The sequence below is a fragment of the Prinia subflava genome, chromosome 11 (assembly GCF_021018805.1).
Source record: "Prinia subflava isolate CZ2003 ecotype Zambia chromosome 11, Cam_Psub_1.2, whole genome shotgun sequence".
Classification (NCBI taxonomy): domain Eukaryota; kingdom Metazoa; phylum Chordata; class Aves; order Passeriformes; family Cisticolidae; genus Prinia; species Prinia subflava.
Window position 1 is genome coordinate 4,811,092 of NC_086257.1, and position 135,601 is coordinate 4,946,692.

General features: G+C 53.5%; 9 protein-coding genes across 13 annotated transcripts; 5 read left to right on the top strand and 4 right to left on the bottom strand.

Moving 5' to 3' along the window:
• Positions 1–9,638: 9,638 nt before the first annotated feature.
• On the top strand, positions 9,639–20,260 carry SENP2 (SUMO specific peptidase 2). The gene is made up of 17 exons (XM_063408130.1): positions 9,639–9,796; positions 10,936–10,991; positions 11,676–11,806; positions 12,033–12,099; positions 12,770–12,845; positions 13,502–13,631; positions 13,758–13,861; positions 14,282–14,370; positions 14,951–15,008; positions 16,935–16,998; positions 17,343–17,486; positions 17,629–17,760; positions 18,116–18,319; positions 18,426–18,505; positions 19,140–19,224; positions 19,465–19,560; positions 20,043–20,260. The coding sequence occupies exons 1-17, from the start codon at positions 9,675–9,677 to the stop codon at positions 20,115–20,117; spliced, it is 1,713 nt and encodes a 570-aa protein (XP_063264200.1). The 5' UTR covers positions 9,639–9,674; the 3' UTR covers positions 20,118–20,260.
• Positions 20,261–21,009: 749 nt separating this feature from the next.
• IGF2BP2 (insulin like growth factor 2 mRNA binding protein 2) lies at positions 21,010–44,728 on the bottom strand. Of its 2 annotated transcripts, none has more exons than XM_063408129.1 (17): positions 44,398–44,728; positions 43,865–43,925; positions 34,168–34,216; positions 33,817–33,868; positions 33,243–33,306; positions 31,596–31,868; positions 27,862–27,996; positions 26,691–26,813; positions 26,017–26,152; positions 25,714–25,842; positions 24,961–24,981; positions 24,344–24,412; positions 23,998–24,114; positions 23,661–23,735; positions 23,327–23,458; positions 22,937–23,050; positions 21,010–22,511 (listed from the first exon to the last, which is right to left on the bottom strand). In XM_063408129.1, exons 1-17 carry the CDS (start codon positions 44,585–44,587, stop codon positions 22,416–22,418), a joined length of 1,836 nt encoding a protein of 611 aa, XP_063264199.1. In that variant the 5' UTR covers positions 44,588–44,728; the 3' UTR covers positions 21,010–22,415. The 2 variants fall into 2 exon arrangements, with proteins under 2 accessions (XP_063264199.1, XP_063264198.1); XM_063408128.1 differs by having other exon boundaries at positions 24,961–24,984.
• A 5,646-nt stretch (positions 44,729–50,374) lies between these two features.
• TRA2B (transformer 2 beta homolog) lies at positions 50,375–65,685 on the bottom strand. 2 transcript variants are annotated; one of them, XM_063407784.1, is made up of 9 exons: positions 65,494–65,653; positions 59,269–59,402; positions 55,674–55,836; positions 55,223–55,411; positions 54,308–54,423; positions 53,386–53,469; positions 51,595–51,657; positions 51,066–51,139; positions 50,375–50,789 (listed from the first exon to the last, which is right to left on the bottom strand). In XM_063407784.1, the coding sequence occupies exons 1-9, from the start codon at positions 65,527–65,529 to the stop codon at positions 50,779–50,781; spliced, it is 870 nt and encodes a 289-aa protein (XP_063263854.1). In that variant the 5' UTR covers positions 65,530–65,653; the 3' UTR covers positions 50,375–50,778. The 2 variants fall into 2 exon arrangements, with proteins under 2 accessions (XP_063263854.1, XP_063263855.1); XM_063407785.1 differs by lacking the exon at positions 50,375–50,789 and having other exon boundaries at positions 51,058–51,139; positions 65,494–65,685.
• An 8,152-nt stretch (positions 65,686–73,837) lies between these two features.
• CFAP410 (cilia and flagella associated protein 410) lies at positions 73,838–80,704 on the top strand. The gene is made up of 7 exons (XM_063408397.1): positions 73,838–73,980; positions 75,463–75,481; positions 76,055–76,101; positions 76,801–77,030; positions 78,001–78,169; positions 78,557–78,650; positions 79,805–80,704. Exons 1-7 carry the CDS (start codon positions 73,904–73,906, stop codon positions 79,928–79,930), a joined length of 762 nt encoding a protein of 253 aa, XP_063264467.1. The 5' UTR covers positions 73,838–73,903; the 3' UTR covers positions 79,931–80,704.
• Positions 80,705–84,061: 3,357 nt separating this feature from the next.
• On the bottom strand, positions 84,062–90,339 carry PFKL (phosphofructokinase, liver type). 2 transcript variants are annotated; one of them, XM_063408252.1, is made up of 22 exons: positions 90,180–90,339; positions 89,580–89,653; positions 89,408–89,485; positions 89,133–89,322; positions 88,829–88,994; positions 88,695–88,739; positions 88,498–88,606; positions 88,082–88,177; positions 87,911–88,003; positions 87,476–87,601; positions 87,325–87,389; positions 87,111–87,174; positions 86,878–87,024; positions 86,711–86,781; positions 86,536–86,623; positions 86,278–86,430; positions 85,988–86,152; positions 85,756–85,817; positions 85,335–85,446; positions 85,147–85,246; positions 84,926–85,031; positions 84,062–84,840 (listed from the first exon to the last, which is right to left on the bottom strand). In XM_063408252.1, the coding sequence occupies exons 1-22, from the start codon at positions 90,262–90,264 to the stop codon at positions 84,693–84,695; spliced, it is 2,343 nt and encodes a 780-aa protein (XP_063264322.1). In that variant the 5' UTR covers positions 90,265–90,339; the 3' UTR covers positions 84,062–84,692. The 2 variants fall into 2 exon arrangements, with proteins under 2 accessions (XP_063264322.1, XP_063264321.1); XM_063408251.1 differs by having other exon boundaries at positions 86,278–86,623.
• Positions 90,340–92,494: 2,155 nt separating this feature from the next.
• Positions 92,495–95,578, top strand: PROCR (protein C receptor). 2 transcript variants are annotated; one of them, XM_063407966.1, is made up of 4 exons: positions 92,495–92,642; positions 92,749–92,985; positions 94,120–94,389; positions 94,474–95,578. In XM_063407966.1, exons 1-4 carry the CDS (start codon positions 92,588–92,590, stop codon positions 94,584–94,586), a joined length of 675 nt encoding a protein of 224 aa, XP_063264036.1. In that variant the 5' UTR covers positions 92,495–92,587; the 3' UTR covers positions 94,587–95,578. The 2 variants fall into 2 exon arrangements, with proteins under 2 accessions (XP_063264036.1, XP_063264037.1); XM_063407967.1 differs by having other exon boundaries at positions 92,527–92,642; positions 92,792–92,985.
• Positions 95,579–101,144: 5,566 nt separating this feature from the next.
• Positions 101,145–112,706, bottom strand: DNAJB11 (DnaJ heat shock protein family (Hsp40) member B11). The gene is made up of 10 exons (XM_063408192.1): positions 112,547–112,706; positions 112,095–112,251; positions 109,256–109,353; positions 108,207–108,339; positions 107,171–107,313; positions 106,521–106,603; positions 105,965–106,022; positions 105,362–105,473; positions 104,713–104,872; positions 101,145–101,590 (listed from the first exon to the last, which is right to left on the bottom strand). The coding sequence occupies exons 1-10, from the start codon at positions 112,612–112,614 to the stop codon at positions 101,526–101,528; spliced, it is 1,077 nt and encodes a 358-aa protein (XP_063264262.1). The 5' UTR covers positions 112,615–112,706; the 3' UTR covers positions 101,145–101,525.
• Positions 112,707–112,988: 282 nt separating this feature from the next.
• On the top strand, positions 112,989–121,676 carry TBCCD1 (TBCC domain containing 1). The gene is made up of 7 exons (XM_063408377.1): positions 112,989–113,345; positions 113,446–113,595; positions 114,809–115,175; positions 116,091–116,277; positions 116,891–117,388; positions 120,450–120,625; positions 121,207–121,676. Exons 1-6 carry the CDS (start codon positions 113,007–113,009, stop codon positions 120,577–120,579), a joined length of 1,671 nt encoding a protein of 556 aa, XP_063264447.1. The 5' UTR covers positions 112,989–113,006; the 3' UTR covers positions 120,580–120,625; positions 121,207–121,676.
• Positions 121,677–127,535: 5,859 nt separating this feature from the next.
• CRYGS (crystallin gamma S) lies at positions 127,536–130,138 on the top strand. Its single transcript, XM_063408710.1, has 2 exons — positions 127,536–127,907; positions 129,691–130,138. The coding sequence occupies exons 1-2, from the start codon at positions 127,536–127,538 to the stop codon at positions 129,961–129,963; spliced, it is 645 nt and encodes a 214-aa protein (XP_063264780.1). The 3' UTR covers positions 129,964–130,138.
• The last annotated feature ends 5,463 nt before the right edge of the window (positions 130,139–135,601 follow it).

Sequence of the window (135,601 nt, forward strand, 5' to 3'; positions counted from 1 at the left end):
AGCCATCCCCAAGACATGAATCCAGCACTATTCCCCCCTGTCCCACCACTCTGGGGACAGCCAGATCCTCCATGCCTCAGGTGTCTGTCCCAGAGATTCCCCTTTTTTCATGGGGACGCTGGATCTGCCCCAGGTAAGGATCACAGAAACCTGGAGTGCTCCTGCTCCCCCACCTCCCACCTTCTCCTGGGTTCTGTCCTCTTCTATAGCTGATCTATAGATCGCATTTCTGTCACTTGGATAACGCAGGGCACATCCCCACTCCCAGGAACTCCTGCCACAGTTCTTCGTCAGTCAAACACTCAGGGAGGTGATGCCACAGCCACCTTCACAAAGCCCCTTCTTGGGAATTTTGAGAGGGGAAAAATGTGGCTGAAAACAGGGCCAGGACCCTCCCCTTTCTCATCTTCCCTGCATTTTAATTGCCCTGAGTCATTTCCATTCCTGGATGTTAAATTGTTCTTTTCTGCTTTCCTTTATTTCCCTGTTTCCTGCAAGGGGCTTGTTCCTGACCTGCCAGCACCAGTGGGACCCAGTCCAGGGAACTGCCAAGGAGATGCCAGCAGGGACAAAGGTGGAGCCACCAGCCCCAGGGGACACGGCTCCGCATTTCCATAGCAAAGCCCCTCACTGCTGTTTTGCCACCTTTGAGGAATTTTCTCTTTTTCCTGAGAAATTCAGAGTGCTGGGTGTGATTTCCTGCCCACCTGGCAGGGAAGCCCCCACGGCTCTGGGAGAGGGGAGGCTCCAGCCCCTGCCCCAGAGCTCAGTGTGAACGCGGGGTGACACAGAGACACCGGGCCAGTGCCACAGGCAGGTGGCCACCAGCAGCACCTCCTCACTGGCCACGTTTGCCCACTCGGCTCTGGAGCACATCCAGGTGGATGGATGGGTCCGTGCCCCCTCCCCAGGGCCATGTGGGGGACCTGCACCCCAGTTTGGAGCCACCACTTGCAAAAGGAGGAGGCAGAACCCAGAGGGGCAGGGGGATGGATGCCAGACATCCCTGTTGCTGTGTGGGGATGAAATTAAGCACACACATCTGGATCCCTAAAGAATTTCACATCTTCCTGGCTATGAGGAAAACCTGACAGGGATGCAGCCAGGGCAAAATCAGCTCAGCCTCGTGTTCCCAAACGCAGAATACGTGGGAACTATCCACACTGGAAGAGCAACACTGGCCGGGGAGAGGTTGAGGGCAGAGGAAAGGGCTGTTCACTCCAGTGCACAGTGATGACACTTTACAGGCAGGTTGTCCCCAGTGCAGGGAGAGGCTTAGTGAAACAAGAAAGGGGAAGGACAGCATTGGGCAGGGGTTGTTCTTCCTCCCAGGATCCCAAAGGCAGCAGGAATTGTCACTGTCTTGCTGCTTCACCTGCCTGCTGCCTGCTCCCTTGGGCTCCTACCAGTGCTGGGACCTTCCAGGCACTCTGTGGTAATGAATCAGAGGCAGGCACACAGAGTGGGACAGAGTGGGACAGAGCAGCTCTGTGTCACCTCTGGGATCGTTGCCAGCTGCATCCGAACACTGGAGCCATGCTGGGAGCTGTGTGGTGGTGAGAACACATGGGAACAACGTGCCAGACATGGAGGTGGCCTTGATGGCACTGGACATCCCCCCTGGCACCATGGCAGTGAGGTTGTCACCAGGCTGGTCACAGCTAACAGGGCTGGATGGCTACAGGGCCCATTGCTTGGGGACACAGAAAGCCTGGGAAACACCCCTGACCCTCTTGCCATGAGTTTTTGAGCTGCTGTCAATGATGGCTGGGAGAGAGGCTGGAGTGGCCTCGGGACAGGTGTGGAGAGGGGACAGCACAGAGCATCCTCCAGCAGGTGCTTGGAGGGAGCACAGGTGGTGTTAGGGTGGAGGGTGGGGCAGCACCTCCAACCCCAGCACTGCCCGGCAAAGATGGAGCAGGGATGAACTCACAGATGTGGAGAGATGGGCTCCAGGGAGACCCATCACCAGCACCTCTGATGTCAGCAGGATGAACAGGCAGGGTCTCAGGAGCAGTTTGTCCAAGAGCAGGGAGAGGCTCTGCCCACACTGTCAGTGCCGTGCATGGCTGAAATGCTCTTTCACAGAATCACAGAACGGCTTGGGTTGGAAGCAGCCTTAAAGATCATCTTCCTGTGGTCCAAGGAGCAGCCAGCATGTGTGTCCTGAGTGCTCCTGCATGTCCTGAGAGCTCCTGTGTGTCCTGAGTGCTCCTGTGTGTCCTGAGTGCTCCTGTGTGTCCGCAGTGCTCCTGTGTGTCCTGAGAGCTCCTGTGTGTCCTGAGAGCTCCTGTGTGTCCTGAGAGCTCCTGTGTGTCCTGAGTGCTCCTGCATGTCCTGAGAGCTCCTGCATGTCCTGAGAGCTCCTGTGTGTCCTGAGAGCTCCTGTGTGTCCTGAGTGCTCCTGCATGTCCTGAGAGCTCCTGCATGTCCTGAGAGCTCCTGCATGTCCTCAGCACTCCTGTGTGTCCTCAGAGCTCCTCTGCTCCTTCCCACCTGTCTCTCCTCCCATGGCTCAGCTGGGACAGACACACAGACCCTCCTTGGCTTCCTGCTCACTGTGCTCTGTTCCTGGAGCTCCTCATCCTGGCCCTGATCCTGTCCTGGCACAGATCCTGCCTCGAGCAGTGGGCAAAAGCCAAGGAAAAAAAGTGGGAAGACCAGAAGTTGAATATCAGGGAATGATTTGGGTTGGAAGGGACCTCCAAGGCTCACCCAGTCCAATTCTCTGCCATGGGCAGGGACACCTTCCACTATCCCAGGCTGCTCCAAGCCCTGTCCAGCCTGGCCTTGGACACTTCCAGGGATGGAGCAGTCACAGCTTCTCTGGACAACCTGTGCCAGTGTTTTAACACCCTCACTGTAAAAACTTCCTGCTAAATATCACAATTTCCACTAAAATGATGAGTACTGACCTCTCCCATGGCAAATTTCCACCAGGCTCATACACTGAAGGTCTCCTTGCTTACAGCAATGAGTTTGGGGCTGACCCTGGGGCTGGCAGCCTGCAGCTCTGCCAGCTTTTTTCCCAAGCTGAGACTCTTCTGGGATCATGGGGACATGGGGACAGGCCCACATGTGGCCTGCACAACACAATACCAGGATCCCACAGCCAGCTCCAGGCAAGCTCAGGGTTGGAACAGCAGTAGCTGTGACAGTTGGGACAAATTAGAGCCCTTTGGCCAAGATACTGGAAATGTTTTTGCTGTTCCTGGGGTTAGAGCTAACTTGGAACATCTGTGCCGCATCCAGGCAGAGCCGGGGATACCTGGAAGCCTCCAATGGGAGCATGAAGAAACCCAGGAACACCAACAAGGTGATTCTTCTCTGCAGTCTGCCCTATCCTGTGTCCATCTCCTGGAGAAACCTTTCTCCATGCATGGAGTCAACTTCCCCTTCTCCTCCTTCCCAGCCAAGGTGGGAAGGTTTGGTTGGGACAATTCTCCTCCTCCCCAGCTCAGCCAAGGTGGGAAGGCTTTGTTGGCACAATTTTCCTCCTTCCCAGCCAAGGTGGGAAGGTTTGGTTGGGACAATTCTCCTCCTCCCCAGCTCAGCCAAGGTGGGAAGGTTTGGTTGGGACAATTCTCCTCCTCCCAGCCAAGGTGGGAAGGTTTGGTTGGGACAATTCCCCTCCTCCCAGCCAAGGTGGGAAGGTTTGGCTGGAACAATTCTCCTCCTCCCCAGCTCAGCCAAGGTGGGAAGGTTTGGTTGGGACAATTCCCCTCCTCCTAGCCAAGGTGGGAAGGTTTGGTTGGGACAATTCCCCTCCTCCTAGCCAAGGTGGGAAGATTTGGTTGGGACAATTCCCCTCCTCCCCAGCTCAGCCAAGGTGGGAAGGTTTGGTTGGGACAATTCCCCTCCTCCTAGCCAAGGTGGGAAGATTTGGTTGGGACAATTCCCCTCCTCCCAGCCAAGGTGGGAAGGTTTGGTTGGGACAATTCCCCTCCTCCCCAGCCAAGGTGGGAAGGTTTGGTTTGCCACCGAGTGACTCCCTCCGAGCGCAGCCGCGTGTTTCATCCCGATGATACAATAGAAAATGCCTCCGAAGTCCCGGCCCTCTGGAGCATTTCCTTAGCTCTCTGGAATTTCCGTTCAGTCCTTCCTCTCCCAGGCTCTTACCGAAAACCGATGTCACCACACGGCTCTGGAGAGCGGCCAGCTCCCGGGGTCCCTTCCCAGGTCTCCCACCACCGTGCCGGGGATTTGCAAGGAGCGAGCTCCTGTGGGGTGTCAGCTCTGTCGTGCCCCTTGATTAATCACCAAAGGCCACTCTGCCAATCAAGGGAAGGTTTACAAGGCAGGCAGGAAGCTCTTGTTTTTACAGGAGTGCCTCAAACACACGCACACAGTAGGAAAAGCAAACATTCCAGGCATACCAAGGGATCCACGGGATAAAAATTCCCCAAACAGCCCAGATTAAGATACTTGGCTGCACATGGAAACACTAAAACCTGGGCTCAAGGATTTAATTGTCTTGTTTAGCAGCGAGCCCTGTAGAACAACCTGAGTGGCCTGGGAACAGCCACCCCGGGGGGCAGGGACAGGGTCAGCGGCGCTGCCCTCCCCACAATAAAGGTCAGGGCTGGCCCCCACCCCTCTCCCAGCTCCATATGGTTGCCAGAGCCTTGTGGCAGAGTTTAATGCGAGTTTTCCTTTGGAGAGGCTCAGCCCTGCTCCTGGGTGAGTCAGGCAGGGTTGCTCTCAATCAATGGAGTGCTGAATCCGAGCCTGGGGGAGCAGAGAGAGCCTCAGCTCCAGCCCCAGGACCCCCGGGCCCAGAGTGGTGCTCATCGTGCTGTGTCATACCTGTCAGCTCCCATCCTGCCCTGAAGGCTCTGGAGAGAGTGGGGACACTCCCGTCCTCTCCAGTCCCATGTCCCAGCCCAGGAGAAGCCACAACTTTGCTGTCTGACAGAGACATTTTGGTTTACAGATTTTACAGGGACCATGAGAAAGGCAGGAGGGAACTGCTGTCCCTGGAAGTGTCCAAGGCCAGGCTGGATGGGGCTCTGGACAGCCTCTTCTGGGGGATGGTGTCCTGTCCCTGCAGGGTGAGAAAGCAAGAGGGCACAGAAATTGTTGTGAGCTGGAAATATCCTGTCTCTGAATGGGTGGGGGGCTGTGTAAAGGCTCCTGTCTCATCTTTCTGCAAACTACACCACAGAGGGTGGAATTGGACCTCACCTGTTGCACATGGTTTGCCCACTTCTGCTCCAAATCCAGTTGCCAGTGGCTGGATGCTCTGGCTTGCACTCATGGATAGTTTCTGGCAGCAGAGGGACTGGTAGGGAAATAAATCACCTGGTGAAAGTGAGAGTGAAAGGGAAGCCCATGCTTGAGATCACAGAAACATAGAATGGAAGGGACCTTAAAGCCCATCCAGTCCCACCCCCTGCCATGGGCAGGGACACCTTCCACTATCCCAGCTTGCTCCAAGCCCCGTCCGACCTGGCCTTGGTCATTTCCAGGGACGGGGCAGCCACAAGCTCCCCTGGCAACCTGTTCCTTATCCCAAAGTGCAGCCCATGCTCAGGCACGAGTGGAGCTGCCTGTCCCAAAATCTCACCTCAGCCTTCCTCCTGCAGCCCAGACTTTCCCAGAGCTCCCCATGACTGTGAGGATGCTCCATGGGATACAGATACAGCCAAGATCATGGCTTGCATGACCGAGGGTTTGCATCTCAGCAATCATATCCGTCCTGCAAGCAGTTCCTTGTGCTCCTCCTCTCCTTCCCCTGCTCATCACCAGCAGCATTCCAGCACCTTCCAGCAGCCAGCTCATGGCTGGGACATGGATGCAGCCTTCAGGAGCTGGTTTTGTCCCAGTAAACATTGGCTTTAATGTGGGTGGTTTCAGCACTCTCTGAACACTGCCAGGGCAGTCTTGAGTGTGCAGCCCTTTCCCAGAAGCCAGCACTTTCCCTTTCCAGGGCTTTTCCAAGAGCTCTGAGGCTTCCAGCCTGGCGACTCCCATCTGAAGTCACTGGAGAAGCCATCCCGAGGGAGATGAGCACCTCACACCATCCAGGGATCCAGTAGCTGCTGGTGAAATAGCATAAAGAGTGCTGGGTCTGGAAGGAAGTGGTCAAGGATAATCCCTTGCTCACACTGCAGAGGGTCAGGGATAAACTCTCTGCAGTGTGGGGTTCAGGAGACCTGGAGGTTCAGGAGGGCCATTGCTATCACCCACCCCAGACAGGGAGGGAGGACTCTGTCCTCACACCAGGAGAATTCCCCAGGGCTCCCAAGTTCAGAGTGGAGATTCCTTGGGCTCTTCCAGGAGACCTCCAGCAGCAGGCTGCTCCTCCTGGGCACCTTCTGCCCTCCCTGGGCTCGTCTCCTGGGAGGGCCTGGGAGTGGGAGGTGGGGAAATACTGGGGCATGTGGAACTTCCCATCCTGTCCCCACCCGGGGCTGGGAGACCTGCCCAGGCTGCTGCAGCTGCCCTCTGTCCTGCCTTGCCTTTCTTTGCTTTGCCTTCCCATTCTCCCCACCAGGAACATGTAACAATTTCCCGATTAAATGGTATCTCCTGCTAATAGATACATGTAGCAACTTGAGCCAGGCGTGCAGGTAAAGGCAGAGTTATCCCTCGAGCATCCAGTGCTGGAATAAAGTAATGCCTGCTCCTTAATACTGGATTAGTGTTTAGCAGTTTTATTCCCAAATTTCAGAATTTCTGCCTTTCTTTTCCTTGTTTTTCACTCTCTAATCTTGCCTTACCTTGCCATGCCTTCCCATCCCTCTCCTTTCCCTTGTTTTTCCTTACCACGCCTTCACTTCCCATCCTTTGCTTTGCCTTCCCATCCCTTCCTTTTCCTCCTCTTCTTTACCTTCCCATCCCATACCTTCCCATCTCTTCCTTTGCTTTTCTTCCCTTCCCTTCCTTTCCTTGCCTTCCCATCCCTTTCCTTTCCCCTTCACTTCCCTCCATCCAGGTTAACCACCTGCCCTGCAGGCACAGCTGTTCCACCTGGCATCCTGCCCTCATGTAAAATAAAGGGATTTAAATGACAGATTGAGCCTATTTGGCATTATATCACCAAAATCACATGTGCCTAGAATCACCCATCATTTCCCAAATTACCCACTCAGTTGAATTACTTTTTCACCCCAATAATTTGAAGCAGCAGGTACTGGAACCCCACTGCTGTCACATGGAAGCTGCACCAGAGGTAGAGACACTTTGAGCAATGCATAAATAATGAGCCACACTGAATAATTATTTATGGGAATTTTCTGCTCTCCCTCTGTTGTCGGAGACGGGACAGATGTGATCCAGGTCTGTTTAGCCAGGAACAGCCAAGAACTGGATTTTGGTTTGCATGCATCAAATATCATCACTTTGAGTCACAACACGTCAGTGCTCTGAGCAAGATGCTCAGGGGCAGAGTGAGGATGAAGTCATGGAGGGAACCAGCAGCTGCAAAAATACAGGGATTGGGAAATGCAGCCGACGTCAAAGTGCTCTGGGAAGGCATGGCAGGAGTTACAACACAGATATAGTTACGTTTTTTGGGGCAAAAGAAAAAATGGGACAACTTCTGCTGTATGGAAAGCAATACAAGAAGAAAGCTCAGTCAGTTGTGGCATTATTTTAATTAAAGTTTAATTTATTCCTGTGTTTGGTTATTGATGTTTCAGAGATCGTGATAGTCTGCATGTCAATACTGTGGAAAAGAGAACCAGCTCCCGTAATTCCATGTTCATTATCCTGTGTTTGGAAAAAATTCTTCCAGCTGCACAGGCCACACTTGGATGTCCAGTGATCGCTCCCACCCCACGGACACAGTCAGGCACGTCCCCAGCTCAGGAAAATCCAATCAGAGGCGTTAAAAATCATTTGACAGCCCTAAAATCCTTCTCCTCCCCCTGTCCCTGGAGGATGAGTGAGTAACAGGCGGCTGTGCAGGTCCTGCGTGGGGCTGCCGTGCCCTCTGCTGGGCTCTGCATCCAGGCTCACGCTCCTTCCCTGAGGCCTGAAGCCTGGAAATTAAACTCCTAAAGTAACCAGGAAGGTCTTTTCAATTAAAGGAGACCCCACCACCGCTTAGATTCTCTGCGGGACCTATTGCTGGGAAAGCTGCCTCAAAGAGCTTCAATCTGCCCATTTTCCTTTCCTTTAAAAATCCTTTTTGCTCCTGAGTAAAATACTGGAGCCAGCTTGGAGTGAGCAGCTGGGAAGCAACAGGAAAAGCATTAAAAAGCCATTTTGACACCGAAATTCGGGAATGAAACTCCTAAACACCGATGCAGTATTAGGGAGCAGGCATTGCTTTATTCCAGCGCTGGATGGCCCAGGGATTACTGTGTCTTTACCTGCACGCCTGGCTCAAATTGCTACACGTGTTTGTTAGCCACGAGATACTGTTAATCAGGAAAGTGCTACATGTTCCTGGGAAGTTTGATACTTTAGGCGGCCACAGGGCCCCTGAAATGGGCTGGGATCCTTGAGCTTGTTCCCGGGCTCCCAAAAAAGTTCATTCTGCGTGGTGTGCATCCACCGGCGGGAGCGGGGCAGGGAGCGGGGCAGGGAGCGGGGCAGGGAGCGGGGCCGGGAGCGGGGCAGGGAGCGGGGCAGGGAGCGGGGCAGGGAGCGGGGCAGGGAGCGGGGCAGGGAGCTGGGCAGGTACCGGGACCGGTAGCGGGGTCATCACCGGGTCTACGGGAGCGAGGCCCGCGCGAGCCCCGAGGCACCGCCCGCGCCCCGCGCTGTTGGCCCCGGCTCGAGCCCCGCGTTCGGTCGCGGTCCAGTCGCGGTCCAGTCGCGGTCCAGTCGCTGTCCAGTCGCTGTCCAGTCGCGGTCCAGTCGCGGCAGCAGCTGCAAGGCGAGCGCGATGCGGAGAAGGAGAAAGCTCCGACGTGAGCCCAACGCGCCGGGTCGGAGATTCCGCACCCGGAGCACGAAGAGGAAGGGCAGGGGGACACAGGAACCGGTCCCTGCTTTTCCTAGGATGCCGGAAGTTCTGACCCCCGGAGTCCCAGGAAATCACCGGAGCCCCGGGAAATTCACAGCGAGTCCCAGCGCCTCGCAGGGACCCGCGGCGAGTTCCCCACGCCAGATCCCCACCAAAGCCCGACGACCGAGTCTTGGAGTAGGGAAAGCTGACTCTCTGCGAGGGCAAAAGCTCCTGACTCTTGGAGTAGGGAAAGCTCCTGACCCTCGGAGACGGCAAAACCTTCTGCCTCTAGGAGAGGACAAAGCTCCTGACCCAGCCACGGTAGCGCTTTTAGGGCCGGCTGAGCTTGAGGCGGGGAAGAAAACGGAACCAGACAGGAGCAGAATGGGCAGAAACAGCCCAAATTTTGGCCTGTGAGTATTGCAAAACGCACGTGCGCATCGCTCCATCCCGTCGGGCGCGCTGCGGGAACGGGCGCGGGAGGGGCGGAGCCTGGAGGACGGTGGGCGGGGATTCCAGGGTTGTGGGCGGGGTCTGCCCTGGTGTAGGCGGGGCCTTCAGGGCTCGGACCGGTCGAGGGCGGGGCGTTCGGGTCCGTGGGCGTGACGTGTCGTGCTGTGGGCGGGGCTTTCGGGGCCGGGGCCGATCGGGGCGGGTCGCTCGGGGCCGTGGGCGGGGCCATCGGGGCTATGGGCGGGGCCATCGGGCCGTGGGCGGGGCGTGCCCGCCGCTGGCGGCGCGGGGCGGGGCCTGGCGCCGGAAGTGCGCGCGGTCCATGTACCAATGGCTGCTCGCGGTCCTCCGCGCCCTCCGCGACGCCGCCCGCCAGGCCCCGGCCCCGGCCCTCGCCCCGGCCCCGCGCCCGCGGCCGCCGCCACGAAAGAAGCCGCCCCCCAGGTCAGCCCCTCCCGCCGTGCCCCGTGCGCTGCCCCCGCCGCTCGGCTCGGCCGGGCCCGCCCCCGGAGCTCCCCGTGTGGGTGTGGGAATCCCCGCTGAAGCGCAGGTGTTCGCGCGGCTGCGGGCCCCGGGCGTTCCCCTGGCCGCAGCCGCGTGTGGGGGCGGTTGTGGGTCCCAGGTGTTCCCAGTGAACCCCTGGGCCCCTCGCTCCCCTCCCACCTGCACGGTGCGGGCTCGGGAGGAGAAGCGGGGTGGGCTTTGGAGCAGAGGGGCTGCAGGAGCGGGGCACACCCGCGGGGATGTGCTGGCCGGAGGGCAGTCACGGAGTAACGTGGATGTGAAGTCGATAAAAGAGGGATGCCGTGCCAGGCGTTAACCCCTGTGCTCCCGGTGACGATGGCCGAACCGCCCCCGTGCCCGCCGCTTGGAATGTATGGATGGATTCCATCCTGTGCTCTGTGTGCCCATTCGTCCCGGGAGGCTTTGCTCCCATTCCAGAGGGAAAGAAACGAGGGAATGGCTCTGGAGAGAGCCGCGTGTTGCACGAGTAGTTTTCACTGACGAGCAGCTCAGAAGGAATTAGCTCTTGGGAGGGGGGGAAAAAATAAAAATAGGAGCGTTCTTTCAGCTCTGTTCCTAAAGGAGACGTTTTTACCCTACTTAGTGGTGGTATTAGCTGATAAAAATCCTTGCATTGAGGCTTCTGAGAAAGGGAGAGGCTGTTAATTGTTTCAAGGGTATGTTCCTGAGCGCTGACTCAGCAGGAAGTTGCTGGAGTGGGTGTAAGCAGGACTGCCTTTCCCACCTTTCATCTCCTCTTCTACTTAAACTTTCCTTTGCAACTCAGCTTAGTGACATGAGCTTGGGTGGCTCAGTGACCTGTGGAGTGCATCTTTCCTGGAGGAAAGAGGAAGGCATTACGTATTAAGGCATTTTTTGGTGATAGGAACAAACATAAAACATGAGGAAGCATTAACAGAAAGAGGAAAAGAGGCCTGATCTGCTTTAGTGGGATGGTGGGAGATGATCCTGGGGAAGTAGGAAAGCCACCTTTGGAGGTTTGGGGCTTGGAAGGGGAGTGAACCTGCTGGGAGCTGAATTGTGATTGCAAAACTTTGTTCTCTGTGTTCTTCCCTCAGTGTTCTGTCACCTGTGGAAGATCCTGAGGAGATTCCTGCAAAGAGGCTGAAGACAGGTACTGCCCCTCACAGAGAGGTTTAATATGTCTGATTTTCCTTGGGTTTGGGGTACCTTGGGGACCTCTGGATTTGCTACTTTGGAGTTGCTGCTGAAAGTGAGGATTTTTGAGCCATTCTTGTGGCTGGAGGGGTCTCATGGGGCCTGGGCCTGTGGATGATGTGTCCCAGTGTTCATGGATGGGGCACTTGGGCACGTGGGTGGCCTTGGCACTGCTCTGGGAACAGTTTGGTTTGATGACCTTACAGAATTTTTCCAACCTTAATGACTCTGATTTTCAAACCAAGTGGAGGATTGGAGATCCTGGCCAGATGAAGGCAGGAAGAGAAGGGGGGAACAACTTTTTCTGTCCTGGGAGGGCCATGTATTTGCACTGAGGATAAATCCTGGCTGGGGAGGGCATGGGATATCCCAGGGCTCTCTGGCACTGAGCCCTGCAGGGCAGCACAAAGAGCATTTTTCAATCAAGGCTGTTGCTGTTCCATGGGGGGTGTGGAGCTTCCTAATTCCTACTTGGGAACAAGATCCCCAGTGATGGGTGGGGATGCTGCTGGGCTGTTGCTGTGTGGGTGAAATGAGTTATCTGCTCACGTGGCATCAAGGAGCTGGGCTTTGGTGTAAGCAGAACCCCCAGCCTGTGTCCAGTCCCATTCCTTATGGCCTGGTGGTGTGGCTTTTCCAGAATGTGTCTCAGGGGCTAGCAAGGAGCCCGAAGAGGTTGCTGTGGCTGCCAAGTTGCCACCTGGGGCAACAAGTAGAAGCCAGGAGACTAAAGAGAGAGATGACTACTTCTTCTCTGACTCTGAAGATGAGGTGAGCAAGGATTTTGAGGGGAACTCAGGGATCAGCTCCCACAGTCCCTGTATCCTATGTATGAGAGCCTGTTTTACAAAACTGGTGCCATCAGTGCCCTGCCTTCTGCTGCAACCCAAGCAAAGCCATGAGTCAGAACAGGGCTGACTGAATTTTGGGAAGAGGGAGGTGTTTGCTTGGATTTGTGTTCAGGTTATGCTCACTCTGGTACTTGTTTTTATTTCAGATTGTGTACATTTCTTCCGATTCTTCATTTGTAGCATCTGCTGAGGATGAGCACACAACAGGATCTGGTAGGGCTGACAGCAAGTCCTTCACTCATTCCTTTCTGCTGCTGCTCTGAGTCTGGGCAGCTCTGCCCAGGCTGGGGGCTGCTTGCTGAAGGTAAAATACCTGGGTAGCACCCAGGAGTAGTGGAGGGTGAGCTCTGTTTCTCCCCTGCATCCTGGTGTTGCTTCTGGATTTGGAGCAAGGTTGGGGACAGGCTCCCCAGGGAACGGGCACAGCCCCAAGGAGCTGCAGCAGCATTTGGACAACACTCTCAGAGATGCCCAGGGTGGGATTGTTGGGTGTCTGTGCAGGGCCAGGGATTGGACTGGATGATCCTGTGGGTCCCTTCCAGCTCAGCATATTCTGGGGTTTATCCCAGGATGCTCACATGGTTGTGGATCCCAGATATTCACTGCCTTGGATGCAGTTCTAGTGCATCCCACTGCTAGCTTGCCAGAAATTGCTATAAATGCTGATTTTAGGTAGTAGAGCCTCAGAACCCTTTTGTATTAGGCTTAGACTGGCAACATTTTGAAGCTGTCAATATGAAAATATCCTGAAGCAACGTAACACAAATAATATTAGAACATGAGGGATACAGTGAAAATAATTTATCTTTGGTGAAGCTCTTTAAACTCATAAAACTCCTGTTTTCTTGACCAGTTGCTGATGGCTTGTGCTCTTCTCTCACAGAAATGCCTTGTGAGACCAGCCCGTGCTTGACTGAGGAAACACCATCCTCTCTTTCCAAGAGAATTCCATATCTGAGGTAAAAATCCTTCTGTGTTCTTTCGCTTCTGCTTTGAAGGGTTTCTTGTCTTTCACTTTCATCCGTGAAGTTCCTGTGTTGCCCAACATTTGTCTTTGTGTGCACAGAGCAGCGTTTTTCCAAAGTGTTCTGGGACTCCTGTTCCTCCTCCTGCCTGCCATACTGAGGGGGTCTCCAGCTGTGGGAGACAGCTGTGTTCTGGCCTTTGACCAATTTTAAACTTCCTCTTTAAATCCAGATAGTTGATAGACTCAGGAGATCAGAGAAAGATTCACAAGTTCAACACTCTCACCTCCTGTGGCAGGAGGAAGTGTTGAACTTGGGAAGAGGCTGAGGCCAGGAATACAAACAGAAAAACCCACAACCACCAAAAAAAACCCCAAAGAAACCTCAGAGAATTTCCATTTCCCCAGAGAATTCCATTTGGAAACTCTTCTGGTTTTTTTTCTCCTCTGGGAGTGTTCAGCTGCTGCCACAGGTCACCTAGAGAGGTTGTGGAGTCTGCCCATGGAGATGTTGGAAAACCCTCCCAGACATGGTCCTGGGCAGCCTGCTGTGCCTCCTTGAATCAGGAGGTGCTAATGAAAACCTACTTAATAAATCAGGAGCTTTGAATGTCCTCTTAATATCATTTCTTCTGCCTTTGGTGTTTTCAGCCTGAGCAGGAATAACCACATCCGAGCTGCTGCGGAGAGCCCTGTCACACCCAGGCCCCCCATCAAGGAGCTAGGACCCAGCTCCCGAGGAGTCAGTGGCACCAGGAGGCCTTTGTGTGCTGCTGAAGAGGTAAACTGGGGAGAAGGGAATTGTTTTGGGATGAAACAGCTGTGGAGTTCCTGTGCAGTTAGGCTGAGACAAAAGGAAGGGCTGGGAATGCCTGCTAAAGTCTCTTTTTTCCTTCCTTTCTTCAAGGATGTTCAGCAAGCAGAAAATAAGAAGTACAAAGAGTTCTTGAGCCTGTTCAAGGAAAAATATTCTGGAAGGCTTACTTCTCCACATCCAGCAAGACTCAACAAGTAATTATGAGCTAAATAACCCTTAACTTTCTGGTGGTGAGTTTGTTGTATGTGGAAGGGGAGGAGAATTATCTTTCCTACTCTCAGTGGTCTGGACAGAACCAAATGTAATGACTGAGCCTCTTTTGGAATAGTGGGCACAGAAAGTTTGACTCTTGTGTGTTCACTATGCCTGAATTGAAGATTCTGGATGTAAACTCCTCAAAATGCCTTTTGCATTTGGTCATGGGACCAGTGACAATGTACACAACCTTGACATGGTTCGGTTAAGGATTAAACAGCCTAATTTTACTTTATGTATTTCTGTTGCTTTCATTTAGCCAGTTGTGTACAAATAGCCGTGTCCTCTGCAGTGAATTGAGGTGCACTGGTAACAAATCACCTGTAAAAACTCTGTCCTTTTCTTCTGCTACACCAAAGAGTTCAAACCAAGGAACCAGGGATGACTGGGAGTCCCCTGAAAGAACAAAAACCCAGAGGTGCCTCTCCAGCAGTGCCAGAAAGGACCCGTGAGTATCCCCAGCACCGAGGGCTGGCCCATTCTGTCCAGCCCAAACAGGGCATTTCCTCAAACTGGGTTTGTGAGGCTTTAAGTGAAGGGGAAGGATTGGTTTTAAATGGTATTTGAGGGCTGTGACTGTAGCAGTGCAATTTGTAGGTGGATGTGACCCAACTGCACAGGGGAAGGTTGTAGTACCTGTCTTACCTAATTTATTTTGGTACCACGGGAGGGGGATATTTGCCTCTGCACCCTCAGAGCTGCACTTCAATCCCTTTTTAGTGCTAGGCAGGACTATTAGAGCTTCCCAACCAAGTAAACTAATTACATAGATGTTTAATTTTGTTCTAGGGTTTTTTCCCCTGTTCATTACTTAAATACTTTTTCATCACTGGCTTTTTTATATCTTGGACTTTATGACATGATCATATGGGGATTGAAATGATTTCTGAGCAGGTGTCAGAGTTTGAAGTTCTAAGCTGAAAATGCTGATGAAATGTCTGTGATGTCACCCAGAAACTGAGAGCTCTGTGCAGCTGCTGGAATGGGAAGTCACCCCCTTCTTCTCACATTGCTGCTTTTCCCTGCAGGTGTCAAACATGGGGATGTTTTCAGCCCCCAGCTGCCTCAGAGAGGTGTCATGATCAGGTAAGAGTCTCTTTTAACCATGGCCCTTGTTTCTTTTGGCTGTGTCAGCCTCCAGAAGACCAATCCTGGTCAGTGCCTCAGTGTTGGGTAGAGGAGCAGTTGGTTTGAGGACTTACTCACAGCCAGTTGTCCCTCAAATCCAGCTCCCCTGTCACAGCTGGGCAGCTGTGGGATGTGCTGGGTGTTTTTTGGGAGAAGGAAGCAGGGGTGACAGTGGTGGCCACACCAAGTTGACCTTGGGCTTGCAGAATCCATTTTTGCCCCTGAGTGTCTTAGTGCCACACCATTAATGAGCTGACTTTGCATTTCCTGTGGATCTTGAGCAAAAGGAGTGGGGAGCTTGTAAAGCCTGGGGGGACTGAGGTAGTTTTTGAGGCTTGCAGGATGCCTTGGGTTGAAATAGGAGACCAAAGAGGAAGTGTTGCAGTCCCTCCTCAGGGGTGGCAGGATGGGAGTGCAGGAGGCTCCTTGTGGAGCGAAAGGGGCTTTTGGCTGCAGCTCCATGTGGAGGGAGTCAAGCCTGGGGAGGCTGTGGAGCCTGACCACGGTGAGGACACTCTCCCCTGGAGAGAAAGCAGCCCCCAGGCTTCAGGGCTGGGGTAAGCCCCCAGGGAGGAAAGCTTAGGAGATTGCTGATAAGGTGTGTTTCCCCCCATTCAGTTTTATCAGTACCAGGTTAATTGGTTGTACCCCATTGGTTCTTCCCCTCCTTCCTCCTTATCACCCCAGTTAATGGGTCTGATTTCAATCCTTGCCCTGGCTGGTCCATTTTCAATCCTAACCTGACTGGCCAAGCTGTGCAAGCCCCAGCCCCTGCCTCCCCTGTGTAAGAATCCCTGGTTTTCGTGGCTCTTGTGTCTCCTGCCCTGATCCACTCGAGGGGTGAGGCTTCTGAGAAGCTCCACCAGAAGGAGTGAGGCTTCTGAGGAGCTCCACCAGAAGGAGTGAGGCTTCTGAGGAGCTCCACCAGAAGGAGTGAGGCTTCTGAAGAGCTCCACCAGAAGGAGTGAGGCTTCTGAGGAGCTCCACCAGAAGGAGTGAGGCTTCTGAGGAGCTCCACCAGAAGGAGTGAGGCTTCTGAGAAGCTCCACCAGAAGGAGTGAGGCTTCTGAGGAGCTCCACCAGAAGGAGTGAGGCTTCTGAGGAGCTCCACCAGAAGGAGTGAGGCTTCTGAGGAGCTCCACCAGAAGGAGTGAGGCTTCTGAAGAGCTCCACCAGAAGGAGTGAGGCTTCTGAGGAGCTCCACCAGAAGCTCCATCCCTTCCTTCCGTGTCACCCGAATCCCGTGGCTTTCACAACAGAGCCAGATCACTCCAGGGGCTGGGACGTGCCTGTGCCTCCCAGAACTTCCTTCTCAGGACACTTCTGAGGAAGGCCATGGCACTTCTAAGCTCCAGGGGGGATTTTTGGTGCCCTCCTCTTCCTCCCCTCAGGCAAGAAGGGGATAGAGTGCAGGTGGGGGCAGAAAGAGGTTTGGTTGTGGCAGGTCTGGTTTGGGGTGATTTTGTCCCTGTTCTCTTTGCCCCTTAGACACGAGCACTGTATTGAGCTGTGCATTTGTCCTGAGTTAAATTGTCACTGTCCCCTAAGCTCAGGGGGAGAGAGGAAATAACGGGTGGGGTGGCATTTGTCACCAGGAGATCACAAAGCACTTGACAGAGGAAGCACTGGTTGCTTCCCTGTTATCCAAAGACTGAAACTGAGAAACAAAAGGAGTTTAGCACCTGATGGTAGAAGAAAGTTTGCAAAGCTTCCAGCTCTTCATCTATCCCAGTCTGGCTGTTAGCAAAGGATCAGAGAAGGAAACTGAGATGTTATCATGTCAGAATCAGCCTTGAAAAAGCATTTCTTATGCATAAGGGGAATTTTGGGGAATTTCATGGGATAGTGTGGATATCTTGCTCACTTTTCTTTGTCTCCTGACAGCTATTGCACACTACCAGAAGACTCTCATGGACGAGGAAAACGAGAGAAACGAGCAGCTTCAGTGGTAAGTTTGAGTTACTCATTACTTCAGTTTGTTTTCTGGAAAATATAACTCATCTCTGCTCAGGATTGAGCTCAAAATAAAATTGGAAGTGTGGAAATCAGAAATACTTACCTTGATCTCAGCTTGATCCCAGCTTTGCTGGGGTCCTGGATGTTGATCCAAGCCCAAGGGAGGTCCTGCCTCTCTGGGCACAGTTGGAGTGCAGTCACCAATCAAACATGACTTTGGGGGTTGCTGCTGGGATGTGTTTAACAACCCCTCCCAGCTTCTTGCAGGATTCTCTGCCCTGTCCCCCAGCAAACCCCTTGTGCTTCTCTCTGACCTCCTGTCCTTGTGCCTGGCAGGGCCAGCGTGACGCCGAAGTCCCCCAGAGAAAGTTATTCCAGTTCCATGTGACCCCAGTCCTGTCCAAAGACCTCTTCTTTGTGGACAGCGAGCCAGTGCCACGCCGGGAAAGGCCAGCAGATGAGCTGGCTCCACTGACAGAGGTACCTGTGCTCAGCAGAGGCCAGTGCTGTGGCTGAAAGGCCTGAAAGAGCCTTGCTCTGGCACTGGAGCTGCACTTGGAGGCCTTCTGGGGGCTTCATGTGCTGTTCCACGAGCCCTCCCCTATTGAATGCTTTGTTCCAGGCCATGGACAATGAGGTCTCTGCTGCCTTTGACTGTGGTGAGCCTGAGGACGTCCTGAGCAAGGCCTTCAAGCTCACTGTGACCCGTGAGGACATCTGCACCCTGCAGCCCCTGGGCTGGCTCAACGACAGGGTACGGGCTCCTGCTCCTGCCCTTCCTGGGAGATCCCCCCTGCCTGGGCACAGGAGTCTCCCAGGAGCTCACTGCAGAGCCCAGAAATAGCTGTACGCTCCTTATTTTGGGCACAGTGTGGGCTGGTGTTTCTGGAAGCTGTCACTTGGATGATGCAGCTCCCAGGAGTCAGTCTGGGTTATCAGAGTGGGTGTGGGGCCTTTACCAACAGCACAAGTCCCCCAGTGTAAAATTCTGGGAGCAAAAGCTGCCAAGCTGGAGTTTTCTCAGCTCAAGGGTGGCCAGCAAAGACATGTTGCTTTCTTTTTAATTTAGTCTCTTATTTCTCATCTCACTTTGCCTCTTTCTGCTCCAGATCATGAATTTTTACATGGGTCTTCTGGTGGAAAGAAGCAAGAAGGAAGGATATCCAGCAGTCTATGCTTTTAATACCTTCTTTTATGCCAAGCTGAGCTCTACAGGCCACAAGGGAGTAAAGAAATGGACCAAAGGTGTGGATATCTTCCAGCACGATATCATCTTGGTGCCCATTCACCTCAGAACTCACTGGACACTGCTGGTGAGTCAAAGTGGCTTTTTATTTAGGGGATGGGGAGAATAAAACTAGCAAGAAAAGTCCCTTAGTGTTTGGGTTGTGCTTTGTCTAAGTCACCTTTTAACCCCAGGTTGTAGACCTCCGAGAGAAAACCATCAAATACTTTGACTCCTTGGGACAGAAAGGAGACCACATTTGTAAAACTATCTTGTGAGTAGCTGCTTTTTTTATCCCTTTGGGTTGTTTTTGAGGCCTTTTCCCCTCCCCATGTGAAGTGTTTCTGCCCTGTCCCGTGGTGCTCCTTCTGTTCTCTCAGTGTTTTGAATCCCCTGGAGTGTCAGAGGTGCAAGTCTCTGCATGTGCTGCACATCCTGACATGTCTCTGTCAGTAAAAACCCTTCATCCAGCAGCTTTGTAGGGTGAGGGCAGCCCCACAGAGACAAATCCTAGAATCACTGAGGCTGGAAAAGCCCTCCAGGGTCATTGAGTCCAACCCATGACAGATCCTCACCTTGTCACCAGCCCAGAGCCCTGTGCAGAGCCTGCCTGCCCTCCACACCCCCACCCAGCTCGGTGTCACCTCCAGAGGCACTGAGGGTGCCCAGTCCCCTCATCCAGGTCATGGATAAAGATACTGCACAGGGCTGGGCCCTGGGGAGCTCTGCTCACAGCCTCTCACTAGGGCTCTAAGATTGGGATTTTTCCTCCACATTCCTTAAATCCCCTGCTGTGAGGATCCTCTGCCATTTCACTGTGATTTATCTTCCTGTCACCTTTCAACAGATTTTTTTTTCCTGCCCTAAATCAGGGAGATGGAAAGTGATTTTTGTGTTGTTTTCAACAGAAAATACCTGGAAGAGGAAAGCAGAGAAAGAAGAAGCATTGAATTGACTGCTTTTGAGTGGACCCTTCACAGCATGGGCACACAGGTATGGGAGCAATGCCTGGGTTTGGAATGGCAGCTAGAACTCACATAGGGTTTAACACTTCCCAGGCAAGCACAGGAGGGAGATGATGTGCAGTTAACTGGGACTGCTCCTGGGGTTTGGGAATGGTAAATGGATTATGGAAATAGGTTTTCAGGAGGAGGTGTGGGTAATGTGTGCTACGACCAAGTTGCTGCTCTTTCAAGACAGGTAAAAATTCTCCCATGTTTTTGTATTCCTCAGGAAATCCCTCAACAAAATAATGGACATGACTGTGGAGTTTTTGTTTGCAAATTTGCCGACTTCATCTCCAGAGACAAACCCATCATCTTCACCCCGGTGAGAGGAGGTGTAAACAGCTCCAGCCTTTCCCACACACGAGAGAGAGCCAGGGAAGCTGCACAGCAGCTGGGGCAGGGGCTGGGGGTTTGTTCTCATGGCTGGTGTCTGCTTCTTGGGCAAGATCATGGAACTGTGGAATCCCAGGGTGGTTTGGGTTGGAATGGACCTTCAGGACCATCTCATTGCAACCCCAGAATGCTGCAGCCAGGGGTTTGGGACATCTGGCCTTTGTATCTCTTGATGAGACAGGCTTCCCCCTTGGACCAGCTCTGACCCTGGTTATTTTCCAGTGCAGTGACCTTTAATGTTCCTGTAAAGAAATGTGGTTGTGTCACCCTCATGTGAAACCCACCTTGTCCCCAAATGGCAGGTGCTCAAAAGCAGCCTCCCGTTCAGGAATTCCCTGGGTGTTAATGGAGATCTCCTGCCTCTTTCTCCCCTGGCTTCCTGTGTGATGGATTTTTCCTGTTTCTTTTCAGGAACACATGCCTTATTTCCGCAGGAAGATGGTGTGGGAAATAATGCATCAGCAGCTGCTGGGAGACATGCACTGATCGGAAAACACTGTTCTGTAAAAGAGTAGTATTTATTTCTTATTGTTTAGGTATGACAAGAGAAATATTAACTTATGTAAGAGCCTTACTGGATGGGAACGTAACTTGTTAATAGAGTAATTTATTTTTTAATTGAAAACTGATTTGCTGTCTCTGTGTGGTTTTTAACTTGCTCTCCATCTGAAGAAGAGCAGGGGCTGTGTCCTCTCCTGGTGGCTGTGGGGACATCCCTGTGCTGCTCCTGACCCAAAGACCCACAGGATCCTGGCAGAGCCATTGAGGGGCTTTGTCTGTCTTTGCTTTCACTGATTGGTTTGATCTGATTCTCCAAAGGAAAACAATTCCAAAGACACTCGTGTTTTATCCTTACAACTAACTGATCAGGGATAATTTATCTTCCCTGAGCATGCAGAAGATACAAGCATGAGGATGCAGCAGCTGGGAGTGTTTTAGGTCTCCCTTCCCCCTTCCCTTCAGTTCCCCCTGTCTGGGCTGCAGTTTTGACTGTCCAGCTGCCACCAGAGCCACCCTCCCGTGGCAGCATTCCCGGTGCTGGAGGGGTGGGAGGGAGGAGCCTGGCTCTGGGCTCATGGAGGGGTGGGTACCTCCTTGTGGCACCTGTCAGCATCCCAGAGAGCCCCACCCTGCCCCCAAGGCCATCCCAGCCCCATCTGGCATCTCTCCCCCCTGGCTGTTCCATCCAGGGATGAGCAGGAAGGGAGAGGTGATGGCAACACTCCCCAGGTAAAACCACACCTGGCAATGCCTACAACCCCCCATCCAGCCCTTCCCTCCCTGCCAGCAGGGAATTGGGCACTCCCAGCCATGACCAGCAAAAGGGACCCCAAAGAAAGCACAAAGAGCAGGCTCAGGCTCTGGTTAGCTGGATATATTTCTCTTTTTGTCATTGTCTCAGGTTGGTTTTCACAGAACACTTTGCAGTAGAGGAAAACACGGATTTGCAGCCCACAGGAGCGGTGCTGGCACCGGCACCTCTGCTCCCATCCCTGCTCTTGCCCGTCGGCTTTCGCCACTTCCATCCATCACTTGGATTTGCTTCAACCCTCTTTTTCTTTTTTTTGTGTTTGGCTTTTTTTTATTTTCCCTTTTTTTTTCTTTTTAACCATTTCTCAAGCTTTCTCCAAAGGAACAGCCACTGGCTCTTGGCTTGCAGGAGACTACGGAAGAGCTCTGGGACACGGGGGACGGTTTCCTTCTTCCACCTCGCAGCTGACTTGGTCGAGATCATTTTTCCAACTCGTTTTTTTTATTACAAAAATAAAAAAATGCTCCAACTATCAATTTTACAAGGCATACAAAAATCTCTAAAAGGGCAACACAAGCGCAAGGTGCTGAGGTACGAAAACCTGAGGTAGTTTTTCTGTGTGTGTGTGTGTGTCTGTGTTTGGAGGGTTGTTTGGGTTATTTTTCATTTGAAGCCAATTTTGCTGGTTGGGTTTTCCAGCCCCGGGCTGACAACCTCTTGTAAATCTGTTTTTTTCACCCATTTCCCCCTCCTCTCCTTGCAACAGGGATCTTTGGGGAGAGATCCCAGTCCAAAATGGGCAGGGCTGGTGATGCCCATCATTTTCCATTTCCATTTTCAGTGCTGGGCAGTGATGGAGAGAGGACAGACAGACAGAAAGCGGGGGCAGAACGGATGCAAACCCTGCTTTTGGAGTCCAAAGCAAAGAGAAAAAGGTGTGTGAAGGAGAGGAGTAATTCCTACATGAGGAATCTTCTTGGCTCCTACAGGCCCTGCTCTTCTCAAAGCCCTTCTGAAATTGCTTTTTAACAGTTATTTAGTATTTCTTTCCCTGCTGGCGATCCTACAGCTCTGCTCTACGGTGCATCAGAAAACCAATGAACCAGCTCCTGCTATTAAACCTCTAGAAAAGCCTGCTTTTGCTAAAAACAAACAGCCCCCTCCCCCCAAAAAATTTTAAAAAGTGAGTTAAAAAACAAAACCTTACAAAACTTAAAAACGGGCGTTAGTTTCATTACTGATACATTAATCCTAAATTAACGAGCACCACGGCCCCCCAGGCCGGGTGAGCTCCAGGGCGGAATGGGCAGGTGTGGGGAGAATTCCCAAATAAAAACCACCTCTCTCTGCCTGTGTTAGTCCAGCTGTCGGGGGTGGGAGGCGATGGAGTAAGGCGGAAGCTGCGGGGTGGACAGAGCCCCCCGTGCCCAGCTCGGCGCTCCGGCGGCTCGGGGGTCTTTGGTTTGTCCCCCGACCCGCGGGGCGCGGCGGCGGCGCGGGGTTACATTCGTGGGGCGGCGCCGGCGGGGGCCTCACTTGCTGTGCTGCGAGGCCGCGGCTCCCTGAGCGTGTTTGTGCTCCTGCTGCTTCACCTGCTGCACGATCTCCCTGATCTTGCGCTGGGCAGTCTGGGGGGAGGGTGAGAAACGGGGGTAGCCACAGCAGAGCTGAGCCCCCGCCGAGCACAGCAGCAGCAGCACCCTACAGCTTTGAACAGCGGGCCGAGCACTAAGTGATTCTGTGATAAATGAGAATGTGCCAAAGCAAGGGCTTGGCTTGTTCTCCCATCAGTCACAAGCCTCCATTTTGGGGTGTCACCACACCCTTGCCATCAGGAACACAGCCAGGTTAGATGCACCCAGGAGCCAATTCCCATCCCGTGTCCAAGGCACAGATTTTGGCTGAATCGAGCCAATCTTTAGTTTTAATGCAGCCAAAAACCCCTTCAGTGCATCCTGGGTGCACAGAAACCACTCAGAGTAGCTCAGGGGATGCTGTGCTTGGCAGCTTTCCTTAAACTGGGGATGCTGGGAGAGCCACCCCCAACCCTTACCTGGCTGGCAAAGAAATGCCCAATGATTTTGACGATGACCTCCTCGTTCTCGTCTGGGGTTTGGTCTCGCGGCACAATGACTTCTGCGCTCGTTAGGTTCTGCAGTTCGTTCACCTGGAGCAAGCAACAGACCCAGGTTTTGCTGGGAAGAGCCCAAATCCTTCACTGCTGGTGCTGCCCCAGCTCTGAGCCAGGACGTGGCACCAGCCTGCCATGCCTCACACCCTGTCTGCCCCTTGGGATGGCTGCCACCCAAGAGCCACCCCCAGGGCACGGGGCTGGGAGAGAGACACCACTGACACCACAGAGCAACTGGACAGAGGTGATGGGGGCAGGGGATGCCCAGCTCTCTGTTCCCAGGGCAGCTGGGAGCCCACACACCCCACCTACCGTCTTGCCACCTTTGCCGATGACACGGCCGGCGGCGAAGGAAGGCACCTTGATGTGGGCTTCGAGCTTCACTTCTTCTTTTGGGTTAAAGAAGTTTTCCTCTTTCAGCTTCCCAAATATTCGCCCCTGGGCCTGGAGAGGGAACAAAAGAGACACAGAGATGGTGGACAGCATCCTGGAGCTGGCCTGCAGGCAATGATGTGCCAATGTCCAGCAGCACCAAAAGTGTGGTCCCAAGCTGAGAAGCCCCCCTGGCACCGTGGGGACCAAAGGGATGCTCTCACCTTGCCCCACCCATGTCCCCAAGCCAGCCCCCACCCTGTGGCCATCGCACCTTGAACTGAGCCTCAGGTGGCCCCGTGATGATCACCATGCGCTCGCTGGCGTCCGGACCTTCCGCCGGGGCGATCTGCGGAGGGACGGGGAAGGAGTGTGAGCCTGACCCCTCCTCGGGCAGGACCTCCCTGTGTGGGGTGTGCCCCCGTGCAGGGACACCCCCCTGCAGAGACACCCCCTACCCCAGCAGTGCTGACAGTCAGGATGCTGCAGGACTGGGTTTCTACTAATCCGGGGAGCAAAACCATTCACCAAGGGCTCCGTTCTCTACCCTCAGCAGTGGGAAGGGGAAACTGAGGCACAAAGCCCTGGCCCAGCCCCTCGTTCCTGCTCACCTTGATGGAGGCACCAGCAAACCGTGCCAGCTGCTTGATGTGCTGCCCCTTCTTCCCGATGATGGCCCCCACTGCCTGCGTTGGGATGAACAAGTTCACAACCTCCTGCTCCGGCAGCTGGAAAGGGCACAAAGAGCCAGAGGGTCAGGGAACAGCTGGGTCAGGGGGTGGCTTCCCCCTGCCAGCAGTCCAGGCTTGAAGAGGGGCTGGGCTGGGCTGGGTTCTGTTGGGTCAGGCTGTGGTCCTGGGACACATTCCCGGCTTTCTGCCTGCCCTCCCACAAGGTGCCCAAGGGAAGCACTCTTGGCAGGAGGTGCCAGGGCACTTTTGGGGAAGGGAAACTTACAGGGTGCTGATGGGGGAAGGCGCTGGCTGGGGGGGCTCCGTACAGACTCGACAGATAGGCTGAGGAGCCCTGAGGTGGGACAGAAAATGAGGGTCAGTGACATCAATGATGTCCTCAAGGTGCCAGCCCCTCCCAGACAACCCCAACCTGACACCAGGAATGTGTCACCACCATGAGTGACACAAGGGACATGGTGACCACCCCTCATCCCCTCCAGGAGAGCACAGCACACCCAAGGATGAGCTGCAGCCCAGACCCTGTGCCTATGGCACAGCACAAGGCTGGGATGTGGATGGGAGCTCCCAGTTAACCCCAGTCCCTCCCCACTGCTGCTTTTTTGGCTTTGTCCTGCTGATGTTTGTATCAGAAAAGAGGTTCCCATCTGGCCTCACCAGGGGGGCTTGAAAAAGGCCACACAAGGCTTTGGGGTAAAGGACCCCACAGCAAACACTGCCCTTCAGGAGACCTGTCCTGCTCCTCTGCATCACACACATAAATAATTCCCACCGCTGTGGATACAGGCACAGCACCCTCCCTCCACAGGCTGAGAGTGACCAACCAACCCTCCTAGAGCCCTCCAGAGCCACCACACCCCACACACCCTCCCAGGCACTCACCGTCCTCCTCCGCCCGCTCTGCTGCTGGCATTCCAGGGAAAGAAAACAGCACAGGTAAATTAACCCAGCTCTGAATAAATTATTTAGGGATGAAGGGAGACAGCCCACAGTGCCTGAGTGACCTGGGATGGACCTTCTCCACTGGCACCTTGGCCATCCTGTTCTCCTGGCACTGCACCATCCCTGCCCACTGTCACCTCAGGGGCTGTGACCATGCTTGCTCAGGTTTGTGCACCCCAAGAAGAAGGAGAGCCCTCCCCTGTGAGGGGGGTTGCAGACTGGCTCCCCACAGGCACAACCCCTTGCCCGCCAGGCAGGGGTCCAAGTGGATGCACAGGGTGGGCTGCTTGTCCCCTGCAAGCCCTGTGGCCACACCAGGGGCTCTGGTGGCCACCAAGCCTAGACCCACAGGGCACAACCCAGTCCATGCCATCACAATCCAGTGGTGGGCTTGGGCTCCAGACTGAAGACATGGCTTTTCCATGCTCCCTTCAGAGAGCAGCACCCTTAGGACACAGCCAGTCCTTGAACACTGGTGAAACCCAGCTCAGCACAACACAGGGACACAGCTGATCTTCCCAGGGGGTTGCCACCTTCATTCCCTGTCCTCTCCACTTCGCTGCTGGATCAAGCATCCTCCCCAGACGGCCGAGAGCCAGAGCTCCCTGTGAGGTGGCTCCTACAGCTACAGCATCCACCCAAACCAACAGCTCCAGCAGGACACTCCAGACCCCGGGAGAGTCTCACACTTACTGCGAAGGGTGGGTAGGGGGTGGCAGCTGCAGCCCCCCGGGCCCCTGGCGTGGACGGCAGCATGGACATCCCCGTGGAGAAGATGCCCAAAGCACTGAGGTTCAGCCCCGGGATCAGGTTGGCCTGTTGCTGGGGAAGGAGAGACACGGAGAAAGGTGTGAAAGGTGAGGCACCGGGGTCTCAGCGCAGTGTGGGTGTGAGGGGCGAGGCCCAGCCTGCTGTAACACAGGGACCTCCACTGTGCTCTCCTCTGGCGGGGAGCAGGCCGGCGGGAGGGAGGGAGGGAGGGAGGGCGGCGCTTACGTTGACGGCCACCATGTCGCTCTCGTAGGCCTCGCGCAGCTTCCTCATGATCTCCACCTCGGCGCTGGAGCAGGCCGCCGTGCTGCCCCTCACCGTGATGGTGCGCTCGGGGTTGTAGATGGTCAGATCCTGCAGGCTGCCCCACGGGAAACCCCCGAGACACAGTTACAGTTCTTCTTCAGGTCAAGGAAAAGCCCAGGAAAACTCAAACCACAGCTGAGGGTTCCCCCTGAGACAGTGTGAGAGCCGCACACCCTCTCCCTGCCCAACACCTGGGATGGGGAATATCCACCTGGGACAGGGAATGCACACGGGGGGACACAGATGCTCTGTTTTCATCTCCAGCACTGCTTGTACCATGTTGGACAGGACAGAGTGGCCTGGTGTTCACCAGGACTTCACTGAACCATTAAATGACATCATGAAATGGTTTGGGTTGTAAGGGATGTGAAAGCACATCCAGTTCCATCCCCTGCCATGGGCAGGGACACCTTCCACTAGGCCAGACTGCTCCAAACCCTGTCCAGCCTGGCCTGCAACACTTCCAGGTGTAGCCACACCTTCTCTGAGCAATCTACCACCCTCACAGGGAACAATTCCTTCCCCATATCCCATCTAACCGTGCTGTCTGACCGTGGGAAGCCATTTCCCCCAGTCCTGCCACAGAAACTTACGGGGAGATGGTGATCTTTGTGCCCGTGTCCTGCTCAATCTTCTTGAGGTTGCGGCCCTCCTTGCCAATCAACCTCCCCACCAGGCTGTTGTGTGCCAGGATTTTCAAAGGAATCTCTTCTGCTCTAAAATGGATAAAAAAAAAAAAAATCTAAAGGTCCAGCCAGTCAGGAAACATAGAAATTTGCAGCCACAGGTACTAAGGATGTGTTGGAAAGGAAAAGGACCACCACCACCATTTCCATCTTGGGTTGCAATGCAAGATGTATTCTATTGCCATCTGTTGAAACTGGCTGGGGAGGTGTTTTCTTTATCTCTTCTATGACCCACTCCTCATAACTCCAGGGGGAAGGGGCAGGTGTCTTCTGTTAATGGGCCAGCTGTTAAACCCATCTGGGGCAGTGTTTTTTATCCCTTCCAGGACCCACCCTCCCTCCAGGGGATATTTGCTGTCCATGGGCCATCGAGGCTCCCTGCAGGGCTGATCCAATTCCATCATCCATGGGAGATGCTCCACCCAGGGGAGGAGCCCAGCATTCCCACCTGGATAAACCCTGGCATTCAGAGCCCAGCACAGCCTGTGTGCTCTGCATTCCCACCTGGATAAAACCTGGGATTCAGAGCCCAGCACAGCCTGTGTGCTCTGCATTCCCACCTGGATAAAACCTGGGATTCAGAGCCCAGCACAGCCTGTGTGCTCTGCATTCCCACCTGGATAAACCCTGGGATTCAGAGCCCAGCACAGCCTGTGTGCACTGCATTCCCACCTGGATAAACCCTGGGATTCAGAGCCCAGCACAGCCTGTGTGCACTGCATTCCCAGAGGAAGCCTGGACCCATCTCACCACCACTGGACCCTTCTACAGGATCATCTCTACTCCAACAGAGCCACATCTGTCACTCCAGGAGGTTTTCTTTTTTTCATTTGCTTTTTTTTGTACTACTACTACTACATTTTTAATATTCCCAGTAAAGAACTGTTATTCCTATTCCCATATCTCTGCCTTAAACCCTCATTAATTCCAAAATTATAATAATTCATAAAGAGGGGGTTTACATTCTCCATTCCGAGGGAAGCTCCGGCTTTTCCCTGGCAGGAAGACAGGTGTCTACCTGTCTTTTCAAACTAAGACAGTTTCCCACCACGCTTTTGGCTGAGCCAGGAGCACTCACGATTTGGTTTCGTCAGCCTCCTTCTGCATGATATCCAGGATCATGCGGCACGCCTCCGAGCACCCCTCCGGTGTGGCGTGGATGGTGATCGGCTTCTCGGCAGCGCCGGCGTTCTCCTTCCGGTGGATGTCAACCCTGCGGGGAAACAACCAGCAGAGAGGAGCCCCTGAGATGGGCCTGCTGCCATACAGAGGCTTTTTGAGAGCTCAGGAGCTGAGAAAAACTCATTTCGGCACTTGCTCAAGCTTTGGGGTGAACCTGGGTCTCAGGTGCATCTACCATCACCTGGCTCACGCAAGCCCAGGCAGTGTTTGGTTTCGGGTGGTTTGGATCAGATTTGGGCCACGCTCGCCTGTAGGACCCGAGGTCCTGGAAGCTGAGGGGTGTCACAACATCAACCAATGCATCGAGGGGGCAGAACAAATCCTCAACCGGACAAAGCCCTGAGCAACCTGGCCTATCCTCTCTGACGCCAGCCCCGCTTGGAGCAGGAGACCGGATTAGAGGCCCTTCCGACATCCGCCTCTCTCTGCACAACACCCGAGGCCGTCCAGCGACCACGTCCCTCGGCACAGAGAGCACTTACCCGTGGGCAGCATCTGGCACGGCACGGAGGCACCCGGCAACAACAGCGCTGGTACTCACGCCCTTCCCGGGGAGACCACAAGGCTCCCGTGCGCAGCGGCAGGGACCGTGCTCTACTCCTCTGGTCCTCCCTCAGCTCATGGCGGGAGGAGGCACGGCCTCCAGCTCGCTCCTCACGCTCAACCGTACCTGGCAAAGCCCTGAGAGAGAGGGAGAGAGGAAAGCAGGGTAGGAGACTCCCGCACCTCAACCACGCGCCTTGGACAACAGGGGGAAGAACCTTTCCGTCTTCTCCGCGCGAGTCCGCGCGCTCTTCCCGCCGGAGGGTGGTGCCGTGCGCCCATCCTGCCATCGGCCACCGCCTCGGTGTCCCTGTCACTGCTGCAGCCAGGGCCAGGTCTTCCAGTGGCAGCTCAGCCACTCCGGAACGCTGCCAGCACTCGGCTCCGGCGGGTCCCCTCCGGCCGCGTCTCCGAGGTCCTGTCCCGACGGGATCATCCCGGGTGCTGGGTGCCAGGCCAAGGGCTGCAGGGCAGGGTCAGCACACAGTGAGTGCCACACTGGGACGCTGCGGGGTCCGGCTGGGTTTGCACAGGGCAGCTCTTCCGGCAGCTCGAGAGCCAGCACGTTGGAACACAGGTGGTGGAAGGGGAGCAGCTGGGTGAGCTGCTCCAGAGAGGAGGGCAGGGCCCACCCCACCCGCTCCAAAGGGACCCCAGGATGGTTCCATCCAAGCACTGAACAGGGAGTGAAGACAGTGTGATTCCCTTTGTAGGCTCCATCTCTCCACATCTCCCGTGGCTTCAGCTGGTGCTCCCAGCCATGGAGCTCCCTCAGGCTGGCCTGGAGGATCCGTTCCCAGCAAGTACAGGGACACTTGCTGCCACCTCTTCACTGGGACAGGATGAACACGTCATGACGGCCACATGAAGCGATGACAGACCAGGCTGATGCTCCCCAGGGAGAAGGGATCAATGAGGAATGCCAACACAGCTCATAGATGGGAGCCAGGCAGCTCCTTGGACCCAGGAGCAGCCGAGGTGGGCGGAGGTGAGAACACAGCTGAGCCTTCGTGCCAGAGAGGGACCAAGTGCCACGGAAGTGCTGAATGGAGGCACCGAGGTGATGAGGGCCTTGGACAAGCCTTAGAAAGGGGCACAAGCAACGTTCCTGGCTGACCAACCCATCCCATGTGTGGGCATGAGGTCACTTGCTGGAGAGAAGAAGGGATGCCAGGAAGGGGCCAGTGCTTTCAGGCGTGTCCCACCCCAGAGAGCTGGGGAAGGGAGAGCTCTGGAGCTCCCAGCACATCCCAGTGCCACTGCTGAACTGCTCCATTCCAACAGGAGGATGCAGAAGGAGACCTTCAGTACCTTCACCCCATCACCAGGTGCTGCAGGGAGCAATGACCAGGGCTGGGGGGACAGGGTTTGCCTACGGTGCAGCAGGAAAAGCCTCCAAGAGACCTTACAAGATGCTGGGAATGCTTCAGGGAGTGGTTGCCATGAGGGACAGCCCTCTCCAGGTGGATAACACAGCGTGTTTGTAGGGTTATCCTGGTCCCAGGGCTGCTGGGTAGCCATCATCCTCTCCTCATGGAGTTCCAGGGATTGTGGAAGATCACCTGGTGGGGTGGGCTCTTGGTCTGGGTTTCTTCATGGAAAAAGATGGCTCAGCCTGGGAGGAGTTTGGCCTCCTGGGGCTCAGAAGCATCTTTGGGATCTCTGTGTGTGGAATCAGGGCTGAAATCCAACGTGACCAGAGGAATCCAGAACCCAACGTCGCTCTGGGCAGGAGCAGGGGCCAGGGAACAGGATGTCACCCTCGGATCATCACACCAAGGGTGGATGAGGGTGGCCTGAGCAGGGACAGAGCGTGGAATGACACCCAAAGTGAAGCACAGGGGCTCCTGTGACTGCCTGGGATGGCTTTTTGAGGTCCCCTTCGCCCCAGCCTGCGCAGAGGTAGTGCCTCACTGTGGGTAGGGCAGCAGAGGGCAGAGCACTGAGCAGGGCCTTTCTCCATGGCACCAGGTCTTCGGGGCAGGCACAGCGAGCCACCCCACAGGGAGGGACAATTCAGCGGCAGAAACTGCTCCAAGCAACAGCATTTGGTTTCATGGTTGGGAGAAACTGGCACTTCCCCACCTTCCTTGCCAGGCTCAGGGCTTGGAAAGGGCAAATGCCATTCCTGGGTGGTGAGGACACAGCTACGCCTGCTGCTCATCCCACCAGGACTCACCTGGAGAAGGGCTTGCAGCCAACCAGTATCTGCTCACGGCTACCAGGTGGCCACACCCTGGGGTGAGCCAGGCTCCAAGAGCTCCTCTCCCTACTCCTCTGCCCCCTTTCCATACAAACCTCTTCCTGCCAACCCAGCGCCAGGGTTTGGCTCGTCTTTCTACCTCCAGACACACTACTACCAAAGATTTGCCTCTAAAAACTCCTCTGAGAACTAGAATGCTCTGGGACAGGAGTCCTACATCCCATGGGATCACCAGGTTCAGGATGATGAGCACAGGAGAAGAGAGCTTTGGGTTAAACACAAACACACCTGGGCAGGAGCAAACCATGCAGGAAAACCATGCAGAGAATGAGCGGTGAGATCAGGAGAACAGCAACAAGAGAAACATGGAAAACTTTGGCAAGACCACCCCACTTTATGGTTTTTTTCCTGTTTTAGTTCAAAAACAAACACGTGAATAGCTAAAAAAGGCTTCAAACAGTTACAAAAGCCCATCCTTCTTGTAGCAGTGCTCCAGAGTGTCCCTTTCCCCTCAACAGCTTTAGCCCATATGGGATGCTGCAGGATGAGCAAATCCCAAGAACACAGACCACTGCACTGAGGATTCACCTCTAGGATTTATTCCCCAAACTTGCCATTTCTCCCTAAAGCCTCATCCCCAGCTGTTCTCACGAGGCTTTAGGAACTCATCCCAGGCCTTTTCCAGTGTGCAACCCCTCTCGCCACACCCAGACCACCCTGCCCAGCAGGAATGGTTCAGGACCTGAGCTCCACCACCACCCCCTGAAGGCTGCACCCCAAGAAATCAGCAGTGCCTGGCACTCCAAAGCCCCCAGCACAGGGAGAACCCGAGCCGGGACCTACAGCACCCTACGGAAGGAAACAAAACCATTGGAAGTACTTACTTGGACTGGGTTTGCTTAGTAAGGTTCTTTATGGTCAAGCCCTCCTTTCCTATGATCGCACCAACAAACTGCGTGGGCACCAGCATCCGCAGTGGGAACTCGAGCTGTTTGGGCTGCGAGGAGCCCCCCGGGGAGGAGCCCCGCTCCCTGGAAGAGTGGCCCCCACGGCGGGACCGCTGCGGGGGCGGAGGGGAGCTCACCTCTTCATCCGGGATGTAGGAAATCTTGAAGGAATAGTTCTCAAACTGGTGGTCGCTCAGCTTCTCTATTGCTCTGCAAGGCAGTGAGATGCAGGGGGTGGTGAGGGGCTCCCCAGGGATGGGTTCCCCTCCAGCATCTCCTCCACACGTAGAACACGGGGCCTTCCCAACTTGCAGCTTCCTCCCTCCCCGGTCTGGGTAAGGTGGCCATGGGAAGCCAGAGCCCCACACTTTTCCCATGAGGAGCAAGTCCTGTAACCTGGTGGGACATCATCCCCTTCCACACGGGTCATGCCAAAGCTGGCACGTGACTTTTCCCCCGGGCAGAGGTGGGATGGCAGCCCAGGGACCTGCCCCTTCACCTGGGAAAAGTCCTCACCAGAAGCCACCATGCAGCTTGGGAATGGTCTCACAGGGTTTTTGGACATGGAAAAGGTGAGAGAGCAGCTCCAAGCCACCACCGCTGCTCCAGGGAGAGGGTGCAGCACGTGGTGCCCCCTCTGTTGGGAACCCCCACTCCCTTCCTGGCTGGATAAGGCTGGGAGGCAGCACCTGGACTCTTCATCCCCCAAGCCCCCCCTCAGCAGTGATTTTTGGCCATGCCAGCATCTGCCATGACCCTGCTTGGCTCCAGCTTTCCCTGCTCCTACCACATCCCACTGCGGCTACTGACAGACCACAAGCAGCTCCTTGCCAGGCCTGAATTCCACATCCTCTGAGGACTTCTGCAGCTTCACCAACCTCTTCTTGAGTCCAAAACAGCCTCTTATCCCAAAGAATTAAGCACTGCTGTGTCGGGGAAACTCTTTGTCTTCCTTTATTGCCGCACCTCTCAACACCATGGTGGGATTTTTAGGGCTGTCCTGTGCAGGACCAGGATTTGGACTCTGATCATTGTGGGCCCCTTCCAGCTCAGGGGACTCCATGATTCTAAAACACTCATGTCATGTTTATCTGTGCTCCACAGCACATCCAGCCAAGGCTGGAGGCACAGGAAGGATTCTCCTCTGTCCTCCTGGCCTAGCAGATCACTGTCCCCGTCTCTGTCCCCACTTATCCAAAGCCATGATGGGTCAACTCAGATGGGAAGCTGGTGGAATGTCCACCAACAAATGGACTCACAAAAGCTCTTTGTGGCCTGGGATCTGCTCTTGATCATATAAAAAATACCCTGGTCACTAATAACAATAAGCTCACTGCTTACTGGCTGGTGTCCAGCACAGGGCTGAAGTCTCTGCAAGACTGGAACAGAACGTTTTGTTTGGAACCACGCTTGCACTTCTGAAATAACCCCTGATTTCTACTACCCCATCTCCCATGCCAGGAGGGAAGGCAGAAGACAGCCCAGCAGTGGGACAGCTTAGAGAAGCCTGGAAGACACCTGGGATTCCCTGGGAAAGCTGGTGTGGTGTGAAGCTATGGGCAAAGCCAAAGAAACCCCACTCACACTTTTGCCTCCTCCTTGGTGGCGTAGGTCACGTTGACAACGGCAGTTTCTGTGTCTGTGTTCACTGCGGGGAGCAAGAGAAGCAGAGTTGGAGCAGGGACGGGAGAGGGTCACGCTCCAGAGGGGGATGCAGCTGGGATGGGGGAGGGAGATGCCTGTCCCATGGCACACCTGGGCACGGCTGTGTTTTCCCCCAGCACAAGGACTGGGTTGGATCCAAAGCTGGATCCAAGCAGAATGCAGGGCTGGATATCCCCAACCCACCAGTGGATCCCAAGCTACACTCAGCTCAGCTTTGCTTGCAGGGATAATAGTTTTTCTCAAATTTTCAGGGACCAGGAGTATTCCCAGGGATGGTGGATGGATGGCCCACATCATCCCACCACTGGACAGGTGGCCCCACCTGCACCAGCAGGGTTTGTGTCTGAATCTGTCTGAAACCCATTTCAGACCAGTGCTGCTGGTCTGGTTATCCAGCTAGGTTTCATCCCAGTGGGCTTCCTGCAGCCTGGGCAGAGCTGGGGAGCAGTGCTGGGAATTTTGCAGGGATGAGGACCATGCTGGACCATCTTACCTTGCTCTACATTCTCCACCGTGCCGTACTGAGCTAAGAGGCCATCCAGCACCTGGGGACAGAGCAGCAAATGGGGCAGGTGAGGCCCCGAACAGGCAGGGCAAGAGCCCACTCCTCCCACAAACAGCCCCCAGCACCACCCAGCTGCTCCAAGGCCTCCACCCACCTGCATCCCATCATCCCAGAGCTGACCCAGAACTCAAAGCCGGCCCACAGCTCTGCTGCCCAAAAGCAGGCAGGGGCTGGAGACCTGCCTGCTCCCTCCTGCAGTTGTTGGGATGTTAAAGGGTGGCCCATGTGCTGCTGGAGAAGGAGATGAATGGGATTTTTTGGGGATCAGCCACTTCTTACCTCCCACTGTAGGTGGGGGGGGATGTTTCGGATCTGGATCTTCCTGCTCCTGCAATGACAAAGCCCTGGGTTAGGGTCTGCAGGCACCTCACAGCAGAGGGAAAAGCCTCTCCAGGGACAGGCAGCAGCTGCTGACAGCTTTCCAAAGCATCCCACTTCCCCACGCCAAGCCTGGGCAGCTCGTCCCCAGGGAAAGCCATTTGTCCCAGCTTTGCTCTGGTGACCACTGGGGCTGGAGCTCTCTCTGGAATGCTCTCTCCTCATGCTGGCTGTCAGGTTTCCAAGGAAACCTCCTGAAAGGAGCCTCTGCAGAGTCAGGACCGCACAGGGATGCGTGGACAGCCCTGCCCACGCTGCCCTGGGCTGGATGGCTGGGTGGGAGCAGGACCCCCAGCCCCGTCATGGCCAGCCCTGCTATGCCTTGAGGGGAGCTCTCCAAGAGTGCATCCAGCTGAGGCCCACCACTCCCCAGCAACGTGGGGCTGCTCTCCTTGGGGAAACCCACAAAAATATCCTTAGAGGCCTGAGCTTGGAGACAGCCAACACACCCAACCTCGTCCAGTGGCACTTGCAAACTCACAGGACAACATGGCTCACCCCCAAACTGGTTGTGGTTCCATTCCCAACCTGGACATGGTGTCATTCCCAAGCTGGCCATGGTTCCATTCCCAGTCTGGCTGTGGCTGCACAGGAAGCATTGCCGAGGCTTCCCAAGGGTAACAGCCCCCAGACATCCCCCACCTGGCTGTGAGGTGTGCTTGGGCAGTGGGAAGCTCTGACACAGCCCAGTCCACGGAGGATCCAGCCAAGCCACGAGCTCCTCCACGAGGCGCCCAGATCAGCATTCCCAATCCTGCCGGAGTCAGTCAGCTCTGACCACAGCTCTGTCCTGTGTCCTCCCCTGGTCTGCTCTGATGCTCTGAGCAGAGCACAGCTGGACCACCCCTCCCAGCTCCAGGGGTGGCTTTCCTGACCACGCCACCCCCTGCCCACACACTCAGCCAGGTTTCAGGAGCTGAGCAGCAGCTGGAAGCTGTTCTTGTGAAGTTTTCCTTTCCCCTGGGATGAGTTTAAGGAGGATGCTTGGAAGGACAAGTCCCACCAGCCTGAGAGTTCCATGAAAACACAAGCAGCCCCAGCTGATGGCCACCAACACCCAGGGGCTTTAGGCCAAATCCTGCAGGACAAGGAGGCAGGAGGAGGTGGAAGAAGACATCAACAACCTGATCCCACCAAGAATCTTCAACCATTGGGAAACAAGACCTTCCAACTCTGGTCCCTGCTCTCACAACTCATTGCACAGACAAACCCTGAGCCCCTGACAACAATTCTGGCAGATGAAGAGTTCCTCAAGTTAGTTTGGGGCCAGACACTGGGGCCAGACACTGGGGCCAGCGAGGAAAAGGCAGGGCTAAGGATGTTTTCTGAGCTGTGGGCTGTCAGGGCAAGAGAAACCCCACAGCTCATCCTATGAGAAGGAGCATGGACAAGCAGGTGAAACCACCTGGGAGCCTGGTATCTCCTGGGGCTGATCAGCCACGGTCAGTGGGACAACAAACCCTGTGCTGGCATCCAGCTGAGCACGTGTGCTCAGGAAAAGGCTCTTGTCCCAGCTGCCACGGGGGATTTCACAGCTGGGAATCCCGGAATCCCTGCAAGGGAAGGAGGAGGATTTGTCCCATCCCACCCCCAGCCATGAGCACCCACACCTGGAAGGAGGCAGGAAGGAGGACCTGGCAATGATGATTCTGCTCTGCTCACCAACAGCCTGAACCCTTCTCCTGCCCTTGTCACCTGTTTGTGGCCGATGCTGTTTCCAGTATAAACATCCCACGGGGACCCCTCCAGAAAATGGGACATGTCTCACTGTTAAAACCCACCAGCATTTCCCACAGGGTCTATTTTAAGATGCCTAGGCCCTGCCCGGATACTCAGCTGCCAGGAGAGTGCTCCTGCCTGCTCCAAGGGACACACCTCCCTCCTGACACGATGGGTGCCACGCTGCCAGGCCAGAGCGCCTGAACAAATCCCAGAGAGTCTCAAACCAGTGGAGAGAGCTGGAGATGCTGCCCAGTCACTCCCACCCCCTCCCAGACCCAAAACAACGGGGGCCACCTTCATCCCAAGGTGCCACCGCTCAGCTCCAAGCCACAGCACCACCACAGCCACCCTCCTCTCCAAGGTGGGAACCACTGGGATGCCCCAGGCTGGACCACGGAGGAGCCCCTCTCCATCTGGGGCTCATTTGGCTCAGCCCACCTGTCACCAAAGCCCAGGAGCCCAGGGGACACTGGGCACATCCCAGATAAACCAGCACAGCAGCTGGACACGGTCCCTTTGCCACTCCTGGAAGACCCCTGCCTTGAACTGAATTGCTCCAGGGCCATAATTTCCCTACCCCTCTGCCAAAGGAGATGCCAGGGGAGATGCCAGAGCAGCCCTGGTCTCCCAAGGTGCTGCCTCGCCCCTCCTGGGCCCCCTCCCAAAACACCCAAACAGAAGGATCACAGCAAGGTGCCACATAACTCCACTTCCCAACAGGACACAGCAGCATATTCCCATTTCCAACATCCATCCAAACCAGTGCAGAGCACGTAAAGACACCCAAAGGGTGCTCAGGCTTCAGCTCCCATGGGCAGGATTCCCAGCAGCTCAGCGCCACCACCCAGCATTTGAGACAAGGTTATTATTCCTACTGGATGTGCTTATGGCTCTTGTAATTCCACACCTGGCTGAAGCAGTGCTGGACCACACACAGCCATCACTGACGGAGTCATGGATGTACATCTGGAGCCAGGACAGATGGATGAGTTATTCCCAGGGCTGGGGCACGGGCCATTCCTCTCCAACACCACTCTCAGGAGAACTTTGTGGCAGAAACCCCCTTTATTCAGAATTTTTGGGTTTATTTTGGTTTCATTTTCCCCGCTCTCCCAAACCCCGGGGCACGCACAGAACACGAGCACAGGAGCTCATGATGGCCACGTTTCACCCACCCTGTTTTGCAGCAGACTGGTGGGGATTTAAAGAATGAAATAAATCATAAAAACCAGCTGGGGGAAAAACACTCGACTGTGTGATGCAACTGGCCCTGCTGTAGTGAGTGCCCTCAGATAACCTGGAGAGCTGCATCCCTCTGGCTCTTCCCTACCTCCACACACCCACCTCGCTGCCTCAGCAGCTTCAAGGGCTGAAGAAAGCAGGTTCATCTGCTTTTTTCCCTTCTAAACTGATCCCAAACTAGTCCTGCTCACCAGCAGCTCGAGGAGGAAGCATCTCCTCCACCCCAGAGCAGGGTTTGGGTACAGGGAGCTGCTGGCAGCACAGGGAGGATCAGGCAGGGAGCGAGGAGGTGAAGTGGGCTTGTGAAATAACCCAGGATGGAGCTGTGTCCTTTCATGCATCCGTCAGAGCAGAACCATGGGCTGGCATCACAATCCTGCAGGGAAAGGGGATGGAAAAGCCCCGGCCATCCACGCCCTGCCAGCAGCACCACTGCCACACCCCTGCTACCTGCACTGGCTGAAATCATGTGGTAAAACAGAAAGGCCTTAAAACTTGGGTTTATTCCCCAGAATCGGGAGGATTGATGAGGGTTTGACACAGCCCCTCTTTTTCCAGCATGGCTTCCTGCCCTCCTGTAGCTTCCAGGGAAACAGTGGGTAACAACCCCCTCAAAATCCAGGGACACAGAAGGACAAGAATAAAAATGTCATGGAGTTCTGAAATGAGAATGAGCCACCAGCTCCCCACCCAACTTCCACAAGATTCCTCCTGGATTTTCCCTGTTGGCCCCTTGGATCACCCACCCATCCCTTGGTCAAGGGGAATTTCCAGAGGGGCTTTGTCTCCCACAGGAATTCGGAAACTAGAAACACACCAGCTTAAATATAAGCTCTATAATATATTAATAAAACTTCAAAAAAATTACAATAATAAAATAACACTGGGATATAACACTATATAGTAATATCATAATAATATAGAAAAATAATATATAATGGTATATAATTAATATAGTGGAATACAGGGGATGGCTTCATCACTCTGCCCTAAAATCCACAGACTTTATTCTTACTCACGCTTTGTAATATCTTACTATAATAAAGCTTAAAGGGATTTTATCACCTTCCACCTCGGGTCAGTGCTGAGGGCAGAGAAAACATGCTCTGCCACTCCTGTTTTCCATAAAAATCAGTTTTCAAGAGCACTGGGGAAAAAAACGAAGGGGAAACATGCTGAAAACCCAGTGGGGGCTCAGCCTGCTTTACGAGATGTTTGTCCCAGGCAAGGAAACATCTACAAAAAAATGATTCCCATCATCAAACTCTGTCCCAGCTGAATTTTCCAGAGCCAGCAGCTCGGAGCCTGAGCCGGCCACAGCCCCCTGACCGGGCAGGGAGGGAAGTGGCTGCTGGATTTGTGATTTCTCACTATTACAGATATTTTCTGGGTCTGCTGGGGCTGTCCTGGAGGAGCTTTGCTGCGGTCCAAGCCCACCCAGCGGCGGATCCCGGGTGCTGGGTGAGCACTGAAGCGCTGCCCCAGTTTCCACCAGTTGCCAGGAGCTGGAGGCTCCTGCTGCTCCAGTTCCCCTCCCGGCCCGGGGGCTTTGCCCTGAGGCTCTTAAGGAATTAAAATCCCTGGAAAAGCCCCTGGCGAGGGCCGGGCAGCAGCGGAGAGCTCCAGCCCCGGGGAGGGATCAACAATAGGGACGAGGGGAATCGCGGCCCATCTGTCACCGCCCCGGCAGATTAACCGGGAAAACAAAGGACGGGGAGAGGAGGGGAAAGAAAAAGGTACAAGAAAGGAGGGGGGAAAAAATGGAGGAGGGATAAAAAGGATGGAAAAACAGAAAAATGGGGAGAGAAAGAAGAGGGGAAAGACAGAAGGGGGAAAGAAAAAAAGGAAAGAAAAAAGGAAAAGAAGGAAAGGGGATAAAAGATTAGGGAAAAAAGGAGGAAAGGAAGGTGGGAAAAGGGGGGAAGGGAGGGAAAAAGAAAGGGAAAAAGAAAAGGGAGAAAAGAAGAGACGGAGAAGAGGGGGAAAAGTAAAGGGGAAAAGTAAAGGGGAAAAGTAAAGGGGAAAAGTAAAGGGGAAAAGTAAAGGGGAAAAGTAAAGGGGAAAAGTAAAGGGGAAAAGTAAAGGGGAAAAGAAAAGAAAAGAAAAGAAAAGAAAAGAAAAAAGAAAAGAAAAGAAAAGAAAAGAAAAGAAAAGAAAAAAGAAAAGAAAAGAAAAGAAAAGAAAAGAAAAGAAAAGAAAAGAAAAGAAAAGAAAAGAAAAGAAAAGAAAAGAAAAGAAAAGAAAAGAAAAGAAAAGAAAAGAAAAGAAAAGAAAAGAAAAGAAAAGAAAAGAAAAGAAAAGAAAAGAAAAGAAAAGAAAAGAAAAGAAAAGAAAAGAAAAGAAAAGAAAAGAAAAGAAAAGAAAAGAAAAGAAAAGAAAAGAAAAGAAAAGAAAAGAAAAGAAAAGAAAAGAAAAGAAAAGAAAAGAAAAGATGTGGGAAAAGAAAAGATGTGGGAAAAGAAAAGATGTGGGAAAAGAAAGTGGGAAAAAGGGGAAGGGAGGGAAAATGAAGAGGGGAAAAAAGAGTGGAAAAGAAGAGGGGGAAAAGAAGAGAGGGGGAAAGGAAAGGGGGAAAGAAGAGGGAGAAAGAAAGAAAGAGGGGGAAGAAAACATGGGAAAAAGAAAGGGGGGAAAAAGAAGGAAAAAAAGAAGCTGGAAAAGAAGGTGGAGGAAAAGGGGGGAAGGGAGGGAAAAAGAAAGGGGAAAAGAAGAGGCGGAAAAGAAGAGGCAGAAGAGGGGGAAATAGGGGAAAGAAGAGGGGAGGAAGAAATGGGAAAAAAAGAAGAGGGGAAAAGAAGGAAAGAAAGAGGTGGAAAAACCAGGGAGGAAGAATGGGAGGAAAAAGTAGGGGGAGAAAGAAAGCAGGGAAAGGAAATGGGGGGAAATAAACACAGGGAAAGAAAGGACAAAAAATGAATGGAAGCAAAACCCACGTGAAAAGGAATCTAAAGAAACCCAAAACTCAAATATCACCAACTCCCAGTTCACCCACACCTGCAAATAGAAACAAAATTAAACAAAAACAAAAACAAAAACCCCCCAAAAACCCAAAAACAAAAAACCAAAAAAACCCAAAAAAAACCTAGCACCGACATCACCCCTCTCCAGAGTATTTTCCTGTCTGGGAAAGGATCAGTTCCAAGGGGATTCTCCTGGCCAGCTCCACTGGAAACAGCATCCCAGACCTGTGGGAAACTGGGCAAACATCCAGGGCAGCAGGAGAGGGGTTTCCTATCCTGGATGTGACCAATATTGCCCTGGCAACTTCATATGTATGTCTATATTAAAAAAAAAATTAAAAACATATATATAATATATATAAAGATTTTTTTGTTCTTTTGTACATGTTTTATTGGTTTATATATTATATAGGAATATTTTGTGTATTTCATGAAGTTTAATATATTTATATAAATGTTTCATATAAGCATACATAAATATAGAATCATAGCAATAGAATAGTTTGGGTTGGAACTTTAGAGCTCATCTACTCCATATATCTCATAGAAAAATATGTATTAGAAGCATATTTTGATACATATAAAAATACATAAAAGTATCTTTTATATAGTGTCTTTTTACGTGTGACATCTTTTATTTATATCTACATAAAAGATGCCAAACACTTTAAACACACCACCGAACATTATTGATTTGTATCAATATGTAACATCCTAAAGGTTTTAAAATATATCTGTTTTAGGATACAGGACTAGGACTGAGAGCAGCCTCACTTTTAGCACCCCAAATTCAATTTTCTGCTCCCCGTGTGCATTTCTAGACACACGTGGGGAGGTTCCAGGGGATTTTCCTGCCAAAGCAAAAGGGAATTCCTCTCTGCTAATTAAGCAGCTCACTAATGACAAGCAATTATTGATAAGGAAAGCAAAGATGGGGTGTCCAGAGGAAGAACAAAGGGCCAGGATGTTTATCCCAAGCTTTAACATCACCAGAATTTCTGAGTTGAAAAACACAGGGAAATAAGTAAATAATCAATAAAGCAAAACCACACAGAAATGAGAATTGGATTGATGCTCAAGAGAGAATTATTTAAGGGTAATTCTTACTGAAACAGAAGAAAGTGCCATAAAATCACCCCCAGCAAAGCCACCCAGGCAGGCACCGGCACCTCTCCCTCTCCAGCCACCTTTATCTGGGACAAAACCACACGAGTTTTAGACATAACACAATATTTCTATATAATCACTTACTAATACAGTGATTTCCAGGCTCCCCTCACTGCTCTTCACATCTCCCTCGTGCCGTCCCTTCTCATTTCTGACAATTATGGCACAAGCAGAAATTGAAAGGTACCTTCACAACCAAAACCCTCAAAATTTCACTGGTTTGGAGACAGTAATTGGAGCTCTGCTGCTTTTTAAACTCCTCATTTTAATACAATTCTTGCACAAAAGTCAGCACTGGGTTAGCTGAGTTTTACTTCCCATTCTCCACATTTTATTTTTTTTAATGCTCTTTCTTTATATACCTTTGCATGTTCCTTCTTTTCTATCTTTCTTTACTTATATATATTTTTTAAAGATTTTAGGAATACACAACCAATCTTTATGGGGGAAGATGCTGCTGCTTCCCCCACGGCCACGCTCCAAAAGCAAAATACTCTTGGAATAGGATTGCTTCAAGCAAATAAAAGTATCCCCTGCTCCTGCTGAGTTTAAAATCAATTTGAAAAGAATTTAAAAATTGAAAATGTTGATTAAAATATGAAGTGATTTTTTTTCTTTAATTCCCCAAGGCACAATCCAACATATACAAAGGGAAAAAAAAACCATTTGTGAGGCTGTTGGATCCTTCCCACCACTGTCACATTTAATTCCTGCCTTCGCAGAAACAGAAACAACCCCTCTGCCAGCACCTCCCCTCGAGGAATTCCCTTCCCTGCTTCACGTGGCCGCATGTCCCAGGGGTTTTCCAGCCAGCTCCTGATCCAAATGTATTTATATATATAGAAATCCATTGATAGCATAGATCTGGATTAGATTTTGATATAAAAATGAAGCATTCCAGGTGAAGTCGGGCACGGAGGGACGCGCCGGGCACCGGCACCTCCTCAATCCCCGTGACGCAGGAATGCCCAGGGGTGAGAGCCAACCCAGCTCGGGTCCTCCAAGCCCAAATAACCCCAAATTCGTTCCAGCAACAGGGGGATTTTCACCACTTCACTCCCTAAAATCCCAGCGTTTTCCTGGGACTCAACCGCGACCATAAAAATTGGATTTTCTACAAATTTAAAGGGGCGGGGGGGGAATAAACACGACCACGTGAGGCTCCGATCCCTGCCAAAAATCACATTACAGAAATAAAAATCTATAATCTAGCGAGTCAAGGCACAGCCCCCCGGACTGAGGATATTAATATAAAGCAGGGTAGATTTTTTGAGCTGGGCATAAAAAGATACCAGCTTAAATTAGATCTCGATAATCGGAAGAAACTTGGGAATAGAAAACTTGGAGCCAGCTGAACACAGAGCGATGTAAAATGAATCAGTATTTATTTCTGGGCTGGTTAAATGGCTTTTTCTCTAATTTTAAAACTTGGGAGGAAAAGCAGGCGCACCCCAGCCCTGACGGAGAATTAAAGATGAATTCCTTGTTTACATCCCCTGCTACATGGTAAAGGTCGAGCCCTGGCTCCATACTATGGCCCCAAACTCCCAATTCCCGGCTCCATCCCTCTTCCAAAGTCACCTCCAGCCCAACCGGAGGCTGCCGCAGAGGTTTAGCTTAGAAATATCACACCTGGGCATTTCTGGGGGCTCCTCTGGATGGTTTTTGTGAAGGCAGGAGCGTGTGATCCCCGCCGAAGACGAAATCCCACTCCGGCACACGTGATGCCGGGCACGAGCCATGCCCCCCCCGTAAGCCTCAATTACACAACAGCATTTCCAACCCCCCCGTCATTTCCAAATTAATACCCCAGCAGCAATCCCGCACCAAATCCCTATCCCACCGCCCAGCCCAGGCCAGCCTCCGCGCCGAGCGGCGCCACAGTACCCGCCCGGAGCAGCCGATGGGGGGGTTTTGTTCCCTTTTATCCCGACCATGCCGGGGGGTGGGGGACAAACCTCGGACGAGGCTACGCCACACGGTCCCGGGGTTGTTTTCCCTGCGGAACGCGAGTGCCGTGAGCCCGGCCCGGGCACCTGATGGGAATGCGAGGGCGCGCTCGGCGCGGCGCATTGAATACACACCGCTTCGGTTTGGGGGGTCTCCGGCTGGAGAAAGGGGGCATGAGGTGTTCGCAGAGGGAAAATTGATTAATTACCGACTAAAAATAATAACCCTGAGGGTACGGGTGGCTGTGCTGCTGGGAAAACCTCCGTCCGCCCAGCGGAAAGCGGGAGGAGAGGGGTTTTCTCGTGTTTTCCTGCTAAATAAGCTGCTGTTTTCCCCGGGAGCGGTGGGGATCGTGGGGTGGGGGCGCACGGCGGGGGTGCCCACCCGTGGGAGCGCGGCCGTGGGCCGGCAGCTCCTTCCCCGCCGCGCTGCGCCCGGGAGCGAAAGTAAAACCGACGGGGCTCCCCCGCCCCCCAGGGCAGCGCCCGGAGCGCCCCCCGTCCCGCTGGGACCGACACGGCCAAAGGGGGGCTCCGGGGGTGACGGCGCGGGGTTACCTGAGCTTTTTGGGCACGGAATAATCCACTTCCATCACTTTGCCGTGCAGCTCCACTTTCCCTGCGGAGACAGCGGGGCGCTCAGCATCCCCCCGGGATGGGGCAGGGCGGCATCCCCCCACCAAATCCCGTCCCACCCCATCCCACCCCATCGGATCCCACCGCCTCCCACCCCCCCGGCCTCACCGGGCCGTCCCCGCGTCCCCCGCGCCCCCCGGGCCCCCGGCCCCCCCCGCTCGGCGCCCCCGGGGAGTTGGGGCTGGGCCCCTCGTAATCGGGTTCCCGGGGGGCGGCGGGGGGCGGCGGCGCGGCGGGGCGGGGGGCGCCGCGCCCCGGGGGCTCCCAATAAAATCGGAGAAAAAAATCAGCGAAAAATAGAGGCGAGGTCGGGAAGAGCCGGGGCGGGAGGAGGGAGGGAAGGAGGGAAAGGAGGGAGGGAAGGGGGGACCGGGAGATGCCCGGGGAGGGGGCGGCGGGGAGGGCGATGAGGGGGTCGCGGGGGGGATGCGGGGGGCGGGGGGGGGGTCGCTCACCCGAGAGGGTCTCGATGGCCCGGATGGCCCAGTTTTGGTCCGGGTAGTCCACGAAGGCGTAGCCGGACTTGAGGAGGACCTGGCCGGGCAGGGGTAGCTGCCGCTCCCCGAAGAGCTGCCGGAGGTCCTGGGCGGTGGCGGCGGGGCTGAGGTTGCCGATGTACAGCTGGTTCATCCTCCGGCGCCTCATCGGGAGCCCCCCGGGCTCCTCCCCGGGAGCCCCCCCGGCTCCTCCCCTCCCGGGAGCGGGACGGACGCGGGCTCGGGAGGGTCCCGCTCTGCGCCACCGGCCCCGGCCCCGCGGAGCCTCCGACAGCGGCGGGCGGAGCCCGGCCCGGCCCGGCCCCGGGGCCGCCCCGCGGGGGGGGCAGGTGGAGCCGCCAGACCCCCGCGGGGACGGGATGGGCCGGGGGGACCGGCCCTGTGCCCCCCGCCCTTGTGTAGGGGAACGCACCGCACCCCGGCACGCCCGAGCCACCGCACCCAGCACCCCGATCCCTGGGAACCCCCCGCACCCAGCACCCCGATCCCTGTGTCCTGGAACCCACTGAACCCCACTCCCCCTGACCCCCCACACCCTGTCATCACCTCCGAGCCCTCTGCCCTGCACCCCACCGTACCCCATAAACTCCAACCCCTTCCTCCATCCTGAACCCACCACCCCTCACCATGCAAACCCCTTTGCCCTGGAAACCACCAGCGCTAGACCCTACTCTGCCCTGGAACTCAGTGCACCCATCACCCCTGATCCCATGACCACGACCCCAGCACCCCCAAACTCTGCCCCAGAACCCACCAAAGCCCAGCACACCCAACCCCTCAGGAGTTCCTTCAGGGAGGAGAAAACCATTTTACTCAGGAACCAAAGAAAAGAAATAAATAAGAAATACATCTTTATATCTATAAATTTGTCTTTGTATCTATATATTTATTTACATAATCACTCAATACAGTTAAAACAAATAAACAAACATAAATAATAACTTTTTTATAATGCTTTTTTTTTGAATGTGAACCCTTCCCAACCCAGATCCAACCAGCCATCACTGCTTGTGATCCCACTGTCGGAAAGGCTCCAGGAGATGCTGAGCTGGTGCCAGGCACTCCAGCCGTGAGCTGTGCACGTTTTCTGCCTGCTGGTAGGGGACTCCTGCAGCCTCTAGGGCTCTGCTGAATGCTGTCCTCAGGTCACCAGGAGTTGGTGTCACCACCTACCAGCAGGTTCAGTGACATTTTTATCACTCCTTTTGAGAATAAAAGCCTAATCCTTGTAGAAGCGCATCGAGGACGTGATTTGAGACAAGAATAAGGTGCAGAATAATCCTGGCTGGGTGGGTGACAAGTGGCCTTGTGCTCTTAGAATGGAGTGTTGTGTCCAGGGCCAGGCATCCCCTCCTGTGCTGGGAGGGTGAAGGGCAATAAACTGAATTCCCCAGATTTTAAGGCAATTAAGGACACTTAACCCACCGCTCCTCCTGCTGCTCCATCCCACTGCCAGTCTTCGCTGGCACGGGGAGATGGATGGAGTAGGAATAGCGGTGACGGGTACTCGATGCCATGCCTACAGCAAAAATAGATGTGGTTGGGCTGTGATGATGCAAAGCCAGAAGAATCCTTCTCCGATTTCTCCGGCTTTGCTTTCAGTGTGGCTCCTGCCTGGCTGTCATTTGTCACCGGTGCTCGCGGCTCCTCCATCCCCAGCACATTTCTGGGGTGTTTTTAGACTGAAATTGGTTGATAAAGTCCTTTTCAAAGATCTTACCCTTGTTCAGGTCACTTCTGCTTCCTCAGGGATGAGGTATCAACAGGAATGGGGCAGGAAGCTGCTGGTTCATTGTGTGAGGTCACTACCACTGGGAAGCAGTGGGAGAAACAGGAGGTTTGGGGATTAATTAGTGCCCATGGGATGCAATACTCATTTACCACTCCTCAAAGCAGCCTTCTGCCAGAGCTGGATGTAAACAGAGGAGTCTCCTGCAGTTACCTGCATGAACTCATTCCTCCTGCCCCTGATTTTTGGCTTTGCAGAAAGAGCTCAACAAACTTCTGCAGATGCTTTCCCAGCCCTGTGGAGCTGGTACTGTTTCCCAGTTTTGGTGGATCTGTTTTGATCCAGATGTGATGCTCAAGGGAAGTCTGTGCTTTGGGGAGGAAGATTTCAGAGCCCCGGTACAAAACAGTTGGAAAGGCAGCAACCAGATGGAAAACGGTCCTAGAAGTAGTGCAGGATCCAGAAGGAAAGGGAAAGCATCTTCCAAGGGCAGCCTCGTAGGCAAGATCATTCCTCGCTGGAAAGAGATGCTGGCATGGAATGAGTCCTGAGTGCAGCAGCAAGACTGATAACATGAGCAAAAGGCCATGAGAGGTTGAAGGAGGGATTGTTTAGTCTGGAAAACAGGATAACCTGCTGTGTCTGAAGGGCTGCCTTGAAAATACAAACTAGGAAAAAAATGGGGTGTTTGGTCAATCAGACACAGAAGAGAAGGAGATACTGTTCTTCAGCTGGAGATTTTGGGGGGAGGTTGAGCAAACATCTGGGACTACCAAATCCATGTTGGGGCCAGGCCGGGGGGGTTCCTGAGTCTCCTCCAAGCTCAGGATAAACAGTCTGGCCCACAGCTCCATTTTATCCCAAGCCTTTGGTAAGCCTGTCTCGGAGCAGATGGGTTGGGATCCACGAGGATTGGTCACCCTGTTCTGGCTGACTGCTCTTACTGCAGCTTCACTCAGGGCCTGCTTGGGCTCCTGCCAATGGAGCAGGCTGGAGCACCAGTGCTGGGATCTCTCCTTGGATCCCACATCCCCAGAGGGAGTGTGGAACAGCACAGAGAAAGGACAGCAGGGGAAGTGAAGATCCTGCCTCGAGCCAGCAGGGAGGTGGTGGCTCCAGAAGTTCACCCAGGAGGCTGCAGTAGTCCAGCTGGAAAAGCCCAGCAACCTGGCCCAGGAGGAACCCACCTCACCTCTCTGACCTGCAAGTTTTCCCTGAATCCTTAAGGATAGTTTTCACTATTCATCATGCTGAGAATCTCAGGAGAGCTTCATCCCACCTCTGCACTGTTGGGACTGGGAACAAGGTGGGATTGCAGCTGCTCATTGCCCCATGGGGGATGCCTCTGGCTGCAGAGAGGTGAGGCAGTGCCAAAACAAAGCCCCGAGAAAACCCTGTCCTAAAAATGAACCATTTCCCTCACAAAAGGGCTTGGTTTGTTGTGGCAGAGGTGATTCTGTGTCACGATGCAGCACAGTGGGATCAGGACGTGCTGCCAGAGCAGCTCCCACCTGCCCCTCACCACTCCGAGCAAGCCACGAGGCAGCTCCAGGCCAGGCAAATCCCAAATTTCCCTCATCTGGTGGTGATGAACTGCCTGAAATAACAGTTTTTGGCTTTTAGAAACCTCCCCAGCCAGAGAATGGTGCAGCCGCTATGGAGGTGAGGGAAGAGTATCAGGGACTAGCATGGAAGCAGCCCACCTTGGGAGGTTGGAATAAACCCTCAGGAAGAGCAGAGCTGAGAATACACAATTTCATTGGAAAATGTATCCACGCTTTTCGATCATTTTGCTCACCCTTTGCTGGGACATGAGTGAAAATCTACCCACTGCTCACTGGATTTCAGAAGTTTCCAAGTCAGGAATGCTGAGGCAGAGGTACTGGCTGGGTAATTAAACTAGTGTCTGTGTTAATTACACCTGCACTGGGGCCAAGCAGCAGTGAGACATTAACGATGGGATGGTGGGCAGGCACCAGCAGCTCCTTCCCAACAAACTCCAAGTTTTGCTGACTTTCCCAGGTGGCATCAAAGGTTTGGATCTGTGGGAACACGGTGTAGAGAGCAAAGGCCGGGTGCCAAAGTTGGGCACAACAGAGGGTCCTGTGGAGCTGTACACTTCCTATCCAAGCGGGAAAACCAAAGGATCAGCTTCTCCCAGCTCCAGAGCAGCTCCATTGGGATGGGAGCACCTGCCTGGTGTGTGATCGATCTGCTGGAGCCACAACGTGAGCAAAATAAAATCACTTGAACCCAAATGAGAGTTGCAAGGAAAAATGGGATTTTTAGGAGCTCATAGAATTCCATGAGGAGCAGCTACTGCACCACTTGTGCAAGGGGTGCCTGAATGTTCTGAAACCAGAGCTGGCTCGATACTGCCCAGCTCCCCTCCAGGGCCCCTCCTCGTGCCCGGGGAAGGGCAGGAGATGCCACAGGGACAGGAGCATCTCCTGTACAGGGAGAGGCTCAAACTGCCCTAGAGGAAATTCCACCTGCATGTGTGGGGAAAGGACAGCGGCACAAACAGCTCCTGGTTTCCTTTTTCCCCTCCACGTGCTTCCCAAGGTTTTCATTTGTCCTCTGCTGACAGGAAAGCAGGTTGGGAAAGGGCACAGCCTGTCCCATCCAGCCAGCAGATGCTGCTCCAGCAGAGGATTCCTCATTGTCCTGGTGGGATCCATGCTGGGGGTCAGGGCAGGCTCTCCCCTCCCATGGACCCCTGCCTCACTGCTGGCACAGCCCCAGGCCAGCCAGCTGTGGATGCCAGCACATCACACCCCACAGCCGCCTGCCAGCCGTGCCACAGGGCACCACCACACCCTGAGAGCACCAGGGCCTGGGCCGCTCCTGCACTGAGAGCCCGTGCAGTGATTCAGCAGCAGCAAATGGTGGACACTGGGTTCTCCTCACAGCAGCTGCTGCCCCAAAGCCCAGAGCAGCTTTAACCTGGATTGTGGGGTGCACCTCAGGCAGCTGCCATTCACAAACACCCATTTCCTCTGGCACCCTGGGTGGGATTTTCATCTGGATCTGTGCCATACCAGCACCCCTGGTCCTCACAAGAAGGGCATTGAGGGGCTGGAGCGTGTCCAGGGAAGGGAACAGAACTCAGGATGGGTCTGGAGCACCAGGAGCAGCTGAGGGAGCTGGGAAAGGAGCTCAGCCTGGAGAAAAGGAGGCTCAGGGGGAACCTTCTGGCTCTGCACAACTCCTGACAGGAGGGGAACAGCCAGGGGGGTCGGGCTTTGCTACCAGGGAACAGGGACAGGACAAAGGGAAACGGCCTTGAGCTGTGCCAGGGGAGGCTCAGGTTGGACGTCAGGAGGGATTTCTTCCTTCACTGGAAGGAGCACTGAGGGAGGTGGGATTTTAAAGCCCTGTGGATGTGGCTCTTGGGGACATGGATGAGTGGCAGTGCTGAGGAATGGTTGGAGTCCATCTTAGGGGTTTTTTCAAACTAAATGATTCCATGATGCACCATGGCCTTGCAATGCTCATACCAAGCATGGGCCTGGCACAGGCATTTGGGACACTCTCAGCACAGGAGCCATGACACATTCCAAAAAATGTGTGACCAGGAGCAGCCAACTCAGCCCTGAAGCGGCTGTTACTGATCAGACAATTTAAAATAATTACTGCCATGGTCCTGTTGTCCACTCTGAAATGTAAAAACAGGGAGTTCCAACAAGTACCTGGATAATCTGTAAATCCCTAGGACACCTGGTGTGCTGCTGTTGGCCACCTCCTCTCCAGGCAGCTGAAGCAGGTAGGGTCTGTTCCCTCAGTCCCTTCCATTGCTCAAACTCTGTTCCCTACATCCATAGAAATCATCAGGTTTGAGTCTAGAAATTTCTGTTATTTCCACAAAACCCCACATTCTCACCACAAACCAATGTGGAGAGCTCCTCCAACACAAGATTAAAAAATAACTGGCTCACAGATTCAAGTGCACAAATTCCCTACGTAGTATGACAGATACACTGTGAAGTGTTGGCCCAAAATCTTTTAAATACAGGAGGCAACAGCTGAACACCCAAATGAGGGATTCAGTGCTGATTTCACAAGTGAGAAATGGACTTGAAAAGCACCTCAGGTGCAATTTACTTGTGGGACACCAAAAAGACTGGTTCTTCCTTGAAGGAATGAATGGCACTTGCCCTGGGATTACCTCAGTGCTTTTATTTTGGCAAAAATAAGTAGGAAAAGGAAAAAAACAAATGTCTTTTTATTTTATTTTTTCACTTTTGGAAAGCATTTTACACAGGTTTGGATCTCGGGAATAACTTGGAATCAGTAGAAAAAACTAACTCAACAGTTTTTTTCTTTACAATAGAAACCTTTCAGGAGTCAAAATGGAGACTAAAAAAAACACATGCAAAACATACTCCTTTCAAAACACACCTGGAAACAAAGCACCAAACTACACAAATATGCAGAATGAAACAGCATTGAACACCACAGAAATTGTCTTCATAAAAGGTGTAAAAGTCACCTAATTCACTAGGCACTGTCACTTGGTTAAACAGAAGAGACAATAAAAAAATATTGTCCACAAACTCGCAATTTCAACTCAAAAGGCTGTAGCTAGAAATTCCTCTATGTGTCATGCTTTAATAGCGACCTGAAAGACAAAAACCCAACAATCAGGCTTCAAGGATAGAGACTCAACAAAACATCCACACCAAAGTCCATCTTAGTGGACACAGAAGCTCAAAAGAAGTTCAAGGAATAGGAAATTCACTTTTGAGAGGTGAACTCTGTGACTGGGCTAGACCCAGCTAAGGCCAGGTTGGACAGGGCTTGGAGCAACCTGGTCTGTGGAAGGCATCCCTGCCCATGGGATGAGCTTTGAGGTCCCTCCCAAGCCAAGGCATTCCCTGAGTCCAGGACTACTTACGAGGTGAGTAGGACCGGGATCTGGACCGGGATCTGTAGCCCCCTCGGCTGTAGTACGGGGACGGTGACCTCCTCCTGTGACAGAGTGACACAAACAATCCCCTGGTCAGAACCTGCACAGCTGAGTGGCAGCAGCTCTATGTGGGAAGCTCTAACCCCAGCCTGGCCTTAGGAATACACTTGGGAAAGCTAACAAGAACCATGGGAGACCTGATCAACATTTCTACTGTGTAACACAGCAAAGATTTGAATTCTCTGTTTTGTTACCAGTATTATTTTTGACTAACACAACAAATACAAGCTCTTGCATTCACAATCTGCCTTCATGTGAATTTAGCCTGAAGCCAGGAGCATCCCACACAAGCAGGGTAAGCCAAATCCACCTTCACTTTTAATCTGAATTACTTGTCCAAGGTGAAGAGCTCCTTGACTTGCAGTCAGTGGCACAGTTAGGCACCCCCAAACCCCTCCAATCCAAACCCCTCCAAGTTTTGTGTTTCCTTGCCCAGCTCCACTAATCCAGCACACACCTGTAAAACTGATCCCTGTCCTGAACAGCTCTCCAGCCTCCTCCGCCACCACCACCTCCTCCTCTGTGAAAACAAAAGCAGAATAACTGTCAGAAACTTAGAAAATAAACAGCAGTTCACTGTAAAAATCCCATCATCAGAGTAAAAAAAACAATGTGAAGATAACGTTAGTTCCTACACTGGATGATCCTGACTTACTTCATTTAACATTGGTTTTTAAACACTCATCTACTCAAGGAAAACCCTTTGACTTCTTATTTTCAAGTAGCAAGATTAACTCACTGGCCTGAGGAAAAAAATTGATTCCAAGGTGGAGACAGGGAAAACCCTTCCATCCTGGCATTTTAACACTTTAGAGTCACATTCAAACATGGACTGTGATGTAACTTTTACAGAGAACAGAAACAACACCTTATAGCCATAATACTGAGTGCTTGGACCAGAATCTCCTCCAATTCAGATCAGCTTTACCAGGAGACTGAATCAAGTTTAAAGTGCTCCCCAGTTGTTTTGGGGGGATTGCTTTTTTAAAGGTTATTCCCTTATTTACAGACGGTTTTTCAGGCAAAATTAAGCCTCCCACAGCAACAAGGAGAAATTAAAGTCTTAACAAGACAATTCCCATCTGACACTGCATTTCCCTTAAGGCTTAATTTTCACAGAGGGCAGGGAATGCAAAGGAATTGTTACCAATGGAATGTTTGGGGTGGGGCATGCAATACTGCACTGCATCTTGAACAATTCCAACTTCTCCTTCCTGAGGGAAGCACTCACACATAGCAACACTTCTCTCTCCCTCAACCAACCCATGTCTGCAGGAGGGGAAAGAAGCAGACCACAACACTTCTCAAGCAGCCACACACGAGTCATTTCTGGCTCTGTATTTATTCACAGAATCCCAGAATGGTTTGGGCTGGAAGGGACCTTGAACACCACGCAGGGGCACCCCTGTCACAGGCAGGGACACTTCCCACTAGAGCAGGGCACTCTCACTGGCTCTCCTGACACAATCACAAACCCCTGTCAGAATGAAAAGGCACCACTTAAGCACTGAAGGCTTGGGCCCACACTGTAACTTTTACACAGAATTCTGCAATTGCAGGAATGTTTGGTAGCACAGACAGAAAACACGAACTCTTATCCTTGTGTTCAACTTAACAGTGTCCCAGAAACGGTGAGGATCTTGCAGGGGACAAGGATTTTGCTGGAAAATGTAGAAAACCAATTTCTCTATCATCAAAACTAACTGCACCCTAATCATGATTACACACAGAGCCAACCTGACAAGGGATGTTCAAAAAGCCATTTAATGCAGATGTCCAATAATTAACAGGTCAAGCTCCAACCCCAATTCCTTATTTTTGGCAACATTTGAGGTGCCATCAGCAGGAGATACTCGGGACCACTGAAATTTCCCACTTTTTAGCTGTGTTGAAACACTGTGGTTAAAATGTAAGTTGTCACTGTAATACCAATTCAAATATTAATCTGCACCATTTCAGTGCTAACAGATGAACCAACTAAAGATTCTAAAATGAAAGTACAAAGAACACACTTTGTTTTTCAAAACAAAGGCCACAGTATTTAAACACCATCAAGTATTTCTCAATCCAACCAATTTGATTTGTACTGATCAGTCATTTTGGTGAAGATTTCACAGGAAGATTCCAGAATGACAGACAGTGAGTGCAATATTCTGGAACAGTTATGTAGGATGAACTGCCTGATGCTTGCACAGGCAGAGGAGAAGGCAGAGTTTAGAAAGCAGCAGAATATCCCCAGCATGCTCACCTGTACGACCTGCTGTAATAGTCCCGGTCATCGTAGCCTCTGTCGTAGCCCCTGTCGTAGTAATCCCGTCGCCGTGAGCTGCCGCTGCAAGGAGTGAAGGAAATTGCATTTGCTAAGATACAAAACATTGTCTGCAGTCTGGTAAAGTCACACTATTTACACCAGATTATATCATTACTTCCCATCCTCACAGTTCAAAGACAGAGCACCCTGTTTTCCCATGAGTGTAGGTGGGAACAGAACTATTTAAATAATTGTTTTTTAAATGCTAACTTTCAGTTATTTTCCTCAGCCTTTAGGTATCACAGGCACATGAGGAATTCTGTTCTGAGACAAGTATTCATTCACTTTTAACTCTGAAAAAGCTCCTGTCCAATCAACTTTCTGACTAAAAAAAATCAGAAACCTGTAATCTCAACACAGCATCACAATAACCACCAGTAAGGTGAAAGTCTTGGGAAGTGAACTGGGGAATGACTTGGGAGAGCAATTTACACTGTTGGCAACTAGAAGTCAAACATGCCGTGTGTGAACACAGCAAACTGCTAATTCCAAATGTTAATTGAGCCCTGCAGCTCCTCAACCAGTATTTGCTCACTCTTGAAAACCTGAGCTTGCAAAGGACATGAATATTTGAAGGTACACAGGAAAACTACTTAAAGTAATCTAGAAATTGTCAGAATATCTTCCTGTTGACGTATGCATTACTACTGATCCTCATATCTACTGTTTTCAGCATAGAGCACAGCAGCCATAAACAAGGAAACACAACTTGTGCATTAATGCATAAGCCCAAGAATCCAGGAAAACCACTCAGAATCACATCTCTCAGAGGAGAAACAGGAGTTTTTACAAAACAATGAATCCTATCCTATACTATTTGGGGGGAAAAAACCCATACAAAACCACGGGTAAAACTTACTAAGTAGGTCTTCCCATATAGATTCCAGGAGTAGGTGTGTGAGGTCTTTTTGTTATGGAAAAGTCTACCCGGATCCTTCTTCCATCCAGCTCCATTCCATTGGCACGTTCCTTTGCCTAAGGAGTGACAGAAGAGCATTAGCTGTAGGTATGAACTTTAGCAACAACATGCATTTCCTAGCCACTGCTTTAAGTGTTAAAATGTCCAAAAAATGGCTCAGTTTGGAGGCAGGTCTGAGTGTCACATTTTACACTGAATATACTGTGTATGACATTCTAGGCCAGCTGGACTTAAGTAACCAGTAACCACTGAAAATATGACTTCTGTGGCATTAAAATGCTGAGAGTAACATCACTGAGCAATTGTTTCAGTGCTTCTGACATGATTAAGAGCAACCTTTGAACATGCTGATGTAGAGAGATGTTACTACTCCACCACACAACATAAAACATTTACAGGTTAAAAAGACACCACTAAAGTATTCAAATACATCCTTCAAACTACCATAACCTTGAATATAATATCAAAGTCAGAAATAAAAAGTAAAAAACCAAAAACAATTGTGTTTTGGGATTTTTTTTTTTCTCCCAAGTAGCAGGACCTACACATCAAGCTCCAAGCCAACATGGAAGCCTCCATGTTAGATGTGGAAAAGAATGGAGACTTTCTGGACTGGAGTTTAAGCAGAATATCAGCCTTGTTCCAGCCCAAAAAGGGCAGCTCTGCAAGGACTGGCATGAGTGCAGGATTCTCTGCTGGGTGACCACAGAATTCCTGATTCATTCTGCAGCGCTTGTAAGCCCAAATTCCTTGATTATGAGATCCCTAGTGTTTTTCAGGCTATCAGTTTCCCCTGACTGTACTCTGTGACAGAACACACACCCCAGGAGCTCAGAGCCCAGCAAACCAACTCACCTCCTTGGCATCCTCGACGTTCTCGAAGTAGACGAACGCAAAGCCCCGGGAGCGCCGCGACTGCTGATCGTACACGATGGAAACGTCGGCGATGGGCCCATACTTGGAGAAAACCTCTCGCAGGTCTCGTTCTGTGGTGTACAGACTCAGCCCAAACACTCCCAGACAACAGTTTGGATCAGGATTCGCCTAAAGGAAGGGACACTGATGTTAGAATGGAATCAGGTTTATTTGCAGGGCAATGAATTTCTCAAGTTGCAACTGTCAAGGTGGCAAGATGAATAATAACAAAGGCGGGGCTGATTTAGGTCCCCTGCCGACAGACAGTAATAAATTAAACCTAGAGGAACACAAGCCTTTCACAAAAGCCCTCCATGTTTCTCAGGGCACAGAGACCGATTCCAGGATGCATCCAGGACCGTGCCTCCTCCCTCAGCCCTCACACACGTACCCTGTTGCCGATGTGCCGTCTCCGGGTCGACATGGGGGAATGGCTGTGACTGTGGCGCCGCCGGTAGTCCCGACTGTACGACCTGCTTCTGGACCTCCTGTGCGAGCGCGAACGCGAGCGCGACCTGGTGTAGTGTCTGCGCGAGCTCCTCCTCGATCTAGACCTGAGGGAGAGAGGAGAGGTACAGTGCTGGGCTTGTTGGGGTGTTTAACCTCAAAAATCCATCAGGCAGTCACAAAAAGCTCATGTAATTGTTTTCCAAATACTGCAGTACCACACACACCTCAGCTACAATCCATTTACTCACTACTCTCAAGGACTGTGTGCTAAATCTTTACTATCAGATTACTGCAGATGCTCTCAGGGCATTCCTGCTGCAGTCCAGGAACTTGCATTTGATCACAGTCAGCTCTTCCCTAAACAAAGCTACATGGGTGTGACACACTAGTGCTTAGAATGAACATTCAGTGTTTAGGTAAAAACAGGTGGAGTGGCTTTCTTTTCACATATATCTGACAAAGGGAATAGTAAATGAGCTTTAACACAAAGCTTGCACTGCTGAGGGGGGCACTCTCTCAGGGCTGCCTTCAGTGACACTAAGCACATGCACTCTGAAGTCTGGGAAATGCCCCTGAAACAGAGCTGAACACAATCTGAAGAAATCAAGCCTGAGCTGGCTCATTTACCTTCTGGTATTTCTGAGTTGTTTAGCACTGCTTGTTCATGAACATTTGCATGTTCACACTCATAAGTGCATTTATGCAGAGGTGCAACTCCTCACTAATTCCTTTTCCCCAAAAGTATTTTTTTACATCATGAGCTCTGTGGACATGAGGGTCTGAAACTCTTCAATTCCTTCTCCCAAAGCCTCAGCCTTCCCAGCACAGCCAATCCTGGAGGAGAAGCTGGGCACTCACACAGGGCTACTACACCCGACCTTGGTCTGCCCTGAATAACCTGCATTCCACACCACTCCAAAGAAAAACCCCTGCAAGGCTAAGAAGTGCAATAAACAGTGTAACAGGCAATGGACCCGAGTCACAAATTGCTCATTTTCAAGCTCTTGTGTCTTAAATGTCCCCTTCTCCTCTAATTCCACAGCAGCACCACCCCACTGGCATGAGGGAAGCTCTGAACCTGCACTGCTTTTACTCCTGAGCATTTAACAGCTTCTTCCACGATGTCACACAAGTGTCACCAGACAGCCAAACTGTTCAATCTCCTCAAAAAACACATTCAACCTCATCAGGAGTGAGCCAGAGAAGCTCAATTTAAAATTTATATTCACGTCCAGGAGAAATTAATTCAGCATGTCCCATTACAGCACTGCTCACTATGTATTTAAAAAGAAAACATTATTTTTGGCAACAAAATAATAAAAAAAGAGAACTTCCCTGAAGCTGGGAAAACAGTAAATAAAGAGAGAAATATCAGTAACAAAAAAAGAAGCTCCACACATGCACACAGCCACATTTCAGCCACTGATAGAGGGAAAAATTAAGGCAAACACAGAACTGGTATTTCAGGTACCAGAATGGTATCGGCCAAAGATAGGAGCTACACACTTCAATGAAAGTAGATTTAAAAATCCATTATATCCACACCCCAACTGATAAAAACACCAGGACACAGGTTGGTTCCCAAATCAAAGTTTAATTTATAAAGCTGGTAACTCAAAAATACATTTGCAACAGAAACTGCCAAGAAATATAGAAGTTATCACAGGGTTATTTCTCTGGGGAAAGCCAGAGTTCAATGATCTGCCCACAATCACATCCCAACGTGTGACAGCACTGAACACAGATTAAAGTATGTTGTTTCTAAATATGTGCCTCGACACAATTCTGTCCAAATCTACTAATCAACACTAACTCTCACACGTAATTCCATTATTTCCAGCCATAGGCATATCTTCAAGACAGCTGTTAAATGCTCAGGAAGCCATGGTAGTTATGAACTTCTACTTTTTGGTCATCAAAAGTAGAAAAACGAAGAAAATCTAAGAAAACTAAAACGAAAAACTAAGAAAAAGCAGAAAACCTAAGAGCTAGAGTTCTTAGTACTCCACGCTCAGACACAAGTCAATATTCCACTGTTTATTGCAAAAGTAAGATTTGCCAAGTCTCTCATAAATTCTACATCTCATATTTGCTTCCTCAGAATTGTAGACCCTCTGTGACTGCATTTTTACTCAGTATTGTGGTTATTCTGCGAGTGGGAAATGTTTTGAAGAATATGAAATCCCTGGAGTCCTGTGGATTAAGGGGCAGGAGAATATGCTGGGAGAGTGTCCCTACTTTGTTGTTTTAATATGAAAAGGTTGCCCAAAGGTGTTTTGCAGCCTCCCTTCCCCAAGATTTTCAAACCCCAACTGGATAAAGCCCTGACAGCAGGGTCTGAGCTCAGAGCTGAGTGTCCTGAGCAGGGACTGGGCCCTTCCTGAGCTGCCCCATCTTCTCTCATTGCTGGCACTCCCACAGGTCACTCCAATTCCACACCTTGTAACAGTACTACTCTAGCAAGTATTTATTAATTTTATTTGACACATTTCTTCTTATACTACAGGGACTGCGAGGTACATGATGACACCTATGACTGTGCCTCAATTAAACAAAATAACCTCTCATTTTTCTGCTGTCAAAGCTTCCCAACTACCTTCCTTCCCACAAAAGCCTTTCTGTTTGATCTTGCAAGATTTAACACACTATTTGATAGTGTTTTCAGCCGTGGGTGATGGCTGACAGCACAGTATCTTCCTGCAGCCTGCCCCCAGGCTGTGGCAATCCATTGCTTGTTCACATTAAGTGTGAACAGCTCACCTGACAACCACTCTGCTGAAATCTCACTTTTTCTGGCCTGAATGCCTACAAGTGAGTGAAGAAACGATCAAACACATTAATTTCTGTAGTCAGCAATCAACTATTTACTCTTTTAATTGGAATTCTGACCCTGCACACAGCCTGTTTGGCAGGTGAGTATCAGGAGAGGTAATGCAGTGCAATAGGCACGTGGATGTTTGTGCTGCCACATAACAATTAAGCAAGTTCTCCACAACTCTTCTGGAGAGCTTGCACAGCTGTCCAATAATCACAGCTTCCTACCCTGTTAATTTTCAAGTTAAATTAATGTATTTAAAATGTCAGACTGTGAAATTCACATTTACCTCTACTGCTTCTTTTTGCTACTCCAGGAACATCACTGCTTCCAGTGAAGAAACATAATATATGAATGTGGCTTAAAAAGGGAAATCTGCTGATGCACCAAACTCTGTTAATGCGCAGAAAAACTAAGAGCTAGAGTTCCTAGTACTCCACGCTCAGACACAAGTCAATATTCCAAGAGATAAAAGGCAGGCACTTCCAAAGCGTATCAGCAAGGATACAAATCTATATAGCTGATTTAACAGTTGGAAGAGGCAGCAAAAATATCTAAATTTGTATAATTTGGCTTTCCCTCCTGAAACCACACACACTCCTTTGTATTCAACGTCCACAGAAGATCCACTAACTCTGGAAACAGAACTGGCTAAGCTGGGCCACCTCTGACAATCGCCTGACCTGTGAGGAGGAGGAAGAGGTAAAAGAAGCAAACTCACCTGGATTCAGACCTGGATCTAGATTTTGACCTGGAGCGCCTGGAATCCTCCTTAGAGCGAGATCTTGCAGGGGTGTGCCTCCCCGACTTGCCAGACCCATGAGCACTTCCGCTTCTGGAAGCAGAACGGGATTCCTGCACGCAGATATTGAAAGCCTAATTTGTACACAATTCCTTGTTCACCTAGGGGCTGTAAACAAGCTCCAGTGAAATAAATGGTAAATATTCATAGCTATGTGTCCGGGCAGTCGGCATTAGCACTGCCTAGATTTTTAAGGAGTTTTTTTTTTTCCCTGGTAGACACTTCTTTACCCTGCATGTACTTTTGCTATTAAACAGATAATGCATGCATGTTTAGCAAAATATACAGGGACACATAAACAGACTAGTAATTACTTAGCGTAGTGCTTTCAGATTCCAGATTACTTCTTATCTTAACTTCATTTTTATTCCTTTTCTTCATTCTTCCGTTTCAAATTCTGACTTCTTTCATCTTCCCCACTTCACACAAATTGCTCAATATTCTACAAGTGGGACTTCTGGTCTGATAATTAGCATGCATTCACTTTCTTTTTTTTCAAATTTCAGCTTCACTTATTCCTGAGCTTCAAATAATTCTCATTTATAAAACTTGTCAAATGGCGACTTCCGCATTTTCCTTCTTCAACATTAACCTTAATAGAAAAAGAACAGGATGAAGAATATTTAAGAACTCCAGGATAAAATCTAGTGCCAAAACTGAAACTAGAAAAAAAAAAGTGTTGTGGACTTTTACTATAAATGCAGTTCAAGAATTGAATCTACCAAAGCCCTATGATTTTATCAATAGGTTCAGTCAACTCAGTTTAACTTAGCCCTAAGGAGCTGAATTTGCTATTTATGCCTGTGTTTAATAGCAAGTGCAACTGGATCAGCTGAATACCTACTAAGGAATTGTAGCATCAGTAAAAACTCAAAATAATTTGCACTACCAGCCACACACTGAGACAAAATCACCAAGGAGTTGCTCCAGTGAGGTCCACTGAGGGATGCAGTTTCGAATGCAGAAAGCTCTGCAGGTTGGTCCTTCCATGAACGCCAATTATCTGAACTTTGGCCCCTCCTGCAGTTTGGCAGCCCTGGTGTGAAGGGTTAGGAGCACACACCCCCAGCTGCCTGCACAAGTGGGTTACATGTGCAGGCTTTGTGTTTCCACAGAAATCCGAATTTCCCACTGACCAGAACTGCACTGGTGCCCCACACTCCGAACTGCTCTGTTATTTACTGGCAATCTCCTCTGGCAGTGACATGACCTAATTAGCAGCTTCAACTCATGTATTTTTATTTTTAAATCGGTATAATGCTTGGCTTTAGTCATATGCCTTAAACACCTCAACACACTAGGAAGTATTCCTAATTTCAAAATGTTAGAGAAAATTTAGAATTCAGCAGAATTATACTTATTTCTAAAAACAAGCCTAAATTTAGTGTAAATTCTGATGAAGAAAGCCCACTAATAACACTGGGTACCAAATTTTTTCAAAAATCCCATTTTATCTTTCTAACATCTCTTAAACCTGAACACTAACTTAATGGGAATCTTGCACTACACATTCATTTGCTAACCCGAAATTTAATCATGCTTCAACCACTTCCATATAACTTCAACTAAATGTTACCTGTTTACAATTCCCTACCATACAGGGGAAGGAAACACGACGTATAGGATAAAGCAGGTTTGCAATTAATCCCAAGAGCAACAGAAACAGCACGAAGTTGGCCAAGGCCCTGTTCTTCATACAGATGTTTAAAGTTTTGTTCTAAACTACAGCTTTCCCATGTACTAACACTGCAAAGGGCATGGGGAATATTAAGGAGCAACTGAAATTAAAATTAACTAATTTAACCTACATCCATTACTACCTTCCCAAGAAAACACTCCCCAGAGATGAGTTCTGAGTTAATATATTAATTTTGCCATAGGAAGTCTTAGCTCTTCAACAAAGTTAGACACAGCAAGATTGAAGAAGGACTAACACCCAAACTCAGGCTGCTTTTCACCTGAGGAAAAACACTTCAATTCCCAAAAGATAATCTGGGCTAAAGGGAAGGAGCTGTGTCCAAACACAGGTGGTCTGAGACCAGAAAGCAAAGGAGAAATGCAGGATCAGAGGAAAGCAGTTGTGAGAATTTTGCCCACAAACACACCTCAAACCCTTTTTCAGAGCTTTTAGAAGTCAAAAAGGTTTGAAGAAATGAGTAGAGAACAGGAAAGTCTTCGTGCATTTGGTATATTTTTCAGGCAATCTTTGCTGTATTATGTTAAGATTGATGTGGAATCTGGCCACTGAGGAGCAGAGCTTAGGAGGATAAAGTCTTAAACACAACTGTCTACCTAAATCAAAACAGCTAAACAGCTGGCCTATTTTCATTCAACTCCTTTGCATTTCATATTTCCCAGTATTTAAACATCCACCTTTTTTTCCAGATCATCCCTCAACCCACCACACTTCACAGGATTATGGCACTTCTTTACTTCAGCCTTAAAGGAATTCAATGCACCTCACCTGTTCTGGATATCACCAGGACTGGTAATAACCCCCAAAATTACCAAGTTGCCCCTTTTCCACCCCAAGCCCCAGGAAATCCTCCCTATCCAAAGTTCCAAGAACCAGGGGTCTGCAGCACTGCAAATTTATTTTACACCCTTGAAGCTCCCATCAGTAACTCCCACAGCTCGTATCTCCCATCTGGTTTTGTTGTTCTTTATATTTTCTTTTCCAACTCTTCGCTCTTTCACTCTGTGAGTTTTAAGTTACTGAAAAATGCCAAAGTGTGCTCCTGGCATGACATGGGGAAGAGGGAGGAACTTTCTTTACCCTGCCTATATCTCAGCACTGCTGGCCAGAAGATCCAGACTGGTATTCGCTAGAACAATAACCATTTTCACCCACTAACCTTAAGTTTGTCAAGTGGGAATTTAACCTTCCTCTCCAGATCCCTTGGTCTTTATCAAAAGTTCTTCCCCTTCATCAGGCACTTCTGGAATTCACAGGCAAGCCCTGAAGTCCAGGCTTGTGGATTCCAAGTGGCTCTTTCCAGACCTTGAGCACATTCAAACCAAGTGTAACACTGCTGGGGTGACTTTAACCGCTCTAAGCACATTCACAAAGAGCGCTACAGCCGTGCACTCTGAGCAGGGAATGTCCCAAAGCAGGATCACTTGGGGGCAGTAGGTAGGAATGGTTTCCATGGACCAGAAGCAGCTGGAAAGTAGGGGATGGCCACAGTTCTTTGCACTGCTGAGACCCCGTTTTCCTCACAGGAAGGGAAGTTACAGATTTCAGTCAGTAATGTAAGATACAGAGAAAGAAAATATTTTATAACCATATATTCCTATTTAGTTATGTATTTCTACTTGTTTTCCAAAGGGAAGGTGCAGCCTTACGTGACACTATCAGATCTGCAGCCTCTTTATTCAAGGTGTCACTGTGCTGACTTCACATTCCCCGATCTCTCCCATTATGGAAGTTTTCTCTCTTCCATGGAGGGACACGAGATCACTGCTGGGGGGGAAGCTGCGGATTCACTCGAGGGACAGCAGAACCATCCCACTCCACAGCTTTCCAAATTCCAAACAGAAAGAACACAGCGTGTTTAAAAAAACAGGCAACAGTTTCCTCCCACCACCTCTGCCACCGACCCTGTGGGCTCCTCCAGTACCCCAAGACGGCAGGAAATTAATCCATCAGCAAAACCTGAATTATTTTTTGACAGGTTTGGGCACTGAATCAGGTCCCCACGAGGTCCCATCAAGGGCAGCTGGTGAGGGAGCACATAGGGAACGGTTCGTCCCTTTGGTGGCACCGAGTGATCAGCTCATCTCTAACCTCAAACTGCCTCCTCAGACCTCCTCACACACAATTGAGCAATAAAAAATCACTGTTTTGTGAAAATACATGTATGAAATACCTTGTAAGTAATCTGTAAACTGAGCTTTTATACATTAAAAAAACCCCAAAACAACAACCCCCCCCACTCTGACTTGCATATTGAGCAGCTTCTGACCACACACAAAGCCGTCACTATCATAATTAACTAATTCACAAGGTAGGATTCATTAATTTGGGCTTTAACTCGTCTTTTTCCAACCCCTCCATGCCTGAATCCCATATGCTTCAGTGAGAACAATTTCAGTGAAAAGAAAATTAAGTTGGAAAACCATAGCATTGCAGCATAACAATAGCATCTCAAGTATATTTCAGTATTAAGTATTGGGAGCATTTCATAATTTATAGTTTCTTCAGTCAAAAAGCTTCTAGAGTTCATCCCACTATGGAGCACAAGCTGTAAAAGAGAATTCAAGTGGGGATTTTCTTCTTCTTATCTTCCCCACTTTTTAAAAACGCCATAATCCAGTGTAAATTCGTGCTGCTGCTTAAACAAGTCCCATTCCTGGCAAAAAAGCACCTGGAATTTCTTCATCCCAAAAACTGCCAAGAGGACTCAATCAAGTCAGGCCTGCAAACCAATGCAACTGGAAAAGGAGTAAAACAAGATCCAGCTGACTGAATTCCCAGATCTGACTGAACGCTGAGGGAGAGAGCAGGAGCACAATTCCTGTTGGCAGCCTGTGCTTGGGACAGTTTAAGACAGCTGCAATCATATTCCCGATTATTTATCCAAACACTCTACTCTGCAGAGACTCCAGCTTGGAAAAGCACAAAAGCCACTGACTCAGTAAAACATAAGCCTTAAGCAAGCAATAACACTGGCAAGAGGAGAGGGAAAACCAATCCCCGCTCCAGTCTGGAACAGCAGGTGTGTAGCTCTGTGGTTGCATCTCTACAAACAGCCCATTTCAAACAACTTACCTATTTAGAAGTCACAAAAGTTTAGACACAATCCATTTTAGGCACTATCAAAGACTGCCTACAAATACTTTAAGATATTTCTAAAATTAAAACCATAAAAAAGCAGCAGGAAACAACTTCTGCCACAATATTCTGTACGACTGTGTTTCACACTAAAGGACTTTGCTATAGAAGCTTTATTATTTGCATTCTTTCTGACTGAAAACACAACGCAGGTCATCCTGGCAAACTTTATTAACACTAAATAGGCTTCCAACCTGGACAACAATTAAAGCATCTTTGAAGAAACTAACACACAAATAATTCACCCTGAGCAAAAAAGACCCCCCCTCGCTAAAAAAACTTGAGAGTGAATGAAGATACCAATGAAAATACTGGCGCTGGCACAAGCCTATTCCTTAATCCCTGTTTTTCACCATTCATTCCCAAGTTAAGCCCCCTGGAGACCAATTTTTTCTAATCTCACCTACCTTGATACTTGATCTTACCTACTAAGATATTACAGCTTCTTACAGTGGGTTAAATAATATAAAACCATATTCCAAGAAAAATATTGATCAGAATTTCTACGTCTTCTAATATTTCTTGCCCCTTCCAGTTAAAAACTTGGGAACTTATCACCTCCACAACTCCCTCCGATGCTGCAGCAAAATACTTGAGTTATCCTGAAAAAATCCCCAAAACACAGTACTGACCCTAATTAAAGACATCAAAGGCAAACAAGGCTGATGCAGTAAAAAAAAAGCAACTACAGATGTGCATCACAAACGTGAAGTTTAGCAAGTCATCTAGTTCGACATTAGTAAAAACTCATCGGGACAATGAGATCCGTCCAAAACTATGAGCCTTGAGAGCTATCTGCGGTAGGTTTCACAAAGCGAAGGGGTTGCCTCCGATTATCAAGTATAAATTAGAGGAGATCCCGAGCCACCTGGACGCCAGGCCCGAGGAGCAGAGTTATTATTACAGACAAGAGGGAGCGAAGAGCGATCTAAATTAGAGAGCAATTCAAGAGTGGACTGCAAGGCGGCTCTGAAGAAAGGAGAACAACAGGACCCCCCTTCCGCAGGGGTGGGATGGAGGACGAGGAGCCCCGGAGGGCTCGGGGCCGCCATTTTGTCCCTCCCGGGCGCGCGCGGTCCCAGCCCAAGATGGCGCCGGGCGCCTCACGCGGGGAGCGGCCCCTCCGCCATCGACCCCGCCGCGCCGCCTCAGCCGCCTCTCCCCTCCCGCGGAGGCTCGGCCACCCGCGAAAGGGGACACGGGGGGACGCGGGAGCGCCGGCGCCATCCGAAGGCCATGGAGGGGTGTGTGGGGAGAGAGGGGGGATGGGGGGGCCCGACCGCGCAGCGCGCTCAGGCTCCGTGTATTACCCGCTCGCCGTAGTTTTGCTCCCCGCTGTCGCTCATTGTCTCGTCCCGCCGCTCCAGCCGCCGCCGCCGCCCGAACCGGTCACGACCGTCCCTGGCGACAGCGCCGTCCGCGCGGGAAGTGACGAGACCGCGGGGCCGCGCGCGCGCGCTTGGCGGGTCACGCCCCCAGGAGGACATCCCCGAGCCGCAGGCCGCGCCCACAACGCAAAGCCACGCCCCCACGGCACCGCCCCCGAAGATAAGGCCACGCCTCCGACCTTAGGCCACGCCCCCGGGTTTGCGCGCCTTAAGAAAAGGCCACGCCCCTGCCCTGAGCCAGGCCTCCCGTGAGGAGAGACCACGCCCCCGCCGAGGCCGCTCCGTTCACCCCCAACGCCCCGCCCCTCAGCCCTCACCGCCCCGGGTGCGATGGCCACGCCCCCCGAGGTGAGGCCGCGCCCCCTACGTCACCAGTGAGGAGGGTCCACGGCCCCGCTCCCGTGAAGCCCCGCCCCAATGAGAACCCGCCACTCAGCCCCCTCAGGCGAGGCCCCGCCCCCGTGAAGCCCCGCCCCAATGAGACCCAGCCCCCTCAGGTGAGGCCACGCCCCCTCGCCCCAGGTGAGGTCGCGGCCCTCGCCCTACCCAGGTCGCGGAAATAGTTTAAAAATGTCACTGCGAGGGACTTTTCTTGAGTGTTAAAGCATTAGTTCAGAGCATGTGGCTAGGGAACAGCGGGATATTTCTTAGGCAGCCACTCGAGGGCAGCAGAGCGTCGCTGAAATGACGGGTCTTCCTCCGTCCTTGTCATTGTTTCTCCACAAAACATATCCATTGTATCTGTTTTATGTCACATGCAGCACCAGTAAAGCACCGGCAGCCCCAAAGGACCAGGACTGTGCAAGGATTAGCAAAGGACACCCACACAGAGAGAACCACCCGGACTTAAAACACAGCTGTGGTTTAACCAAAATACCGACATAGTCAGTGCTTTTCAAACCACAACACTGCACATGGGTTGGAGTTGGGAGACAGGAGGAGACATTGCACCTGCTCAGCTCATCCCAGTGAGTCCCAAAATTATTTAGTTTGAAAGGGACCTTAAAGCCCACCCAGTCCCACCCCATGGGCAGGGACACCTCCCACTACCCCAGGCTGCTCCAAGCCCTGTCCAAGCTGGTCTTGGACACTGCCAGGGATGGGGCAGCCATCGCTGGGGAACCCCAGGGCTCAGTGTTGGACCCAGCACTCTTTAATATCTTTATCCATGATCTCGATGAGGGGATTGGCCACCCTCAGTACATTCGTAGATGACACCAAGTTGGGTGGGAGTGTGGGGGGCAGGAAGGCTCTCCAGAGGGATCACACCCTCCCTTGGGTCACACCAACCCTGTGCAGCTCCAGACTGGAGGCAGAGTGGCTGGAAAGCTGGGACAGGCCCTGGAGGGGCTGGTGACAGTGGCTGGACACGAGCCCAGGTGTGCCCAGGTGGGCAGGAGGCCAATGGCCCCTGGGCTGTGCCGGCCACGGTGTGCCCAGCAGGCCCAGGGCCGTGACTGTCCCTCTGTGCTGGCACCTCTGAGGCACCTCCAGTCCTGGGGACACTTCTGGGCCCTCACAGCAAGAGAGACATCGAGGGGCTGGAGCGAGCCAGGGAAGGGAATGGAGCTGGGGAACGGCTGGAGCACCAGGAGTGGCTGAGGGAGCTGGGAAAGGAGCTCAGCCTGGAGAAAAGGAGGCTCTGTACAACTCCCTGACAGGGCAGGAGGGGGCAGCCAGGAGGGTCAGGTTCTGCTCCCATGGAACAGGGACAGGATGAGAAGACACAGCCTCGTGGTTACAGCTAAAATGCTAAAGTAAGGAGCAAGTTCCACTGCGCCCTGTGCTCTGTAGAGACAGTTGTTATCAGTTCCTTTTGCCAATAACATGCATCCTGTGAATACATTTACATGGAAATTGGGATCATGCTGATTTGCAAATCAGAGTAAAAGATGATGTTTCTTTATACAGAGTGTGTGATGCTGTGAGATGCACAGAAGGAGCCTGAGGGGATCAGGATGATATCTCCCTCCCTTATAAAGAGACCAAAAACCATGGGAAAAGGGCACAACATTAGAGTCAAGGTGGGCAGGAGGCTCCCTCTTGCCTTCCTCCTTTCTGAGGATTTAGTGAAGGGAGCCCAAATGGAGTGGGAGCTGTAGGGAATTTTAAAAGGATCTGGAAAGGAAGGGCACAAAGAGGCACAGGGAGCTGAACCAGCACTTTTCTCCACCCAGATCTACCAAGGACAATGCTGCTTTGCAGCCAAGTTGTTTCACCTCTTAATCCTGTTCCTTCCTCACATCCCCCTTAGGAGGTCAGTGTCATGCAAGAATAAAGATTAAGTGATGATTAAGAACGTTTAAGTGAAGATTAAAGATTAGGAACAAAGAGTGAGTGAAAAGTCATGAGCAGAAAACGTTTGTGGCTCAGAGCTGCTGTAACAGCTCCCAGAACAGCAGTTTCCCACTATCCAGTTATGTGTAATCCCCAAAATTGATCCCAAGTGGAGAAGACTGGCTCGTGCCTACACTGTTGAGGTCTCTGGACTGCTCTAACTACATCCAAATCAACTCCTGGTGGAAACCTTCCAGCTGTTCCTCAGCTGAGCAAATGCTGAAGTACATCCATAGGTCCCACTAATCCATGCTAATTGAGATTGAACTTTAATGGGTTTTTTTTCAGGGTTTTTTTCAACAGATAACCAACCAAAGCGGGGGGGGAAACCCCATTAAAATAAAGGTGGGAATTACTTAAATTCCTGACTCCAAGTGCATCTTGGAAGTTTCACAAATCCACCTGCACAGTTTGTTTTCAGGATCGATGGAATGTCTCACCTGCTGAATTTGCCATGTAAAAGGCAAACAGGGATGCTCACCCTGGGGGTTGTGGCATTTGCCTATTGAATTGCAGGCTGAAAAAGGCACACTTCTGGAAGTTATGGAAAGGAGGTTGTTTATTCCAGCAGCACACATGTGCAGCTGCAGAGCCAGCCTGGCAGCTCCCGCTCCTCTCCGCCTCTCTTCCCCCACACCACCCACACAGCACATGGACACGCTTCCAGAGCAGCAGGAACCTCAGCAGGGAGTGAGCCAGCTCGGGAATCATTAGTGAATGCTGGCGGCTCTGCTGCCAAAGGGGATGGACCAGGCTCTCAGACAGCTTTTCCCTGGAGTGTGTGTGGCACTTTTTCCATGGGAGCTCCCACTGCCATCCTGCTGCAGCCCTTTGCTGCAAGAGGATCACAGAGATCAGCCTGCTAGGAATAACCTTTATCCCCAAGTGCCAGCTCCCCTTCCCACCGAAAGAGCAGAGGGAAGTGAGCAGAACAGATCAGAATCATCTGGGTTGGAAAAATGCAAGTCTAGCTAGAAAACTTATGCTGCTCAGTCCACAACTTGTTCCCTGTGAACAGAGTCTGACCCTCACTTGGCTGCCCCCTCCTGTCAGGGAGTTGTGCAGAGCCAGAAGGTTCCCTCTGAGCCTCCTTTTCTCCAGGCTGAGCTCCTTTCCCAGCTCCCTCAGCCGCTCCTGGTGCTCCAGCCCTTCCCCAGCTCCATTCCCTTCTCTGGACTCACTCCAGCCCCTCAATACTCAGTCTGGGCAGTTGGCTGTGATTTCCTTTTACTGTGGATGTGTGCCTTGGGAATTAATATTTGTTGGGTGAGACAGATCTTATCTGTTGGGAAATTTCTTATCCTGGTCAGGCCACCGGAGCTGTGAGGTGTCCCCAGGTGGCTTCAGGTGTGGCTGTGGTGTCTGTACAGCTGCTCTCTAGTGAAACCAGCTGCTGCTGGTGTGGTCACAGGGGACAACAGAGGGAGTGAGAGCTTTCCTGGAAATACTCTCCAAAACTTTTTCTCCTAAATTTCTCCAGAAGCTCTTCTGTTAATTTGGCCCTGGGGTGCTCATCTGCCTCCCTGGCTGTGGAAGCATCTTGTAGACACAGGTGTTCCTCTTGGCTGGCTCTTCAGAGGGACTTCAGAGGGACTGAAGTTTTTCCAAACTCAAAACTGATGGAGCCTACGTGACGTGCCTGTGTCCATCCATCACGATGACATGATTATTTTGGTGACTCTTGCCAAACTTTGGCATTTCCTGCCAACATCTAAATAGTGATCACACACGGTGTTCTGGACTCAGAGCAGTGACAGCTGCAGACAGGGAATGTCCCGTGTGTGGAAGAGCTGCTGGAGAGCTGCTATGAGCATCCTCAAAACTACAGCATGGCCAAACCTGCCGTGACCCCACACTGCAGCAGTTACAGGAACAACTTGTTGCTCAGAAATGAGGCATTCTCAGAAGCATGGGGCTTTTCCAAGGAGAAGGAAGGGGCAGGGAGCAGAGCATCTCCAGGAGGGCTGACCACCTCTCCAGGATACCAGGAAAATAAAACTCTCCCAAAGCTATGTTGCTCCTTCTATCCTGTTTAACAGCTTTTCTCAACCAGGAAGGTTCTTGATAGGGATCAGCTTCTGCAACACATAAAGCTGCTGTCAGCAGAGTGAGGTTGCACCAGGAGAGGTGGCTCTGGTTGCCTTCTCAGCTTCCAGGACTCAAGAGGTGTCCATACAGGCTCTGCCGTGTCCATCTCCACAAAGTGTTAGTGAGATCTGATGTGGCCAATGGAAGACAAAACCAATCCATGCAGGACCTGAAGGAATGTCAGGACGCTATGCTGTGGGGAGATTTAGGTTGGATAATAGCAAAAGGTTCTTCCCCCCAGAAGTGGTGGGGCACTGCCCAGGCTCCCTAGGGAATGGGCACAGCCCCAAGGCTGCCAGAGTTTCAGCAGCACTTGGACAATGCTCCCGGGCACAGGGTGGGATTGTTGGGGTGTCTGTGCAAGGCCAGGAGTTGGACTCCATGATCCTTGTGGGTTCCTTCCAGCTTGGGGTGTTGTGTACCGTGGATTCTGTGATTCCATGGTACCTGGGAGTACCCAGGAACCCAGTACCACTGTCACCCATCAGTGACAAGCCTGGAGAGCAGCTCCCAGCTCCTTCAAATTCCCTGTGTGTGACTCACACTCCAACAGCAATCCCACACCACATCCAGGTGATTCAGTTCAGTACCCAGGACACTCAGGGGTTCCACCTTTTCCTTCTGAGGCTGTTGTGAGAATCACAAGTGAGCTGTGAGACCCTGCATAAAAGAATCGCAGATCACAGCAAATGTCCTGGTTGGAAATGAGAGGAAAAAATACATACAAGGATAGCATGCAAGAAATGGCTTTCCTGTGCCCTCCACAAAGCCATGAAACAGGTTCTAATAGGCTCATTTTATAAAACACTGATATGAAGCTGGAAAGGAAATGTGAGGCTGCTGCATAGTGCAGACCTGACTGAAGGTACTTCAGATATGAGCCCAAGTGTGCAAAGAGGTTTTTCCTCTCTGGTTCCCACAGACTCCAAAAGTGATCGCAACCAGGAATTAGGGGGTGAGGTGGGGCCTCATCAGGGCCATGGGGAGATCTGAGCCCTGCTCTGGAACACTGAAAGATCTGTTAGTGACCCTGCAGGGCTGTCAGCAGGATGTGGACGTGCCATGGATTGTAGGTGATCCTGTGCAGCCTGGAGATGCCACGTGGTCCCAGGCCTCAGGGGTTCTCCTGTTCTCTCCATGCATTTCACAAGCCTAAATGCATTATTCAACTGCTCTCTTTTTAAAAGGCTGGGGCAGAGGTTTGCCTCTGATGATTATTGCTACTACTTGCAGAATTAAACCGTGGATTAAAATAGATTTTATTTAATTAACCTGAATGAAATAAATGTTTGTGTCTGATTCAGTCTCAGGAGAGGTATCAGATCAGACAGTGCCAGTAAAACTGACTGACCTGCGCTTTTTCCAGCGGGATGAGCACAAAAATATCTCTGTGGGATCTAAAGATTCCTTAATCTCCTTAGCCTGTATCACAGACAGGCTTGGCTGCCAGCAGTGCAGCAATACAGGGCTGGGATTGCAGAGCTGGGTGGTTGGAATCATGCTTGGGTGTTTCCATGTTCCAGTGGAAGTGAAAGCAGCCTGGGATCGGTGAACAAAAGTACCACAAAGTCCTGGATATTGCTGTTCCTCGGGTCCTGCTGCTGCCCTCACCAACACACAGCCCAAGTGCACAGATTCTGAGTTTCCTCATGCCAGCTGGCCTGTGGACAGCTGCAAGAATTCCAGGAATTCCAAGAATTGCTTCATCTGCCTCCAAGTGCTCCAGCTCCAATATCCTCATGCACCACCTGTGTCCTGGCTGTCTGTGGGTGTGATGGCAGCTAAGTGCAGTGGGATGATCTGCCTAACCTGCTTATCCAACGTTTTTCCTGAAAAGTGCATGCTCATTGATTCCAATAAACCCATCCCTCAGTCCTTTCCTTATCCAAGAGGGTGGCAATCAGGAGGGGAGGGAGCTCAGTGCCACCCATGTCCTCTCACAAGGCCATCACCACAAACAAGGCTTCACTTCCAGTGTGTTCCATAGAATCATGGAATCATTAAGGCTGGAAAAGCCTTCTGAGTCCAACCATTAACCCGGTACCACTGTGTTCACCACTGGCTCATATCAGGAGGAGCGTGTCCAGCAGGCCCAGGGTTGTGCCTGTCCCCTGTGCTGGCACTGCTGAGGCTCCTCGAGTGCTGTGTCCCGTTCTGAGCCCCTCAGTTCAGGAATGACATTGAGGGGCTGCAGTGAGTCCAGACAAGGGAACAGAACTGAGGATGTGTCTGCAGCACCAGGAGCAGCTGAGGGAACTGGGAAAGGGGCTCAGACTGGAGAAAAGGAGACTCAGGGGGAACCTTGTGGCTGTGCACAACTCCTGACAGGAGGGGACAGCTGGGGGTGATCAGGATCTGCTCCCAGGGGGGGACAGGATCTGCTCCAGGACAAGGGGAAATGGCCTCAAGCTGTGCCAGAGGAGGTTCCGGTTGGACATCAGGAGGAATTTCTTCATTGTAAGGCTGGGAAGGCTTTGGAAGGGGCTGCTCAGGGAGGTTTGAAGTCCCCATCCCTGGAGGTGTCCAAGGAATGTATGGATATAGCACTCAGAGCTCTGGGCTGGGTAACAAGGTGGGGATCGGTCACAGATCGATGGACTCAATGATCTTGGAGGTGTTTCCAACCTCAATGAGCCTGTGACTTTATAAACCATGTCCCTAAGTGTCCCATCGACACACCTGAACCCTTCCTTTTGCAGCAGCACCCAAGCCCCCACACAACCAAACACAGAACACCCAACCCCCATCATGCAGTTGTTTCTGTTGCCAAATAACATGGAAACACACAGAAAAACACTGCATTAATCCCCTTTTTTTTGGATTAACCACACTACTTATCCAGACCTTTTTATTCTAGCTCTCCCATTCAACCACCTGTTACTGTTACACCCCTGAAGATACAAACTGGAGGTTTTTCTGCATCACATCATACGGTGGTTTAGAAGAAACCCAGCAGTCCCGGAGAGGATTCCTTAAGGACTGTGGCTCTGTAAAAACAAGTCCTGAACCTTGAGTCCCAAGGCTGGTTCAAAGGTGAGTGTTGGTTTTCCTATTGCCCCATGGGATAAGAGGAGTAAGAAACTGTAATGCTGTATTAGTCACTCTTGAGAAAGTCATTAACTCTTATTTGTAGAAAACATATTTTTCAAGGGCTGAACTATCACCTGTTGGAATGTTCAGGGATGTACTGACAAGAGAGGGGAGCAAGGATGCGGATGGGGAGCAGGTATGGATGGCTGAGAGGGCATAAATTATATATTTATTATAGAAAACACAGATATATTTTATTTATGCACACTTCATACATATATAGATACAGAGGTATATGGGGATATATGTGTAAAATCAAATATAAAAGTATACACTCATGTATTATTCCAAGGGGGAATGGGTTCAAATTGAAGAAGTAGGTTTAGATTAGATATTAGGAGGAAAAAAATCTTCACTGTGAGAGTGGTGAGGCCCTGGCACAGATTGCCCGGAGAAGCAACCCTGGACGTCTTCAAGGCCGGGCTGGACGGGGTTTGGAGCAGCCTGGGGTAGCGGGAGGTGTCCCTGCCCATGGCACGGGTTTGGAATGAGATGGGCTTTTCCCATCCAGCCCAAACCATCCCACGATTCCATGGTGATCCTTTCACATAAATATACACCCACCGAGGCGTAGCTCCGTGTAAAAAACATTCTCTAATGAGATATAATTACGACTAATAGGATTTGCCCGTAAATATGAATAACCACCTCAACCCGCGGCCGTTGCGGCAGCGGCGCTCGGGCGGGCGGGGCGCGGAGCGGAGGGGAGGGAAGGAGGCGAATCCATCCCCGGAGCCGCGGAGCCGCCCCGGCCGGGCGGGGCCTGGGCCCGGCGGTGCCGCCCCTGCAGCCGCGGCGCGGCCCGGCCCGGCCCGGCATGAGGCTGAGCCGGGCGGCCGTGCTGGCACAGGCCAAGGCGGCCGCGCTCGACGGCGTCCGCCGCCTCAACTGCTGGTGGGCGCGGGGACAGCCTGGGACCGGCCGGGGGACAGGGACTGAGGGGGGACAGGGACTGAGGGGGGACAGGGACTGAGGGGGAACAGGGACTGAGGGGGAACAGGGACTGAGGGGGGACAGGGACTGAGGGGGGACAGGGACTGAGAGGGGACAGGGACTGAGAGGGGACAGGGACTGAGTGGGGACAGGCATGGATTGAGGAGGGGACAGGGACTGAGGGGGGGACAGGCTCGGATGAGGCTGAGGGGACAGTGATGGAGGAGGGTCAGTGATGGAGGAGGGACAGGCAGAGCTGGGGCTGGGGGCACAGGCCGGGATCAGGAGAGGAACGGGCAGGGATGGATGAGGGGTGGCAGGCCAGGATGAAGAGGGGACAGGCAGGGATGGAGAGGGGACAGGCAGGGCTGAGGCTGGGGACTCAGACAGAGATGAAGAGGGAGTTCAGACAGGGCTGGGGAGGATAGAGGGAAGGCAGGAAGGGAGGGAGCTGGGTGTCAGGCAGGGGTGGGGAGGCGGGACAGGGCTGGGTAAGGGCAGACAGGCAGGAGTGGGGAGCAGGCAGCGCTGGGTGAGGGGGTTCAGGCAGCGCTGGGTGAGGGGGGTCAGGCAGTGCTGGGTGAGGGAGAGGAGGCAGCGCTGGGTGAGGGGGTTCAGGCAGCGCTGGGTGAGGGGGGTCAGGCAGTGCTGGGTGAGGGAGAACAGGCAGTGCTGGGTGAGGGGGTTCAGGCAGCGCTGGGTGAGGGGGGTCGGGCAGTGCTGGGTGAGGGGGTCGGGCAGTGCTGGGTGAGGGGTTCAGGCAGCGCTGGGTGAGGGAGAACAGGCAGTGCTGGGTGAGGGAGAGCAGGCAGTGCTGGGTGAGGGAGAGCAGGCAGTGCTGGGTGAGGGGGTCAGGCAGTGCTGGGTGAGGGGGTCGGGCAGCGCTGGGTGAGGGGGTTCGGGCAGTGCTGGGTTAGGGGGTTCGGGCAGTGCTGGGTGAGGGAGAACAGGCAGCGCTGGGTGAGGGGGTTCGGGCAGTGCTGGGTTAGGGGGTTCGGGCAGTGCTGGGTGAGGGAGAACAGGCAGCGCTGGGTGAGGGGGTTCAGGCAGCACTGGGTGAGGGGGTCAGGCAGTGCTGGGTGAGGGGGTTCGGGCAGTGCTGGGTGAGGGGGTTCAGGCAGTGCTGGGTGAGGGGGTTCAGGCAGTGCTGGGTGAGGGGGTTCGGGCAGCGCTGGGTGAGGGGTTCGGGCAGCGCTGGGTGAGGGGTTTGGGCAGTGCTGGGTGAGGGGTTCGGGCAGTGCTGGGTGAGGGGTTCGGGCAGCGCTGGGTGAGGGAGAACAGGCAGGGCTGGGGAAGGAGAGGCACAACAAGGCCCATGCCAGACTGTGCTGCAGCAGTTTGGTGGGGCCAGGCTGGGGGCTGGGGTTGTGATCCCGGCTGTGGGGGGTGCAGGGGGAGGCTCAGCCTGGCTGTGCTCTCCCTGACCCCCCTCTCCTCTCGCAGGGGCAGCCACCTGACGGATGTAAGTACTGGAGGAGCCAGAGGAGCTGGGCCCACAGCCGGAGCGGGAACTCCGGAGCATGGCGGCGATGGGGTCGGCAGGGCACTGGGGAGGGCCTGGCCCGGTGCCTGTGAGCTGCAGGGCTTTTCAGGGTTGATTAGCATCTCACACCATAAAAAAAAAAAGTGATTGCTGTGTTTCCACATTGGAAAATTTCTCTCCAAGGCCCAGCATGGAGCCTTAGAGAGTGGAACCCTGAGTCCTACCTCTGTGGTGGTTTTAGATGAGGTTCTGTCGCTAGGGGAGGGCTGGCAGGGGTGGGAGGGAGCCTTTCCCGCTCCTGGAGGCTGCAGAGTTGCTGGAGCAGAAGAACAATGTGACACTGGCTGGTATCTGCACTTCCACTCCTGAGCAGAGGCTGGAGGAGCTGCTGACGTTTGCATTCGCCATGTCAGAAAATCTCTGGTGCTGTTAAGCTCGGGTTAGACTGAGACAAACCCAAATTCCTGATGGTGGTTTTTGTGATTTCAATTGGGCTTATTTATGTTTTCCCCCATGAATGCCAACTTGTTGTTTCTGTCTCTTCCTGTCCAGATATCCATATGCCGGGATTTGCCCAACATTGAGGTGATCACGTTCAGGTGAATGCCAGATTGCCAGCTTTGGAGAGGGCAGGGAAGTCACCTTTTCCTGGGCATGGTTTCTTCCCAAGTTGCTGGGATTGTGTGTGAGCTGCCTGGCTCTTCATGCCCCATTTCTCAAACAGCAGAGATACAGAAATGATTATTCCTCTGCACTATTCCCTGTGCTCCTTGAGAAAATATTCTCTGTTTTGACAAGTGATAAAACCCCTTAGGGTTGTTGCTCCTAAAATTCTGTTCCACAGTTTTGATGGGGATCTTCTTGGCCTCTGTATGTGGCCTGTTTCCAAAATTCTTGTTGGAATATTTCATGCATCTCTCAGAGCTTTCCCTTTCCATAATACACTCAACTTTCACCTATCCTGGGATCCCATGGAGCCAATGCTCTGTGAATTGGAGCCTTTTAACTCGGCACTCTTACATGGGTTCTCCTTGGGTGGGTCTGAGGAGCTGCTACACAAAAGGAGGCAGGTTTTGGGGGCAGAAGAGGCTCTTTGTCATCCTCAGCAGGGTGGAGCGACGGCTCTTTCAGTTCTTCCCTCTGCTGACAAAAGATGAAATGCCACAAGCCACGGGCTGAAGGTCCCTTGCTGTGCCGTGCTGGGGTGAGGCTGTGGCAGGAAAGGGGACTGGGAAGTGCTGTGCTCCCTCCTGGATGGGGCAGCGAGGGTGGGACGGGCTCTGACCGTGTCTCCACAGCGTGAATGGCATCTCGGACCTCGAGCCGCTGCACCAGTGCCAGAATCTGAGCGAGCTCTACCTGAGGAAGAACAACATCACGAGCCTGGATGAGCTGTTCTACCTGAAGACGCTGCCGCGGCTGCGGGTGCTGTGGCTGGCAGAGAACCCCTGCTGCGGGCCCGACCCGCACCGCTACCGCATGACCGTGCTGCGCAACCTGCCCAGCCTGCAGAGGCTCGACAACCAGGGTGGGCCTGGGGACCTGCACACAGCCCCGGGCCGGGCCACCTGGGGAATGGGGGGTGTTGGCTCCTCCCAAAGGCATCCTTTGAGTTTTCCTAGAGTCAGGAGGTGTTAGGGGTTGAGTTAGTTCCACTGCTTCTAAGCTGTTTTCATTCTTTGTCTTCCCTTTCTGTTTCTCTTCCCCTTTCCCTTCTGCCTCCTCTTCCTCCTTCCTCTTTTTCCTTCTCCATCCCTATTCCTATCCACATCTGCATCTCCTTTTTCCTTTTTCCTTTTTCCTTTTTCCTTTTTCCTTTTTCCTTTTTCCTTTTTCCTTTTTCCTTTTTCCTTTTCCCTTCTCCCTTCTCCCTTCTCCCTTCTCCCTTCTCCCTTCTCCCTTCTCCCTTCTCCCTTCTCCCTTCTCCCTTCTCCCTTCTCCCTTCTCCCTTCTCCCTTCTCCCTTCTCCCTTCTCCCTTCTCCCTTCTCCCTTCTCCCTTCTCCCTTCTCCCTTCTCCCTTCTCCCTTCTCCCTTCTCCCCTCTCCCTTTCCCTTCCCTACGGTAGCAGGAATGAATGCCTCATTATAGCTCAGACAGTACCACTAATTAGTGGTTTTTAGAGCTCTCACTTTGCTGTGGCCAGACAAAGGTTCTATAACTGGATCTGCTGTTGTAGGAAAAGCTGCTCTGTTGTTTTTTTTCTATCCAGCAGCAGCAATTTAGTGGCTTCTGGAGCCTTCTCCAGAGACAAGAAATCGCAAAGTGTGTTTGCATCCCTCCCTGACACCCTTCTCCCTTTGGGAGGCTGGTGATTGCTTCCAGCATTGTCCTGAGCAGGTTTACCTGTAGGAGGAGGGTGAAAGCAAAATGCCTGACAATTTTTGGACAGTTTTCCCTTGGGAAAAGCTCTGCAGCAGCAGAACCTGCCCCGCTAGAGATGCCATTCCCCTGGGCTGCTGCAGTTGGTAGCAACAGGCGTTTGTTGTGGCCTTTGCAGCGGTGACAGAGGAAGAGCTGTCGCAGGCGCTGGTGGATGGCGTGGAGATCACGGCCCCGCCGGCCCGCAGGAGCGTGGAGAGCGGCTGGTCCGAGTCCACGGCGTCCAGCGCCGCCGGGTCCGCCACGGAGCGCGACAGCGAGCTCAGCTGCAGCCTGCAGGACACAAAGTGAGCTGGGGCGCTGCCGGCCTCTCTGGGCTGAGCTCGTGTGCAGCAGGGAAGGACCCTGGCATTGCAGGGGCCAGGCCCGGGCTGGTGCAGGCTCCCATTGCTCTGCTTACTGCAGTGGGGCTGTGCTGGTTCCGTGGCACTGCTGGGGCTGGGGCTGGTTCTGTGTCTGCCACACAGGCTCTGCTGTGGGGGGGACTCGAGCTCATCAGCTGCATGTGCAGGCAGGGATGGGTCCTCTCTGATCTGGGTGCGCCAGTCCATTCCCTGGGGTCCTCCTGCTGGATACTCCTTGCATGGTTGCCTGTGATGAGGAAGGATTGGCCTGGCAGAGGAAGGTTCTCCCACCTGATTATGGTAACGTTTGTTTTCCTCCCTTTTTTTTAGCAAAACTCAGGAGGAGCTTGATATGAAGCTTGTTCCCAGGGATAAATATTCCTCCTTTTCCCCTCAAGAGACAGATTGCAGCTGCAAGAAGACAGTGAGTATCTTTTGAAGACCAAATTGCTTTTCCTTGTATGTGGGGCTGAGCCCCAGCATTGAAGGATGAGAAGAACCTTGGATGTCCCCAGAGGGGAGGAACAGAGCTGATGCCAAGGCTGGAAGAAATGTCCAAGAACAGCTGAGTGCTCTGGGTTTGTTTGATTTGGAGAGAAGGAGGCCGAGGGGTGACCTCATGGCCCTCTGCAGCTTCCTGAGGAGGGGATGTGGGGAGGGGTGTGCTGAGCTCTTCTACCTGGGATCTAGTGACAGGAGACATGGGAATGATTCAAAGCTGTGCCAGGGGAGGTTCAAACTGGACATTAGGAAGTGTTTCTTTAGCAAAAGGAGCATCAAAGGGGCTGCTGAACAGGAAGCTTAGGTGGTTCCTCAGCCCCCTCCATCATATAGCCTAGGATGAACCTGGATTTTGGTGGTGGATCTGGGAATAGCAGAGTGCTGGACTCGGTGCCATTGCATCAATCAGCAGAGCAAGATCTAACCCACACTGCCTCACTCTGCCATAGCTGCCTAGAGCAGCACCACAGGCTCTGACCATTAGAAAAGGGCGAAGTGGCCCTCCATTACCCCTGGAGAGCTGCTTGGATGTTGGGCAAAAAATTCTCCCTAGAAGGATATTATTTAGGCTGTGGAATCTCTCCCTGGAGTACTTCAGGACATGGTTTGACAGAGCCACGGCCTGGTGTTGGCAGTGGTCCTGTGGGTGGCAGGGCTGGGGACCTTCAGCAGTCGTTTGCAGAGAGCACCAGCGCTCCTTCTTCCTCAGAGCAAGGAGCTCCTGTCCTTTCCCATCCCACACATGCTGGAGAGCGAGGGCAGCTGCTCCTGAATGTGCTTTTCCTTGGAGAAGCCAGGCTGGAGCGTGGCTGGCAGCCAGAGGTGTGTGGGCAGCACGCACAGGACTGGGCGGATGGGTTTGTCCTGCATTCCAACCTCGTCATGTGCCTCATGCAGCCTCTGCCGGTGTTTGCCCCGAGGGCTTGGTTGTTAGTCCAGGTCTCCTGGCTGCAGGTGGCTGTTCCAAACTGCTGCCAGTGGTGGTGGTGGAGGAGGAGTTCTTAGAAGGAGCAGGGAAAATGCAGTGTATTTGTCCTGGCTGGTTGGTACAAAGCAGTGTCTGCCTTATCCCAACAGAACAATGTCCTGAATGCCATCCTGCTTCTCATGAAGGAACTGGACTCAGAGGGGCTGGAGATCATCCAGCAGACCGTGGCGAGGAGGCTCCAGGCCTTCCAGAAGAAGGAGCTGCAGGAGGAGTGACACCGCCCATCCCCCTGGAGCCCCCGCCCCGCGGCGCTGGCCTGCCCACACCCCTGGCTGCAGCCAGAGCCTCGGTGCTCCCTGCTCTGCTTCTCGTGCGAGGGCATGGGATGGGATGGGCTGCTCCTTCTCTGGAGATTGCCTGCTTGTGCAGCAGGCTTTGACACTGTGTGTGGCTGGGGCTCTTGGATGGGAGCTGTGGGCAAATGAGCAAACAGAAGGGAGCAGGGCTGCAGACAGAGGTGCTGAGGGATCCGCAGGGGAGCAGAGCCTGCTGATGGCTGGGAAGATCTCTGCCCCTCAGCCAGCCTGGGGGTGCACAGCACCTCTGAGAGCAGTTTGTACCACAGAGATTTGGTTTGGTGAGGGCTGACATTGCCTGAGATAATCACTGAGGACTGTCTGGTGCAGGTTGTGAAGGTCAGTGTCCAGTTACTAATTTATTTTCCAGGTCCTAGCTGACTTCCTCAGGTCCTTGCTGTTGTATGCAGCGCCTGCAGCCCAAAGGAAAGCTCGGAGCAGCCTAGGTGAACCAGAAATCACTCCCACATCCTGAATGCTCAGCTGTCCTCTCACCCCAATGTTCCCTGCAGGCATTAGAGCAGCTTAAGGAAACATCCCAGTTAAAAGGCCCTGAGCATTCTGCCTGCTTTGCACAGGCATCAGGGTGGGGTTGCTCTTTAACTGATAAAGCTGCATTTACCAAGTTTTGTAGAGCTGTTAAGTACAAACTGAACCGTTGTGACATACCAAATAAACCCAATTATCCCTCAAGGCCGTGTTAGTGGTGGCTGGAGTTCAGCAAAGGCCTGGCTGGGGGCACTGCTCCATTACCTCTGGTTCAGGGAGTGCATTGTGAGCCCTGCGAGGCAGGAGGAGGGCTGGGAGCCCCGCGCCTTCCCGCTTCACTGCGCCTCTGAAACGGTGAGCCTGCTCCCAGCGCTGCTTTGCAGGAGCACTGGGCTGCCTTGCAACCTGCTTGCAACCACAGCAAAGGCAGGGAGCGAAGGAGCTGGTGAGGAGAGCTCAGTGCAGAGCAGGGGCAGGACGATGGCCCCGAGATAAGGGACACGAGCCCTCCGTGCCTCCCTGTGCTGCACTGGCGACGTGGCCTTTCTGTGGCCCCCCTGTCCCTGTTTGTGCAGTGTCCAGGCTGTGCTGCCAGGAGGGAATGCTCCTCAGGGATGGTGACAGCCCTGTGTCCACAAGCCTGTTTGCCTGACCTTGGTGGGAAGGGACACAGTTTGACCCTCGTCACTCAGGGGGAGACTTGCTGATGCCTTTAACTCCTCGAAAGACCTTTGTTCTTGCCTTCTGCGTTAAACCCAGCTGCAGTTGTGTGATTTATGATGTCCCAGACTTCCTTTGACAGCCAGGGCCTGGGAGACTCACCCTGCTGAGTGCAAGTCTTCTCCCAGGCCCCTGGCCTGTGCATGTCAAGGAACAGGGGAGTTGTTGTTGGGGTGAGCTGGGCCCCCAGCTTTTCTGGGATGTGAGTGATCAAAGGAAGCGTCCAAGAGGACTCGGTCATGGGGCCGGTGGAGCAATAGCCGTGCCCTTGAGGCCACACTGACACAATTCCTGGAGAAGTTGCGCTGCTCGCTGCCTACGTGCCGTGCTCGTCATCCTTGGCTGTTGCTGGTGCTGCCCTCAGAGCTCCCAACTGTTTTTGCAGCATCCCAGCAAACCCCAGCGGGAGCTCAGCCCCTCCAGAGCCCTGGCAGCCTGCCTTCCACTGCAGGATGCTCCTGGAGCCTTGCTCTGCCCTCTTTACAGGGTGGGCTGGATGTGCCAGGAACCCTGGGAGCACACTCGCAATCCCCTCCTGCTCATCCTCGGAATGCAGTGGCTGTGCCTGTCTGTTTTCTCCCAGGAATTTGGCCCCCCAGGTTTTTTTTTGCTGGAAAATGAGGTGTGAGGGCTGCAGTGACTCCTGTGAGGGCTGCAGTGCAGCTGCTCTGAGCCTGGGGCCACCCCTGTCCCCATTCACACCCTAAACCTGTCTGCTGCAGGGCTGTGCTGCCGACAGATTTTCCACCTGACCTGCTGTCACCCTGCCCTGCCTGAGCCGGGAATATCGAGCGGTGAATGCAGATGATTCCCAGCTGTGGAAAATGCCAGCAGCTCTGCTGAGCCACTTCCCTTCAAACCATCCTCAGAGACTCAGAGAGGCTGGTGGTGAGGCAGGTGTGAGGTCCATGGCTGAGGGAGGGAGAGAAGGGATGTGCTGGGGCTCCCCTGAGGTGGAGTGGCACATGGGAGAGTGGAAGAGCCCCTTTCCCACCCAGGAAATGGAGCTCCAGGAGAAGCCAGGTCTCTGCCTGGGGTCTCCAGAGCAGATATTCATTCAAGAGCAGCAATGCTGCCACCATCAGCAAGGTCTTGGGTCCAGGGAGGAGACAAAAGTTATCTTCCTCCAGAGCCTAAAATGTTTAGTTAGGGGAAAAGCACTGAAATCATGGAATCATGGAATGGTTTTGGGTGAGAAGGAACCTGGAAGCCCATCTCATTCCACTCCCTGCCATGGGCAGGGGCAGCTTCCACTATCCCAGGTTGCTCCAAGCCTCATCCAACCTGGCTTTGGACACTGCCAGGGATGGGGCAGCCACAGCTGCACTGGTGAACCTGTGCCAGAGCCTCCCCACCCTCACAGCTGATAATTTCTTCCCAGTGTCCCAGCTAACCCTGTGGCAGTGTGAAGCCATTCCCCCTTGGTGTGTCACTTGTCCAAAGTCCTTCTCCAGCTTCCTTGTTAGCTCCTTCAGGTACTGCAAGGCCACAGTGAGGTCACCCCAGAGCTTCTCCTCTCCAGGCTGAACAATCCCAGCTGTCCCAGCCTTTCCTCCCAGCAGAGCTGCTCCATCCCTCTGATCATCCTGGGGCCTCCTCTGGACTCCCTCCAGCAGCTCCACGTCCTCCCTGTTCTGGCCCCAGGGCTGGGGCAGCTCTGCAGGTGGGGTCTCACCTGAGTGGGGCAGAGGGGCAGAATCCCAATCCCTTTCCTGCTGCCCACTCTGGGGGATCAGCCCAGCACAGGGGCGTTTCTGGGATGGGGCATGGCCAGCCCTCAGCACCTGCACCCCCAAGTCCTTCTCCAGGGCTGCTCCATCTGCTCATCCCCAGCCCGGATTGATCCCAGGGGTTGCCCTGACCCAGGGGCAGCACCAACAGCACCTGGTGCTGTTAAACCTCAGCAGATTCCCATGGGTCACTTCTGGAGCTTGTCCAGGGCCCTCTGGATGGCCCCGTCCTTCAGGAGTGTCCCTGCACCCTCAGCCTGGGGGCACTGCAAACCTGCTGAGGGGGCCTCCAACCCTCTGTCTGTGCCAGTGATGCAGATCTGAAATATCCCTGCTCCCATACAGACCCCTGGGACACCCCTGCTCACCGACGGCCACTCTGAGCCACTGACCCTCTGCATGTGACCATGCAGCCAATCCCTTTTCCATCCAGCAGTCCATCCATGGAATCCAGCTCTCTCCATGCAGAGAGAAGGATGTTGGGTGGGATTGTGTCCAGGCATTATAGAAATCTGGATAAATGTCATCCATAACCTTTCCCTTGTCCACGGAGGGAGTCACTCCCTCAGAGAAGGCCGGGGGCAAATCAGGGAGAGCTTTCACTTGGGGGCAGCTCCATGGGGAGGATGAAATATCGGCATGTTTGACGCCAAAGGCTGTGATGTGTGCTGCTGCTGTCCCGCAGGCTGGAGCCGTCAGCCAGCAGCCCCAGGAGGGAAGTGGCCTGGGAAAGGGGTCCCTGTGACCGTCTGGCGCAGCCCGAGCGTGCGGAGCTCGGCCAGGCCGGCACACTTGGCCGGCCCTGTGAGAAACTGCCTCACACACAGCACAGCAGCACCCCCAAGCACTTGGGTGTTTCCCTTGAAGGTGGGAACCGAGGGATTTTTGTCTGGAATTGCAAAGCGATTGCAAAAGGATGCTGACCTCTCACCCACCATGATCTGGAAACCGCCTGTGGTCCCACTCTCCCAGGCTTTGAGGATGCACAAAACCAGGAAACCTCTCGGCCTGGCATTAAGCCAGCCTGGGAAAACCATTAGGCTTTGCTTGCCCTCCCACCCCGCCCCATCCTGCTACCTGTCCCCCCCACAATGACCACTCCAGAGGCAGGTGTGGCTCCAGCAGGTTTTATCTCTAAGGAGAGGAGCAGCGCCGCGGGCGGTGCAGGATCCGGGGGTCACAGAGCAGCAGTGAGTGACGGACACGGCGCCACAGCCACGCGGTGACGGTCGCAGCCAAGCGTCATGCAAGGGACAGGGGCTCGCCAGGACCCCCGTGCTCAGCCCTCCACACCCCCACGGGGGCTGGAGCTTCAGGGGCACCCAGAACCCCCAGGGACCAGCTCTGAGCCACTCCGGGATGGCTCCGCATCCTCCTCACTCCCCTCCCACACATGGGGCAGGCGACTACAAGCAGCAGCAGTTGGCTCAGGCGGTCAAGCCGCTAAATAAGGACTTAAAATACCCCATCATTAAATAATAATAAACTATTAAGGGAAGATTAAGGGTCTGGGCTGTACGGCTGGGCTCAAGCAACTCTTCTGCATCCGCACAGGAACCAGAACCCGCAGCAGTGATTCGAGGCAGGATTGTGCCATTCTGGGAGCCAGCACCAGGCTCTGCCTGCTGTAAGGGATTGATGGCAAAGCTACAGGGCTACTGAGAACAGAGGGGACACAGTGCTCCCCCAGCAGCACGTGGGCACAGAGGACACGGTGGGGGCTATGGGTCAGGCTGGTGGGCCTAGAAGCCCTTCTCGATGCTGAGGGTGCGACGGGTGACGTGCTCCATCTGCCCCGAGATGTACTCGGTGAGGCTGATCTGGTAGTTGGCGAGCATCTTCAGCATCAGCCGCAGGTTCAGCCACCACTGCTCCTGGGGCAGCCTGTGCCTGTGCATGGGGACACAGCTCTAGAGCAGACACCCCGGGAAGGTTCCCCCACGAGCTGGTGAACCGCTGGGGCATGGGGACTTACTCAAAATCCGTGACTTTCTTCAGCTCTGTCACGGGGCTGAAGGCCACCACCTTCTTCCGCAGCCCGATCACACAGGCAGTGTCTCCAGAGTTGGCAAACACACGCCCTGGGAGGGGGACACTGCTGACCTTGGCCACCTCACCGGGGGCCAAGCCTGGAAGCCTGGAGCAGCAGCCACCAGCCTCCCCCACCCCCCGTGGGAACCCCAGCCCTTGGCTCACCCTTGCTGTAGACTTGCTGCAGCTTCTCTGACATCCACAGCACCGCCTTCACTCCCAGCTTGGTCCCGTAGTTCCGGTCAAAGGGGGTCGGGGCTCCCCCCTGGGGACAAAGGAATGGGGATGTCAGGCCTTGCCCAGCTCTCAGGGCCAGCAGGGCCCATGTCCCCTATCCCCTGTTACCCGTGTACCTGCTGGAGGTGGCCCAGTACATTGATCCTGCAGTCAAAGATGCCTTTGCCCTCGGAGGAGTAAAGGTTGTAGAGGAACTCGGTGGTGTAGTGCTCATGGCACTTCTCATTGCTGGGGAGCAGAGGGAAGGGTTTGGGGGGCTGCTCCTTCCCCCTTTGTTTCCCATAACACCTTTTTTGTGCTGTTTTGTTCTCCCTGAGGTCCAGAGCCCTGGCCTGTGTCCCCAGGAGGACCTTGGGCTGGGGTGGGGACACCAGCAGAGGCACCCAGCGTTCCCCATGGCCAAAGCGTGTGCCCACTGTGCCAAACCTCAGTGTGCCCAGGACCCCTCTCTGGCCATGGGAGGGGCTCAGCTCCAGCCTTGCTCCCTGCCACGGGGCTGGCCTTTGCAGTGACTGTCCCCAAGGGCCCCCAACTCACCGCAGCACCAGCCCTCTCTGGATATCTGTCTTCATTTTGTCGGTCAAGTGCTCCACGTTGGCCTGCAAGATGAACATGGAGATGCCGGCAGCCACCCCACAGCCACCCAGTCCTGACACCAGCCCAGCCTCTGCACAGCACAGCCACGTCCTCCAGCTCCCGCCCTCTCTGGAGCCCTCCCTTCCCAATTTTCCTTCTCCTTTGAGCCAGAGAGCCGCTCCTGCCCGCTGACCTTCAAGTCGTGGATAGTGAAGGGGTCTTCGTAGACGTAGGCAGCGTCGGCGCCCACGGCGATGCCGGTGACTGTGGACAGGTAGCCGCAGTAGCCCCCCATGGTCTCCACGATGAACACGCGGCGCTTGGTGCCCGAGGCCGACTGCTTGATGCGGTCACAGCTCTGTGCCAAAACAAGGGGAGGTCGCACCAGGGAAAGCCACCTCTGCTTCCCCAGCACGGGACATCGGCCACTCCAGGCCATGATGAAGGCGGTGGCTCCGTGAGCTGTCCCAACGTGTCCCTCACCTCCATGGCGGCGTTGACGGCCGTGTCGGAGCCCAGGCTGAAGTCGGTGCCGGGCACGTTGTTGCTGATGGTGGCGGGGATGACGCACATGACGATGCAGAGCTCCTCGTACTGCCCGCGTGCCTCCACCAGCTGCAGCACCCCCTCGTACGCCTGCAAGCAGCCGGGGGATTGGGAAATGCTGGCCCTGCAGCCAGATCCGCATCCAAGAAGGATTCCTCTGGATGCCCACAGCCACCCCGGCCCCCCTGAACCCACCTCAAAGCCCCCAATGACCAGCAGCCCCTGGATGTTGAATTTGCGCACGTTCTCCACGATCTTCTCCATGCAGGTCTTGGGCAGCGTCCTGTGGTGGGGAAGGGAGGGCAGACGGGGGGGTGTGGATGGTGGGGACACCCCTCCCCTACGCCCCCATCCCCAGGGCCACACTCACCGCTTGGTGCCCAGCATGGAGCCGCCACGGCCCAGCCATCCTGCCACGTCGTGCCAGCCAACCTCGCGGATCTGCGGGCACCAGCGATGGGTTAGGGGTGGGAAGAGCCCCCCTCCCCCAGCCCAACTCCATCCTCCAGGACATCCCAGGCTCACTGTCCCCCTTACCTGCCCCTTGGCCAGGCCCTCGAAGCCGTCGCTCACCACGTAGATGGTGTGTCCCTGGCAGATGCCGATGCGCACGGCCGAGCGCACGGCGGCGTTCATGCCGGCGGCCGGCGCTCCCACGTTCAGAATGGCCATGCTGAAGGGGCTCTGCGGGGACAGGGATGGGAACAGCACATCCCTGCGTGTCCCCAAGGCGGGGATGGGGTACCCTGCTGCTCCACATCACCCCTCACCTTCTCCTGAGCGGGCTTCTGGTGCGCCAGCAGCTTGTAGATGTTCCAGTTGTTCTCAAAGCTCCTGCAAGGACACGGTGATGTGTCCCCAGTGCACGTCTGGGAGAAGGGGGAGTCTCCCCAGTGCCCCAGGGGTGTGACTGGGGACACCCTTCCCCACAAGGAGAAGCCCCTAAGACAGATGGCTCCCCCAGTCCTGGTCCCTGCTCCTCACCTTCCACGGAGCTGGATGGCCTCCTCAAACCTCTTCTCATCCATGGCCTTCTGCACATCCTTTGTCTTGGGCGGGGAGAAAGATGCAGCACCGTGACACCCCCATTCACAGGGAGGGAAGTGGGACCCCCCCCAAATTCCCCAGTACTCACCACCTGGACACACTCCATGAGAGGCAGCCGCACGGACTGGTTCCCGGAGAGGCTGACCACGCAGGCCGGCGTGTCCGGCGTGGCCTCCAGCAGCGCCATCACTGCCTCCATTCCCATCTTGCTGCTCTGCAAAGGGACAGGGCCACCTGTGACACTGGGGCCACCAGTGCCAGCTGGGTGGGATGCTCAGGGATGCTCCCACAGGCTTGGAAACCATGTGGCTGCTGGAAAGCTGATGGTTTTATTTCAAATTATTTCAAATTAATTTCAAATTCGATGGAATTTTGAGTAAATGAGGAGAAATGTGTGCACAGCTCTGCCCAGCACAGTGGGGCTGAACCCATCCGAGCCTCACCCCAGCTGGCAAACCCCTTCCATGGGGCAGAGGGATGGCAGGAGCGGGGTTCCCCTCTCTGTGTCCTCCCCTGGACCTACCAGCACGCGGTCAAAGGCGGACGGGGTCCCTCCACGCTGCACGTGGCCGAGGACGGTGACCCGCGTGTCGAAGCCCAGGCGCTGCACCACCAGCTGTGGGGAAGAGGTGTCATCACGCTGGGGACCCACGGGTGTCCATGGGTGCCAGGGTGCTGCCGGGGCAGTGCTTACGTCCTTCACGTAGTTGGAGGTGATGGGTTTGCCGCTGCGGTCGATGGCGCCCTCGGCGATGATGATGATGTTGAGCCGCGAGCCCCGGCTGCGTGTCTGGCACGAGGGGAGGACAAATGGCCACCACGGCTCAGCCAAAGCTCACCGTGGGCCACGTGTGAGCGCCCTCCCCTTCCCCCCTCCGTGCTGCCCCGGGGGTGGCTCAGGTCACAGGCGGCCGAGCCCCCAGGCCGGCGCTGCCCCTGGCACGCGCGGGCTGGATTTGCGCTCGGCTGAGTGCCCCGGTTCACAGGGACAATGGCGGCAGCTCCCGAAGCTTCCCAGGGGCCGGGCACGGCGGCAGGGCTCAGCCCGGGCCCCCGCGGGGACTCCCCGGGGAACAGGGGAGGGGAGGGGACGGCAGGGACCCCCCTCACCTCCCCGAGCCTCTCGCACATGAGGTCCTCCCAGCCGTCCTCTGGAGGGGATTCAGGGATGAAGAGCCAGTCGGCGCCCGAGGCCAAGCCGGACACCAGCGCCAGGTACCTGGGGGGACACGGTGGTGACAGCGCTGGCCCCGACACGTGGCAGCGTCCTGTCCCACCGGAGGGCTTCCCCACCCACGGGGCCTTACCCGCAGTGGCGACCCATCACCTCCAGCACGAACGTCCGCTGGTGGCTGCAAGGACACGGGCGGGAAGAGAAGGAGGTGGGTGAGTGCGACGGGCGGGGCGGTGCAGCCCCAGCCCCCGGCCCCGTCCCGCTCACCTCTGCGCCGTGGTGGTGATGGCATCCACGACCTCCATGATGCGGTGCAGTGCCGAGTCGGTGCCGATGGTCATGTCGGTGCCGCAGAAGTCGTTGTCGATGGAGCCCACCAGCCCCACGATGTTCAGGCGGCAGTTCTTCCTCGCCACCTCCTCGCTGATCAGCCCTGGGGGGTCACGGCCACCACACCGGTTATTTACCAGGGTGCTCATGTCCCCACCGTCACGGGGCTGGAGTCCAGCCCTCCTTGGGGTCACAGCACCGGGGTGAGACCTCACCACCCTCAAACACCTTCGTCACCCACCCTCTCGGACCAGCTCCTCCAGCAGCCCAGCCCACTCGGAGCGGAAGATGTCGGCGCCGGTGAGGCTGCCATCGCCGCCGATGACGCACAGGTTGGTGATGCCGTGCTCCACCAGGTTGCGGGCGGCCCGCAGCCGGCCCGCCCGCGTGGTGAAGGCCTTGCAGCGGGCACTGCCGATCACCGTCCCGCCCTGGGGACAGAACGGGGCACGTGGCTTGTCACGCACGCTCGGGGGGCTGGGATCTGGGGTCCCGTGGCCCCGTGGTGACCCTCACCAGCTGGATGATGTTGGAGACGCTCAGCCAGTTGGCTTGTTTGATGTTGTCGCCCCCCTCCACCAGCCCCTCGTAGCCCTGTGGAGAAGCAGAGGGTGGAGGTGAAAGGTACCCAGGCACACGGGGGGGCTGGATCCCCCCAAACATGACGGGCAGAAGGGGGAACCCCAACCTCATAGATGAGGAACACCTTGGCTCCCACGTATATCCCCATGCGGGTGACAGCACGGACAGCGGCGTTCATGCCTGGAAAAGTGAGAAGTGAGCTGCAGTATTCCCATGGGATCCTGAGCCCCACACAGGATGGGATCCTGCAGGTGACCCCGAGGTGTCCCTTCGAGCAGGGGGAGCCCCATGGGACCCTGCACCCCACAGGGAATGGGATCCTATAGATGACCCTGAGGTGTCCCCTTGAGTGGGCGGGGAGCCACGTGGGCTGAGACCGGGGAAACTCAGCGCACAGCCGGGCCCGTGGACGACAAACTGCCCGGGAGCGAGCTGCCCATCCCGGGGGGGACGGACACGGGCACAGGGACCGGCACAGCCCCTCCGTGGGGTTCCCCCCGTGGGGCCCCTGCCCTCCCACGGCGCCGGCCCGAGGGTGACGGGGACGGGGAGGCGGCGCGGGCGGGGGGCGCAGGGAGGGGGGTCCCCTCCGCCGCCCCGGGCGGAGCGCGGCCCGCGGACCCCGGCCCGGGCGGTCGCGGTCGCGGGCACGGACACGCGGGGAGGCCGCGGGCCCGGCCCGAGCCCCCCGCCCCGCCGGGCGCACCTTGCGCGTCGCCGCCGCTGGTGAGGACGGCGATGGCCATCCCGGCCCCCGCCATCCGCAGCCGCTCCAGCTCCGCCGCCGCCATCGCTGCGCTCCCGGCACCGGCGCCGCCGCCGCCGACACGCCCCGGGACACGCAGGGACCGGGGACACGCCCCGGGACACGCACGGACCGGGGACACGCCCCGGGACACGCCCCGGCCGAGGGGACACGCCCCGCCCCCGCCGCGGAGCGACAGGCGGCGTGACACGTCGCGCCGTGTCGCGACAAGGTGCGCCGTATCGTGCCGGACAGTGGGCACATGCCCCATCGTCCCGGATCGCGCCATCCTGCGTGAGGTCCGTCCCAGAGCCCTGAAGGAATTGCCTGGGGGACTGCCCAGCCTCTCCCCAGGATGTTTGAAAGGCCCTGGCTGTCCGGTCAAGTCCCAGGGGACTGGAAAAAAACGGAGTCTTGTCCCCATCTTTAAGAAGTGTGGAAAGGAGGAGCCTGCGGAGGAGACCTAGCGAGCCATGGGCCTCCGCTCTGTGCCTGGGAGGATCCTGGGACAGACCCTCCTGGAGCTCTGCTGGGCAGGGGGAGGACAGCAGGTGAATCCTGCAGGGCAAGTCCTGCCAGAACAACCCAGTGGCCTTCTCTGAGGGAGTGACTCCCTCCGTGGACAAGGGAAAGGTTATGGATGACATTTATCCAGATTTCTATAATGCCTGGACACAATCCCACCCAACATCCTTCTCTCTGCATGGAGAGAGCTGGATTCCATGGATGGACTGCTGGATGGAAAAGGGATTGGCTGCATGGTCACATGCAGAGGGTCAGTGGCTCAGAGTGGCCGTCGGTGAGCAGGGGTGTCCCAGGGGTCTGTATGGGAGCAGGGATATTTCAGATCTGCATCACTGGCACAGACAGAGGGTTGGAGGCCCCCTCAGCAGGTTTGCAGTGCCCCCAGGCTGAGGGTGCAGGGACACTCCTGAAGGACGGGGCCATCCCGAGGGCCTGGACAAGCTCCAGAAGTGACCCATGGGAATCTGCTGAGGTTTAACAGCACCGGGTGCTTTTGCTGCCCCTGGGTCAGGGCAACCCCCGGGATCAATCCGGGCTGGGGATGAGCAGATGGAGCAGCCCTGGAGAAGGACTTGGGGGTGCAGGTGCTGAGGGCTGGCCATGCCCCATCCCAGAATTGCCCCTGTGCTGGGCTGATCCCCCGAGTGGGCAGCAGGAAAGGGATTGGGATTCTGCCCCTCTGCCCCACTCAGGTGAGACCCCACCTGCAGAGCTGCCCCAGCCCTGGGGCCAGAACAGGGAGGACGTGGAGCTGCTGGAGAGAGTCCAGAGGAGGCCCCAGGATGATCAGAGGGATGGAGCAGCTCTGCTGGGAGGAAAGGCTGGGACAGCTGGGATTGTTCAGCCTGGAGAGGAGAAGCTCTGGGGTGACCTCACTGTGGCCTTGCAGTACCTGAAGGAGCCAACAAGGAAGCTGGAGAAGGACTTTGGACAAGGGCCTGGAGTGACACGCCAAGGGGGAATGGCTTCACACTGCCACAGGGTTAGATGGGACATTGGGAAGAAATTATCAGCTGTGAGGGTGGGGAGGCTCTGGCACAGGTTCACCAGTGCAGCTGTGGCTGCCCCATCCCTGGCAGTGTCCAAAGCCAGGCTGGATGGGGTTTGGAGTAACCTGGGACAGTGGAAGTGTTCCCTGCCCATGGCAGGGAGTGGAATGAGATGGGCTTCCAGGTTCCTTCCCACCCAGAGCATTCCATGAGTATATTCATGCCGTAGCAGGCTGTGTGATGCCATTACGTGCCACTCCAGGCTCTGACAGTGAGACAAGCTGGAGCTTTTACTAGAAATTTCACATATTAAAGTTTTAAATTTATAATCTTTTTAGGTGTAATTTAAAAACCCAAACCCATGGAGGAAGCCCTGCCATGGATTTCTCATCCCCACTGCCCAGCTCAGCTACCCAGTGTCACCCCTTTCCAGGGAGGGTGGTCCTGTTGCTGGATGTCCTCTCCACACCAGGAGGGTTCAGTGCTGGCAGGCTCCTCCCTCCAGTACTCCCCATTCCCTGGGAATGGTCCCCATCACCGTGTCCCCCTGGTCTCCCACATCCCCCAGGGGAGTGGGACAGGGCCCTGCCCAGCCAGGGGACGGGGAAACTGAGTCAGGTGCTGGCAGCTCGCCCAATTCCATCGGTGCCGTGGGGAGCTTGGAGCCTCATCCTACATCCTCAGACGCCGCGGGGCCAGGCATATCCGGCAGGGAAGGGGTGCGGGTGCCTCGGGTTAAGGAAATGGGAGAGACCTGGCCGGAGTCCCGCTCTCCTCCTCCCACAGCCCCACCTCCCCGGCCCGCTTAACATCCCCGGGCCGGCCGTGGGGCCCGCAGTGGTGCCCGTGCCCACCATGCTGCGGCTGCTGCTGCTCGGCGGGGCCCTGGGCGTCGCGGCGGAGCAGGCGGGTGAGGCGGGGACGCGGCGGGGGCTGGGGACACCGGGTTGGCGTGGGGACACACGGGGAGCACGGCGGGTGATGGGGCCGTGGGTGATGTCCCGCGTCTCCCGCAGCCCCGCTCGCCTTCACCATGATCCAGCTGACCCGCGTCTACAGGGGCAATTCCATGTTCCGGGGGAACGCCAGCCTGAACGGGCAGCTCAGCCATCTCCTGGAAGGGGATAATGTCACCCAGGTGCTCCCGCTGGAGCCGCCGGACGCCTGGGCCCGGCGGCAGGAGCAGGTGATCACCTACCTGGAGAACTTCAGGCTGCTGGTGCAGGTCTTCAACAAGGAGAGACCCACCAAATGTGAGTGGTAGCGGGGTCAGGGGTGGGTGCTCCGGGGAAGGGGAGACTCTTCCGCGATGCCAGGGCACGGGGGTGGCTCTGCAGGGACGGACAGAAGGGATGGGACACGGCCATGTGCAAAACCTCTCTGTGGGCAAAGGGAGCCCTTCTGTGGAGCGGGAATTCTTCCCAGAGCACACCCTGGGAACGAGACGATGCTCAACCTGTTGCTGCTCCTCAGGAAAAGAGCTGGGGGCTGCAGCCTGTGGGGTGGTGAGGTTTAGGAACGCTGTCTGCTCTCTGCCTGTGCTCTGCCTGCATCACTCCTGCTCCCTGCCTGCATCCCCCCTGCTCCCTGCCTGCATCCCCCCTGCTCCCTGCCTGCATCCCCCCTGCTCCCTGCCTGTGCTCTGCCTGCATCCCCCCGCTCCCTGCCTGCATCCCCCCTGCTCCCTGCCTGCATCCCCCTACTCCCTGCCTGCATCCCCCTGCTCCCTGCCTGCATCCCCCCTGCTCCCTGCCTGCATCCCCCCTGCTCCCTGCCTGCATCCCCCTGCTCCCTGCCTGCATCCCCCCTGCTCCCTGCCTGTGCTCTGCCTGCATCCCCCCTGCTCCCTGCCTGCATCCCCCCTGCTCCCTGCCTGTGTCCTGCAGCCTGTGGGAGCTGTGGGATGCTGCTGGTGATGGTTTTGTGCTCCTGCCTGCTCTGCCCCACAAGCCCTGTCACCTCTGCTTCTCCTGCCCGGGGTGTGCTTTCCTTGCCTTTCCTTGGTTACCCCAAACGAGTTTTGCCCCAGCCCCACGTTCCTGTGCCCTTGGGGAGCCTGGTGTCACTGCGGGGGCTCTGCCATGACTCGTCCCACCCCTGCTGGTGTCCCTGTGTCTCGCTCCATCTGTGAGAGCCACAGGCAGCTCCATGCCCAGAACCTCCCTGTCTGTAAAACCGGAGCTGTGCTGTGTGGAGATAAGGGGGGGAAAATAATCCCAGCCTCTGGAAAAGTCACTGCCATGGTTAACCCGAGGGGAAGCAAAGCTGCGGGTGGCTTGGGTGGCGCGAGGCTGTGCGAACTCAGTGCCCAGTCTGCTGCTGGTGAGGGCCATGGGGTGCTGAGGGTGGGAGCGTGGTGACCCTGTCCCCTCCCTCTGTCTCTGCAGTCACCCAGCACCTGTGCTGCCACCTCGGCTGCCGCCTCTACCCCAACGGCACAGCCCAGAGCTTCTACGAGGTCACCCTCAACAGGACAGCCTTCCTCAGCTTCCACGTCCCCAACGCCACCTGGGAGCGGCGCTGGCCCGGCGAGCTGCCGGTGGCTGCCTTCGCCCAGGAACAGCTGATGAAATACTCCATAACCACCCAGGACCTGCAGTACTTCCTCAACACCACCTGTGTCAGCTTCCTGCAGGCCCAGAGCGCTGCCAGGACAGGTCCGTGGTGGGGACAGGGACACTGGGGACAGGGACATGGTGGCGTGGCCCAGTCATCACCTCCACTCTTCTTGCCTCCTGCAGGAAAGGTCAGCGGCCGATCGCGCGCTCCGCTGGTGCTGGGGCTGGTCCTGGGAAGCCTCGTCCTGCTGGGCATGGCCCTGGGCATCTTCCTGTGCACGGGAGGGAGCTGCTAGCCTGGGCAGCTGTCCCATGTCACCCATGGACACAGGGGACAGACTTGTCATCTTCCCGTGCGTCCATCACCGCCCTGTGGAGACAGGGAAATGACCCATCGTCTCCCTGTGGAGTCAGGGGATGGATCCATCATCTTCCCAAGGATTCAGCAACTCTCATGGATCCATCATCGGCCTGGGAAGGCAGGGGCTGGATCCATCACCCCTGCATAGAGACAAGGGCTGGATCCCGCCGTGGAGGCAGGGACCAAGCCCATCCCTCACAAGCCATGTCCCCAGTGGCTCAGGCTTTGCTCCCCAAGGACACCAGTGGCTTCCCAGTCCTGTCCCAGCTGCACTGACCCCTCCAGCAGCTCCCAGCCCTGTGGACAGTCCCCATGCCGGGCAATGCACTGAGACTCCACACAGAAACACTGGACATGGATGGAAAAATGGGGGAGAGGGCCATGGGGAGAAAGCAGCAGGAGAAACAGCCTTGGAATGGTTACAAGGATGGTGTTAAACCCTTATTTATCCCTGTTCCAGTGAGGATGGAGGGAGGATGTCACACCTTGTGTAATAAAACCACCCATCAGTTCCCACCACACCTCTGGCTGCTCTTGTTCCCCTTGGCAGCACCAATGTGGGGCTGTGGATCCATCCTGGACCACGGCTGTTGGTGCTGGGTGGGCTCTTTGGTGTTGCCAGCCCCTGTGCCAGACCTGGGGTTGTGTGCTATGTCTCCCAGGTCTCCGGAAAGGTGCTGGTGGTGTTTGCAGGAGGGTGGTGCACCTTCTGAGCTCATTTCAACCTTCTCCCAGCTTTGGTTTGAGTCACTTAAGTAATTTTCTCAATGTTTTTCATTTCCTCGCTCTGTGTGAGATGCTGAGGTCAAGCACACACAGCTGTGAGGGGACAGTTTTCCTTTTCCACAATCCAAATACAAGCTAAAACTCCACTTTGACTGGTTAAACTTTGATTGTGTTGATAAGAAACTCTTGGCCACATTTCCCTTTCACCCAAAAGGGGATTTTGAGCTCTCGTGCGCATCTCCACTGCTCCGGCGGCAGGAAGGGCTGGGAATGAGCCAGGAGCTGCCTGGGGACAGCACAGGAGAGAGGCTTTCCTGGATTAGCTTCCAGCTCTTTCCTTTCTAAACACCCTGCGAGCAAGACAGGGTGGAATGAGGGAAGATGGGAAAAGAGACGAGGGACAGAAGGGATGCGAAGATGACCTTAGGGGCTGTCCTCATGGAGGGATGGAGGAGGAGGTCTCCAAACCCCACATCTCATCACCCTGGCCCCCAGCCACCCCCAGAGCAGCCCCCGCCTCCCCCGGGCTCCTGGGGCAGGGGTGCTCCCCACCCTTGGCGGGCTCCGAGGGGCTGGAGAATCCAAAACAACACGGATGAGGCACGGGAACGTCATCACTCAGCCCTTGGAGCAGTGCCCTTGGCAGGAGCTGTGCTGTGGGCTGAGCGCTGCCTGTCCCTGCCGCGGCATCCAGGGACACCAGGGCAGTGCCGAAGGTCACACGTGCTGCGTTTGCTGCCCACAAAGGGATTCAGTCCCTTCCAGCTGGGAGGAACCGCTGCATTCCCAGCTCTGCTTTGGGTTTCAGGCTCGGGGCATCTCTGCTACCTGCAGATGTTGCACCGTGATCCCCAAGACTTGGAGCGGTTCCCATTCCCAGTCCCCTCTCCCTGGGCTGCAGCTCCCTGCCCTGGCTGGGCTGGCTGGGTGTGGATGCTGAGGGATGGCACCCAGGACAGACCCAGGACCCAGGACAGACCCAGGTGGCAAACACTGGCGGGGAGGCCTGGAACAGCAGAGCTTGCTTTTGCTTTTTGCTCCAGAACTGTGTCATCTTTTGGACAGAGGAGCAAGTCTCAGCTTTTCCACTTCACGCAGTTCTGGAAAAGCTTTTTTACTGCCCCCGAGCCCCCCGTGTGTGTCTGGAGAACACTCCAGAACGGAGCTGACTCTGCTGCTGCTCTTGAGTTTCCACAAGGGACTGGGCAGTGGGGATGCCCCAAAAGTGCAGAACTCCAAGGAACAGCCTCATCTCCATTGGTGTCCGTGGGCAATGCACCCAAACCTGGCACCTCCATCCCAAGGCACCTCCCTGATGGTGACCTTGGTCAACCTGGTCAACCATGGTCCAACCTGGACACGGTGGCCAGCAGCAGAGGGGTTATGGTGGCAGCATCCACCTCCAACACATCACAGAAACCCAAAAATTTCTCTCCCTCACCGCAAACATCACAATTTGTTGGCCCAATATTTCTCTTCCTCAGTCCAAAACCCTCAAGTGCCTCATGGCAGGGCCACTGAGGCTGGCTGGGTGTAGCAGCTGGGGACAGTGGCTCGGCTGCCTCAGAACCAGGAGCTGGGCTCCTGTTCCACAACTACAACACAGACCAAATTCCTGACAGCCGGCAGCCACATGCATGGCTCATCCCTTCCCACATTTGCTCTTCCACCCCGGATCACAGCTCGGGACAGGCGCCAGTGCGTATTCCATCAGCGAGGGGTGGTTTCAGTTTTCTCCTTGGAGGACTTTTGGGTTCTGCAGAAGGTGAATGAACCCACACAGAAACCTCTGGCAGCTTTAACCAGCTCCCGGAGTGACCCATGCCCGTTATCTGCAGGGACTGCCAGGCAAAGCTTTGTTTTCCATGCGTGGTTTCCATCAGCCTGCTCTGCCATTGCTGTCTTGGATAAGGGCTCAGATAAGATGCTCAAGCCTTGATCCTTGTTCCATGAGGCAATGCCCATGTGCCAGGAGCCAGCTCTTTCCTTCACCCCATCCTGTGGGGAACTCGGATAGGGTGGGCAGGTCACCCCGTCTCCTTTTGGACATCAGCTCCCCCTGCAAGGTGGATATCTCCATCCTTTGGGAGCTGCCGTGCCTCGGGACAAGGGGCTGGATGGCTCCAGGAGCTGCCCAAACCCAGTGATGGGCTCTGGTGCCTGCTGGGGTGGGAGGGGGAAAAAAAGTGGGGCTGATGGGATCCCTCTGGAAGGAAGTGGGATTATCCCTGTAAACACCACTTACGCACTCGGAGCCTGCACTAGTGTCATTGTGGCTTTTCAGGACTAAACAAACCCCATCCTTCCAAATTCCCAGAGGTCACAGAGTCACAGCCACAGATCTTTTAATTCCTGACTTTGGGACACCCTTGTTAGCCCCGGGGGCCGCACTGGGGTGAGGGGAGCTGCTTCCGAGCAGCCTCCTGCTCCCACATGGAAGAGAAAGCTCCCTGGAAAATCTTCCCAGCACAGGGAAGGGCCGTGCTGGCCACTCCCTCCTCGCAGGGCGGACAGTGCCCAGCGCTGCCCCCTTCCCTTCCCGCTCACCTCCCAGGTCAGCCGCAGGAAACAGGAGGAGAGAGCTGGCTGCGGGCCAGGAGCAGGGATGGGTGGCAGGCGGGATGAGGGCAGCGGGTACCACCCATCCCACACCTCTGCCCTGCCCCGCAGGGCTGCCCTCTTGCTGGGGACCGCTCCGGAGCAAGCCAGGCTGCTCCACCAGCTCCTGCAACGCAGGCGAGCAGGGACGGGGGCTCCTAGCTGGGAATCACCGCAAGGATCCCAGCGGGGAATCATCGCTTCACCTTCCCTCCCCAGCTGGAGGCTCCCACTGCAAACCCACGTGTCCTCAGAGCAAACTTCTGGCACCAGCCCCTTCTCCCTTCTTCCTCCACTGCCCAGCCCTGGAGCAGAAAGGTTCAGAGAGAGATAAAGACATGAAAAAACAAAGTTTTTCTTTGGAAAAACCCAAGCTTGCCTGCACTGTGCTTTCAGAGAAGTCTCCCTGGAAAAAATGGCTGTTTGGGAACTTTCACCCACTTCCCAGAGCTGGGAGCAGCCTTTGGTGTGACTGAAGTCATTGGGAGCAAAGCCCTCCTCCCAAGACCCCCACACCAAGGGCTGAAACTCCCTGGAGCAGCCCCAAAACTTCATCATCCAGTCTGGGATGGGGAAAGTGGCTCTAGGTGCAGCCAGCCCAGGATGTGGAGGGACAGGAGACACGGACAGGGCTGCAGGGCATGATGGAAACATGGATCTGAGCTCTGTACTCCCTTCCACCATCAACCTGCTATGGAATCTCATCCCATCTGCTCCTTCCCCTCCCCTGGGATGGGAGGGATCCAGCCAAAGGGTGGGAACGCAGCACTGATGGAGGTGATGACATCTAAAAGCCAGCCTGTGGTGAGGCTCTGAAGGAACACACACAGCCTCTGGAGGTGCTGAAAACCATTCCCTTCAGGAATAAACCAGGAGCCCATTTCAGCCAGGCCTTCCCAAAGCAGCATGGACTTCTGGGAGTCCATTCCAAGGATAAGTGTTTTCCTAGAAGAATTGGACAAGCTGCCTTCATCTGAACCCTCACAATCCTCACCATTCCAAGGATTTAGGTTAAAGGAGGCCCAGGAAATTTGCATTTATTTGGGAACGGCGTTGCTTAGAAAGGACTGGAAATTCAAGCTATGCACTACAGAATTCCCAGCCTGGAGGTCCAGTCAGGATCCTTGTTTGGTGTCAGACTAAGATGTGAACACCTAAAGCTGGTGGGACACATTTCTACAGATAAAGGAGTCCACATGTGCCATGACTCGCTCCCTCCAGCTCCATGTCGCCAGAGAAGGGGACAGAGGATGTCATGGACACCCAGCACCCTCTGCACCCCCAGACCTTGGAGGATAAATATTCCATGATCCTAAAAAAATCACACTGAGAGTGGGCCAGAACCAAAATCACTGGGAATGTTTGAGCAAACACTGCTGCTGCTGCTGGGCAAAAGCATGGAAGCCCTGGAAGCTTTGTCTGGAGGTGGGAAAGGCTCTGAACACACCCCGCAGCAGGGGGGAAAGGGTGGAAGGAAGCAGGGATTCTTGGTTGGAATTTGGGGCTTTTTTTCCTGTTTTTCTCCTTGCTGGTGTGAAAGCCGGGGCTCTGCAGCCATTGTGTTCTCCAAAGAGTCTGGCCCCACAATGCAATAAAAACAAACCACAGGAAGGAAAGGAATTAGCAGGGAAAGGAAAAGCAGCAGTGGGAACAAGAACTCAGGCCCAAAATAAACCCGCTGGCTGCTGCTGGGGGTGCAGGTAGGAGAGGTTACACCTTCCCCTGGGGGAGAACATGGAGCTTAGGGGTGAAATCCTGGCTTTTTGGGTTTCTTGCTACAGGTGAGCAGGGTTGCAAGGGGCTGGAATAACAGGAAACAGCCCATGCACAGGGCTATGGGAAGGAATTTATTGGAAATCTGAGGTTTCCTAGAAACTTGACCTAAGAGGGAGCATAGGCAGCACCTGGAGAAGACTGGGCATCCTGGGCAGAGGAAGCAGCCTCAGCTGAGGTTACTAGTTTGTGGATTCTGAGGAGAAGCAGAGACCAAGGGTTTGGCATTGCGGGTTTGTCTCAGCTGCTCCCCAAGCCCCCGCTGTGCTCTGCCAAGGCAAATGTACACAGGATCCAACAGGAAATCTTCCCGGGGCTGCTGCTTCCCCTGCGTCACTCCCACTGGAGCTGCAGGGGTGGGTGGGACTTGCTGGAGCAAGGGCAGCATGGACACAGGGGCTGTGCCCACCTCGAGCTGCTTCCTGCTCCCAAGGAAGGAAAACAGGGAATGAACCGAAAACAAAACCGCCTCGAGGCTGCACCTGCTGCTCCCCAGCAAACACCTCCCTACAGGCAAGCCACAGCCCAGCTGCTTCCCAAACAGGGAATGGGGCAGGGAGAAGCTGGAGGGATCCCACTTTACAGCCCCCAAGATCCCTGAAGGAACTGGAAGGAGTGTGGAGCCAGGTGACATTGGGCTCTTCTCCCAGGGAACAAGTGACAGGACTAGAGGAAACAGCCTCAAGTTGCTCCAGGGGAGGTTTAGATTGGGTATGACAGAAAATTCCTTCCCTGAAAGGGTGGTCAAGCACTGGCACAGCTGCCCAGGGCAGTGGTGGTGTCCCCTGGAGGGGTTTAACAGACGTGTGTGGATGTGGCACTTGGGGACGTGGGGCAGTGGTGGCCTTGGCAGTGCTGGGGGAATGGTTGGACTTGACCTCAGAGGGCTTTTCCAGCCTCACTGATTCCAGGATTTCTCTTGCTGCTTGGCACAGGGAAGCCCAGGTCTATCCCAGAAACACATCACCAGGGAGGTTTTACCATTCCAATTCCAACAAACACTTTATTCCCATCAGCCTCACCCGTCCTCACGGAGGACAGAGCGCAGGAGGGGAGGGAGCTTTTCCAGATTGTTCCATGTGGGGGCAACGAGGGACAACCAAGGCCATGAGGAGCCATTCCCAAATTCCACCATGACCAAGGGATCTTTGCTAAGCTGGTGCAACTCCAAATTTCTAACCAAGCCTTGCCTTTTGGGACTTGGTAGTTCAGAGAGCCCACAAAGGCCTTGAGAGACCCTTTTCCCAATCAGTTGTGGGGCCTAACAGAGCCCAGTGCACTCCCAACAGCACCGGTGTTCCTGCCCCTAAACCAGACTGTGAACCAATACCACACTCTGGACTCAGAGGGGAAGGGGAGGAAGGGCTGGGATTAAAAATATCACCCCAAAACAACAGGAATTTGGAAGAAATTTACACAGAGGACGTAAAAAGCAGGAGCAGCTATGAAAATATGTTGAGATGGCCAAGAAAAGTCACATCAAAATATATTTAAAAACCAGAAATTCCAATCTGTGTGGAATTTAAAACTCCTTTTCCCACCTAGGTTTTCCTGCTTAAGGAATCTTTGTTGTTCCAGGACGTGGAACATGATAGGCAGCACCAGTTATGTCCTGAAAAAGTATTTCCCCAAACTCTGAGCACTTCCATAATTTACAAACCAAAGATGAGCTCAATCATCGCCCCCCCTCCCCCTTCCCCCTTCTACAGTGGGCAGGAGAAAAGACCGCAAACAAATCTGACTTTGCATTTCCAGGGAAGTCCAATTTTTCCACACATCAATATCCCTGCAATCCATTGTAGACCTTCTGCACTGATCCTTGCTTCAACAGCTGCTTGAGACCTGCAAGGGAAGGGAGAGTGTCACACACAGAGCACAGCAAAGGTGTCGGGATGACTTTTCCAACACTCCTTGCCCATTCCTGAGATCCCGTACACTGAACATTCCAAGGAAGTGGCAGTTCAAGGATCTGAAATGCTCAAATTCTTACCAAACAGGCTAAAAGAGTGAGTCAGCCCTTAAATCCATCCCAGCTCATCTCCTGGGGTCGGCAGGACAGGGAAGGGCTGGCAGGTCTCCACTGCTGCTTAAAGGGCAAGTCCACACGGAGCAGAGGAAGCAGAGTGGCAAGGCTGGATGTGTCACTGTTTTTCCAGAGATTAGAGAGGGAGTCCCCTCTGATTAACTCAGCCTGCCCTGGAGCCCCTCAGGACACAGCTCAGAGCAGCCTCAAAAACCACTGAGCCAAAACAGGACCCAAAACAGAGGGAAACTCCCAACACTGTGGGTGACCTTCAGATAACTAAAAGAAGGACATTGAGGGACTGGAGCATGTCCAGGGAAGGGAATGGAGCTGGGGAAGGGCTGCAGCACCAGGAGCGGCTGAGGGAGCTGGGAAAGGAGCTCAGCCTGGAGAAAAGGAGGCTCAGGGGGAACCTTCTGGCTCTGCACAACTCCTGACAGGAGGGGACAGCCAGGTGGGGGTCAGACTCTGCTCAGGGTAACGAGAGACAGGACGAGAGGAAATGGCCTCAAGTTGCTCCAGGGGAGGTTTAGATTGGCTACCAGTAATGAAACAAACCAATTTACTTGTACAGAAGAAAATTCCAACCTTTTCAGGCATGCAAATCCTTCAGGAAATCCTGCTAAAAAACAGTTTGTCTCCCTGCAACCCTTGTCCTGCTTGTCTATCCTTACACCTTTTGGTTCCACATGCCACTGTCCTTGAAAACCAGTGATGGGATGCAGAAGGGTCACAGCAGCTATGTCAAAATACTGGAAAACTGTCCTGGAAGTAGTAACTGGAAACAGACTTCTCTCTGCCAGGGAAGAACTTCTCATGCTTCTTTGCCTGATGGCCAGAGATTCCCGAACTCTTTTCAGGAATGCCAGGACAAAGTGAACCCCTGTCCAGGAGCTGCTAATTATTAGGAACACATCATTCTCCAAGTTAAATTCACTTCCTCTCCCACATCCAGAGGAGGCTCCAAGTCACTTCCCGGCTGGAGGTGAGAGGATGTGGCCCCTGGATGTGCAGTTCTTAGAAAGGAAGACCATAGCTGCAGAAAGGTGTGCTCCAGGAACCTTGAAAAAACTGGGATTAACACCATCCCAGACCTCATTTCCCAGCAGCTCCCACACCTCTGGCAGCGGCCTGCTGGCCTGAAGAACACCCTCAGTAGTGCACAGGATATTTCAACACATACCCGAGGTTTAATCAGGAATTCCAACCAGGAATCCTAACAATTGGTGCTACTGCACTTCAGGCACTTTTACTGGAGCCTGAAGTCAACTTTTCCTTTGAAATGTCGCTGATACCAACAAGAAGGGACAGGTTACAGCACAGAGGGAGAGGCATCTCTGATCAACAGCGATCAAGTCCCACTGCAGGAAAGAAGGGATATTGTTTCTGTGACTCCAAAGCTCGGGGTGGTGCTCCTGGAGCCAGAGTATCTTCTGACAACCCCAGGAGCCAGATGTGTGGTCAAGAGATAAGAAATGAGGACCACTGCCAACAATAAGAAAAAAAAAAGGGATGTTTTGAATTCTGAAGCCTACAGTTTTCCATTGAATGTGTACACTGAACTGCTGCCACACACAGGGATAGACCTATTCCCTCATAAAACTCCTGAAATCAAGGATGTTTGGAGATACCCAGCACACAGAAAGGCATCTGACTGCCTACCCAGTCACCTTTCCCTGGGAAATGTGGAATTGCTTTAGGAGGGAGAGATACACCCAAAGCCCTGTGCCTGAACACACCCGTGCCAGTGCCATCATCTCTCTGTTCCCGGATATCCGTAGAGGTGTGTGAGCAATTCTGTCAAAAACACGGAGGCTTCTGTCACTGCTCCTCACCCAGTGTCCTCTAAACTGCCAAGAGAAACAGCTGGAATAACCTCACATCTGTTTCAGAGCTGCTGCTGCCTGAGGAAGCTTCTGGAAGGGCAGCAGAGCCTGGACTGAGACTCCACAGTGGCGTGGTCATCGTGCCCAGCACAACATTCTTGGAACAAGAGGGAAAGCACAGGGATGAAACCACGATCCAGGATCACTCTAAGCCCAGCCCAGAGGTACAGAACTCCTGCCCAAACAGCTGCAGGAGGAGCCCTGAGACACCTGGAGCTGCAGCCACCAACTGGACTGCACAGGGCAGCTGGCACCCTGTGGCCAAGGCAGCAGCAAGTGCTGAGGGTGGAATAAAACCCACCCAGGGCTTGGCTTCCCACTACAAACTTGAGGAGTCCAGGAAATCCACTGAAAGAAGTGGATCCACTTCAGAAGAAGCCCTGGAAGAAGTTCTGGGGATTTCCTGAAGAGCTGCAGTAGTACATGCCAGGAATATCTTTGTCCCGTGGCAGAGGATGAGGCCCTTGATTCCTACTCTGACAGGGAGCAGCAGAACCCCAGAGGTTGCTGGAGCAAAGAATTCCCTGCTAGGAGTACAGGATTTAAGGATTTACCCTCCTGGCAGTTTTAGGATTCCTACATGGTTCAGGTTTCCATTTGAGCCTAGAGAGAGCAGGGTGGAAGGAGCTGTGGGGAGGAACAACCCTTCTCCTGACACAGTGTGACATTCCTTACCCTCGCAGCAGAGGGATTTCCACATGTCCTGCCTCCAAGAAAGTAGCAGCAAGGGCTGGAAAACCCTTTGTGATCCCATTCCAGCCGAGGCAAAGCAGACAGAGGCTGAGCCCAGCAAGGCTGTGGGGTCAGACAGACGGGCAGCACCAAAACAAAGCACCTGCAAACCTGCCAAGAGCTGCATTCCAGCGGCAGCACATCCCAGCTTCCGCCACAACCGCAGCAGCCAGGCTTCCTCGCCTCCAAGGGAAGTGGGAGTCAATCCCAGGCCGTGAGCCAAGGGCGCTATGTTGGACAAGGGGCACAGGGACAGGGCAGTCCCTCCTGACTGCTGCAGCCCCTGGGTGAGCTGTGCCAGGCTCGGGGCTCTGGACACGCACCTTCCCGCTGCTCGGGCGTCAGCTGCTCCTTGGGGAACTCCACGTCGAAGGTGATTATTAGGGAGCCTTTGATGTTGTTGTTATCAAAGTTTGGAAGACCTTCTCCCTTCTTCCACAGCTTGGCGCCGGGTTTTGTGGTTTTATCCCGCACAATGTGAACCTGGCGAGAAAAGCAATTTTAGAACATTAATTAGAGTTACAGGATCACAATTCCAAGATCACTGAGGCTGGGAAAGACTTCCAAGATCACTGAGTCTAAGCCATGACTGACCCCCACCTTGTCAAGCAGAGCAGAGCACTGAGGGCCACATCCAGGTGTTGCTTGGACACCTCCAGGGATGGTGACTCCACCTCCTCCCTGGGCAGTCCATGTTCTGTGTGTGCAGCCCAGTACCCCAACACTATTTGCAATCCACTGGAAAGCTCCAGCTGGCATTGATTCCTTGCCAAAACCAGTGACATTTGATGGCTCCAGGTGGTTTTACTGGACACATGCCAGAACTAACACCACCCACTGCTGGGACAGCCTGGGAGTGAGGCACACACTGTGCACCCCTTGCAGAGAGCCCGTTTCGGCTCCATGGGAACTGGCCTGGAAAGCTCCCACACAGGGAATAATTTGGGATGCCCACAACACCTTGGGCCTCACCTTGTGCCCATCCAAGTGGGCAATATCCATCTCAAAGCCTGTCAGTGCCTCGACCAGCGAGATTGTCACGTTTGTATACAAGTCATCTCCTCTCCTTTCAAACACTGGGTGCCTGTGGAAATAAGAGCCATTGAGCTTTTCTCCTTCTCCAGAGGGGAAACAGGTCCTTGAGCTTCTTTCCTTCTATTTGGAGAAATCATAAATAGGAGGGGAAGTGAGGGATGAATCAAATTTAGCCTCATTTTCCTGTGTCAGATATCCACTGATAAGTATCTTTTCTATTTCTAGGGCACTGAGTGGTGAGGTGTGGCAAGAAGTCCTGACTCACACAGCAATTTTCTTAGTGCATTTCCTTTCAATAGCAAGATTGTGCGCTAGGAAAAAGCAGATATTTATTCTGAATCACACATGGTGAATTCAAGCCAAAAAAAAATTAAGATACTTTGATAATTCCACTTTTAACAGCATCAAGTCCAGCTCCTCCAGCACCATGAGGGCTGAGCATCCTGCACAGCCCTGAGTGCCAGGCCTGCACCTGCCCTGCTGAAGGGCAAGCTCCATCTAGGCAAGCAAGAGCCTAACTAGGCCAGAGACGAGACTTACTTAAGAACTTTTATTCGGAAGCGCAAATCTCCTGGCTCCCCATCCACGTGGGGCTCACCTGTTGGGGAGAAAGAAAAGCTTCATTTGAAGGAAATAGTTAGGAACAAGTGGAAAGACAAGCAGGATATTACAGACTTGCCGCTTATAAATCAAAGGGAAAAAAAAGCAACTAATTGATCTTTAGATGACCAAAGTTCCGCTTAAACAGATCCTAAAGAGCTTAGGGCTTTCTGACTGTTGCCTCAGCAAGGTCACACCTCTGCTGTTCTGGGAGATCTGGCTGCATGTTAATGATGTCCTTTAGTCACTGAAGGGCAGAGGGGATCCCTTCACAGGCTCAAGCATGTGTTACGTGAAACATCAGATTTAGAGCTGGTTTTGTTCATGTCCCCACTCCCAGCTAAGGGAGTGAACTGTGTTTCCAGACTCAGGAACATGCTCCTGGATTCCAACACATGCAGAGGACACAGCACTTCCAACCACATGGGGGCCCTGGACACTGCCAGTGCCAGAGAACCACGGAGAAGGAGCAGCTCAGAGCAGAGCACACACTCACCTTCCCCGATGAAGGGATACTCCATGCCATCCCTCACCCCTGGCTCTATCTCCACTTCCAGCGTCCGCTCCTCGTTCACCAGCCTGGAAACGGGAACAGCAACCCAGCACTCAGTTTTCAGCTTCGTTTATTTATTCCAACTTCAACTTTTAGTTTGTGTCACTGGGGAAAGGAGAACACCCCCACAAGCTCACACATGCTCTCCTTGCTCACATCTAAACCTAGAGGGTCAGAGCTGCCTTTCTGGTGAGCTGAGACTCAGGGAGTAGAGAAGGTGATGTTGAAAGCTCCCAAATACACAGCCAGCATCAGGGTGTGTGACTACATCATGGCATCCCATACCCAGTTGTTCCCAGCTGTGTGCTTCCCCTTCAGATTTAGCTGTGGAACCTCCACTGCAGTGTGCCTGTGCAAGGAATAGAAGGCTGGAAGAGGAAACTGCGGAGCTCTACATGCAACAGATCAGGATAAAGAGTGGCTCCCTGGACATGAGAACCCCGTGTTAAGCCTTCCCGAAGTCCTCAGTTCTTCCTGGGAATACAGGCGCGTTCCCCCACCTAGCGGTGGGTTTTGGAATAAACATCCCTAGACCACTACATAGAATCACGGAATTTACGGTTTTTTGGAGCAGGAAAGAGCACCAAACTCACTTGACGTTGGGACATTCATCACAAACAACTTCCTGAGTCATCTGGAAGCGCCCAGGCCCCAGCTGGGTGGTTCTCATCTCCTGCCTGCAGTTGCATTTCCGTTTGCCAGGTGCCTGCCTTGCCACTGGCTTGTTCCTGACAACCTGCAGGGAAGAGGGACAGGTTGATGTCAGCTTTTCTGGGTCTCCACAGGGCTCTGGTTTTCTCTGAACAGAGAATGGTTTGGTTTGGAAGGGACCTTAAAGGTCACCTAATTCCAGCCCCATGCCACAGGCAGGGACATGTTGTTGTGTGGTGATGCCACACGTGGCCTCAGCAAAACACTGACAAGTTTTCACCCTGTGATCACACCTTAAACACCAGAAAAGCTCTCTCTGACATCACTATTGCCATTCTCTTTCCTTTCCCACACTTTTCCACACTAGGATGGAACATCCCACACTTTGATTATTACACTTCCTTGTCCCACACAATGGGGAAATTATCTGGAGTTCCCCCAACAGCCACAACAAAAAACCAACCAATGGAAAGCCAACATGCAGACAGGAGGGATTGTCAGCACCAGACAGAGCTTGCTTAAAAGAAGATAATAATTTTCTACATACTCTTCTCAGTTATATAATCTGGAAATTGCAGTGACATGTTCGGCCATAGACGGAGACTGAAAAATCCTCAATGTGGTTTTGCAACAATTGCAAAGTGAATTTGGAGCTTGTGAACAGCCCCTCAAATATCCCTCAGTTCTATAGAGGACAATTTACACCTCTTCCAACTGGGCTGCTGCACTAATCAAGCTGAGCTGGTGACTGACAGCCATAAATCAGTGTTACCACACTTCACGGAGATGCTGCAAAAGATGAATAAATGTGTGGTTTCTCCAGTAAACTACAGGAAATAGCACCACAACATCCTCCACTGCCAGACACAGAAAAGGAGCATCTATTTCAGCTCTAATTTTTGGGAGAAGATATTCTGAGCTCTGGTCAGGCACCTCAAACCTGGGATCACCAGGAAACACTGAGACAAGTAAACTTACTTCTACAAAGTTTCCTGAATACACCTCCTCCAGTGTGACCTCCAGGTCCACGATGATGTCGCTTCCTCGGGGAATATTCCTGTCCTGCTGGCGAGGGTTTCCTCCAAACATGAACCCAAAGTCCCCAAAGAAGCTGGAGTCAAGCACATTGATTAGGTCAGGAAGGAATTCTGGGCAAATGCTTCTGCTCCACTAAAAAACAGCCTCCTTGCAGTCCTAAAGCTCCAGAGCAAACCCAGGAACCTCTTTTTGCTCTTGCAGAGCACAACTAAAGCCTTCAGACAAAGCAGCCACTTTGGAAGAGTTGTCTACACTAAAGAAAACAACATTTGGAGCAGAACACTCAAAATCTGACCTCTCCACACTGCATTGCTGCTCAGCTGCCACCACCAAAAGGTGTAAACTCTGAGGAGTGTTGCAAGTCACTGCTAGCAGGTTGGTTTTCAGTAGTTTGAGGACAAGAGGGATGAGGAAAACTCCCTAGGAATCCTGCATATTGTCCCTCAGAGGAGAGCAGAGCAGTGCAAGCCCTCACCCGGGATTACTGGAGCTGAGAAGCTTCTGGAAATATTTTAGGGAATTTATCCAAAGGGGCAGAAAATCGGGTTCTGTCCAAGCAATGTGCAAGTGCCTTTGGTTTTATATGCTCCAAATTCTACAGGTGCTGTGCAAGGAACCACAGCTTTGTTCTGCAGAAAGAAAAGTGTCCCCAAAGTGATGTGTGACAACAGGTTAAACCCCAATCACACACTGATAACCTGAGAAAGTTTCCACGTGTTTGAAGCAGGTGCTGCACCTGAAAAATCACCCACAGTGCCCAGAGGTGCCCGTGTGGGAAGTCTCCACTGGTTCCTGCTTGCAGCAAGGAGAGGGGCACACCAAAACTGGAAACTGCATGTGGGATAACCAATGTGAATGTGTTTCTTCAAATTCTCAGCAGGCAGATCAGTGACCCACGGCCAGCTAAAAACCCCATCAAAAGGGTGCTTGAGCAGGACAGACTCAGAGCAGCAGCTGCAGGACAGCCCAAAGGGGTTAAACCTCCTTACTGGGAGAAGATGTCTCCGTGGGAGCTCTGGTGCCCATCCTTCAGGCCCTCCTCTCCATAGGCATCGTACTGCTTCCTCTTCTCCTCGTCTGACAGCACCTGGAAAAGGCAGGGATGTAGGAGAGGCTCATCTGGAGCTGAGGGGAGGCGTTGGACAAGGCTCTGAGGGCCCCCAGCACTTTTCACTGGGAACCCTACAGCTTGCTGTGCTGTCTAGGAAAGTTAAGCCCATAACAAGCACATTTCATTCACTAAAAAGCAGGAGAACCTGGAAAATGTAAACATTTCAGTTTATCTTAAATATTTAAAAAGAATCAGAAGGAATAACTCAAATCCTATGAAGTAGGACATGCTGACACAAATAATCACATACCACCATCCCTATGTCTCAGCCATGACTTTTAAGCATGGATTTTTTTTCCTGAGTTTTGATCTTTGCTCTTTCCTGCCTCACAGATCCAGAAGTCTCTGGACACATTTAGTCTTCCTCGCCCTTTCTCCCCCTTGATCATGTTTGGAAAAGCTAGAGTTGGCAGGATGGCTTCCAGAAGGCTGAACAGGAGTGGGAACAGATGGACAAGCAACTCAACAGGTGGAGAAACAGCTAAAAGATGAAAACCAGGTGAATTTGGGGTGTTTGGAAAAGCTGTGGCTGCCCCATCCCTGGCAGTGTCCAAGGCCAGGTTGGACAGGGCTTGGAGCCACCTGGGACAGTGGGAGGTGTCCCTGCCCCTGGCAGGGGTGGGACTGGATGGGCTTTAAGGTCCCTCCCAACCCAAACCATGCTGGGATTCTGTGGAATTAGAACAACTGATAAATGCTAGCAAACAGGGAAAATCAGCAATGACTTCACTACTTTCACCCAGCAGGTAAGGGCTCAGTTCTCCCTTTGCACCTGAGATTCCCACGGAAACTCCTCCCAAATCCATCCTGAGACTCTTTGTAGAGGAGTCTCAGCTCCCTCTCCTGGCATCAGTCTAGTTGAAACAGCTGAATACAGACCACGCAGCCCTGGGCTGGACTCACCGAGCCTGTGAAATGAAGAGACTGAGCAGGGTCACTGACCTCCTTTCCCCTCAGTTTAGGGGAAAGCTTTGCCATAATCAGACTCTGATCAGCAGTGCTGTTAACACAGGCTCCAAAGTGAGGAAAATTCTGGTTTCTAAGGGACACCCAATTCTGGTTCCATTTTGCCCAAAACAACAGAATCGACTCACTGTATCCCACAGCTAATCCAGCAGGAGGATTTCCAAGCTGTCCTGGCTAAACACAGATAAAGACCTTGTAGGGAGGGCATCACAAGCTTCCTCCAAACCTCACACACATCAACACTGGATTTCTGATTTGATTTTACAAACACTTTTTCACTCAGCTTTTAAATAGAAAGAATAATCTCAACTGCTGGCACACAGATCAACTGGAACTCGAGGGAGAGGCAGAGAAATCCTTTGCCAGCAGAAAGTGCCAACAAGATCCCAGCTCACAGAGGCAGCACCAAGTTTGCAGCTCCACATGCACCAATCCTGAGGTGCTGCAAATAATAGAGGATCACTTTTATCCACAAAAAATTTCTTTATATTCATTTTCCCTGTGATAATCAAGCTGGGGTCCCAGCTCTGAGACAAAACTAAAGTGAATGGTTTCCTTTCTCAACACAGAGAAATAAATGCCAGCTGGTTCTCTCACTTCCTCATTTGAGGAATATTTGCATATCTGAGGAGCACCAGGGATGGAAGCAGGAGCCAGGCTACAAACCGTTTCCCCTGCAGCTGGATTTTTCCCTAAGAACCCCATCCTCCCACCCAAAGAGCAAGTCACTGCTAGGAATTTTTGCTAATGGAATTTTTAAATTTTAGATTTTTAAAGCACCATCTTCCTCTGGGTCTCTGCTGCACAGGGGAGAGCAGGAGCAGATGGAGCCCAACGGTGACAGAAGAGGACAAAAAGGACAGAAAACACAAAGGAAACAGCCTGCATTCCATCACTATGTATGCACAGCCAAGGGAAGCAGGCTCTGACTTCAGACCTTTGGCAATACAATAATCTATATCTGATTTATTTAATGCACGGTGCTATTAGTGTGAGGGATCATTTGCATGCCACAACATCATCATGGAATAACACGAATCCTCCTGTGACCCACAATTATTTTTCTCACTTAATATCCTCTAATCCCAAGGCCAGCACCTTTCACTTCCCACCAGCTCAGACTAATCCCAGCCAGGCCCTTGGAGCTGCTCCACCTCCACCTCTCCCTTGAGGAGCTGGGAATAAATTCCAAAGAACTTTAAGCTGGTGCCTTGGTTCCTCCTGGAGAGGTGAGGTGTTGGATTGTCCTCTGGCAGGAGCAGCGCTTCAAGCAACCTGATATGCTCTGGATCTTTGTTTTTTATTTGGGAGAGTATCTGGAATTGGATGTATTAACAGGGGCAGGATGGAATTTGGTGTAGTCATAGGGGGAGGATGGAAATTGAGGGGAAGGAGAAGGAAGGAAGGGAATTTGATGTGGAAGGTGTCTCAGCTCACGGCAAAGGGAAGAAACGAGATCATCTTTCAGTCCCTTCCAACCTAAACCATCCTGGGATTCTGTGATAATAAAAGGTGGAGGATGGAATTCAATCTATTAACAGAAGGAAGATGGAATTTCACATGGTAACAGGGGAAGGACAAATTCCAGCTGCACCTTATGGAAGAGCCCCTACATTCCCTACAAACCTCCCTTCCCATCCCCGGATGCTACAGGATGAAGCCTCACGAGTCTCAATGGCCAAGCTCCAGCCGGTTTCACTCCCCATCACCCTTCCCGGCCCGGGGGGTACATTCCCGGCTCCCGGCCTCACCTCGTAGGCAGCGCCCAGGTCCTGGAACTTCTCCTGCGCCCGGGGGTCGTCGGGGTTCCTGTCGGGATGGAGCTGCAGCGCCAGTTTGCGATAGGCCTTCTTGATGTCCTTGATGGAGGCGCCGCGGGACACCCCCAGGATCTTGTAGAAGTCTCTCCTGCCGTGGGGGGAGAGGGAGGGTGAGGGAAGGGGGAGGGGAACGGGGAGAAGGTGGAGGGGAACAGGGATGGGGGGAGAGAGGGAGGGAGAGGGGAATGGGAGAGAGGGGATGGGAGGGAGACGGGAAGGGAGAGGGGCGAGGGCAAAGAGGTGAGGGGACAGAGGAGAGAGGACAGCGATGAGGAGAAGGGAGCGGGGTCCCGTCAGCGCCGCGGCCGCCGACCCTGAGTAAGGGGGAGGCCCGGCGCTGAGGCGGACCCCCCAGGCCCGTGGGCGCGGCCCGGCGCACTCACCCCGCGGCGGCCTCCCCGCAGAGGCAGAGCAGCAGGAGGCACAGGCGGCCGATCCAGGCGGGGGCCATGGCGGGCCCGGCCCTGCCGGCTGAGGGGGAGCGGCGGGAGCGGCGCGTCCGGGCGGCTCCGCAGCGCCCCGGCCCCGGCGGCCGCCGCCAGCCAATGGGAGCGCGGGGTGTTCCCCGCCAGCCAATCCGAGCGCGCCGCCGCGCGCTGCCAACCAATGGGCTGCTCACACTTCACCGCCGCCGGCCAATCGCCTGCCGGAGCGTCGCCGCCGAGAGCGCCGGCCGCGCCCCACCACCCCTCCAGGGTGACTTCCTTCCGAGCAGCCAATCAGCGAGCGCTTTTCTTTTTCCCGCCCCCGCGCTGGCAGTCGCAGCCAATGGGCAGCGGCTCCCGGGAGGAAGGCAGGGCCGTCTCTATGGTGTCGCGGCGGAAGCCGGAAGTGGCAGCGGCGATGGCGGCGGCGGGGCCGGTGCGGCTGTGGGTGCGCACGGAGCCGTTCCTGGTGGGCGCGCTCCCGGCCCCGCCGCCCGCCCGCCTCACCCCGCACTATCTGCGCAAGGCCGCCACCTACGCCCGCGCGCGGGCGGACCAGGGCTGCTTCCCGCGGCTGCGCTGGCCCAGCTGGCGGCACATCGCCTGCGGGAAGCTGCAGCTGAGCCGCGAGATCGCCTGGCTCTACTTCGAGCTCTTCCGCGGCCTCCTGGGGCCCGCGCCGCCGCTCCGCCTGCGCTGGGCCGACGCTGAGGCGGCCTGCGCCAACGCCGAGGAGCTGGAGCGGGAGCGGAGCAAGGCAAGAGCCGGGACCCGGCCGAAGGCAGCGGGAGCCCCGGCCCCGCCTGCAGGGGAGCCCGGCCCGGCCTGACTCTTGTTGTCTCTCCCGTGCTCTCCAGCTCTCCGTGGACACTCTGCAGTTCCTGCTCTTCCTGTACGTGCAGCAGATCCACAAGGTGTCCCTGCGGCGCTCTCTGCTCGGGGACGAGTGGCCCAGCCCCAGGACCAAGTCTCCCAGCCTGGCCGGGAAATCGGCGGGCGGCAATAAGGTACCCGTGCCTCTGGGGCTCTCCCCTGAGCTGCCTTGAGGGGGGTTTGGAAGGGCACTGCTTGGTTATCCTGGGAGGGTTTCACCTGTGTGAGCAAGGGCACAGCTGCAGGATTCCTGTTCCATGGTAAACAAAGTGAAGTTGTGATTTCTACAGTTTATAAAAAGGGTTTTTAAAGTTTTCCATGACACTTTCCTTTACTGACTATACCTGAGGAGTCTTTCAGGTCTCCTTTCAAGAAGCCTTTTGGCTTTGTTACTCAGGCAGGAAGCTCTCCTGGTGCTCGTAGTGCCTTTCCCATGACCCAGTGTGGAGTTTTGGATCCCAGGGTGTTCCCTGGCATCACATTCTGTTTCTGAGAGGGGATTTGCTTGTTCAGCTGTAGATCAGCCACGTGGGAACGCTGTTTCCTTGTAAAATACTGCCGGGTTTTTTAGGAAGGAGTGTCCCGTGGGCAGCTCTCTGTGAGAGAATGAATTACAATTTGCAGTTCTTTGTAAAGCCATGAAACCTCAGGAATTCTGGCACAGATGTGCTGCTGTGAGCAGGATGAGCTGGTGAAATACAGCTTGGGGCAAGCTGGAATCATTAAAAATAGGGGCTGGCTAACTCTATCCTGGAATGTTGGACAGAAGTGGTGAGGACAAGGTGTAATCACAGCTGTGTGTTCCTTCAGCAAAACTCAGCTTTATGAAGCTCTGCCAGAATTCCAGTCTCCTGCTTTTTTTGGGCTGGAGCCCTTTAGAGTTTGAAATGAGGATTCTTTCAGAGGTTTTGGTTTATTTCTCCACTTGCTGTGGAGAAATGACCCTCTGCTCTTTATCCTGGGGAGCAGCACTGAATCCTGACTGCAGCTGCAGGGATTTTCCAATGGAGCAGCTCCAAGGTTTCTTCAGTGTCAGTTACTGATTTGTTTCCTCCCTGCAAATGCCAGCAGCAGTGGCCTGGATTTGTGTAGGACTCCAGAAGAGCCTGGTGCTGCTCTCTAGAAGGAAATAGTTGGTACTTGAGTTGGAATGGAATGTTTTATTTTGAGTTTTTGGGGGAAAAGTGTCTTTTCAGCTTAGGAGAGCAGAGCAGCAGGACTGAGCACTAGGTCTGGCTGGGTTTCCTTCCTCTAGAAGGATTCTAAGCAGGGATTTGTATATATTATGTCCATGGAACTTCTCAGCTTGGTGAACTCACCCCCCTGTGTGTTTTCCTGCCCCTCCAGAACTGGAATGACCAGGAGCACCTCGCCTTTGTGCAGAGCCACCTCTTGGATCTGCTGGAGCTGCTGCTGGAGCCAGAGCAGCTCTCAGCCTCTTCCCACTCCAGCTGCAGCAGCCTGGTGTCCCTGGAATCCCTGTGTGCCCTCGGCTTCCTGCTGGAGGGCACTGTCGGCAGCTCCGGCGCCGTGCGGCCGCTCCACGAGCTGGCCCTGAGGCAGCCCTGCCACGGCCACAACGGCTACTCCAAGGTCACCAGGAGCTTCTCCCTGCCCAAGCTGGAGAGCTGGCTGCGCTCCTGCCTCGCCGCCAACCCCCTGGGGATGACTGTCTGCCTCAAGGCTGGCAAGAAGCTGGCATGGGCACAGCAAGGTGGGGAAAACTGCTGGGAGGTTGTTCTTAGGAGGACAGAAATGTGGGGGGGAAATGAGAATATGTAGGCAAAATAGAAGTGTGTAGAAATATGCAGAAATATGGCAAATAGAAATATGGAAAAATGGAAACAGGAGTTTATGGAAATACGGAAATATATAGGAATATGCAGAAATAGAAATACAAAAGTGTAGAGAAATCGAAAAATAGAAATGTAGTAAATTAGGAATACAGCAATAAATTTAGAAGTACAGAAAAGTAAATATGGATAAATAGTATAAATAAAATTTAGGGGGGAAAAAAACCGCAGAAGTGGAAACTTGGCTCCTGTTGCTGACCAGGGATAGGGCAGTGGGGTGGGGCCTGGTTTAGGTTTCCTTGTATCCTAAACTAAATTCCTTGTATCCAATCCAGTCCCTCTCCTTCAGGGACATGGCTCCTTCAGTGGAGCTAAGGCACTTTCTCCCTTAGGATAAAGAATTCAGCTCAATGTTTTGTCTCCCTGACTGCAGGATCCCAAGAGGGGCAGTGGGTTAGGGAGGATGGGGAAGGGTTTAAGGATTGTGTCCTAGAGGGAGCATTTCCCTTTCTAGAACACACAATTCCTGCTTAAACCTTGCCCTCAGGATCTTCCTGTTAAGCTGAGTCTTGTGTTCAGGACCAGGCTTATGGAACTGGAGATCCTTTGCTCAGGGCTGGCTGGAGCTTGTGGCTGCTCATAAGTAATCTTGAAGTGGTTTTGATCCTTCCGTGTCTCTCAGTTTCTGAAATTTCTGGTGCCTCGTGCTGCTCACCTGCCCAGGAGTCATCAGGGATGGTGTGACTGGAGGGGGAGGTACCATCCTTGAACTTTGGGGCTGTTTGTTTTCCTGAGGGATTGCTGGACCCAGAATTGTTATGGGCTTTGTTTTGCAGTGGAAGGAACAACCAGGAGAGCCAAGATTGCCTGCAGTGCCCGGGTGGTGCCAGAGGTGTCTCCCATGGTGATCATGAGCCAGGTGTACAGGCAGACCCTGGCCAAGAGCTCAGACACTCTGGTGGGGGCCCACATCAGAATCCATCGCTGCAACGAGTCCTTCATTTACCTCCTGTCCCCTCTGCGGTGAGTTTGGCCTCTCCTGGGACACAGCTGGGCTCCTGGCTGACCATGAGTGTGTCCTGGGGGCCAGGAGGGGAGGGATCCTGGGAGGCATTAGGAAGAGCATTCCCAGTAGGTCACGGAGTGATCCTGCCCCTCTGCTCAGCCCTGTGAGGCACAGCTGGGCTCTGTGTTCAGGTTCCTCAGGAGGGACAAGGAGCTCCTGAGAGGGTCCAGTGGATGGTACAGAGATGATGAAGGGACTGGAGCATCTTCCTGACAAGGAAAGGCTGAGGGAGCTGGGCCTGGATAGTCTGGAGAAGACCAGACTGAGAGAGGATCCCATCAATCCATACAGAGATCTCCAGGGAGTGCCAGAGGGTGGTGCCAGGCTTTGCTCAGAGGTGCCAGTGACAGGATAAGGAGCAGCAGCCATAAGCTAAAACACAGCAAGTTTCACCTCAACATGAAGAAGAACTTCCTTCCATTGAGGGTGGCAGAGCACTGCAGCAGCTGCCCAGGGAGGATGTGGAGTCTCCCTCTATGGAGACATTCCTGTGTCACCTGCTGCAGGTGACCCTGCCTTGCACTAGATGGAGGTTCCTGCCAGCCCTGATGTTCTGTATTTCTCTGGCAGATCCGTGACCATCGAGAAGTGCCGGAACAGCACCTTTGTCCTGGGCCCCGTGGAGACCTCAGTGCACGTCCAGAGCTGTGACAACGTCAAGGTCATCGTGGTTTGCCATCGCTTGTCCCTGTCGTCCACCACCGGCTGCACTTTCCACACCCTGACACCCACGCAGCCCCTGGTCCTCTCGGGGAACCAGGCAGTCAGCTTTGCCCCTTTCCACACCCATTACCCCATGCTGGAGGACCACATGGCTCAGGTGGGCCTGGCCACTCTGCCAAACCGCTGGGACAGCCCCATGCTGGTGTGCAGGGACAGCGGGGACACGGGTGTGTTCCGCCTCCTGCCGCCCTCGGACTTCTACACCTTTGTGATTCCCTTCGAGATGGAAGGAGACACCACGGAGACCCCCGGGGGGCTTCCTCAGGAGTACCAGGAGGCGCTGAGGCAGCGGGAGCAGAAGGTCCAGGTGTGGCAGCGCATGGTGAAGGAGGCAGGGCTCACCAGGTGAGTGCCCCCAGGAGGGCAGAGCTCGGCCACGTGGACAGAGGGTTGTTTGATGGGGCTCCATGGAAATCCTTGAAGGATGGGTTGGGTTGCATTGAGCCGTGTCTTGCAGGGTCCTAGAACTAACTAGTAATTAGCAACCCTGGGATTCTGCTTGGTGAGGTGGGAAGAGTAATGCTCACAGGCGTAGCTTGGAGTTGTAGAATCCCAAAATGCTTTGGCTTGGAAGGGACCTTAAAGCTCATCTTGTTCCACCCCCTGCCGTGGAACACCTTCCACTATCCCAGGTTGCTCCAAGCCCTGTCAAACCTGGCTTTGAACAGTCCAGGGATGGGGCAGCAACCTGTGCCAGAGAACCTCACCACCCTCACAGGGAAGAATTTCTTCCCAATATCCCATCTAACCCTGCCCTCTGGCAGTGGGAAGCCATTCCCCCTTGTCCTGCCACTCCAGTCCCTTCTCCAAAGTCGCTCTCCAGCTCTTCTAGAGCCCATTTAGGCACTGGAAGAGGCTCTGAGGTCTCTCTGGAGCCTTCTCTTCTCCAGGTAAACAGCCCCAGCTCTCCCAGCCTGTCTCCAGGGCAGAGGGGCTCCAGCCCCTGGAACACTTCCATGGCCTCCTCTGGATTCTGACAGTGCCACATCCTTGCAATGCTGGGTGTCCCAGAGCTGAAGGCAGCTCTGCAGGTGGAGCCCAACCAAGTGGAGTGAAGGGGGGCAGTCCCTCCCTTGCCCACACTGCTCCTAAGGAGGTGCTTTCTCATGGTTGCATTTTCCCAGCTTGTGAGACTCCAGGAAAAGCATTCCCAGATCCCGCCAGGGTGAGGCAGTGGATTTGCCCAGGGCTGGGTGTGCACCCTGAGCTGCCTGGGGTCCCTCTTAGCCCAGCCTTCACCTTGGGATTGAAGCTGTGAATGACTGTCCCAGCCCTTGAGGTGAGCTGGGAATGTGCATGTGGATCACTGCAGCAATCACCTTGTGGGCGGTGGCTTTCAAATCCCTCTGGAGCGGATCACATGGAATCCTCTGCTCAGCTTCCTTGGCAAGCACAGAGTGGGGATAAAACCCCACCTCAGACATCTGTTGTTCTCCCAGCACAGTTTTGGGAAGGTGTTTGGCCTGTCAAAACCTTCCTGTGAAAGAATTGTGAGGACATAGGGATGATGTGCTTAGATTTGCCTTCGTGTGCCGCAGTCACAGGAGGCAAGAGCTCGCTGCTTATTGCATAAAAGGGGGGAAACTGGCAAGTTTAGAAGCTTGTTGAAAAGAAACTGGGCAGCTGACAGTGGAAAATGTCTGTTGTCTCCTGCAGGCAGGAAAACAAGAAGGGAGACAAGTAGGAAGCTTAGAGCAAACAGGATATCAGGCTTGTAGAAAGAAAAAAGCTGCTGTGCTCAAGCGGGGAGGTGAAAGAGAGTGTTAGAAATAAGAAGACATCTTTCAAGAAGTTGAAGTTGTCTGATTGAGGAAAGTGGGGCAAAAAAAGAATGTAAATCCTGCCAGGCTGAAAGTAAAACCCCCGTAAGACAGGACCAAGAAGACAGCTTGAGGAGCAACTTGCAAAAGCATAAAATCCTGTTTATTCATTTTCTGAGCGTATCAGACAGAAAGTCTTTCAGGGTCAGTAGCAGATCAAGGTAGAGAAAAAGCTCTCGGAGAAGATAAATCCACAAGGGAAGAAAGAAGTGACTGCTTTTGTGTTCATTGGGGAGGAATTTGGGTTAGTTTGTGTCCCAGAACCCTGCCTTTTGGGGAATGGCTCAAATGGAAGAGAACATACAGACAGCAGCCTTCACTTGAAAAAAGGATGTGGATACAGGGATCCTATGTGAGGCTGAGTGGGACAAAACTGAATAGAATGGCCTGAATTGGAAGGGACCTTAAAAACAACCAGATTCCACCCCCTGCCATGGGCAGGGACACCTCCCACTATCCCAGGTTGCTCCAAGCCGTGTCCAAGCTGGCTTTGGACACTTCCAAGGATGAGGCAGCCACAGCTGCTCTGGGCAACTGTGCCAGGGTCTCTCCACCCTCACAGGGAAGAATTTCCTTCCCCATATCCCATCTGACCCGTCTTTCTGGCAGTGGGAGGCAATTTCCCCTTGTGCTGTCACTTCAGGCTCTTGGAAAGAGTCTCTCTCCATGTTTCTTGTAGCTCCTTCAGGCACTGAAAGGCCACAATGATTTCACCCCGAAGCTTCTCTTCTCCCAAATCTCCCAGAGTTTCCTTAAAGGAGGGGTGCTCCATCCCTCTGATCACCTTCATGGTCTCCTCTGGAGCTGGTTTCCTGCTTTTCCCAGTACAGAATGGGGTCAGCACATCAAATTAGGAATGGGTTCAAAGCAAAACCACGTAAAATCTCCAGAATATTGAAGAATGTTCATGTTTCATGGCTGTTCAGAAATTAATTGTGTAAACTCCTAGAAAAAGTCCATTAGGAGCTACTCAACACCTGTGCCACCTTTGGCTTAAGAAATTCCAGATGTGAGGTGATCCCAGAGGACTGGGATGCTGTTTTGGAGATGCTTTTGGGCATCTGACCAGTGCCAGTTAGCCTGAGCTGAGTTCCCCACCCTCTTACTGCTGAGCTTGACAAAAACACCCAAAAGTTCATAATGAGCAACAAGAATGATGTGAGGTCTGTTTATAGGTACATTTTTTCCCTGATCTCCATCCTCTCCAGCGGTGTCAGAACAGAATTTTGTGTCCTTAGTGCTTAAGCACTGGTTGCTAATGTTAGTTTTCTCCCTTTCCAGACAGTTTTTCATCTGTGCCTTAAGGGGAAGGTGAAGGCAGCCCTGGAGCAGGGTGGTTGTGGTGGTGGGATGGGGAGTTTTATAGGACTTCTCCTTCTCCACCAGGTTCTGCCTTTGGGGTTCATTATCATCACATGCACTTGGTAAAACCCTTTTTTCTGGTTGTCTCTGCAAGGTTCAGGAACCAAGCCTGGCTCTTCCTGATACATCTGGGTGCTTGTTTGGATAGTGGAGATGTGGCAGAAGTATAATACTGTAAATAAATGTGATTTTTTTTCATATTTCTGCTGATGTTTCTGTTTCAGGGATCAGAGGAAACAGTTCCAGACGTTGGTAGAAAACAAATTCTACGAGTGGCTGGTTCAGACGGGGAACCGGCAGCAGCTGGACAGCCTGGTCCCTCCTGCCCTGGGCTCCAAGCAGGCAGCAGGATAACATTCCTGCCCAGGATAGCATTCCTGGGCAGCAGAAGGAAGGGGAGGTGAGTAAAAAACCTCCTTCTCTTGCTTCTTCTCTTCCCCCAAGAACTGTCCCATGTTTGTGTGCACAGTCGAGGCAGAGATAGGAAAAGCAGGAGTCTGTTGAGTGAATGTCCTCACAAGAGCCTAGCATTTGGATTTAGTTCTTACTTTCCTGTCAAAACCCATTTTCAGCTGGAATCTGTGTCCTCAGCACTGCCTTATTCTCAAGTTTGATTTGTTGGAGGCATCTGTAAGGTAGGTGCACACAATGTGATAGAAAACTGATTGGAATCTGCTCTTTCAAAGAAGCTGTGTATTGATGTCTACCCATCTCACTTTTTGCTAAAGAGAGTTGAGTGAGACTTTGGGTCGTTCTTTCAGTGAGACTTTGGGTAATTCTTACAATGAGACTTTGGATAATTCCCACTTACTCTTCCCAAGCAGAAGTGGTTTAGGAGCTGGAGCCCTCCCCCTATTGTGCTCTTCTGCCATGGCATGTTTCAAACCATTAGAAAATAGTTTTGGTTTTGATTTAGCCTTTTGAATTCCTTTTTCTTTGCTGATGTTAGAAGTAAAATTGTCTCTTTTTATGTTGTTCCAGAGCTGTGGGAACAGGCAGCCATCCACTCAACCCAGCTCTCAATAAGACTGTATGGCCACCCTGCCTGCACCCAGTGGATCTGACACTCAGCCCTGGTGTGGGTTGGACTCCCTGATCCCTGCTGCCTTCCCAGGAATGTGCTGGAGCCATCCTGGTGGTGACTGAGAGGTGCCTGGCACTGGGGAAGATGAGCTGTGCCCTGTTGCAGAGCTGTCACCACAGTTGGTGTCCAGCACACCCGGTCTCCTGGGACAAAGCTGGATGCAGGCCCTTGGCATTGCCTGCATCCTCATGGTACAAACCAGCTGTGCCGTTTTTATAAATGTGAAAAAGAAATGTTGAAGTTTTTTATGAACCAAGTCCAATAGGTTAATTTTTTTTATATGAAGGTGGCACTTTTACAAAGATGAATTTTTGTATATGGTTGCATTGTTTTGACAAATGTCAATAAACCAGAGCTGTTGGATAAACCTGGCACGTGTCCTGGGGGAAGGGGTTTTACCTGTACAGTTGGTCTTAGAGGGACACAGCATCTTTGATCTTAATGAAATGTGAACCTGTCAGAGAGCGAAGCTGCTAATTTATGAGGAAAGTGGGGCGAAAAAAGAATATCAGTCCTGCCAGGCTGAAAATAAAACTCTTGTAAAATTCAGCCGTGAAGCTGAAGGTTTTGAAGGCTGCCCTGGCACAAGGTTTTGGTACAAGCCTATTCCTATCTCTCATAGTTTTCATAAAGATTATCAGCTTGAATAAGCACCATTCTCCTGTGCTGGTGGGATGTGTTTTGGGGAGATGTGCTCATAGCTGAGCACCTAAATAAGCTTGGAAAATAGGCAAAGGCATTGCATGGGTGAGTGGAGGCAGCAGCTGGTGGTGCCTTGGGAAGAGCTATCCAAGCTGAGAGTGAGGGGAGTGCACAGCCTCAGAATTCCTCTGAAGGTCTCCCTTGGCCCCTGGGCAGGCAGGTGAGGTGAGTTTATTATATTTATTTATGTAAGATGAGTTTATTGTATTTAACCAACCTCTAAAGGAGGGATGTGCGAAGTGACCACAGCTTTGAGCTGTGAACCTGCTGACAGAACCCAGCTTGTGCTTGAACTCTGATCTTCAGGAATCAAAAACTAAATCAATCCAAGTGGCCTCAGTGAGGGCAACAGCTAGGGTGATTCAAGGCTCCTAAAATGGGAAGAGGAGCAGCTGCTGATCGTGTGTGCCCCAGGCTCTCTCATCTGCCTGCTTTTACAGAGCTGCTGTTGCGAGAGTGCTTGTCCTGACAGATTTGAAAGAGGGGCTGCGTGTTTCGGGCGCTGCTGTGCCAAATTCGTGTCCCTTTGTCTCACTAAGCCTTTGGGCTGGGGCACTGAATAGCTGCAGAGGTGGTTTTTCATAATGCACTGGCGGGGGGGGTCAGCTGTGGAAGCCACTGATCCTCTGCCTCCCCTCTCCGAGGGCCGGAGTGTGGCCGGAGGGAAAACGCCTCTGCTCCAACCTCAGGTGCTGGGCTGAGAGTTGGGAGTTGAATTTGTGACACTTGCAGGGACAAGCAGAAATCTGGGCATTGTCTGATGTGTGAAATCACTCACTTTGTGGGGAGTGGGGAGATGGCCACATATCCTTCTGTGTCAGGAGGTGTTTGGAGCAGTGTGGCTCCAGCTGAGGGTGTCTCAGGAAGATCTGCAGCCTCTTTGCTGCACAGATGTTTCCACTGAGAGCTTTCAATGCAGAGCTGGTCTTTGCAAGCCTCTGGTGTCTGCTCTGAGCACTTTTTTATTGCTCCTTAACTGCATCCTTCACTGCACAGGCACATGCCCTGATGAATATCATGTGCCCTCCTTACAAATGGGGTGGGTCTCTAAGAGCCAACGAGGATTCCTTCTTGTTGAACAAGCTTGGAGGGGAGGGAGCAGCCAAATTAGCACCCGGACCTGGCAGGGGGCTGCGTGTTTTGAGTGCATTTGGCAGAGTTTTGGTGTTCTGACTCAGCAAATGGTAACAAAGGGAGGATGGCGAAGCCTTCCTTTATTCCATAATCCTGTTTGCTTTTCTGGAAATCGGCTATAGCCTCAGAATCACTGACTCAATTTTTGGATCCTATTCTCATGACAAAGCGGCTGTCTGGTTTAAAACAAGCCCGTTATAAAAAGGGCACCTCGGATCCCGGCTGTTTGTAACAGCTGCTGACATTCCTCCGGCACAGGGGAGCTTGGCTGGAACGGAAAATGTCCAGAGCTGGAACCAAGGTAAGTTTATTTGCAGTGTATTCATGATTTTGGCTAAAAGTGCAGAATTTTGAAGGGATGAATTGTGGAGAAACTTTGTTTTCTTTGTTCTGTTGACAGCTTCCCCCTCTGTCAGTGTGGGCAGGGGGAGATGCTTGAAATCCCTCCTCACGTGGAGGGAAGCTGGAGCTGAGCCCTCCCAAGTATTTTCCCAGATTTTGGCTGGTTCCTCTAGGTGTGGCTCTGCCAGAGGATGGAGTGAAGTGCAGTGACTGGTGAGGAGGCATTTTGAAACACTTGTAAATCAGCAGCACCTGATGCCTTGTAAATTGGGGTGGAGGGGGCTGTGCCAGCCAGGAATCACTGCGCTGGCAGAGCAGAGTCTCATGGAAGGCTCCCTTGGAGCCTTGGGAGAGCCTCACTCCCTGCACCAGCAGAGCGGCCACATCCCTTTTCCATGGTGGGGCTGAGGGTGTGCTGCAACAGAAGGACTCCTGGACGATGGCCGTGGCTCTGAAGGGAACAGTGTTCCCTGAGGGATGCACACAGCCTTGGGGTTGCGGTGCAATCGCAGGGATGAGCTGGAACTGGAGAAGGAGGTAGGTTGGGAAGCTCAGCTTCAGCTGGAGTGATGTCTCAGGTGGGGATCCAGCCTCTCAGGCTTGGGTTTAGCAGAGCTGAGCTGGCTGATCCCACCGAATTTGTACCGGGTCTGGGACTGGGCAGGGAGAAACAGCTGGGAAAGGAAGGAAGGGTGAGGATTTGGGCCAGTGTCCCCTGTGGAATATCAAACGCTGTCATGGGGCTGTGGGAAGAGCTTCATCTGAGTTTAGCTTTTGGGCTGGATTCCTTTTAGCCTGTGGAGGCTGTGAGACCCGAGGGGCTTTGGAAGCACAGCGGGTTTGGAGGCACTGGGCAGTGCCATGGAAGATCCAATCTTGGCTTTTCCGTGTCCTTCAGCTCTGTGGCTCTCAGGGGTTGGGCTGTTGGTCTGGGAAGCCAAGGAGGGTGTGCTGGTAGCTCCCGGATCCCGGGGTGCAAACTCTCTGTACCTGAGCCTAAAAAAGGTGCTGGGGAATTGCAGCTGCTCCATCCTTGAGTCTCCTGTCAGCCTGGAAAGCCTTGAGTACATTCTGCCTTTGCCCTGAAAAGCCGTGTTGCCTCGGAGTGTACCACGGGAAATTAATGGAATATGTGCTGCTGAGGGGCAGCAAGATGGCCAGGAGGAGTTACCTCCTATTTCCTTATGCTGTGCTCTCGTTTAGCACATTCCAGGGACTAGAAGAGGGCAAAATAGGGAATTAAACACCATTTCTCACAACCCCGGCAAGTGATCTGCCCTGGAAAGGGGTCACTGCTGACAGAGGAGGCACTACTGGATATGTTTTATGAGTTTTCTTCTAGTTAAGCTATTGTTGAAAAGAAATATGTGGTGACGTGACCAAAGCGAAAGTTTTACATTCCTGTAAGGAAGATCTGCTCTGGCAAATGTGGTATGTGCCTGGTAACCCCCAAAAGGCAAGGTTTGGGCAGGGAGGGGTTAACAGGGGAGTGCTGGGAGCAGAGCTCCTGAGGGTTTGGCTGAAGGAAGGCGATTTCCCTGTGAGTGAGAGGGGACAGAAACAAAGCTGCAAATCTGGACTTGGAATCTGTCATTCACCTGTAATTATTCTATGGTGAAAACATCAGCCTGCTCTGTTGGTGCCCGAATCCGTGCAGACAAGCTGGGAAGGGAAGGTCTGAAATGAGCTGAGGGTGTGTCTGAAGGGCTGTGCCAGAGAACGGGTGGGCAGGACCCCTTAAATTCTGAGATTAAACCGAGGAGCAGCACTTTGGTTGGACACAGTTCTGTAGGAACAGCCATATCCTTAACGTGCCTTTGGATTTCTTTGGCTTTGTGGTTTTATAAGTACAAGGAAAATGCCCCCCTGGAAACATCAGGGATCTTTGCCAGGCTTCAGTTTGGTTGTGTTAGGCTGGGTGGGGAAGGAACATCACTGAATTCCAGAATGGTTTGGGTTGGAAAGGACCTTAAAGCCCATCCAGTTCCACCCCCTTCCATGAGCAGGGACACCTTCCACTATCTCAGGTTACTCCAAGCCCTGTCCAACCTGGCCTTGAACCATTCCAGGTTCCTGCCCAGAAAGCAGATCCACACTGGGCAGAGTTCATCATCAACCACGTTTGACATTCACTGCATGGACCGGAGTGGGACAGGATCAGAGCTTTGGGACAGAGAGAGGGATCAGCCATCCCAGCAGAGGATAATGCTGAACTGGGAATAAATGGATCCCTGCAGAGGGTTTTCCAGGGTTGCTGTGGCTTCCTTGACCACTGGCTTCAAGAAGAGGGTGACTGGTGATGCATGACTGCCAAACCCAGCAAGCAGAGCTTTCGGTGTTGCCTTTGTGTGAGGCTGGCAGATTTTTTGGGTGATACCTTTAGGGACAATGATCCAGAAGCAGGATCTGGAAAAGGGAGCAGGTTGTGGCTGGGAAGGCCTGACCAGCGTGGTTAACTGCCCAAGAGTGGGAGAACAGGAACTGGGCAGTTGCCCAGTGCTCTCCTTTCACAGCCCTTATTCACTGCTGGAAAGGTCAGAGTGATTCCCAGCTCTCCACTGAAGGTGGGAAGAGCTTTCTCAGGATGTTAGGGGTTGTTTTGTCTGCACCAACTGCTTCGTGATGGCAGATCAGTCCTTGAAATAAAGAGAAAAATAGCATTATCCTAATAAATGTCCAGCAACAGGCCACAAAATCAAGAGCATGAATCCTCTGGCATGATCAGTCTGACTCCCCAGATCCCTTGGTCAGGCTGGTGGGACACACTGACCAACCAGCTCCAGGAAAATTCCGGCTAATTTAATTTTTAACACTGAATAAATGATTAAAAATAAAAAGTGAGTGAGTTGTCCTGGATTTGGGTTGCAACACTGACAATGAATGATTTTAAGAGCAGGCAGATTACATTGATACCAGTAGCCAAAGCACTGTAGGTGGAGTACAGCAGGTGGGGATGTATCTTAATACTCAAACTATGGAAAAACACCATGGGAAAATGGATTGTGGAACACTGCATGTTGGGTGTGGCCAGAAAGATTCTCTCTAGACCATCTGGTGTCATGAGCAAGCAAGGGATGTAGTCAAGATAGATGTGGGGACTTGGGAATCCTCTTGGAGAAGAGCAATGTTTGATGAGTAATTGTCACCTGGGAGGATCTAAAAATGGAGAAAGGCTGGTCTGGTATAGGGCTTGGCAATATTTCCATGAAGGGATTTTTGAGGAAAACTGAGTCTCCTTTCCACAGCTGGCTAGGTGGGTGATGCCTCAGGCGGGAGGAATGGGATTCGCTCATCAACTCCCAAGATCATTTTAAGCCAGGTTGTGATCAAGGATAAAGTGCTCCAGGATAAAGTGCTTTGGGATCAGCAGCCTGGCTATAGTGCAGCTCTTGGGAAAGAAACATGGGGATGGATGGTGAATTTGTCAGAGGTTTTTGTGGACTTGCAGCAACCGAAGCAGAACAAGCCAACTGGAAATACAATCCTTGGATATCCATAAAACTGCTGCTCTCCATGCACATGGAATGCTCCCTTAGCTTCTACTGGCATGGACAAAGCTTTGGGCAGTGAGCTTTGAGAAAGGAAGTTTTGGGTTGTTCAAGTGGGAACAAGGATGGGCTGGAAGACATGACCTGGGAGAAAAGAGACTTCTCCACCCTCTCATCAGTAAAGATCTTGCTGCAAACACTTGGTAGCCCAATATAAAGGAAATAATGGAATTGTTAAGGCTGGAAAAGCCTTCTAAAGGCATCAAGTCCAGCTGCTAATCCAGTGCTGCCAGACCCACCCATGCCCCCACAAACCTGCTTTGTACATTCCATTGGCTTCTCCCAGCTCTATGGCCATAATTCAGTAACTCCTGATCTAAAGATGGTGGGAAGGAATTTTTTTGGTAGTGTCTTGCTGGAAAAAGGACAGGGACTTCTTGGTGGGAGTGTTGGGTTGGACTGGGACAGAGCAAAAGCCTGAGAAGTGCAGAACACTGGTGGCAGCTGGAGGCGCTGGGGCCAGACAGGTGAATTAGTCTGACTGCAGCTGGTCCCGTTCCATGGCTGGGCTTGATGATTTTGATATCCCGAGGGCTCTGCTTTCAGATATTTCCTGCCGTGATGTGGCTGGAACACAGAGACGTGCTGGAATAGGAACCTCCCCACTCTCCCCCCTCTGCTCATTTCAGGTCACCTTCTATGAAGACAAGAACTTCCTGGGCCGTTACTACGAGTGCGACAGCGACTGCCCCGATTTCCACACCTACCTGAGCCGCTGCAACTCCATCCGTGTGGATGGGGGCACCTGGGTGGCCTACGAGAGGCCCAACTATGCCGGGAACATGTACGTGCTGACCCATGGGGAGTACCCCGACTACCACCACTGGATGGGCCTCAACGACCGCCTGGGCTCCTGCAAGCACATCCAGATCGTAGGTGTCACCCCTTCCCGGGGATGCTGTCCTTTACACCCGTCCTGGAAGGGTTTCACGTGGGGGAACACGGTGCCCACCTTCCTGGGGAATCACAGAGGGGGTGGCTGCAGGGGATTTGCTCCCATGGCCCTGCTTTGGGAGTAGCAAGGTGGTTTGGTGGGGGCAGAAGGTGAATTTCTGCCACTCTGGATTGCAGGGGGAAAAGGCAGATCCCTTTAAATGTGGGTGAGTTTCTGTAGGAACAGCAGTTTAGTTTCATCAGCATGTTCTTTTAGTGATTTCAGTGTCCAAGCAGGTTTTCCTCACCTTTTCCCTACTGTGTAACCAACTGATCCAACAGGCTCAAGGCCTGTAAGAGTGGAATGTAGATTTTGCAGGAACATTTGGAATGAGGGGCAGTTTCCTCTCTAGCAAGCCAGAACTCCCTTCTGATCCAGGGAGCTGAATCTGTGTCACCAAACCCCTCTGGGCCTGTAGAAACCAAGGCCAGCAGCAGCCCTGGAGTGCCCAGAAGTGGGAGGGATGCCTGGAGCTCTCCTTGGCCGTGTTTGGAGCAGCCTGGTGCCTCCTGCTATTAGGAGAGCACAGGGGGTGTGCTCATCCCCTCCCAACTGATGATGGGGAGACAGGAACACAGGGAATGATCCTTTTGGGAAGCCTATGAGCATGAACATCCTTTAAAACTGGGATTGTGGATGAAGTGTGGATTGGTGCTGCTGCTGCTGAGGTTTTGCCAGTAGTGGAGCATAATTGGTGATCCACGGGTTGCTGGCTTGGAGCATGGCCATGAATTCCCATTGCATGGAGCAGATCTCACAACTGAGGATGGGTTTTGCTTTTCTGCCTGGGAAAACACAGGCAGAACGCTCCTCTGAGCCTATTCTGGCTCTGAGCTGGGTCTAAATCCCTCTTCATGGGGCAGGAAGGGTTTCCATCCCGTTCAGAGCACTGATCAGGCCTAAGACGTGGAGCCAAAACACGTGCGAGCTGTAAGGGAAGAACAGCTTCCTCCACCAGGATGAAAGGTGGGAGCCTTATCCTGCATACCCACCTGGTACCTGGCTTTGCCTCCTGCCCTGGGGAGACCCCGAGACCCCACAGAGCTCAGCTGGGGCTGGCAGGGAGGGAGGGGGAAGAGGTGTCCAGGCAGCTGCGGATCAGACGCTGCCGCGGCGCCTCCGGGCGAGGAGCGCTTCCAACCCCGGTGGGAACCGGCGCTGCCTCCGCAGCCCCGCCGGGTCAGCAGCTCATTAAACCCCTCTCGGCCCGGGGGAGAGGGCACTGGAGAGGGTCAGGCTCTCTGATGCTCACGTGGAGCACTGAGGGGTTCAAGGCCGCCCGGGATAGCCAGACCGGCACTGCTGCCTCAGCCTCATCCCTGGAGCTGCTCTGCGCGGGATCTGCTGTTAAAATTCCCCCCGGCTGCTTCTCCCTGTGCTTTTGGAGGCTGACGTGAGATTTCAGCCCCGTGCTGGTGTGCTGGGGGTGGTTGGTACCTGATTCGAGTCTGGCTGAGCCCAAACTCTGCCCCCGTGTCAGAACTGGGACACGGCAATGCCTCCATGCGATGCTCTGGTTGCCCGTGAAGTCACCCAGAGGAGCTGTGGCTGCCCGACCCCTAGAGGTGTCGAGGCCAGGTTGGACGGGGCTTGGAGGAACCTGGGATATTGGGAGGTGTCCCTGGCCACGGCAGGGAGGTAAAACTGGATGATCTTTGAATCCCTTCCAACACAAACCATTCCACGACTCTATGATTTTCTCTCCTTTTTTTTCTCTTTAGCCAAGTGGAGGCCGAGGCCACATCCAGATCTTTGAGAAGGGAGATTTTGGCGGGCAGATGTTCGAAGCCACCGAAGACTGCCCCTCCATCATGGATGAGTGGCACATGCGGGAGGTGCACGCCTGCAGGGTGCTGGAGGGCGTCTGGGTGTTCTACGAGCACCCCAACTACCGGGGCCGGCAGTACGTGCTGACCAAGGGGGAGTACCGCAAGCCCGTGGAGTGGGGCGCGGCCAGCCCCGCCGTCCAGTCCTTCCGCAGCATCTCCGAGTGAGCCAGCCCCGGGAACGGGCTGCCACACCCCCCCAATAAAGCAACTGAGTCGCTCAGCTCCGCCTTGTCCTGCTTATTGCCGGGGTTTGCGTGCGACCTGTCCTGCCTCGGGGGGGCTGGGGTGGAGCGGAGCCTTCTCTGAGCAAAACATCCCCCGCCAGCCCCAGCTGCCTCAGTGTCACCCCCTTCCCCATCCCCTGCCCTCTGTCCCACTGCTCCTTTAGGAAAAAGCCATCCCAAAAAGGGCTGGGGACCCTCCTAGCCCAGTGTGTAGGTACGGGATGTCCCCTGGAGGTGGGAGCCAAGGGATTTCGCTGCTTAACCTGGGGCTGGGCACCGCATGGAGCCGGGGAGCTCAGGAGGGCTGGATGTGGGATAGAGGCAGTGAGTGCCTCTGGGAGCTGCCCTGGCGTGGGAGGTGGCTGCTGAGTGATCCTGAAGGGCAGCAAGAGCTCCCTGGACACCTGAGATGTGCAAAGAGCAGAGCGGGCTCCCAGTTAGCCCAGTCTGCCACCAGGAACATCCCATTTTGCCCAGTGGCTGCCAGAGGAGAGGCAGGTCCCAGGGACAGCCTACCGGACAGAAATTACTGATGGCCGGGCACTCTTCCCCTGGAAGCCCCGGGGACCTACAGCCTGTTAGCACACGGAGCCGAGGGGCTTTGCCACAGGGCAGGGAGGTGGGAGCAGAGCCCCCCCAGCCACGCTCTGCAGTCCCTTCCCCTTGATGCATGAGGTTATTACAGAGCAGGGAGCCAGGATATGCTTGTCAAGCCACGGGGCTGCCGCCTCCCGGGAAAGCTGCTGCCGGTGGGGAACGGGAAGGAGCTGCCAAGAGGGGCAGCTCCAGCCCCCTGAACTTCCCCCAGCACAAAGGCGAGCTGAAGAGTCGCCTTCCCCTCCTTCCTCTTCCTCCTCTCCCTGCTGTCACCCCTCTGCCTTAGCGCCCTGCCCCATTCCAGCCTTTCCCTGCAAACGGTGATGCATCTTCACCCACTTCCAGCCCTCCCCCACTCCTCTCCATCACGGATCAGCAGGATCCAGATGGTCCAGCAGCACAGTTGGGCTTCACTATATTTTTCTCCACAATATTTCTGCAGGACCAACCAGCCCTCAGTTCCAGCTCCCCTTTTCCCCCTGGCTCTCTGAGGGCAGCAGCTTGAGCACAACCTGGCTCCTGGTTTTTTTGTGACAGTGAGCTTGTTGCTGTTCCTGCTGTGGATGGAAAATCTCCTGTAGGTAGGCGAGCTCCACCCAGTGCATTCCCAGCCATCTCCCACCCTGATTTTGGGGAATTTCCCCTGTCCCCATCCCCCATGCCCTGCATTTGGTGGGTTTGTGATGCTCCAGCTCTGTGGCTGCTGGTGTGCATCCACCCCAGACCTGGATCTGGTTTGCCCTTAAGGTAATGTTTTCCCATGTCCTTCCCTTTCACCACTGACCTCCCACTTTTAAACCCCAGTTATCCCAAGTCTTCCCCCCTTCTACTTGTCCTCCAGGCTCTTGCCCTTGGGCGAATGTTGTGTCCTCAACATTCGCAACTGATACAAAATAACAATAACCTGCTACTTGGGGTTTTTTTATCATAAGTTGTTATTTTATTGTTATTCCAGATGACTTTTCCCGTTCTCCCCTTGCCATGGCAGCACACAGAGCAGGGTACCCGTGGAGATGAGCGGGGAGCGCAGCAATCCAAGCCCAGCCGTGCTGATGCCGGTTTTTCCTTGACAGCTAATTTCCATTTCCCAGTATCAGGGGGTCTGCTCCAGTAATTGGCATGCAGATTGTGTCCGGTGGGCCTGTTAGACACGAGCAAAAGCTCTGCTGCTTGGAATAAGCCAACCCCAGGCTGATGGATGGGGTGTAAGGAGGTCATGGGGAGAGAGAATATCCAGATGCCCGCATGCACACACCTAGAAAATTTCCCATTCCGTGCCCTCCCCCCCCCATCCCTACTTTCTTTATCCAGCAAACTCTAATCTATCATATTTCATTGAGACAAATCCTGCTCCATTTCTCTCTCTTTCCCTTTTTCCCTCTAAGGGAAATGTGATGGAACCTGCTCCTGGATTTAATGAGAGGATGGTGCTGCATAGCAGGAATTAAAGCGGTGGCATGCTTCATTAGCAGCTGGGGATCACATGGAGCAGGCCCAGATGTTAATTACACTTTGGGAATTAATTGGTATAAGGCATTCCTCTCCTCCATCATCCGTAATCTGGTGGGTGTGTGAGGACTTCTGGAAGCAGAGACCTCCAGGCAGGTGTCTGTCTGTCTGTCCCCCCTCCTCAGCCTGCCCGTCACCGGCCGTGACCGAGGGGCACTGACTGGTTTGAAAATTTTGAAGTCACCTTCATTTCCATCCCTGTGGTGCCCAAGGACCTGCTGCAATTTTTCTCCCTCTTTTCCTTCCTGTGACACTCTCCTCCAAATTTTTTCTCCTTCTGCTGGAGAAAGCAGGTCTGGATGGGATGGGGCAATGGTGGGAGATGTCACTGTGCTGAAGGAGGAAAGAACATCCCCCGTGGATGCTCTTTGACCTGTCCTACCTGGCCCATCCCTTCCCTCCAGCTCTGGAGGTAGACAGGAGAGCCTCAATCTGCCCCCACAGCACTTCTGCTGCTTAAATTTCCCCAGTTCTCCAAGGCCAGTGATCTCCAGTTTCTTCCCTTTTCCACCTTGGGTTCAGCCTGATGAAATGCAAAATCTGCTGAAAAGCTCAGAGGGGGGTGCTATTTTGCTGGAGGACAGAAATTATACGCTTGGAAATGCAGAATATTCCTCTGAATGCTGCCAGTTTGTTCCTTTCCTGAGCTGGCTGGTGGTGGCCCAGTGTGGGGCATGGATGTCACTGTGATGGAGCAGCACATCCATGGGATCTGGCCTGGGATTTGCTGCACAGCCCCAGTGGGACACTCAAACTCAGCTCTGCCCCTCACAAATTGCTCCCAGGCTCTGATGGTGGGACACAGCCACCACAGCCAGCCCAGGCTCCCATTTTCCCTCCTCTTCCCAAGGTCCTCAGGGCTTTGTGGGTCTTCTCTTGGCATTGCTGATGCTCCTTGGTCTCAAGGTATCAGCACCTTGAAGCATCTTTGTTCTGCCAGCAAAGATCACCCCTGAATAAGAGCCACTGTCCCTTCCCTCCCATCCCTGGGAGGGCTCCAGAAGTGTGGATGTGGCACTTAGGGACAGAGATGTGGCAAACCAGAGCAAATCAAGGCCACTTTGGTAGGAGTTAAAGAAAGACAATGCTTTCAAAACTCCAAAATTAATTGTTTTGGGGTTGGACAGAGAAAGAAGAGATGTTTAATAATTTTGTTAAAACTTTCTTGATTTTCGGTCTTGATTTTTGCTTTAGGGGTTGGCTTAGCAGTGTTGGGGGAACAACTGGTGATTTTAGGGGACTTTTCCAGCCTAAACAATTCTATAATTCTGTGATTCCACAACTCCATGATTTGAAGGTCTATGATTCTGTGTTTCATGATTCTGTGTCTTAGGGCAGCACTTTGCCATCTTGATCCTGCCACTTCAGATCCTGCATTTCCCACCATCTCCTCACTGAACCCCAAGTCCCTGAATCAGGGATTCAGCCTCCACCTCAAGCCCTGCCTGGGCAGTCTGAAGACCCTCCCCAGTGACTGCAGCCCCCTCTTTGGTTTTGCCAAAGCCACTTTCCAGGTGTTGTTTTTTCCCCTGTTTTATATATGACCCGCCCTGTGACTTCCCTGTTGGCTTTGGCTGAGCTGTGGTTTCAGGATGCTCCTTCCATCCTGCCCTGAGCATGTGGGGAAAGTCTGGCCCAAATCTGGATGGGGAGAGATGGAGCTGCTTTGTCTCTCACCCACAGATGTTCTGGAGAGTCCATCAGTGTCTGGCCACTGTCACACGTGTCCTGTCACCCAGAGGTGCCAGGCTGGCCGTGCTTGGGCTGCGGGAAGGAGCTGCCTCTCCAGGATGTGTGTCCGGGCTTGAGGGATGCTGGCACCTCAAATGGGGCTCTAAGGCTCCCTAGAACTGCAGAGGGAAAGGAGAGGAGGGGGCAGAGGAGGAGAGAAAGAGGCAGAGGGCACCTCCCAGGGCGCCATCCTTCTCTTTGCCAGAGCCCAGCAGAGGGCAATAGAAGCAAATGGAAGAGACGAGACCTTGTGAGGGATGTGCGACACGAGCAGGTTCCGAGGCAGAGCGCCCTGGAGGATGTGCAGGAGGATGTGCAGGAGGATGTGCAGGAGGATGTGCAGGAGGATGTGCAGGCAGGGCGGGGAGCGGTGCGCCCGGGGCGCTGTGCAGGGAGCGGGGCCGGGGGACGGGCTGAAGGAGGTCAGAGCAAAACAGAGCAATTCAAGGTTATTTTGGTAGGAGGTAAAGCAAACCGATGGTTTCCTAATTCCTAAATTCATCACTTTGGGGTTGGATGGAGAAGGAAATGGAATTATTTAACCCCTTATTTTAAATCTTCTGGATTTTAGGCCAGTTTTTATGAAAAACGCTGCATGGCTGATGATATCCAGTAGATAATGATGTGAGGAAAGGCTCTGAGAATTCCCAGCCCCGATTACATTCCACCTGGGTAATTGTGCGACTGAGCCCAGCTCAGTTTCTGGATCCCTTGGAAATCAAATCAAATCAAATTCCACACGTACCTGGAGCCTTCTTTCGGTTCTGCCTGAGCCCTGGCAGGAGGGATGTGCTGGGCTGGGGCCGGCACTGCCCGCGGGCTCCTTTCCTCCCTGCAGAGGGAAAACCACGGCAGGCTGTGGGGGAAGCAGCAGGGAAGAGTCGGGAGCAGCATCCCCTTTCCACCTTCCTGCTGCTGGAGCGGCTGGGACAGAGCTCGGGCAGGAGCCTCCTCTCCTGCTCTGTTACTGCTCCCTGACGCTCCTGCCTGGCTGGGCAGATATTCCCAGCTGGATTTCCCACACACCCAGGTCATTGCCCTATGGTTTTTAAGCTTTTTTTGTTTGTTTGTTTCCCCAAACTCTTTAGAGTCAGACGGGAACGTTTAACGAGGGAAGTGTTCCGTGGCAGGAGTGTGATCCTCCAGCTGCATCTGCACAGACACAGCCGGGAAGGCTGTCCTGGCAGATTCCCGCTTGAGACCTTGTCTTTTTTTGGTGGGGGGGGGGAAAACAACAATTATCTCAAAAGGAAGGGCCAAATCGCTGTGCCTGGGAGCTGCAGGTGGCCGGGAACAGGCAGGATCCTGCCTGGACCAGGACCGGGCACCCCAGGAAGGAGCTGGCGGGAGATTATTTGGGCACAGCCCCACCACGGTGCTGCTGCTGCGACCTTAGGAAAAAAGGATGCTTGCTTGGGAGTCTGGAGCAGGCTTTTTGTTATCTGCTGCTGCCTGGAGAGAGCAGCGCTGGGCTCTGGTCTCAAAGCAGGAGAAGGAAGGGTCGTCCCCACCTTCCTGTGCGGAGCCCCCCACCCGCCTCGTCCAGCCCGTCCTTGGCGAGACGAGCGCGGCGCGATCTGCCCATCTCAGCGTTATCTCCCCATCTGCCTGCTCTCCTGCCACGCTTCCAGATGCTCCTTATCTCCCCTCACCTTCCCGGAGAGCGGTGTGCTGGGGGCAGGGCCGGCTGCCCGCACTCCCCACCTGTGATCTCCCCGGCTCTTATCAGGCTCCGGGAGTCC

Bases quoted from the DNA above. Each gene is read 5' to 3' on its own strand.
- SENP2 (XM_063408130.1), top strand. From the start codon at position 9,675: ATGTACCAATGGCTGCTCGCGGTCCTCCGCGCCCTCCGCGACGCCGCC. The intron at 9,797-10,935 runs GTCAGCCCCTCC...TTCTTCCCTCAG, and splicing joins CGAAAGAAGCCGCCCCCCAG to TGTTCTGTCACCTGTGGAAG. The intron at 17,487-17,628 runs GTACCTGTGCTC...GCTTTGTTCCAG, and splicing joins AGCTGGCTCCACTGACAGAG to GCCATGGACAATGAGGTCTC.
- IGF2BP2 (XM_063408128.1), bottom strand. From the start codon at position 44,587: ATGAGGCGCCGGAGGATGAACCAGCTGTACATCGGCAACCTCAGCCCC. The intron at 27,997-31,595 runs GTAAGTACTTCC...GTTTCCCCGCAG, and splicing joins ACTAAGCAAACCCAGTCCAA to GGTTGACATCCACCGGAAGG. The intron at 23,736-23,997 runs GTGAGCAGGAAC...GTCCCTCCGCAG, and splicing joins TTGCTGGTGCCTCCATCAAG to ATCGCCCCGGCGGAAGGTCC.
- TRA2B (XM_063407785.1), bottom strand. From the start codon at position 65,670: ATGTCCTCCTGGGGGCGTGACCCGCCAAGCGCGCGCGCGCGGCCCCGC. The intron at 55,837-59,268 runs GTGAGTTTGCTT...TCTCTCCCTCAG, and splicing joins AGATCCAGGTCTGAATCCAG to GTCTAGATCGAGGAGGAGCT. The intron at 51,658-53,385 runs GTGAGCATGCTG...TTGTTTTCACAG, and splicing joins TATTACAGCAGGTCGTACAG to AGGAGGAGGTGGTGGTGGCG.
- CFAP410 (XM_063408397.1), top strand. From the start codon at position 73,904: ATGAGGCTGAGCCGGGCGGCCGTGCTGGCACAGGCCAAGGCGGCCGCG. The intron at 78,170-78,556 runs GTGAGCTGGGGC...CCTTTTTTTTAG, and splicing joins TGCAGCCTGCAGGACACAAA to CAAAACTCAGGAGGAGCTTG. The intron at 78,651-79,804 runs GTGAGTATCTTT...TTATCCCAACAG, and splicing joins ATTGCAGCTGCAAGAAGACA to AACAATGTCCTGAATGCCAT.
- PFKL (XM_063408251.1), bottom strand. From the start codon at position 90,264: ATGGCGGCGGCGGAGCTGGAGCGGCTGCGGATGGCGGGGGCCGGGATG. The intron at 87,390-87,475 runs GTGAGTACTGGG...TCCCCGCCCAAG, and splicing joins TCATGGAGTGTGTCCAGGTG to ACAAAGGATGTGCAGAAGGC. The intron at 86,624-86,710 runs GTGAGTGTGGCC...TCCCCACCACAG, and splicing joins TCCATGCTGGGCACCAAGCG to GACGCTGCCCAAGACCTGCA.
- PROCR (XM_063407966.1), top strand. From the start codon at position 92,588: ATGCTGCGGCTGCTGCTGCTCGGCGGGGCCCTGGGCGTCGCGGCGGAG. The intron at 92,986-94,119 runs GTGAGTGGTAGC...CTGTCTCTGCAG, and splicing joins CAAGGAGAGACCCACCAAAT to TCACCCAGCACCTGTGCTGC. The intron at 94,390-94,473 runs GTCCGTGGTGGG...TGCCTCCTGCAG, and splicing joins CCAGAGCGCTGCCAGGACAG to GAAAGGTCAGCGGCCGATCG.
- DNAJB11 (XM_063408192.1), bottom strand. From the start codon at position 112,614: ATGGCCCCCGCCTGGATCGGCCGCCTGTGCCTCCTGCTGCTCTGCCTC. The intron at 107,314-108,206 runs GTAAGTTTACTT...TCTTCCCTGCAG, and splicing joins ATTCAGGAAACTTTGTAGAA to GTTGTCAGGAACAAGCCAGT. The intron at 106,604-107,170 runs GTGAGTTTGGTG...TCCCGTTTCCAG, and splicing joins GATGAATGTCCCAACGTCAA to GCTGGTGAACGAGGAGCGGA.
- TBCCD1 (XM_063408377.1), top strand. From the start codon at position 113,007: ATGGCGGCGGCGGGGCCGGTGCGGCTGTGGGTGCGCACGGAGCCGTTC. The intron at 115,176-116,090 runs GTGGGGAAAACT...TTTGTTTTGCAG, and splicing joins GCTGGCATGGGCACAGCAAG to TGGAAGGAACAACCAGGAGA. The intron at 117,389-120,449 runs GTGAGTGCCCCC...TTTCTGTTTCAG, and splicing joins AAGGAGGCAGGGCTCACCAG to GGATCAGAGGAAACAGTTCC.
- CRYGS (XM_063408710.1), top strand. From the start codon at position 127,536: ATGGCTGGGCTTGATGATTTTGATATCCCGAGGGCTCTGCTTTCAGAT. The intron at 127,908-129,690 runs GTAGGTGTCACC...TTTTCTCTTTAG, and splicing joins CCTGCAAGCACATCCAGATC to CCAAGTGGAGGCCGAGGCCA.